Raw genomic sequence first — 136,544 nt, forward strand, 5'->3', positions numbered from 1 at the left:
ATTAATCTAAAAAAAATTAATATACAAACAGTTAATAAAACAATATACTTTTGAATATAATGAAGAAAATTTGGTTTTGGTTCTTCAAATTTCAATCTAGCATAAATTAAACAATATATTTTTAAATAATGAAGAAAGCATACCTTAAATAAAGACAACCACTAATAAAGTTAATCAAAAAGCTCAATCAGGGCAAGTTGGTAAGAAATGGGGGTTTGAAATGGGTGAGAAATTTGAATGGGGATTTGAATTTGGTTTGTTTTTGGTGAGAAACAACTGTTTGTTCCAGTTTTCCCAAATTTTGGACGATTTGTATGAATTTTTCAGTTGAATTGTTGGAAGCAATTTTGATTTTGGTTGCTTGATTTCGGAGAAAATTTAGGAAGAGGAATAGGAGCGAAAACCCTTCATAAGTAAGTTGTTTCTATTTTGAAATTTCGGTTAGATTTCAAAATTTAATGTCTGGATAGATTTCGATGATCTAACGGTTCTGTTTGGGTTGTTCGATGGCTGTTTCGGTTTTGGCTGTTCACCTAGCCAAACCGTATATATATATATATATATATATATATATATATATATATATATATATATATATATATATATATATATATATATATATACACACACACATTACATACCGACTCTAAAAAGGACCTTAAATAAGTACCAAATCTAAAACACTCACAACTTCACCTACAAAATGATTTATAATTAATCTAATCTTTTGTGCATATGATCAACTAACCATAAAGAACATTTCTACAAAAATTCAACTCGTTTAACAATTTTTAACACTGACAAAAGATGATTGTAAAAACTAGACATTTTTGGACCTTTATATATATTTTTAAAAGTGGAAAACAATTTTATCTAAGTTAGAGGATATCAAACGATTTGAATTTTTGTAGAGATGTTCTTTATGGTTAGTAGATCATATGCACAAAAGATTAGGTTTTAAATCATTTTGTAGGTGAAGTTGTGGGTGTTTTAGATTTGGTACTTATTTAAGGTCCTTTTAGGAGTCGGGCTGTATATATACAGTCATTCTCTTAAAAGTAGCTACTTTAGTTAACTTTAAAATAAGTACGTAAGTAAAACTTCACCTACAAAATAAATTTAAACCTATTTTTTTGTAGATATGATATACTCAATATTAAGATTATCTCAACAAAATTTCAGCTCATTTGGAAACCTCTAACATTGCCAAAAAACAATTACAAAAATTCAACATTTCTGGACCGTTAGATTTCTTTTTAAAAATAACAACAATTTTTATCTATGTTAGAGGTTTCCAAATGAGCTAAACTTTTTGGAATATAATTATTATAGTAAGTGTTTCATAACCACAAAAAATTATGTTTGAATTTATTTTGTAGATGAAATTTTACGTATGTACTTATTTTAAATTAACTTAAGTAGCTACTTTTTAGAGAATTACTGTATATATAGGAGCAGGTTCCGTTTACCACACTTTTTATACCATAGTTTATACTATGCCCCACAACTTTACCTATAATGTGAATTATAACCTAGTTTTTTGTAGATATGTTCAACTAACCATGAAGATGAGTTATAACCTACAACGTGAATTATACCTCCCTACAAGATGAGTTAAGTGCTTATAATTTGTGGATATGATCTACTAACCATTGATAATATCTTTACAAAAATTCATCTTATTTAGAAATCTCTAACCTAGTTAAAAATCGTTCTTAATTTTGATTTTTTTAAAACGGCTCAAATTTTTCGATTTTGCAATCATCTTTTGACATAGTTAAACATTATCAAATAAGCTGAAATTTTGTAGAGGTGATCTTCATGGTTAGTTGAACACATCTACAAAAAACTATGTTATAATTCACGTTGTAGGTAAAGTTGTGGGGCATGGTATAAACTATGGTATAAAAAGTATGGTAAACGGAACCATATGTGTGTGTGTGTGTGTGTGTGTGTGTGTGTGTGTGTGTGTAGATATTGCACAGAAGAACCTTGTGAAAACTTATTTGACTTTGGTTGGGCTTGAGGAATTAAGCAGATAAGACTGTTGTGATTGTTGCAGGACTGATGTTATATGTTTTTATGCACCATTGTAGTTGTATGTAAAGGTAATAATTGGGCATACCTTACATGTGTTGATGATTTGGGTAGAATGATATTGTGACTGAGTTCGACGGATCGAACTACCCTACGTATCCAGTTCGCTGATGAAATGGAATCAAGTCGAACGTAGTTCATTGTTTGGATTTGAGTCATAGAGTGATCGATGGTGAACGCAGAAGATGGAGAGTGGAGAAGAAGCCTGCCATTCTCCTCCCCTTGTTTAGAGAATGGATAGGAAATATATAGAATTCCCTCCCCCCTTTGGTGCTCCATGAATTGAATGAGATCCACCTTTGGTGCTCCATTCATTGATGATACTTAATGCATGTATTCATGTATTCATGTTCATTTTGCAACCATTTGGTAACTCATGACTCTTGAGATGACTAATTGTAATGATCCAATAAGTTAGTCTCAAGATATGATCAATGGCAATGACACGTGTCATGAATATATTGATGACGATATATGTCCCCCACAGCCCCCTCTCGTTAGGTCGTGCTTTTTTAAGAACGATATGACGAGAGAAACAATTTGACACGTATCCAAGTTGAACAATGAGCGTGTTGGAGGGTGTGCGCGTTCTGCTCTAGTGAGCGTAGGTCTAGGATCTTTAGTGCTTAAGTAAGCGCTCTGCTCGAGTGAGCACAGGTCAAGGGACCTTTTAGCGCTAATGTAAGTTGTCACACCCCGAATTTCGATAGAATTCGGAAAAACATATATTTGTTCCCTACTCTTCGATCTCCGAGGTGTGACGCACTCTCCACTTCCAAGAACCCCATAAACAGTTTAAATATGTGGATAATTAAAAACCAATAAAATTTTTAACTTAAACAAAAGTCATCTTCATTACAAAAATTAACAAATGAAAATACAAATAACTTTGTCTCAACTGAAAAACTATATCACCTTAAAGGAAAACAAAGCCTATCTTGAAATGCGACGCTTAACGCGCAAACCCACGGCGTGAACCAATCTTCTTCCACACTAAACCTGTCAAGACTTATCAACTATGTTCATTTAATGAACACACCGATAAGCAAACATGCAAATCGGTTGACATTATAAAAATTTCATGTGAGTAGCTCTAAAATACAACATATACTTATACCAATATATACACAAACCATATGGCAGTTAGTTCCTCCACCGAGGCGCCTTAACTTTCAACGACTAATATAACATCCTTAAGTACAATAACTGTCACACCCCAAATTTCGACAGAATTCGGAAAAACATTATTTGTTCCCAACTCTTCTATCTTCGAGGTGTGACGCACTCTCAACTCCCAAAAACCCATAAACAGTTTAAATATGCGGATAATTTAAAAACCAATAAAAATTTTAAACTTAAACCAAAGTCCTCTTCATTACAAAAATTAACAAATGAAAATGCAAATAACCTTATCTCAACTGAAAATCTACATCACCTCAAAGGAAAACAAAGCATATCTTGAAATGCGACGCTTAATGCAAAACCACAAGACAACCAATCTTCTTCAACACTAAACCTGTCAATACTTATCAACTATGTTCATTTAATGAACACACCCGATAAGCAGACATGCAAATCGGGTCAACATTATAAAAATGCTGGTGTGAGTAGCTCTAAAATACAACATATAATTATACATATATATATACAAAATCCATAAGGCCGTTAGTTCCTCCACCGAGACGCCTTAACTTTCAACGACTAATACAACATCCTTAAGTACAATAATTAAGGCAGGTAGTTCCTCCACTGAGGCGCCTTAACTTCCCACTAACCACACAACAAACTATACGCATCATAAATAAGGCATGTAGTTCCTCCATCGAGGCGCCTTAGGTTCTAACTAAACAAATAACCAACCAAACATATTATATCCGTACCGCATTTCATGCTCAATAACAGAGTGGGTCGTCTCTTCCCAAGTAATTAGTTTGACCCACCCTTCTGCAAAACCATATACAAACATCTATCTAAAGATACCTCATTAACCAACATATTACCATAATTAGATTATTTCAGGCTTTCTTTGCGTGTCCCTAAAATCACGTCGTATCTATGTCTTACCTAGTTTCCCTGGCTACCACAATCGCTTCCCAACGCCGAACATGTACATCCACATGCCTCCCCTTACATAATGAACCACTCCATGCGTAACTACCCTGAGCGGGATACCACACACCAGGTAACCCTCACACGGAAGTCATTATGTAAGTACTGCCACTATTCGGCATAAAATATCGCGTGTCTCATTCTATTTTGCGAACGGAATAATCAAGCCACTATTCGGCTACGCCAGAAGGGCCATTCAGATTCACTGAAACGCCAGAAGGGCCAATCACATTACTTACGCCCGAAGGCCATTCAGATTCACTAAAACGCTAGAAGGGCCAAATCACATGAGTTGTGGTAGCTAGGTTCTAGGATTTTCGTTACGTAATTTATTCAAGTGTCATCCATTTATGACTTATAATAATTCCACTATATCACGTGCAGGTCAAATACCTTATTGCACTAAGCCACAATATTTAGAAATATCTTAATTATATCTCATAACCACTTTCATTCTTTCACGTGCCAATATATTATTGCACTACGCCACACTCCCGTGGGAAATATCCACAAATACTCTACTAGTATCTCACAGATAAAATAATGGAGTGTCTATACATTTATTTCTCCAAAACTATTACATTTAATATATATATATATCTCAACATATTATATAATGTCACAATATCAACGACAAATCTTAATTAGATAATGACCACCAAATTTATACAAGCTTCCACAACATTTTAGCATTTGATTTGTCCATACAATTTACAACATAAAATGTAGCACAATTAAGCGATCCACCAACAATCAAAGCCCAATATATATATGTTTTACACACTACTCACGTCAAATCTTAATTAGATAATGACAAACAACGTTATATAATTTTCGATAATATTTTATTACTATATTTGTCCATATTCTTAAATATGAGAAAAACTGGAAAAAGTCAATATTCCACAGTCAACGGTCATTGTCAAAGTCAAACTATCGTTTCTATGTTCAACAGGTTCATGGTCATAGCCATGGTTCGTGGCTAAGGTCAAGGTGCATGGCTCATGGGCTCATGACCAAGGTAATGGTTCGGACCCAACTGGCCAAGCCCAAACCTAAACCTTAGAACCCGGCCCCAAAAGTTTAAATGTTAAAAGACCCAATTTGGATCTCTATTTTTAAGTCCTCTGGACTAGCCCAAACAATATTAGAAACTGGCCTAAAACAGTTAAGTGGTTTGGCCCAAAAATTGAACGAAAACCGGCCCAAAACTTTAAATTGAGCTGGTCCACAAATTAAAACAAAACTGGGCCCAACAACTTAAAACAAAACCGGGCCCAACAACTAATAAGCTAAGGCCCAAAAACCGAAACCCATTGGCTTTGGCCCAAGCCCAAGCCCAAACCGATCAACAGTTCTTCTTCTTCTCCTCCGCGTGACCACCGATTTGGCCACCGCCAGTTCCGATCGTCCGCCCCTTTCAACCCCACGGTTTTGATCCCCGCGAAAACCCCTACCACTTTAATGAAAGCTAAATCCCCAACTCTTACAATTTATATACTTCCTCAAGTAGATCTGAAATTGGTCCGCCATTAATGGCTTCTCTAAGCTTCAAGAACACCACCTCACTACCACGACCCAATCACGCTTTCCCCAACCACGGTTCAAACAATACACTTCACCCATACCCCGACGGCACCCATACCAACCACTCGCCTCCACCAAATCGCGAAGGCGCCATTAACGTCTCCCCAAAGCTTCGACGACCCTTTCCTCCACCACCAAGTCATCCCCAATCATCAATCAATCCCTGCAAATACACAACCAAACCCACCAACCAACAACAAAGTTTGAAATAAAACTGGGCGCCGCCATTAACAGAGCTTCGACAGAGCTTCTGCGAGGCTTCCAACAGCCACCCTATCCCACCGACTAACAGCCCATATCAAACCCTTAACCACCCGACCTCAACCAACACATCAAAACCACAGGTCAAACAAAACAAAAAATACATTGGCTTTATCTTGGCTCGAGACGCCATTGACGCTCTCTTGAGCTTCAACAGTTCTATTAAGTATTCAACAGTTTAACACTCCAACCGAATCTACCAAATACAACAAAACGCTAAATAAAAATAGGAAATTTAGTAGTAATAACAGACATAAACCTTAGATGGAGAAAATGTCCGTATACACCGATACATGGAACACTGTAGATTTAGTGAAATAGTAAAAATAACTACTCACCTTAATCCCAAGCTCCACAAATCCTCCTAGTCCGAATCGTCGCGTTCCAACGCTCTAGAAAATCCAGCTTCTATCTCTGCCTCCATTTTTATTATTTTTTTATTCTCCCAAAACCCTATTCTCTATAACAATGTGATTATATACTTGGGTTTGAAACTCAAGCCCAACACAGACTCGGGCCCAGAAATCAGGCCCGCATATCCCAAATCCAATCCAGCCAATTTTTAAATAAATAATTTAATTAATAAATTAATAACTAAATACGTATTTTAAATACGGGCGTTACAATAACTAAGGCAGGTAGTTCCTCCACTGAGGCGCCTTAACTTCCCACTAACCACACAACAAACTATACTCATAATAAATAAGGCATGTAGTTCCACCATCGAGGCGCCTTAGGTTCGAACTAAACAAATAACCAACCAAACATATTCTATACTTACCTCATTTCATGCTTAATTATAGAGTGGGTCGTCTCTGCCTAAGTAATTAGTTTGACCCACCCTTCAGCAAAGCCATATACAATCATATATTTACAGATATATAATTAACCAACATATTACCATAATTATATTATTTAAGGCTTTCTTTGCGTGTCCCTAAAATCACGTCGTATCTATGTCTTACCTAGTTTCGGCTACCACAATCGCTTCCCCCAACGAACATGTACATCCACATGCCTCCTTACATAATGAACCACTCCGTGCGTAACTACTACACTCCCGGGATGATGCCGCGACACCGTAACCCTCACACGAAAGCCATTATGCAAGTACTGCCACTATTCGGCATAAAATATCGCGCGTCTCGTTCTATTTTGCGAACGGAATAATCAAGTCACTATTCGGCTACGCCAGAAGGGCCATTCAGCTTTACTGAAACGCCAAAAGGGCCAATCTATCACATTACTTACGCCAGAAGGGCCATTCAGATTCACTGAAACGCCAGAAGGGCCAATCAAATTGCACACGCCCACACAGGGCAAATCACATGAGTTGTGGTAGCTAGGTTCTAGGATTTTCGTTACGTAGTTTATTCAAGTGTCATACATTTATGACTCATAAAAATTCCACTACATCACGTGCAGGTCAACTACCTTATTACACTAAGCCACAATATTTAGAAATATCTCAATATATCTCATAACCATTTTCATTCTTTCACGTGCCAATATATTATTGCACTAAGCCACAATCCCGTGGGCAAATATTCACCAATACTATACTACCTCATAGTAACATCTCACATATATAATAATGGAGTGTTTATACATTTATTTCTCCAAAACTATTGCATTTAATATATATGTCCCAACATATTATATAACGTCACAATTGCTTCAAACGTATCGCATACATTTTTATAGAGTTTTAGGAATATTATATCTTCTAAAGTTTCAATCTCGTCATGTATCAAAATATACATAATATCAACGTCAAATCATTATTAGATAACGACAACCAAATTTATACAAGCTTCCACAACATTTTAGCATTTGATTTGTCCATACAATTTACAACATAAAATGTAGCACAATTAAACAGTCCACAGTCCACAATCAAAGCCCAATATATATATATATATGTTTTACACACTACTTCCGTTAAATCTTAATTAGATAATGACAAACAACGTTATATAATTTTCGACAATATTTTATTGCTATATTTGTCCATATTCTTAAACATGTGAAAAGCTGGAAAAAGTCAACATTCCACAGTCAACGGTCAAAGTCAAAGTCAACACGTCATGGTCAAAGTCAACACATCCTGGTCGAAGTCAAACTGTCATTGTCAAAGTCAAACTGTCGTTTCTATGTTCAACAGGTTCATGGTCATAGCCATGGTTCATGGCTAAGGTCAAAGTTCATGTCATGGCTAAGGAAATGGTTTGGACCCAACTGGCCAAGCACAAACCTTAGAACCCGAAAGTCTAAATGTTGAAAGACCCATTTGGATCTCTATATAGTCCTATGGACTGGCCCCAAACAATATTAGAAATTGGCCCAAAACAGTTAAGTGGTTCGGTCCAAAAATTGAACTGAAACCGACCCAAAACAAAACACATAGAAAAAATGGCCCAACCACTTAAAACAAAACCGGGCCCAACAACTTAAAATTATATTTCGGCCCAGCAAGAAATAGGACCGGCCCAACATAAAATAAGGTGTTTGGCCCAACCGATTAGGCCCAAGCCCAAGAGATGGAACAGTGTCATCTTCTCACTCCACCAGCCACCACCGCTCGAATTCCGACCACCACTCGTCTGCCCCGTTCAACCCAGCAGTTTTGATCCCTGACAAAAACCCACTAACTTTAATAAAACCAAAAACCCCAAATCATTCAATTCCTATACTCCCTCCAAACTAGATCTAGAAATTTCGACCTCCATTAATGGCTTGCTTCAAGCTCCACTCGACAGCCCTCACGCACTCAAACCTCAACAACCAAACTCCATTCAAAAACACAATCAAAACCAACTAACCAACAACAAAGTTTTAAATGAAAACTGGGCGGTTACTGGTCGCCGCCATTGATGAACGCCCAAGCTTCAACAGCACCTCCATTGACGCAGTTAAAAGCAATCAACAACCCCGACATCACCCAAACATCAACCCAACAACCTTCCCACACCACAAAAAGTTCAAACAACGAAAATTACAAATTAACAACCAAACCCTCAGTATCGCAGTATTGAAATCTTTACAGGGGAGGAGGTTTGGAGTCGCGCCTCCATTGACGCCCCTTTAAGCTTCTACTGTCCCTCCAATCGACTAACCACCCCCATCCAAGTCACAACCACAATAATTTAACTAACAAGACAGATAATCAATACGATTTCTTTGTTTGGGATTTAGCCGCCAAGAACAGTGTATATTCTTCCACCAAATCGCGACCACCAATAATCCATCGACTTACCCATCTATTAACAGTAGGCCTAAAATCGATTAACTACCCGCTTGTTATCAAGGGTCGGGACAAATTTCCGGAGACAGAGTTTTCTTCAATCCATAAACACGAATATAAACCGTTATCGCTAAAAAGAATATAGTACTAAAACTAAATCAAAACTGAATCAAAACACAGCACAGACCATTTTCCAGCATTGTGAAATCGACAACTAACGAGAATTTTATATATAAGAAATTCACTGAAAATATCTACTCACCTGTATTAACAACTCCACAAATCCTCCTAGTCCAAATCGTCGCGCTCCACCATCCATCAAACGAGTTTCTAGCTCTGCCTCCATTTTTACTATTTTATTTTTCTTAGAACCCTATTCTCCAGAACAATACGAATATATACTTGGGTTTGAAACTCAAGCCCAATACAGACTCGGGCCCAGAAACCAGGCCCACCTATCCCAAATTCAATTCAGCCGATTTTTAAATAAATAATTTAATCAATTAATAAATAGAAAAATACCTATTTTAAATACCGGCGTTACATAAGCGTTCTGCTCCAGTAGGTCAAGAGACCTTTTAGTGCTTATGGAAGTGTTCTGCTCGAGTGAGCATAGGGCGAGGGATATTTTAGTGCTTATGTAAGCATTCTGCTCCAATAGGTCAAGGGACCTTTTATTGCTTATGGAAGCATACTGCTCGAGCGAGCGTAGGTCGAGGGTCCTTTTATCGTTTATGTAAGCGCTCTGCTCCAGTAGGTCAAGGGAACTTTTATAGCATATGTAAGTGATCTGCTCCAGTAGGTCAAGAGACCTTTTAGCACTTATGGAAGCGTTCTGCTCGAGTGAGCGTAGGTCAAGGGACCAGGAGTGCTCATGTGAGCGTTCTGCTCTAGGGAGCGTTGGAGCTCGAGTGAGCATATTGCTTTATTGAGCATTCTGCATTGGGCTGGCCTTTGACGTATAGGTTCCCAACTGGAGAGAAATGTTAGTGCTATGATATGTAGCATTCAAGCTCGAGTGAGCGTTTAGTCATTCAGAACGTTTGAGCTTTGGAAAGCGTTTGAGTTCGTTTGAATATTTTGCTATTAGAGAGCGTTCTGCACCTAGTTTACCCTAGAAGTATAGGTCTCCAACTAGCGAGAAGTGTTAAGTCTAAGTAGCCTGTGAGTTATGTATCCCTGAGCTCGAGTGAGTGTTTAGTTATTCAGAATGTTTAAGCTTTGGAGAGCTTTTGAGTTCGTTTGAATGTTTTGCTCTTAGAGAGCGTTTTGCACTTAGTTGATCCTAGAAGTATAGGTCTCCAACTAGCGAGAAGTGTTAAAGCTAAGTAGCCTTTGAGCTATGTAGCCCTGAGCTCGAGTGAGCGTTTTACTGTGGAGAACGTTTCAGCTCTATAGAGCATTTTAGTTTGAGTGAGCGTTATACCAAGGTGGGCGTTGTGACCCGAGTGAGTCTGCCTGCTCTAGTGAGCGGGTGGCTCTAGTGAGGGTCCTGATTTGGAGATCGCAGTTAATAGCTAGCCTTGAATTGGCGTGACTAAAGCTATCCCCAATTTTGGAGCTTTGATTGACCTATAAAAAATGTGAGCTAATCCCATAGATGCGGTAGTAATTCTGGAGATACATAGAGTATAATCACTTAATTGAACCTATTTAGATGGTAATGACTAGCCCCAGTTCGGAGATGGCTATGACTAGCCCCCAGTTTGAAGCTTGATTGACTTGCACTAGATCAAATTGCGCATATGGTTGTTTGAGCGCCCGTTCAGAGTGCAATCGACATATGATAGATCGAGCTCCCGTTTAGAGTCAATGACCTGTTATAGTTGTATTTTCCTACAATAAATCAATTTGCCAGGGGACGAGAACGAGCCTCCACTTTACAATCCGAGCGACCTGCAATGGATTGAGAGTTTGTTCGACCTCCAGCATATCAATCAGCAGTGATGCACTTTCAAAAATGCAAGTGTGTGGATCTGTATCCATTTGTGGCCCAGCAATAACTTGATTCTTTGATATTCTGGGTGACAATATTCAACTTGAGTTGAACCTTTATCTAGCAACATGACGTACTATTTGTACCGATAAATGCAGCTAGGAACAAATCATTGATTTCTTCGTCTTTGCAATATATATGTATATATAGAAAATTGTACTACAAAAAATTAGTTCGAATAATGAAGGTCTAGTTATAGCCAAATAAATCAAGTTACTTCAATTTTGAGTGGAGAACGTTGCAAGTAGTTCAAAGGTTTCTCCCTTGAAGGTCCTGGAATGCTCCTTTAATTCAAGAAGTGAGCGTATTAAGTCTCCATTTAGTTCACCACCATTAAGCCGCATGCCGACCTAACAAACATAGCAATTCAATGATAGTACCTGCAATAGCTCTAGTTATACCAAGAAGATTGTCAATGGTATAGGCGATCTACTAATGAGGTCGAGCAATATCATTTGTTGTTGTAGCTGGTCATGGTTAATTAGTGACCACTATATCTAGAGCAATCAAGGAGATGAATACCCATTCGCAAGGGTAGTGAATTTAAGTCCCTAGGCTAGTGGCATATTAAATGAGTTGAGTCACATTGATCTTTGTAACTGATCGATATTGTTATAATTAGACAAATCAATTATATGCAATACCAAAAGAGTACGTTGGTGCGTACAAGAGTTGGTAACCAAGCTTCATTGTAAGCCATAATACCTAGGATCCAACAAAAATAATGAAAGCCTCCAACTATGTAGTTAACGTTCGAACATAATTATAAATTGCATCTTAAAGGAGTTGAGCCAATCAAACGGCCTAGTGATTAAGCGAGTAGAAACAGTCATGTTCTTCTCGTGGAAGTAAAGGCTAGCTTTTTGGTGAACTGAAATGAGGTGTAACACATGAGTACATATAAAATGACTATTGTGACGCCACCGACATCATTAATATGCCTATGTACTGTTAAAGATAACACATGCATGTATACTCATTGTTCAAGATGATTTGTTAGATTAACTTCGTAAGGCTAAAGTTATTTGAAATTATATATGTTGATTAGTGTGATGCCATATTATCAATCTATCCAGGAAAAGAAACAGATGATAGTTCATGTCTTCATGTAGTCAACAATAACTTTGACTATTTATCAAGAAAATCAAACTTAGCTCATATTGGCGAGGATTTTTGTCTTGTACATTAGCATTCCAGCAATGTAAAGGTTCGTTTTTGACTCCCTTCTCGAATCAAATGCAATGAAACTCGGCATACTTTGAGTTTGACCATGGTTTTTTCCTGTTTCCATGCTTCGTGGGCTTGAGAAGAACGAATGAAGAATTTGATTTTCTCAAGTAATTCAACCCGCAGACGGTGCCAATGTAAAGATAATAATTGGGCATACCTTACATGTGTTGATGATTTGGGTAGACTGATATTGTGACTGAGTTCGACGGATCAAACTGCCTACGTATCCAGTTCGCTGACGAACTAGAATCAAGTCGAACATAGTTCATTGTTTGGATTTGAGTCATAGAGTGATTGATAGTGAACGGAGAAGATGGAGAGTGGAGAAGAAGCCTGCCATTCTCCTCTCCTTGTTTAGAGAGTAGATAGGAAATATATAGAATTCCCTCCCCCTTTTGGTGCTCCATGAATTGAATGAGATCCACTTTTGGTGATCCATTTATTGATGATACTTAATGTATATATTCATGTTCATTTTGTAACCATTTGGTAACTTATGACTCTTGAGATGACTAATTGTAATGATCCAATAAATTAGTCTCAAGATATTACCAATGGTAATGACACGTATTGCGAATATATTGATGATGATATACGTCCCACATTATCATTAATAAGCTAGAGTAAGTAACAACTTCTAATAATATTTGTGTTGCTTATGTATAGGTGGTTGCATTTTGATAGCAAGAGAAGCTTTAAGTATTTGTGATGAGAGATCCAACATCAAGCAAGTTAGAAATAAGGAAGTATCAATGTGGTTAGTTTGTTTCTCACTGACTCTTAATGGAGTTTTGTTCGGGGCTTCTACACGGTAGTTTGTCTACATCTATACTTCAAGTTGCAACTGATACCAGATCATGTAAGCAACTAAATATTGGAATGTTAATAAGTTACTCTATTATATATGCTATTGTCTTTGACTAAACTTAGAAATTATATTTGGAGATTCCCGAATATATGTGCCACTAAGGAAGTCTTGAGAGCGTTTTGAGAGGGAGAGAGATTGCTCTTTGATACACAATTACATATGTTACATCATTCTGGTGTCTGCCTAGGAAAGGTTTTGCATATCTCAATGATACACAATTACACATGTTGCATCATTCTGGTGTCTGCTTAGTGAAAAATCTAGATGTTATCACATACTGAATTACTGACAATACCTTGCCTGATCTGTTACTGTATGAAATGAAGTGTTCAGTAATTTGTGTTTATTTTGGAGTTTTTCTTAATTTCCTTTTTGTCTCTACAATACTCTTTAATTTGTATATTTTTTTCTCCTCTTCAGCAATTATACCTGCCCAATCAAGTCTTTGCAGAAGCCTATTGTTTTGTGGAAATGTGAAGATGGCAATCACTTCCTACCAACTATGTCATTTTGTCTGTACAGAAGCAACAATTTATTGTGCATCTCTCTGATTGACTTCTTGTCTACTTCGTCTTTAAACTTTGAAATGGAATCACTAATGAACCAAAACCCAATCGTTTGTAAACAATTTTCTAATAGGTGTAATACAATGATTTTCTAAGCTAAGTGTTGTGTTGCTCTGCCTTTTATATCAGAACCTTTTGCGTACTAGACAACTGTTAGTGTAGGTCTGGCATCGGTCTCTGGCTAATTGCAGTACTTCAGTCACCACCCGTTGCCTTCTGTGCCAAGATAACTGAAATAGATGGTAGAACACAAGAGCTCAATTCTTAGTTGCAGAAATTCAATCTTACTACTTATTACAAGTATGCAAACTGAGCTACATATCAGTTGTTCAATCTTCAAACCGGTCTTTCAAGATCGATATAGGTAGTATGGTTTCAATGGATTCTAATTGTGTGGAATAAAAACAGTGGGGGGCTAATTGAAAAAGGGAGGGGGGGAGGGTGGTTTCTAAATTATTAATAAAAGGGGAGCTGGTTATAATTTCAGTGAGGGAGGTACTTCTCAATTAGATAAATAGAGAGATTAAAATTTGCATGTTCGATGGTGAGAGTTAGTTCCGGAAAACCCGGCTATCATATAGTGTAGAGATTCCGCGGAACTCGGGGACTATGCCACTGCTCCCTTATTACAGGAAGAACAAAAAGAACCGTGCATGGTACCGTGGTATTATGCCAAAACATATATAGAAGAACGCGGCTTTCATGTGTAGGCCAGCCTTTGCCCATGGCTAATTGCAACATTTTCCAGTTTGGCTAATTGGAGTGGGAAAATAATAAAATGAATAAGTTATTTTTTTAGCACAGCTCCAATTGTGTGGACCCTCATAAATGGTCCACATGACATTATCTGATCCTCCTATTTTGTGGCCTCGTTGAATCGATTGTGTGTAATGAGACATCCAACTCGATGAAATGCTCAACAACACATCATCCATGTAGACCAATTGGGCATGTTCTTTGGATATAGCACCCAGACCATACCCTTTATATTTGTAGGTTTAGCATGGGTTCATAGCCAGGGCACAGAATGCTCAGCAGCACAGCGTCTCTATGGACCAGCTGGGCATGTTCTCTAGACATGGGACTCGGACTGGATCATTTATATCTACAGGCTTAGCTTGGGTTCGTAGCCAGGGGAACAGAATGCTCAGCAGCCCATCGTCTCTATGGACCAGCTGGGTATGTTCTCGTGGCATGACACCCAGACTGGACCCTTCATATCTGCAGGCTTAGCCCGGGTTCGTAGCCAGGGCACAACATGGCATGTGGGTCAAGCCTCACTGTAAGTCCGTAATCAGCTGAAAACAAAGCCCAACCGGATCCCATAGAATCCAGAGATTATGACTCTATTCAATGTAACTAAAAACTAGGGATAAGGATTCAGAACCAGAGATTCTCTAGGGTTTCGGGTGGTTACGTTTTAAAGAATTTTCCTCAGCAGAACTACATTGGAAGCTCTATACGCGGTAGACTTTCAGAGATTTGATCCCTCTGGGGTATGTAGGCAGCCACCAAACTAAAAAATGGTTCAGTCTCAACATCAAAACAAACCAATTCACTATCACTTTGAATATTTTGTGCGACATTTTGTGGGTTGCGATATTTGGAAGGTCAATTTCTCAAGAGTGTCTTGGTAGATCTGTAGTTTACAGTTTTTGCCCCGACACCAACTCAGGGGATCCCAACTCCAGGGTTCATGCAAGTCTTCTTTCAAACTAAAAGACACGACTAGGTCGCCTATGGTGGTAATGTGGAATAAGCCTCCTCTAGGCTTTTTCAAACTTAATACAGACGGATCTTCTTTGAGATCACCATGGTGGTGGTGGTATTGTGAGAGATCACCATGGAGTTTTTCGTTTTGCGTTCTCTTCTTCCTTTGGACAAGGTTCTAACACCAAGGCGGAGTTATTAGTTGTTTATGAAGGTTTGAAATTTTGTTTGGAGATGAATTTCAAACCTCTCATTGTTGAGATTGATTCGCAAAATCATCTTGGGTTGGTTCCATGGAGGTAAAGGGCCTCCTTGGTTTCTTTGTAAATCATGGCATATAGTCCTAGAGCTAATGGCTTCTCTTAATGCAACGTTTGTTCATGTTTTCAGGGAAGGAAACGGTGTTCTCTTGCTGAACATGCAACTAGCGAAGAGATAAGTGTTACTTTTGCTACTCTCTCGAGTGGCTAGAGGTATCTACACACTTGATCGTGCAGGGTTAGCGAATTTGAGGTTTTAATTCTCGATTTTGGATTTTGATTAGGAATTTTGGTCTTGTATTTGGTTGCATATTTTATAAATGTAGCCAGCCTATTCTCATGCATTTAGCATCTAGGTATGCATTATCCTTGTAACGGGGTAAGGCTAATTGTCCCTCCTTAGTTTTTTTATTTCGATATTTTTTTATAAATTGGTAGGGGTGCCCAACCTCCTTCCCTACCGGGGTTTGCCCAAGATTAGGTCATTAGTTTCATCATTTCCGAGGATTGTGTGATACACCTGGGCGTAGCCCAATGAAGAGTATAATGGAAAGGCGCCTAGCCTGGGTTTGGGTGGCGGTTGCGTCATAGTGTGATCTCACTTCACTTAGGCGGTTGTTCAAAGATCATGGCTATAAGTAATTGATCATCCAAATCCTAACGTCGAGGTTTTTTCCGGTTTGGCTACGGATTTCGTAGAAACTCCATAGTTAAGCGTACTCAGATAAGAGTAGTCCAAAAATGGGTAACCATTTGGGAAACTGATGTCCAAAATTCGAAAACCCTACACTGGAGGTCTGTAGTAACTAAGTGGGGACAATATCAACGTTGTAGGATAGGGCATAGTACAAAATATCCTGATATATCGCGATATTTGTCGATATCTATCCAGATTTCAGAGAAAGATATATAAATATTCCGATATGTTCAGAGATATATACGACTGCAAATATCGATGATATTTTAACGATATTTGCGATATTTGGCAATATTTGGAGATATTTGGCGATATTTTGTATATGTAATAATTTTATTTAATATTTACTATTATATTTCAAATAAATATAAATAATGTATCATGATATATTAGGAAATATCCACAATATCCATGATATTTGTCGATATTTTAGATATATTCACAATATTTGCATGTGAAAGAATGTCAAATATCCCCAAAGAGGGAGATATATCCACGATATATATCCATAAATCAGAGATCGATAAATACCCATATCCTGATATTTTGTACTATGGGATAGGGTGGGTCGGTACATAATACATTGAAATCTATTTCTTCTTAATTAGCAAATAAATTTTTTAAAAAATCAAATGCCATTTTAGAGGTGTAGTTGATTTGTGAGAATAATTCCCCTAGAAAACTTCCATTTTAATTGGTCATTTTTATACTTTTAATCATTTTTTTTTTCTTGTGAACCTAATCCGAGCAAAAATTATATATATTACGAATGTCAAATGAAACTCTAACCATTCAAGTTTAGGACGAACAGAGCCAAGACTTCAGGTCTTGTGATGAGACCGTGAGATGAATTACAGGGTAAATTCACCGTACAGTTCAATTAGAATATTAGGGTCAACAACAATAAGATAACTACTTCGATTCGAAGCCCATCTCAAGTTTGGAAACTATTGCGTGTTAGCAAATCAATGTATGAAGAAATATTTTAGTTGAGAACTAGATTTGAGGTTGGAGGAATATGTACAAACTTCAAACCAGTGAGTGGTGACTAATGACAGTGGCTCGTTTTTCATTTTAAACGTGGCTTGCGGAGCATGAACTTCAGAAATAGATGCATGCACATTTGATGGTGTCATGGTGACGATTGCGACCTAGCGGCCTGGGCGCCTGGCTCAAGTGCTCAACCCACACAACAAATTCGATTCAGTGACTTTAATCGTCAGTACAGCGACACAAACCACCGTGTGTTCCACGTGCTTTTAAACTCGAATGATATACAAAATTTCCATGTGGATCAATCTAAATGGATAGATGATTGTGAATGGATATTGGTCCAAGTCATTGAGTCTTGACTTAATGATATATTAGTGATGGACATTTGACTAAGATGTCGATTGCTTAAAGGAACCATAGAGATAATCAGATATACAGCCTCCATCACATTAGCTTGGAAAAACCGACAAATTATTCTTATCTTACTTTTAGCATAAAAGTCTTCATAGATTCCTGGAATAACAGCCACACAAGATAACATATTTTATTTGTCTTTTATCAATAGAGCTTGGCGTTTTGTAGATAAAAAGCATACCTGTAGACTGTAGGTCTGTAGTTACGATTTTCCTTCACATCCAAGTATCCAACAAACTTAGTCTCAATTTTCAAACATGTGGTTTCTGTAAAGTATGATAGGATTGTCTCATTAATAAATAATGATTGTACGTTCCTATTAAGGGCCTTTTCTCTATTTACTTATAAAATACACAGAAATACTAGGGAATCCAAGGCACAAAGGAGGTGGTTTGTAATTTTCTGTGTAGATGTCCCTATCATATATATGATTGATCTTGAATAGTGCGTGCGCTTCAACTTGTAATCATTGTACGTGTTAATAGACGAAATTTCTTAATAGATCGTCTCTATGCTAAAAACAGCCTTAAAAACAAGCACTTGCGCATCCTCACCTAGGCTTTCTAAGATATTTTGATATAACCATAGATTTATCGCAGTATGACAAGTTCATTAAGTTGTTCCGGTCGCCGTCTTAGCTTCTAGACAAATTAAATACATAGATCGTTATCGGTATACAACTACATAAAACGATCAGTGTATTTCCCTAACATTTGCATGCATCAACAATTTGAGATGATTCAATAGCCCCATTTACCATTTCACTTAAATGCGATAAAAAAAATTGTGAGATGATTCAAGTATTCGCTCCAATAGTGCCATGCCATGTAAGTATTGTACAAACTTGGTTTCGTAGAAACTATTCAAGATTGTGCCTATGATCAGTTAATCATCCCTTTCTCTTTTATAATCAATGTCATCACCAGTTAGTGGGTTTATTAAAGATCCAGCACCCAGTGCACATGTTCCTGTCATACCTACTAGCTGAGGTTCTTAAGTTTGATAGGTCAATCTCTTTAGAGCTTGGGACGATGATTGCTCGTTGATAATATATTGTAATCACATAGTAGTAATTTCTTAATATAGAACTAAAAGAAATAAATCAAGTAAGGTCAATCTATTGGAGATGATATTATAGATTGACTTACAATCATCATTTCTTAAAGCTGTCTCTAGACGAGGATAATTTAAATATTCGATGGATAATAATTCGATATAATTAAATAGCTTTTAAAGTAATTTTAATAGGTATATAATACCCAACTCAGACGGAAACGTGAATAAACTGCCTATATCAGTTGGACTTGTTCACAATGGAAAAGTGTTACTAAATTTTGGCTGTTATCTTGAAAATGAATAACGACGACTGTTTTTCTAGCTATTTTTGTACCTGTATCTTTGCCAGATGGATAGCGTTTTTCAATTTGTTTGCTAATTAAAGAGAGACAGAGACTAAAAAGAGGGGATGGATTGTTTATTTTTGTCCAGTCCAAAAATAAAAGAGAAATGGGAGTATATAGTATATACTGAATGATAAAAAAACAGTACACGGCAACACTTGGACAATATCTCACAATCCAAAGCCTACTTTATCTTTCCCACTTGTCAAAACAAACCTTAACCCACCACGTACACTTCTGACAACAGACTCACACTTAAAACTTAATCTTAATCCCCGCAAACTCAAAACACAGTGCTGGCGGTAGATAACAAGAAGAAGAAAAAAACATGACACGACGGTGTTCACATTGTAGTAACAATGGACATAATTCAAGAACATGTCCGACAATAAAAGGGGTGAAGTTATTTGGGGTGAGATTAACAGATGGTGCTGGATTAATGAAGAAGAGTGCAAGTATGGGGAATTTATCTCTTTATTGTGGTGCTTCTTCTTCACCAAGTCAAAATTCTCCTTTTGATTTGGGTCATAGTAGTATTAATGATGGCTATGTTTCTGATGATCCTGCTCATACTTCTTGTTCTTCTTCCAATTGTCGTGGTGACAGGAAGAAAGGTAATTTTTTTTGTTAAATTTATTTATTTGGTTTTGTGTTGTTTTTATTTTTAAGATCTGTGTTATTTTTTTTTTACTGAGAAATTTGTGTTGTGGGGCTGAATGTTTGGATAGTTTTTGTGTTATTAGAATAGTACATTCGTATTGATGGGATAGGTGGAAAGATCAGCAGATGACACATAATTTCTTCTTTGATACTTCAGTGTTGTAGTTTTGGTTCTTATCGCGATGTTACTATGGTTATTAAGAGATACAAAGGCTGAAGAAGGATTTAGCAAATATTTCACGTGTGCGTAAATTTTGAAACATAGAAATGGAGATTTTGGCAGGACAATTTGGTTTAACTTTTGGAGACTACTGAAAAATGACTTGCCCTCGCTAGTATTTGGGTTCAGAGACCAATTACAAAAGACTTGGGAAAGAAGGGGTTTTGTTGGGGGGTTGTCAATTACCAACTCTTGTCCAAATGTGGAAGGTTGACGTTGATCAAGAGGATCCTTTCTAGTTATCCAGTAATATATGTCTCAGGGTCTCACTATACAAAGGTGGAAAATTAAAATTGATCGAGACTGGCCTCTTTTGAGTATTCCAGTCTATTAAATGTTTCACATTTCTGATTAATGTAGCTAGTACGATCTAAATGCGGGAGAGAAGAGAGTTCCACTTTGTTTTTGTTTTTTTTTGATAAGTATGTTGTGTTCCACTTTGTTGTGTGTCGTGTTCAATATTAAAGATCTCCACTTGATGAATATAGCACTACTAATAATGTGACCCGAAGGTTGGCTGAGAGATGGTAGGAAGTTGGTGGCTTATGCTAAGTATGTCAATCGTGAGATTGGGGGTTGGCTGAGAATGGAGGTGTAGTACTTGTAAGTCTAGCCTACCGGTGGTATTCTAGCAAAGCAAAGTTCAAAAGTTGCATTACCTTCTGCATTTGGAGTGCAGCAAAGGTTTGATTATCGTCTTTTATTACTGGAGCATGTCTTATTGCTCTGTTCATAAGCATCATATTGATAAATAACTAAGTATTCCGTCATATTACATATTTAACTGTTAAACTTAACAAGCGCATGAGGATAAAGTAGCAGTTTCTTCCTTCTTCCCCAATCCAGTTTCATTGCATTCTAGGTTTTGTTTGGGCAGTTATAGGATTGGTCATCATTTTTTTGGTTTGTATGACTCATTGTGATATTAAGTTATAGGGATGGGATAGTATATTTGTGGCGTCTGTGCTTTGCGTTTGTTTTATTTGTTTCTGTAGAATTGAACTTGCTTATATGTATGAAGAGGCAACTAAATCATATTTTATTTGTGGGGATGAATGTTGTTCTGAAAGTAATGCAATTGTGAACATCAGAACTTAACATAGCACAATTGAATGTTGATGGTAAGTGGAAAGATCAGCAAAGTTTATTTTTTAATTTTTTAATTTTTTTTTATAAAATGAAAATGAGTTCAAATATGGACATTTGGTGATAACTCATACAGGGTTCATGTGGGATTGCACGGCCCATTTGCCACAATTAGCCAATTTGGAGATTACGCAAACTTCTAGTTTGATACTTCAGTGTTCCAGTTTTTGCTCTTAATGTGATGTTATCATGGTTTTAAGTGGTTTTAGGATGAGTGGTTGTGTGGTGGTTGCTGGTCTTTGGAGCTGGATTCGGTGGCCTTGATTCCGGTCTGTTTGTGGAATCCTGGCTTCTTTCTTCTTTTCCTTTTGTTTTGTTTTTATGAAGTTGTTTCTTTTCTCTTTCCCTTTGGGTGTGCATGTAGTGTCTGTGCTTTTGTGGGTGTTGTCGCCTATTTGGTAGTCCTGCGTGTTTGAGTCTTGGTCATAGAATTCTTAGGAGCTTATTCTAGGAATTGTTGTAAATCTCAGAACTATATCCAAGAAAAAATGAAATTGTGGTTTCAGCACTGATAAATAATTTAGCAAATACCCATCCTGGATGGAACAATTGGCTGAGTTTATGGGGTGCTCAGTTGGCAACATAGCATTTAACATTCGAACCTCCTTCGGCAAGAAAGGGATATATATATATATATATTGGTTTCTGTTTTGGACACTATTCACAAGGAATTGCTTGGGCATCTTAGTGGAACTGCTTCAAGGAAAGGGATACTTCGTGGAAATTTGCTAGTGATCAAAATTGCCCTTCTTAAACGCTCTCATTGGAAGGTGGAAAATTTCTAATAATCAAGAGGGTTCATTCTAGTATTTTAATCTATTTTATTTCACACCTGTCTCAAGTAGCCTAGTAGGATGAAAAGAAATTATGAGAGATTCCAAGGGGAATCAAAGGCGGGACAGAAGAAAAATCCACTTTGTTGTCTAGGGCATTATGGAGGGGTTAACATTAGAGATTTCACTTGATAAATAAGTAAAGCTTTTTTCTGTGAGTGGAAATGTGCTAGTAATCAGGAGCGCCCTTTATAAACGCAACCTCTCATCGGAAGGTTGTAGATATGGTTAGTCCAAAGACTGGCAATCTTCAGGCTGGAGGTTGGCTGAGGAAGAATACCTGTAAGTGTAGCTTTCCGGGGGCGTCAAAAAGAAAGCTCACATCTGTAGGTGGTCATTTGGTAGTGACCAAGAGCGCCCTTTATAAACGCAATCTCTCATTGGAAGGCGGAAAATTGCTAGTTATCAAGAGTGTCCATTTTAGTCACGTCCTTAGGTGGTCATTTGGTAGTGACCAAGAGCGCCCTTTATAAATGCAATTGTTTCGGCAATAATCTATTTCAACACAATAAGAGCAAACGATAAAGAACGCATTAAGAAACAGAGGATATTTGATGTGAGGAGAGATGAAACTGAACCAAGATAATGGTTGCCTACGTACCCAAGATCTGTTTTTTAGGAATCAAGTTTCAACGTAGTTTCTTGTTATGAGAGAGAATGGTTTTTTCTATGAATTGGTAGAGAAAGTAGAGTCCTTGGAGGACTTGTCTTGTTGAATGATTCAAGATTTGATTTATTGTAGATTTGTGCTTTTTTTATTAAATAATGAACCTGGACATATTAAAGAATAAACCAATTATTAGGCTTAACTGTTGGACTTGGCCCAATATTGGGATGGCTTCGCGGGCATTATGAGCCACGAAGTGGGGGTCTATACATCGCCCCCTCTTTGGTGGATGGGCAAAGCCCATGTGGCAAAGAAGTTAATTTAGAAAAAAGAATGGAAGAACATCGATTTAAAATATATATAGGGAGGGATAGAGGTACATTCATTATGCGCACATTATAGCCACATTTTCAACATACAAATGAATTAAAGCCTAGTTTTGAGGGATAAAGGCACATTCTTATGCGTACATTATAGCCACATTTTTCGACATACAAATGAATTAAGGCCTAATTTTTTATAAAGATGACCTCCCCACCATGGAGATCATCCTCACAAAAAATCATAATATTTGGATATGTCTAACCACATAAAAATTAGTGTTCATTTTTGAACTTTTCATCTAACGGTCTAAAAGTTTTGTGAGCATAGTCTAATGTTAGACTTCTTTGAATGAGTTTAATTTTTGTGAGCATGTTCTTCATGGTGAGGAGATCATATCTACAAAAAATCAGCCCTTAATTCAACTTTTAAGTCCATGATTTTGCTTGGATTCATTTACAATGTGCGCATAATGAATGTGCCTCTATCCCTCCCACAGAGAGAATTATTGGCGGAAATAATTAGCTTAAAGAGATAATTGTTGTGGACTTTGGAAGAGGGTGTAAGAGCGGCATTTAGTATTGCTAAAATTGAATATATGAGTAGAGTATGACCGGCTAAAAGTATTAAAGTGGAAGCTGGTTTGTCATATACTCTTTTATATTAAAAAAGAAAGGAAAGGTTGACTGTGAAATCAGTAGGGCTGGCTTACTAAAGAAGAAGTTTGAAATAATAATTAGTTGGACTGGCTTATATTCCTTAGAGTAGTAAGAAGTTGTGTGAGACTTGGGCTGGTCCTACGGTTAAGGCTTAAGAGAAGTAAGAAGATTCCCTTGAAAAAAGGTAGGACAATATGTAAGAATTGGTAGGACCAGCCAATGAAAAGGTGATTCAAAGTGTAAGACTTTTTTGGAATGAGTAGTAATAGGACCGGCTAGAGGAAAGTTAAAGAGATAATCAAGTGAGCGGAGCGAACGTTTTTAGGCCGGGTTGCGGATATATGGCCCAAAATGTTGTTTGGTTGGTTTCTGTCTGTCTTCAATCTCTTTTCACTTCTTCTTCGCAAACACTCTTTCTCTCCAATATCTCTCTCTCTCTCTGCTGATGACTCTTCTGTCTCATTCTCATTAATAACTCATCTCTCACTCTTGTCTCTCTAACCCACTCCAAATTCATAACACAAAGTTAGAGAATGCAAAGAAGAAGAAGGAAGATTTTGTGTAAGTTTTATTCCTCTTACACACTTTTCAATTCAGTTGGGGTTATTTGAATTTAAGTATCAAGTGATGGGGTTTTATTATTTTAGTGATATTTGATGTTTTTTTATAGTTTTAGAACTCTGGGTTGTTTGATATTTTTTCGTTTTCATGACTTGGGTGCTTTGAATTTTGTGTTTTCATGATTTGGGTATGTTTGGTTTTCATGATTTGTAGTTTAGTCGTATTTTCTGATTTACCATCTAATTTAATAAATTTATAATTATTAAAAAATTAATTAATTATTTCTATCCGATTTACCATCTAATTTAATAAATTTATAATTATTAAAAAATTAATTAATTATTTCTATCCAGGTCCCCAATCTTCAATCGCCGTCGTCAGATCCGACACCCTCAGATCCGTGTCGGACACCGACATGCGTGCCCGTGTCAATGTAACCTAGGTTTTTAGATAATAGATTGATAGTAAAGTACGGTATGATATACGATTGAGCTTACTAAAAGAAAATTAAATTTGATTTTTTAGTGGAAGACGTAGAGGAATGTATTTGATGTTTGCATTGTTAATTCAAAGTTAAGCTAATAACAATGTTGTTAGTACTGTCAGAGAAAATGGTATGGGACTTTCTCATCAATTTGATGAACAAATAGTCCTGATTTGAAGGAATATACAATGATAGTCGACATTATGATCGCAGACCACCTTGTAAATAGCATGAGCATGAGTTCCCGGGTTTTATCCTTTTCTGGTGGGAAAATGCATTGTCATGCCTTAGAGTATCTTTAGGAGTGATACCAACATAGCATCAAACACCAAATTTCCAACAATTTGGTGTTTTTTCAACTTCAAGAGAGTCACATGTTGATGAAAACACCAAACCAAATACCAAATCGGCCAATATTTGGTTCTAGCTTTAGTGTTGTATCAAATCATTCATGCGGTTTTAGAAAAACCACGCGGTTTTGTCAACACCGCGTGGGCTTGGGCTAGATTGTGGGCTTCAATCACGCGGTTTTGCCAAAACCGCGCGAGAGATTGGGAAAGAAAAAAAATAAGAAAGTTGATCGCGTGGTTTTTGAAAAACCGCGTGGGCTTGGGCTTTTAAGATGGGCTTTACTGGCGCGGTGTTGGGAAAACCATGTGGGTTATATTGCGCTGTTTATCCAAAACCGCGTCATTTGATGTCGAAAATTTGATGTTGCTCCTAAAGATGGTTGGTGTTTTTGGTTTGGTTCAAAATTTTGGTGTTTTTTTGGTTGCTCTCCTAAAGATGCTCTTAGTTCAATCAGACAACTTTCTAGGCATGCTATACTTTGAAATTTCCTTGACGTATAATGTAGTTTTCTTAGATGAGATGTTCTTAGAATTCTTTTGAGATTGTTTTGGAGAAAAGAGCCCCACTTTTCTCTGTTGGTAACTGCAATTCTCTCGAAGGGTTTATGGGGACTTGGCACTGTTATTCTCCACCCCTTCTCCGCTCACGCCCCCACTGCTATGCAGTATACTAGTAAGGAATGGTAGGGCCGGCCAAATAAAATCATGGTTTTCAAATTAGAAAAGAATGTTGTAGGACGGATTATGAAAGACAAGTTATAATTACATGTGTTGGCAACTTGTTTAGTTAGAAAAAGTAAAAGACCAAACATGTAAAGGAATGGTCGGGTCAGCTTAGTAAGCAATTTTGATCTATTTAGAGAAAGAAATATGGCCGGGCCTAAAATCTAAGGTAAAGAGAAATAAATATAACATAGCTAGAAAGAATGTTTTGGAATTATATTGGGAGTAATAGTACTAGTATCCAAAAGTTAAGTTAGGTTGTAAGATATTTCTAAAAGTAGAAAAGCTAATTGGAAGCAGAAACTATTGGCGGAAATTATGGGCGACGGGAGACGGAAATTATTGGCAGAAGTTCTTGGTGAAAATTATTGGCGATTGGAGGCAGGAATTATTGGCGACAATTATTGTTGATAGAAGGCGGAAATTATTGGTGGAAATTATTGGCGAAAATTATTGGCGGAAGTTATTGAGTTATTAACGAAAGGAGACGGAAGTTATTGGCATAAGTTATTAACGAAAAGATGCAGAACTTAATAGAAGAATTAAATGAGATGGAAGAATAGGAGCGGAGCGCCGCTGTAAGGGCTGAAGAAATATAAGATTGGAAAGCTCTGGTGAAAACTCAGGAAGAAGCAAACGAAAAGATGACAGCAAAAATGTTGGGGGATTAGAAAGGAATTAATTGCTGTTAAGAAAGAGATTGTGGAAAACAAAAAACTGATAGCACAAGCTACTCTAGAGATAGGAAATAAAGAGAAGGAAAAGATGCAAACAATTATGCAAAAGGCAAATGTTCTGGAAGAAAATGAACAGAGGAAGGAAGACTATGATAAGTTATATATGATGTATATGGATACTGTTAAAATGAAAATGAGTTCATTCTTGGACATTTGGTGATAACTCATACGGGATTCATGGGGGGATTGCACGGCCCATTTACCACGATTAGCCAATTTGGAGATTATGCAAACTTCTAGTTTGATACTTCAGTGTTCCAGTTTTTGCTCTTAATGTGATGTTATCATGGTTTTAAGTGGTTTGAGGATGGGTGGTTGCGTGGTGGTTGCTGGTGGTCTTTGGAGCTGGATTCGGTTGCCTGGATTCCGGTCTGTTTGTGGAATCCTGGCTTCTTTCTTCTTTTCCTTTTGTTTTGTTTTTATGAAGTTGTGTCTTTTCTTTTTCCCTTTGGGTATGCATGTAGTGTCTGGGCTTTTGTGGATGTTATTGCCTATTTGGTAGTCCTGCGTGTTTGAGTCCTGGTCATAGAATTCTTAGGAGCTTATTCTAGGAATTGATGTAAATCTCAGAACCATATCCAAGAAAAAAAGAAATTGTGGTTTCAGCACTGATAAAGAATTTAGCAAATTCCCATCCTGGATGGAATAATTGGCTGAGTTTATGGGGTGCTCAATTGGCAACATAGCATTTAACATTTGAACCTCCTTCGGCAAGAAAGGGATATGTTGGTTTCTGTTTTGGACACTATTCACAAGGAATTGCTTGGGCATCTTATTGGAACTGCTTCAAGGAAAGGGATACTTCGTGGAAATTTGCTAGTGATCAAAATTGCCCTTCTTAAATGCTCTCGTTGGAAGGTGGAAAATTTCTAATAATCAAGAGGGTTCATTCTAGTATTTTAATCTATTTTATTTCACACCTGTCTCAAGTAGCCTAGTAGGATGAAAAGAAATGATGAGAGATTCCAACAGGAATCAAAGGCGGGAGAGAAGAAAATTCCACTTTGTTGTCTATGGCATATGGAGTGGTTAACATTAGAGATTTCACTTGATAAATAAGTAAAGCTCTTTTCTGAGAGTGGAAATGTGCTAGTGATCAAGAGCGCCCTTTATAAACGCAACCTCTCATCGAAAGGTGGAAAGTTTCTAGTGATCTACAGTGTCTGCCAATCTATCATATTTTCTCACCCTCTCAAGTAACCTAACAAGATGAGAAGAAACGATAAGAGATTCCAATGGGGATCAAGGCGGGAAAGAAGAAAGATCCACTATTGTATATGGCAATGTAAAGGGGTTAACATTAGAGATTTTACTTGATTAATAAAACACAGGTAAGAACATTACGTAGGTTGGCTGAGAGGATCGAGATGGTTAGTCCAAAGACTGGCAATCTTCAGACTGGAGATTGGCTGAGGAAGAATACCTGTAAGTGTAGTTTACCTGGGGCGTCAAAAAGAAAGCTCACATCCGTAGGTGGTCATTTGGTAGTGACCAAGAGCGCCCTTTATAAACGCAATCTCTCATTGGAAGGCGGAAAATTGCTAGTTATCAAGAGTGTCCATTTTAGTCACGTCCTTAGGTGGTCATTTGGTAGTGACCAAGAGCGCCCTTTATAAATGCAATCTCTCATCGGAAGGTGGGAATTGCTAGTGATCAAGAGCATCCATTCTAGTATTTCAATCTATTATATTTTTCACCCACTCAATGAACGTAGCTAGTAGCCTAGTAGGATGAATAGAAATGATGGGAGCGCAAATGGGGATTAAAGGCGGGAGAGATTAAAGTTCCACTTTACTGTCTATGGCAGTGTGGAGGGGTTAACATTTGAAATTTCACTTGATAAATAAAGCACAAGTCAGAAACGTGATGTTGTTGGCTGAGAGGATGGATGTAGTTAGTCCTATGAATGGCAATCTTGAGACTGGAGGTTGGCTGAGAAAGGACTTGATTACTTCTAATCGTAGTCTTCAAGGAGTGTTTTTCGTAGGGAGTGCACTGAGGGACTATAAAAGACCTATTCTCTCCATTTCTTTTTGGCCCTCGATAAAGATCTTTGTGTTTAAATGGTGATATACGGTTGCTCCTTGTGTTGGGTTCTCTCCATTGAAGTGTTACAGCTAGGATGTAGATGCTGTGGGTGGAATTCTTGAGTTGGTGTCAAAGGTTTAGTGTTGGAATAAGAAAACAGAGGCTATGAAGAGGTTCTAAGAACATTATATGTAACATCAGATCTTTTCATGCGTCCATGGCTGGTTGCATTGTACAAAGTACTCTATTAGAAGTTTCGGTTTGAAGATGATGGGTAAACCAATGTTTTCTAATTGTCATTTATTACCATATTTTGTTCTTGTCCCTATTCCTTTTATCTCGTAGTGCTACTGGATGGTAGCATTAATTTCACAGATTTTAATCAATTAGACTGCAATCCAGCTAGTTCCTTGTGGAAGATGCGTTATATTTATTCAGTAATTTTACACTTTGTTAAAACGTCGTTATGTGTATTGTCTGGACATTAGCTTGTTCTGATATACTCTGGCTTTTAGGGACACCATGGACTGAAGAGGAGCACAGACTCTTCTTACTGGGTCTCCAGAAGTTGGGTAAAGGAGACTGGCGTGGGATTGCACGTAACTTTGTCATTTCAAGAACTCCTACTCAGGTAGCTAGCCATGCCCAGAAGTACTTCATTCGTCAGACCAACTCAACCAGAAGAAAAAGACGTTCCAGCCTATTCGACATGGTCCCAGATATGGTTTGTCTACTTGCACTTTTACAGTGTCATAACTTTTTATTATTGCAGTGATGATGGCATTGATTTCTTCTAATGTATAGCTATCATGATTCTATCCTTTTCTTTTAACTCCTGCACTGTGTTTTGTTTCAGTCCATTGACCCCCAACCAGTTCCAGAAGAACCATTAGCTAATGGCGTATCTCAGGTAGTTGAGAGCGTAGACACAAACCCATTACCTACTCTCTGCCTCTCTCTTGATGGGGAGTGTGAACCTATGGAATCTACTTCCCATAACATTCCTACAGAAACTGAAGAATTCATGCCATGCAGTGATTCCACACCAATAATTCCTGCATTCCTCCCAACATATCTACCTCTATCATTCCCATTTTGGCCACCAAATATAGTCCCAGCTGTCGAAGAGAAAGGCATGGAAATCTCTCATCACCAGGTCCTAAAGCCTACACCTATTCTCTCTAGAGATCCTGTTAATGTAGATGAACTAGTGGGCATGTCTAAGCTCACCTTAGGAGCAGCTGCCACTGACTGTATTGAACCGTCTCCTCTCTCCTTAAATTTGATTGGATCTTCTGCAAGGCAGTCGGCATTTCATGCAAACCAACCAGTTAATAGATCAAATTTGAGCAAGAGAGATGGTAATGCAATTCCTGCTGCTTGAAGAAAGGAGATTAATTGGTGTTTTCATTTGCATATGTGCGTCTTTGTGTCTGTAAAACTTGTACTACGAAACCTGATCTTGTTTTATTTCTCAATAACCTTATATTACCCCTTTTGTTTTTGTTCTTCTGTTTTCTTAGTTTAATAATATGCAAAATTGTGTTTTAGACATAAAAATATCAAATTAAATTCATTTTATTTCAATACAGAAATGGTATTACAGCTTTTCGAGATGTAGGATACTCTTTAAACTTGTCTCTATACCAAATATGATTAGCACGAGCTCTAGGCACTAAATTAGCACAAGTGTAGATGAAAAAGGCAAACCCAACCCAAGACCAAGTCATCACTGCCCATCCAAGCCACTCAACAATCTCACCAAAATAATTAGCACAACTCACGCTCTCAAACCATCCGCCTCTCGGTATCTTATACCCTCCATCTTCACCCTTGAGTTTAACCAAAATCAAATCCGAGCGTACATTCACAATCATCCCACTTAAAAATATAACCAACCCAATAACAAACCTCACCCCAAACCACCAATCATTTTCCGCCACGTAATAATGAGACACCCATCGAGACTGTAAATAAGCGTTTAAAAGATTGAACCCAAAGCCCATAAGTGCAACCGAGACTGGGAAGCTAGCTTTGGTAGTTTTCTTGGGATTTGTGTTACGTAAACGAAGTGGGTAGATTATAGTACGATGGATATAGTGAAATAGGAATATAGAAATTAGAGATATGGATTTAAAGTTTGACTTATTTTGACCAAATGGAAAGATTAATAGAGTGAGCCATATAGTGGGGCTTTCCATTAAAAACCAAGCCAAGGATGGAGAGATTGTGGGACCCCATCCTTTACGATAGTGTTTACCGTATGGAGCTTCTAGGAATCGGAGAGAGATGAAAGTGGGCGGTGTGATGATGAAAAATGTGAGGAGTGAGTAATGGAAGAGGGACTCATCTGATAATTTCATGCTTTGAGAATGTTTTTTTGGTTAAATGATGATTGGCTTAAATAATGTGAATTTTAAGTGTTGGCTCATGACGTATGTGTATCAGCAACTAATAGAACAATGCCATGTGGATAGTGGATAGGACAAGAGCCAAACCGCTGACCGAACCCAGAACTATCCAAGACTCAAACCTAGTCGGTTTTGCGGTTTCTACTTTCTAGTAAGGGTAATTTCCTGACATTTTCTTCCCAATTTGAACAATGGGTCACTGCAAATAGTTGCTGATATTACTGTAAAGGAGTGATTCAGCTTTCTTTTACATATATGGTTGAATGGGAATTAGAAAGTGTTATTATTGGGACCGAGTTCGGCTTAGGAGCGAACTACCTACGTATCTTGCTCTCGATTCAGAGGGGAGAGAAGAATCAAGTCTGGCGTAGTCCATAGGAGGGGTATTTATAGATGTTGAGAGTGAATCCTCGTCCACCACGTGTAAAGTGTATCACAAACGTGGGGTCTAGATTGAGGAGGCGTGCGGGACCTGTCTTTATAGGTCTGCTGTGATGATGAAGATTATTAGTCTGGGCAAGTAGCTTGTGGCAGTGGTTAGTAGCTGGTGGCAGTGATTTGTACATGTGCATCTCTTGTTCATGATTGCTTCTATAAGATAAGACGAGTCACTTTATAGCCTGGTTCGCGTGCTGGCGCGAACTATTCTGGAACGTTCTCTTATCTTGGGGGCGCGATCTGATTCTACAGGTCGGTGGAGTATTTCCATCATGTTGAGTACGCGCATGATATTCTTGAAGGAGGATATCACTCCTTTACACAGCCCCCTCTCAGTAAGGCGTGCTGGTCATGGAAGCGGCTTGCTGAGAGAAAATGGTAGCGCGTGCGGAGCATGTTTAGAGTTGGAAATACCTGACAAGTTAATGAGAACAACCTGTGTTATCCTATGAGCTGGTGGGCGTGGATGTTTGACACGTGTTCATCACATGAGAGGATCCGAAAGCGATTCAGAGACAACGTGTCGCCTATTTTTAGGGATTTGAAAAGACGGGGCGACTTATTTGGAAGTCGTAATGCGGTTAGGGCTGGGGTGTAATCATGGTGCCTTGGAAACCGGGAGGGCGGTTGTTCAAAGATTAAGCTTGCGATTTTTGAAACATCACTTTGCTGCTTCGCCTTGTAGAAACTAAGTCAGTACCGCAACAACCTTAAGGTTAGTTTTCTGCCATTGTTGAACTCCTGCTTCTTGCTTCGTGCTTAATCTTTGCTCTAGAGTTGTTAGGATGTTTGCTTATTTACTAGTAGCTAGAATCGTTAGGGCGAGAGAGAGATGTCTGACTCAGATGATACGCGATCTCATGAAGTTCGCGAAGTTTCTCTTGGTTGGACTGATGAGGAGGAAGAGAAAGATGAGTCGGTGTGTGGGGTGAGTGAGGCTGGTAATGAAGATGAAGCAGTTGAAGAAGCTGGAAGTGGGGAAAATAAGGCTCAATCTGCATCGTGGGTCTTTGAGTGAGCACTTCAGTCATTGTGAGGGTCGGTGCCGGGTCGCGCCTAGTATCGTGGATAGACACGCTTTGAGGGCGTTCCCCTATTTAAAAAAAAAATATGGGATAACCGTAAGCGGTCTGGAGATCCATGAGCTCAGACAGCACGCTCTGGTTTTTAGCAATAGGTATACCCCACCGAACTATGGGTTATCGTCTGTGAGGGGTAGCTGAGGGCGCATATGACGATACCGTTCTCTAAGCCGGGTTTGTGAGTTCTTGAACCGCGGGCAAAGCGCTGTTCGGTTTGTGGGTAACACGTGGCGGTTGTTCAAGGTGTTTGACTTTGAGCGAACGATGGTGAATACCGGATAGAGGTCACCGATATTATTGAGCATTTCTCCCTAAAGCGATCTCGGTCACTTCACTTTAGCTTGTAAACCCGAGCTAAGCTGTCGAGCGTCCTGGATGGTGTAAGTAACGAGTCTTGGGATAAAAGACCGTTTACGCTAAAGGGGAAACTACCGCGGCGAAGGCGGTTCAGTGTGGAGAATAAAATATGCGACTTTACTGGTGGGTACCGGTACGCTCTTTGAGGATATTGACCTTACATTAACTGAGTTGTACTAATATTGATGTTTTGTTGTCTTTGCAGATATCCCCCTAGAAAAGGAGACAAGCCGAAAGGTGATTGAGAAGTTCGCTAGGTTAACTCGAGCTGAGAAACAAGCGAAGCTTCCAGAAGTCGCACACTTCTTTAAAGAACAGGGCAGACCTGCGATTAGGGAGAAGAGGGAGGTGCAAAAGAGCAGGGCGCGGGGTAAGGTGAGTGGGAGAACGTCGAAAAAGTCTGTGATGGAAAAACGTCGGAGTGATCTGGTGACTAGAGAAGATAAGAACCGCGGTCGTACTGGGGTGAAGCGACCCGCCGGAGGTGCTGGTACGTCTGGGTCGGGAGTTGGGCAGGGTCAAGAGGACTCTCCCTATGATTTGGAGGACTCTCTCTTTGAAATCCCTGAACCTCGCTTGTCGACGAGGAAGGGTAACGACCCCGAGTCTCGACCTTCCAAGGTTGCGAGGGTAGCTGAGGCCACAATGGGGGGTGGTGAAGGGCGAACTGGGGGAAGGGCGGCTCGTAGCTCGAGAGCGAGACCAATGCCCGACTTCAGCGATCTGGGTGAGGACGCCCCAGAGGTCGCTCCGACCAGGGTTGTTGGAGATGCTCCTTGCAAGATGAAGGGGAAGGTTGGTATGAGAAAGACTGGTAAGGGGCACTCCAGTACTAGGAAAGATGAGCTGGAGCACAACCTGATGTATATAAATGAAGTGACTTGGAATAAGCGCTATGTGAGGAGGTCGGACTGCAGCTACAAATCCACACCCGTAGCTGCTTGTTTACTGGAGAGTATGACGCTGGACGGTGATAGGAAAGACTTAGATGCGATGGAGCTGGAGTCGAATCTGAGGGGGATGGATATATAAGGCGATGTGCCTGGTGAGTAACTTTTGCGTTCAAACTTGGCTGTGTTATTGTGTTATATGCTATTGTTTGATGTTAACGTGATATGTTGTGCAAGTTGTCGCAGCTGATCACTGGGTATCAGAAGCTGAAGACGGCCGCTCAGTTCGCTGAGCTGGAGAAGACGGAGGTGGAGTCGCTGAGGGATGAGCTTTCGAATCTTTGAGATGTGCAACAGTCTGAGAAGAAAGAACTGGACGCTTTGAAGCCCCAACTTACTGCCTTGACGCTGGAGAAGACATCTGCGGTGAATGAGTCGATCGGCTGAAGCATGAGGTGGAGGCATTGAAGGGCCAGTTGGTCGCAGCGAAAGCCTATGTTGAACGATGTAAGACTTCCACATTGCAAGCAAAAGAGGCATATCTCACCATCCGTGCTGAGGTGGAGGAATTGGAGAAGAAATATGACGACCTGCAGGAGGAGCGAGAGCGAAGAGCTTCGGGAGAATGCGGGGGCGAGCCATTCAAAGATGCTAGCACTGTTCCTGCAATTGTGCTTCTCCCTATTACTGGTGTGGTGAGTGATCAGCTTCAGGGTTCTGGCGAGCTGAATGTGGCCGTTACCGAGGCAGTTGTGGCACCTACTGGTGATCCAAGCTATGCCCCAATGTTGAATGTCAGTCTTGCAGAAAACTTTGATGATGTTGTTTGAACAAGTTATTGGTGCTTGTGGTTGTAATTGGCCTTTAGCCGTAAACAATAGAGCTGGTTTCCTGGGTTGACATGGGTAGCTCGTTTTTCTTCTTTGCCTGTGATTATAATGACTAGTGGCTAACTGAGTTGGATTTCCTGAGTATTCTCAGCAGCTCGGTTAGTCTGCAAACTGAGGCTTCGCTGAGGTCGTCAGTTCGCTCTTTTTCATGAATGTGAAATATGTTGCTTTGCTCTATATAAGTAGTATTGTGTATAATATGAATGTTTGCATTCTGCAAGTATGGGTATGCTGTTACGACTTGTCGTACGGAGGGTACGGTGTCGACGACCTGTGACTTTGTTGGTCTGTCGTGCTTGCTATCCGATTGAAACGGTGTAGGTCGCACATGTCTTGAGGATGCAAGGGGCGTTCTCTACTTTGGAGCTGCCTGAGTTACAGCGCGTGCGTGGCACGTGTAAGAATATGGGTGGTCGGGAGTCATGACATGATGGCTGCCAGGTGGCCTGCCGTTTTGGCCTCTCGATGCCATCATGACCTATCTTGGGAAGATACGTTACTTTACTGTAAATAGTAGTGCTCTTGGAAGAGCAAAGGCATTTGCTCTTCCTTTGCTCTTCTTCTTGTTGCCGCAGCTCTTCTCTTGCCTGTGCTACATCGTTTTACTTCGTCGGTTCACTCAGGTACGTTTGGCTTCTCTGTTTAACTGTCCCTCTCTTTTGTTTTGTTGAAAAGGAACATGAGGATTGTTTATTTAACCTGTGTTCTGCGTAGGTTTCTTTATGGCCAGGTGCCGCAAATATATCAGGGGAGAGGGGAGTTTAAGAGAGAGCTCCCCTCTGATAATGGAGGAAATGGAGTTCCACCCGCACATTCATGGAGATCGTGGCAAAAGAAAAGTTGTAGCGTCAGGGGCCAAGAGCAACAAGTGACCCAGGAGCTTAGGTCGCTCGACGGGTGGCATTGTCTTCAGGTCGCCTCGGCAAGCTGACGACACTGGTCGGGCTACTGAGGAAGCTAGCGACCTAGGGCAAGGCCACCACGTTCGCTGGTGAGAGTTCGCCTCCTCGCATCGGGGATGTGGGGAGTGAATTCTACTATATGGGGAGAACGGGGAAGAAGCGTGTGGTGAAACGCTCTGACTGCAGCTTCCACTCGGCGCCCATAGCGACCAGTCTGCTGAAGGGTATCATGCTGGACGGCGACAAAGTTGAGGTTGAGGATGAAGATATGGATACGCTACTGGGCACCATAGACATGGCTACTTGTTTGGTGAGTGTTTACTTGCTAGGCTTGTCACTCTGTTTCGTAAGGGATCGTAACCTTGAACTTGTCCTTGTAGTTTCTGGCGGGGTACGACAAACCGAAAGTAAATGTAAAAGACGCGATATCGATGTCAACTCCCGAGTCGAGCTGGGATGTCTGCGAGCTACGTGGGGAGTTGACAAGACGAAGCTGGACGTGATGACAGATAAGTACCGTGCGACTGCGGATGAGAACGCTAAGCTTGTTGCAGCAATGACTGATCTGCAAGGGAAGTTAGCGGAAGTCACCGAGTATGCCAAGCAATGTAAGGGGGTCGCGCGCAAAGCTCAAGATGCGTATACCACGGCCTGTGCTCAGTATGCCGAACCGGATGAGAAATATTTCCATTTGAAGAAGGCACAAGGGGACCAGGGTACGGGTATGCGCGTTATGCTGAGATTGGCAAGTCACCCTTCATCGACCAATGCTGCCCCAGAAGATAAACATGTTGTGGTTGCTCCTTGATGGTGATTTCTCATCTTGTTTTTGAAAAAAGTTTAAGTTGGATAACTGTTTTGTGTGTTCTCCTCTCTATGAGAGTTTTAAACAATAGAGCTATGTTTTCAGGCTTGCCTGAACAGCTCGCCTTAGTTGATATTGAGAATTGGTTTCCACGGAAGTGGCAGTTCGTTAATTTTGCTCCCATTGTTCAAAGAACCGATCTGGATTTTCTGGGTAGACCAAGCAGATCGGTGGATTGGAACTGGTTTCCTAGCCTTGGCCGGGTAGTTCGATTGGTGAATGTATATGTAATAGTGTAATACCATGTTTTGCTTGCGTGCTTGTAGTTATTATTTTGTGTATGGCGCTTGTGGTACGCCTCTGAGATTTATTTTAAGAAAGCATTATACTTGTGAAGTATTGCTTAGGAGAACAAACTCCCTGAGCTGATCTTAGAGGTATAGGTCCCCAACTAATGAGAATTAGGGAGGCCATGAGCCGGTAAGTTCCTGAGAGTGTTCTGCTTGCGAAGAGCGTATTTAGCCTTTGAAGGCGTACTGCTCACTGAAAGCGTATGTAGCCCCTGACGGCGTACTGCTCACTGAGAGCGTTTTCACGAAGTTGATCCTAGGAGTATAGGTCCTCAACTTAGCGAGATTTGGAGAGGCTATGAGCCTGTAAGCTCCTGAGAGCGTTCTGCTCGCGAAGAGCGTATTTGACCTCTGAAGGCGTATTGCTCGCTGAGAGCGTTTGTAGCCCCTGAGGGCGTTCTGCTCACTGAGAGCATTCTCACGAAGTTGATCCTAGGAGTATAGGTCCTCAACTTAGCGAGATTTGGAGAGGCTATGAGCCTATAAGCTCCTAATAGCGTTCTGCCCGCGAAGAGCGTATTTGACCTCTGAAGGCGTATTGCTCGCTGAGAGCGTTTGTAGCCCCTGAGGGTGTTGTACTCACTGAGAGCATTCTCACGAAGTTGATCCTAGGAGTATAGGTCCTCAACTTAGCGAGATTTGGAGAGGCTATGAGCCTGTAAGCTCCTGAGAGCGTCATTGCTTCGCTTGAGCGTATTTGACCTCGAAGGCGGCGCATCGCTAGCGGAGGCGTTTGTAGCCCCGAGGGTATGCTCGCTTCATCGAGAGCATTCTCACGAAGTTGATCCTAGAAGAATTTGAATAGAGTGGTTGACAATACGAATGTGACTAAACTATCTGAATTGACAAAGATTAAGAACATGACTGTGTACAAAACTGAATTTTTATTGATAAAATCTCTTTAACAAGTAAGTGTTCTAGGGTCGTGGAAGTGGTTTCCCTTCTTGTGTCTTGATCCAGTAATCCCCATTGCTAACAACTTGGTCCACTATATACGGTCCTTCCCATGCTACTGCTAGTTTGGAGTCATCCTGTGTCTTTTTCAGGACTAGATCCCCATGCTGGAAGGATCTAGGATGTACTCGTTTGTTGTAGGACCTTTTTAGAATCTATTGATATGATGCCACTCTGATAGCTGCCAGGTCGCGGCGCTCCTCCAACAAATCAACCTCTCGGGCTAGGACCGAGTCATTATGTCCTGACTCGACAAGCTCGGATCTAGTTTTTGTGATTGTCAGTTCGGTGGGAATAATAGCTTCTGTGTCATAACATAAGGAGAATGGTGATTCACCTGTGCTGGAACGAGCTGTGGTGCGATGAGCCCACAGAATGTTCTCTAGCTGGTTTGGCCATTGGCTCTTGTTCTTTTCAATATTTTTCTTTAAGTTTTCTAACATGGCCTTATTGTTGGCATCTGCTTGACCATTGTTTTGAGCGTACTGTGGAGTGGAGAATGCGTGAAATATCTTCCACTTGGCCAAAAATTCTTTGACCCTTTTGCCTTTAAACTGGGAACCATTGTCCATCACCAAGGTGTGTGGCAGACCAAATCTGGTGATAATGTGAGTCCAAATGAAATTTCTAACATGTGACTCCTTGACATGTGCCAAGGGAACTGCTTCGATCCACTTAGTGAAGTAATCGGTTGCAGCTAAAACGAAGCGGAACCCTGTGCTTTTCTGTGGGATGAATGGTCCTATGATATCCATGCCCCACATGTGGAATGGCCAGGGACTTGCAATGTTGATCAACTTGTGAGCCGGTTGGATGATGTTGTGGCCAAAGGTTTGGCATTTGATGCATTTGAGAACATATGTTTTGGCGTCGATTTGCATGCGAGGCCAAAAGTATCCTTGAAAGATTGCTTTGTGGGCCAAGGAACGCCCTCCCGCATGATTGCCGCATTCTCCTTCATGAATCTCAGCCAAAATTAATTGACCTTGAGTTGGACTTATGCACCTCAAGTGAGGTCCTCCAGTAGATTTTCTAAACAACTTGTTATTCATAACACAATAGCGACGTGCTTGATATGGCATCTGCCTGGCTTTGCTCGGTTCTGCTGGGAGTGTGCCCCTCTGAATGTACTCTATGATGGGTTGCATCCATGTTAGGCTTATTTGATCCTCAGAGAGTGGGCATAGGTCGCTGACTTTTAAGACATGCTCTACTTGGTAGGCAGGTCAGTCAACTACTTCAATGAGGAGTTGTCTCGGGGCGCAGTTCAGTGTTTGAGCAGCCAAGTAGGCTAAATTGTTTGCATGGCGGTTCTCATCGCGCAAAAAGTGGTACATGGTGGCCCTTTTGAAAGATAGAAGTAACTGATTAACAACTTTAAGGTATTTAGAAAGGTTACCTTCGTGGGTAGTGTACTATTTAGCAATCTGGCGAACGACTAGTTGCGAGTCACTAAAGACTTGAAGCTCTTGTACACCCAGCTGTAGCGCCATTCTAAACCCCATAATTACAGCCTCGTACTCCGCTTCATTGTTGGAGGTCGCAAAGTCGATGCGAACTGATTTCTCCATTACTTCTCCGGCGGGCGATACTAACACGAAGCCAACGCCACTTCCACCGGGGTTGTTGGAACCATCTACAAAGAGGGACCAAACAGTCTTGTCGTTGTGCTTGAGGGGTAGGATGTATGTCTCTGGCTCCCAATGTAGACCGTCCATAGGGAAGTCGGCAAGGAAATCAGCTACGACTTGTCCCTTCTGCGAGGTGCGTGGGACAAACTCGATGTGATGTTCGCCGAGCTCTTTGGCCCAAATTTGTAACGCTCGTATTAAAAATATGTATTTATTTATTAATTAATTAATTTAATTAGTTATTTAAAATTCGCTCGATTGGATTTAGGATATGTGGGCCTGATTTCTGGGCCCGAGTCTGTGTTGGGCTTAGGTTTCAAAACCGAGTATATATTCATATTTTTCTAGAGAATAGGGTTTTTGAGATAAAAAATAAAATAAAAATGGAGGCGGAGATAAAAAGCTTGATTGCTAGAGCGTTGGAGCGCGACGATTCGGATGATGAGGGATTCGTCGAGTTTTAAGATAGGTGAGTAGTTATTTTTTTCTTTTTCATCGAAACTAGAGTTTTAGAATAAAAATATTTACTGCCGAGTTTTTCTGCTCAGTTTCTTTGTGCTGCCCTTACTCTTCCTTCGATATTTTTCGTATCGCGGCGAAGTGTTAAACTTGCCAAATTGTTAAATTGATTACTGTTATATATGGTTTGTTGCTTTTAATTATTAAAATTATTAAACTGTCGAAGCTTCGAGAAGCTGTTAATGGCGTCTCGAGCCAAGATAAAGAAAACTACTGCGCTGTTGTGTTTGACCTGTGGTTTTGATTTGGTTGTTTGATGTCGGGGGTTATATGTTTGATGGTTGGGTGGGTGCTGTCGGAAGACTCGAAGAAGTCGTTAATGGAGGCGCGAACCTCCTCCTCTCCAGTAAATGTTTGAATTGAAATACTGTGATACTGTGGAGGGTGTCGATACATTTTGTTGAAGCTGTTATTGTGTATTGTGGGTTGGTTGTTGTAAGATTGGGTTGTGTAGTGAGGTGTGGGCTGTTGAAGCTCCGGAGTTAATGGCGGCTCGCCCAAAACATCCTCCTGTAAAATAGTTCGATCTGTTATTCGGTGGATTTTGTTGGTTGATTGATGATTGTTTGAAGTGGGGTAGCGTAGTGTGTATGAGGGCTGTCGAAAGGGGTAAGATTGAAGCTTAAATAAGCTTTAATGGCGGCGCGAATTCGAGATCTAGTTTTGATGAAGTATATAAATTGAATGATTTGAGGTTTTTGGTTTTGTTAAAGTTGTAGGGGTTTTTATGGGGATTAAAATCGGTTGGTTGAAATGGGTGGACGTTTGGAATTTGCGGTGGCCGGAAAATTTGAGCTGGTGGTGGTTGATGGAGAAGATGACACTGTTGGTCGGTTTGGGCTTGGGCTTTGGACCAAAGCCTTTTGGTTTTGTTATTTGGGCCGAAATCTAATTTTCTGTTTTGGGCCGAAATTAATCTTTTGGTTTGGGTCGATTTTAGTTTTTGGGTTTAGATTTTAGTTCTTGGGTCGGACTAAGTTAGTTAGTGGTTTGGGACATTTTCTATTAGCTTTCTTTGGGCCGAAACACTTAATTGTTTGGGGCCAGTTTCTAATATTTATTTGGGGCAGTCCATAGGACTTAATAGAGATCCAAATGGGTCTTTCAACATTTAGACTTTTGGGTTCTAAGGTTTGGGTTTGGGCTTGGCTAGTTGGGTCCGAACCATTATCTTAGTCATGAGCCCAAGAGCCATGCACCTTGACCTTAGCCATGGACCATGGCTATGACCCTGAACCTGTTGAACATGGAAACGACAGTTTGACTTTAACAATGACAGTTTGACTTTGACATTGACCGTTGACTGTGGAATGTTGACTTTTTTCAGATTTTCACATATTTAAGAATATGGACAAATATAGTAATAAAATATTATCGAAAAAGGTATAATTTTGTTTGTCATTATCTAATTAAGATTTGACGTGAGTAGTGTGTAAAGAATATAAATATTGATACATAACAAGAGGGGAATTCTTATAAAACTTAGATATATACATTTTTATGAGAATTAAACTACACATGGACTTAGATTCATGGACTTTAGTATTGGGCTTTGATGGTGACTTGAGTGCACATAAATATATTGAGCGCATACATTACATTATTGATTTCTATTATGAGTTGCTACTTAAATGAATTGTAATATTTATGAAGGCTTGAGATATTCCATATGGTGTAGTGCAATATATGATTGGCACGTGAAATAATAAATTTTGAGATTTGATATAGAGATACTTGGATATCGTGCAATGAATAGTATTGACACATGATAATGTGGATTGTATTATAACGAGAAACGTTGAGCTTCAGTACAATTAAGTATACTAGCATAGGATAGAATAAAATTATTATGAGATATAAATGTATGACACTTGAATAAATTACGTAACGAAAATCCTAGAACCTAGCTACCACAACTCATGTGATTTGGTCATAGTAATGGGCGTATGTGATATGATTGGCCCTTCTGGCGTTTCAGTGAATCTGAATGGCCCTTCGGGAGTAAGTAATGTGATTGGCCCTTCGGGAGTAAGTAATGTGATTGGCCCTTCTGGCGTTTTAGTGAATCTGAATGGCCCTTCTGGCGTTTCCAAATAGTGGCTTGATTATTCCGTTCGCAAAATTATAACGAGATGCGTGATATTTTTATGCCGAATAGTGGCAGTACTTGCATAATGGCTTTCGTGTGAGGGTTACCTGATGTGCGGCATCCCGCTCAGGGTAGCTACGCACGGAGTGGTTCATTATGTGAGGGGAGGCATGTGGATGTATATATTCGGCGTTGAGAAGCGATTGTGGTAGCCAGGAAAACTAGGTAAGATATAGATACGATGTGATTTTAGGGACACGTAAAGAAAGCCTTAATTAATATAATTATGGTAATATGTTGGTTAATGATATATCTTAAGATAGATGATTGTATATGGTTTTGCAGAAAGGTGGGTCAAACTAATTACTTGTGCAGAGACGACCCACTTTGTAATTGAGCATGAAATGCGGTAAGTATAGAATATGTTTGACTGGTTATTAGTTTAGTTAGAACCTAAGGCGCCTCATGGAGGAACTAAATGCCTTTTTATTATGCGTATGGTTTGTTGTGTGGTTAGTGGGAAGTTAAGGCGCCTCAGTGGAGGAGCTAACTGCCTTACATGTGGTATGTACATATCGATATGATTGTTTTTATTATTGGAAGCTAAGGCGCCTCAATGGAGGAACTACCTACCTTAATTATGATACTTAAGGATGTTGTATTAGTCGTTGGAAGTTAAGGCGCCTCGGTGGAGGAACTAACTGCCTTATTTATTGGGTATATATATGTATTAGTATGATTTGTATTGTAGGGCTACTCACACCAGCATTGTTTATAATGCTGACCTGATTTGCATGTTTGCTTATCGGGTGTGTTCATTAAATGAACATAGTTGATAAGTCTTGACAGGTTTAGTGTTGAAGAAGGTTGGTTGCTGTTTGTGGTTTGCGTTACCGTCGCATTTCAAGATAGGTTTTGTTTTCCCTTGAGGTGATATAGATTTTCAACTGAGACAATGTTATTTGTATTTTCATTTGTAATTTTAAATAAAGAGTATTGAAAAGAGATTTGTAACCTAATCTTATTTATGAATTTTTGAAATGAAAAGGACTTTTATTTAATTTGAAATTTTTATTGGTTTTAATTATCTGCGTATTTAAACTGATTATGGGTTTTTGGAAGTTGAGAGTGCATCACACCTCAAAAATCGAAGAGTCGGGAACAAATATTGTTTTTCTGAATTCTGTCGAAATTCAGGGTGTGACAAAACCGCCATGCGAGTTGTCTTGTTTTCCTTGTGAAGTATCTTCTCCAACGGGAGGTCGGTAAGTACTTTGATTGGGTGTGCCTGGAAATATGGCCTAAATTTCCTTGCAGAGTATAACAGTACTAAAACTACTCTTTCGATGTAAAAGTAGTTCTTTTCGGATGGAGTTACTGTCTTACTCGTAAAGTAGATAAGTTTCTCTGAGTTGTTGTCCTCTCCTTGAATAGAACCAAATTATAGCAAAGTCTGATATTGCTAGATAAATCCCCAGTGTTTCGTCGTCTGTTGGTGTGGCTAAGACGGGAGGTGTTGTGAGATACTCTTTGAGGGTGGAGAAGGCTTGGTGACATTGATTGTTCCATGAGAACTGCTCGCCTTTTCTAAGGAGTTGTAGGAACGGTCGGCATTTGTCTGATGCCCTGGATATGAATCAGTTGAGTGCAACAACCATGCCTGATAGTTTCTGTATCTGCTTCTTCGTCTGTGGGTCGGGCATATCCAAGAACGCGCGAATTTGATCTGGGTTAGCTTCGATCCCACACTGTGAGACCTTATAGCCCAGAAATTTGCCGGAGGACGCTCCGAAAAGGCATTTTTCTTGGTTCAGCTTCATGCGAGTTCGGCGTAACCTGGAGAACGCTTGCTCGAGGTGAGTGAGGTGGTCACCTGCTTTTTTGCTCTTGACGACCACGTCATCAATATATACTTCCATGGTGTCTCCTAACATGTTTTGGAATATGTCAATTACCATTCGTTGATACGTCGCTCTAGCATTCTTGAGGCCGATGGGAGAACGTTGTAGCAATAAACCCCATGTTCGGTAATGAAGGATGTTTTCTCTTGATCTTCCTCAGCAAGTGGTATTTGGTTGTACCCACTATAAGCATCCATGAAGGAGAGGAGCTCGTGGCCGCAGGTCTGGTCCACAAGTCGGTCAATCCTTGGTAACGGGAAGCTGTCTTTGGGTGTTTCTTGGTTGACATTGGTGAAGTCAACGCAGAGGCAGACCATGCCATTCTTTTTTGGAACAGCCACTATGTTAGCGATCCAATTTGGGTAGTTGACCTTTCGGATGAACCCGACTTGCTTGAGTTTATCGACCTCATCGTTGATTGCTTTTTGGAACCGTAGTGATAGTCTCCTAGGTCGCTGTCGAACTGGTTTGGCATTAGGGTTGACGTTCAACTTATGGCAAGCAACGCTAGGATCTATACCTGGCACGTCAATATACGACCAAGCGAAAACATCTTTATTCATGGACAAAAAGTTTACAAGCTGGGCTTTGAGTGTGGGGTCGAGGTTAGCCCCTATATAGACGAACTTAGGGTCGTCTTCCATTCCTAGATTCACTCACTGCCTCTCTTCAGCTGGTGCTACAGCTTGTGTTGAGAGAGCGTCCTCTGGGGGGTTGAGCTCTATGGATGCGTTGTTGGTCTGATGAGTGATTGGAGTTGCTGCAGGAGTTGGAGTGTTTTCTGTGGTTATGACCACAGAGTCTGGGATGACTTCTGTGGTTATGATAACAGAAGCTGGATTATGCTGCAGAAGCTGTTTTGGCGGTAGGGGATCTGGTGGGGCGACCTTTGTAGTCTGAACAGGTGGAGCACTGATTACGGGAGCGATCTCTGGTGTCTTGACGAGTGAATGAGTGGCTGCCTTGGTGACTTTCGGAGTTTGTTCAGATGGATAAGCCTTCTTGTTGGAGCCTCCAGTGCTCTGAGTTGGTGCGTTGGCTCTGACTTTGGCGACCAGGTCTTTGGCCATAGTGTAGCTGGTGGGATCATCTCTTATGCTGATTGGGGCCTCAGTGGTCTTGTTTGCTGAGAGGATTTGATTACAGTGATAGGCTTCAAGTTGGTTGCTACGAAGCTCCATCATGCCCATGGGGCCTGGAAAATGGAGGACTTGATGCAGTGTAGACGGTACAGCCTGCATTTAATGAATCTAACGTCGTCCTAGGATGGCGTTGTAGGACGACTTGATGTCCAAGACGCTAAAATGCGTGTTGAAGCTGACTTTATCCTCTATTGATCCCACTGAAACTGGGAGTATAATGTCACCGATTGGGTCGGCTATAGAGCCATTGAACCCATAAAGAGGAGCGATAGGATCTATAAAGACTGACTTGGGTAGGTTCATCTCCTGAATTGTGTGGTAGAACAAAATGTCGCATGAGCTGCTAAGGTCTATCAGGACGTGCTTAACTGTCTAATCGTTGATCCTGACATGGACGACAAACGCATCGTTGTGAGAGAGGCAGACCTTGGTGAGGTCAGCCTCTATGAATGTGATATCCCCTGAATGGCGACCCGAATGTCGCGGGGCGTGTGCTGCTTGTGAAGAAAAATGATAGACTTCTTGAAGAGCACCGCGACACGCCTTCGTTTCTCTCTGGAAGAAGTAACAGAATCATCTAGGAAAGTGATCATATGGATGGTTCTGCCGTTGTCATGATCTGACGAGTGTGGGCGGCGATCATGATGAGAACGGTCGATAGGGCGTCCTCTGTTGCGGGAGCGAGCTTGGATGTTTTGGCGTTCCCTGCGGGGTGGAGATCTGCTACGCACTCGGCGGTCCATAAGCTTGTGGCGCAAGTCGCCGTCAGCAATGTTGGTGTACTATTTTATCTATCCGGCTTCAATGAGATCTTGGAGATAATGTTTGAGCCCCCAGCAAGCGTCGGTCTCGTGACATTTTGCTTTGTGGAATGCGCAATAGGGCATGTCAGGTCGGTCTGCGGGTTGTCGTACGCTAGGCTGGAAGTATGAGGCTCGCTTGATCTTTTCCAGTATGAAGCTGGGAGAGCGTGTCAGGACAGCGAACTCTCTGTTGTTATCCAAGCGGTTGTCTGATTTGGGTACTTGCGACCTGGACCGTTTTTTTGGCAGGTGGAGTGTCGTCAGAGATCGCCGCGACTTCTTGGTCGTCTGATAGACCGTGGTGTCGCAAACCTTCTTGATGCTTAATATATTTGTCGACCCGAGCATACAGCTCTGACAGCGTTTCTGGACGCGATCTCATCAACGACCTGGAGAGGTCTGTGTTACGCACCCAACAAGCGTTGGAGAATGCCAGTGTGGCAAAAGACTCTTTGAGGCCACTCTCCATGCATAATAGTTTAGCTTTGAACCGACCTAGGAACTGGCGAATGGTTTCATTCTCTCCAAATGATAACTAGAATAGTGAATCCATATATGCTTTTTTACGTCTGTTGTGCACGTACTGGCTGGCAAACAGATCAGTGAGCTGCTCGAAAGTCTTGATCGAATCTGACTCGAGTGAAAAGAACCAGTCAAGTCGGCCATCTTTGAGCCTAGCGGGAAAGAGCCGACAGTGAAGATGGTCAAACTCCGGGGAGCTGTAAAGGGCCAGGCTTTGAATGTAGCGGGCTACATGTTGGCTGGGGCATGTGCTGCCATCGTACATTGGGAAACGTGGCTGGACAAAATCTTGAGGAGAGGGTTTACTGAGTACCTCTGTGATGAACGGGGAAGCGCAGTATGTCTTGAGCATTTTCTGAACGATCTGGGATGCATCTTTGCGTACTGCGCTCTGGTCGATCTATTGCAATAACTCATTAATCTGCTGATTAACTTCGTTGATGCCGTTCTCAGCGACGTTACCAGCTAGCTGCTGTTGAGCGTCAACTTGTGCACGAAGGGCAACATTTCCTTGCCTGAGTAAGGAAATGCTCTCATTGGTTAAGCCTAGCTGGTTTGCGAGGCCTTGAACTTGAGCTTCGAGGCTTGCCATGCTTCGTGGGCTTGAGATATTTGGCTTTTGGTGTTTGTTTCCTTTGGTTTGTATGAAGATGGTGTCTCAAGTAATTGAGACCACAGACGACACCAATGTAAAGACGTGATTCAGCTTTCCTTTACATATATGGTTGAATGGGAATTAGAAAGGGTTATTATTGGGACCGAGTTCGACTTAGGAGCGAACTGCCTACGTATCTTGCTCTCGATTCGGAGGGGAGAGAAGAATCAGGTTTGGCGTAGTTCATAGGAGGGGTATTTATAGATGTTGAGAGTGAATCATCGCCCACCACGTGTAAAGTGTTTCACAAACATGGATTGAGGAGGCGTGCGGGACCTATCTTTATAGGTCTGCTGTGATGATGGGGATTATTAGTCTGGGCAAGTTGCTTGCGGCAATGGTCAGTACCTGGTGGCAATGATTTGTACATGTGCATCTCTTGTTCATGATTGCTTCTAGAAGATAAGATGAGTCACGTTATAGCCTGGTTCGCGTGCTGGCGCGAACTGTTCTGGAATGTTCTCTTATCTTGGGGGCGCGATTTGATTCTACAGGTCGGTGGGGTATTTCCATCATGTTGAGTACGCGCCTGATATTCTTGAAGGAGGATATCACTCCTTTACAATTACCTACTAGTTGTTGATACAACGTGTTGTGTTGCTATTTGGGCTCTAACACATTGACATTACTATGGTTTAATTGGGAAATTACCTTTCTAGTAGTTGTGGTTCTCAGTTCTTAAAAATGAGGTGTCGCCTAATTTGATTCGGTCTTCTGTTTTTGAGTTCAATTCATAGTGTAAAGACTATAAACTGAACCAAATATGTAGTATTGAACCAAATATGTAGTATAGTCGTATCGACATGTCTGTATATCAATTTAGAACTGCAAAATCAAAAATGGTTTGTGTTTTGCAAGTTTATTTGGTCAAACTTATAATCATAACCAAATGACAAGTGTGTTTGCTTTATGATTAGCTTTGTTAATTGGATTTAAATATTTTGAGTTTGGCTTTAAATTGTCTTAACTGAAGAGTCCGGTTCTTCTATAACCGGTACAGAGATGAATCTCTGTAACCGTGTTATTACACCGTTGGATCATCTTGAAATACACACATTTGCCTCGAAATACAGACCTCGACTTCGACATCTCTGTGTTGTATATTTCGGCATAGATCTAACGGTGCAATAACACAGTTATAGAGATTCATCTCTGTACCCGGTTATAAAGGAACCAGACTCTTAACTAAATTCTATATGAATATTGACAACATGCCCAATGGCCCCAAACCAAATAACCAAATTGAATCGTCAGATGCTTGCTCACGCAGCAGACTCGTGGTTTCTTCATATGTTTCGAGAAAAGCTCTGACCGTGGTTGAAAATTCTTCAAGTTGAGATTGAAGTTAAACTTTGAATGGTTGAGTTGAGCCTTATGGACAATGTCAAGCTTGTAAATCAAACAAATTGAAATGTCATACAAGCTAGTTGTGATAACAAGGGAAGGTGACTCCTTTGGAAGTCTTCGTTGACCACCTAGAGTGTAAATATAATTTATATTTTAAGGTGGGATTTGGGAGTGTGAAAGTCTAGTGGTTCCTATGTGGAAGGGTAAATCTACACCTTCCATTGGAAATGTTCTTATGATTACTAGTACACTGGCACATGTCTACGCCACATGTGCGGCCGTTTTTTCGGTCAGTGCCATTATCGTAGTTGTTTACAAAACTGATGGCAATGTGCTAAATCACATGTGCGGTTAGCTGGCCGGTTTGGGCCAGGCAACTACAAAAATCCAATTTTCGGTCAGTGGCAATCTTGTAGTTTTTTGAAAAACTGATGGCAATGTGCTAAAATGAGAGACAAACGTTTGAATTTCACTGTAGAAATTAATTGACAGTTTTACCCCTCCCTCATCTATACTATTACATAATACCCTTTTGACCTTAATCGTAATAATTGAACCCATATAGGGGTATAACCGGAAAAATCCACTGTTCACCGAGCTATTATCTTTAAAAAAGTTAGATGATTATGATCTCATAGACCCATATTACTATGTTGGCACACACATACATTCTAATTTAGAGATTTAGAGAAATAGTAGAATATATATATTTTTTCTTTACGATGGAAGTTTTTTCAAACAAATTGGATTTTTTTTTTGTTTGATAATAATTTCAAACAAAGTGGATTTATTAATACACACGACGTGTGTGCATAATTACTAGTATTAGATTATGAGGAAGCACTTGGTGGAAAAAAAAATGAACTACAATTATGTTGGCTAGGTTTATTTCAGAGCTAGAGATTATCAAGTGAGCGGAGCAAACGTTTCAAGGAGGAGTGGGGGGTACGTGGCCCAAATTGTAGTTTGGTAGATTTATGTCTATCTGTCCTCAATCTCTCGATCACCTTCTCTCTCTCTCTCTCCTTCACTCTCCACCACTTTCCCTCTCCCTCCTTCATTCACTCTCCGCTCATACCCCCACTGCAATGCAGTATACTAGTTTAGATTCGTCCAATGGCTCTGCCTTACGTTCTTATGTTTAGAATCATAGACGATAATACAAATGAAAACATTGTGTACATAAGTTCTCAACTTAAGATAAACTCCCTTCATCTTAGCAAGCATGCAAAAAGATTAATCTCTAGCCATTTCCCCCCCTAAATAGCCAGCTCTCTTGAAGTCAATAGCTAGATAAGCCCTTGTCCGAGATCTTTGGAAGTCCTTTAAATTAAAATTTAAGGTTGACTTATTTTGACCAAAACAATAATATATCCAAAAAAAACCAGGATGAACAAATATTTGGTGAAAAATAAAATGGGACACACAACCTTCACCAAGTTTCTCCTTCTCTCCAACACATTTCCACCTCATTCTCTTCGATCCACTCCAATGTACTATTCTTTTTTCCATACTCCCCAAAATAACCTTTTACTTCTCTCATTCAATTCTTTATTGACTATTCTTATTTTCTTTTTCTAGGTTACGTTTAAGTACATACTTAAAAAACCCAGGACAAAATCGTCTACCAAATTCATTTCGATGCAACTGCACTACTCCCGACACTACTACAAGCTCTATCAAGTAACTCCTAAACGTCTCTCACTTTCTTTAATTAATCTAAACATATGTAATTTATATTCATTAAAGAATGTGTTTTGGGTTTTATAAGAAGAGGATTGTGTCTGGTGTACAACCTACAGGTTCTGTTTATTTGGGAAATTACCTTGGTGCCATTAAAAACTGGGTTTCTCTTCAAGTGGAATAAATATGTTAACTTTCCTTTTAATGACTATTTTTCTATATAGTGTGGTTGTTGAACTTCTCTGTTTGGTTATTGTAGAATACATATGAAACACTATTCTTCATTGTGAACCTGCACGCGCGGTATGCATATAGCTATTTTGCCTCTCATCATATACTATCATGTGATTACATTTACATAACCCCTCTTCATTACATCATCTCAGATAACGCTACCATATGATGCTCGACAGCTAGCAAAAGCAACAAGGACTACAACACTACAACAACTATTTATTTGGCATGTGGAGTAGACATCTCCAAGGTCTTATGCCCCTATTTTTGTTATTTTTTAAGGTACAGAGTGTTTGGATAATCTTACACTCTTGATATCTGTTGATAGAAAATGTACTCATTTCATGTGATTCCTTGTACTTGTAGGCGTCTGTGTTTGTGCAGTCTCGTGTAAGAGCGCATGTAAAAGAAATGTTTTAGTATTAACAAGGGAGTCCTCTAAAGACGTTAGTATTGATGGCATGAGAGCTATTGTTGAAGTGTTTTTGTTTGTGGTTCGTATTTATATAATTATTTGATTAAGTGGTTTGGATATTGTCACATGTTATGATTATGATATGTTCAATACTACACAAGATTAATACATCCTTAGTTAAATAGCAAGATATATAGTTTCTTATAATAAATTGAATGAATATAAAACAAAAAAATTTGATTCTATACATGAGAAATATCATGCATTGACCATTGAAAAGTTGATGTGGTGCTATTTGAATGTGATTTTTCAATTTTACTTTTTCTCTAAATTATTATGTTTGTTTTGAATTAACATGAAAATCCACTATTTTAATTTTAATAATTTAATTTATATATTTGATTTCGAAGTATATGAACTATTTTATATTTGAAAAAATCGCAATATCTGGTGAAGAAATTGCAATTTGCATGATTTTTATGAAATCTTACACTTATTTTTTGCGATTTGGATTATTTAAGATTTTTACAAATATTCAACTTGTGCACTATTTGATTTATATAACACTTTTTCCCGATTTCTATAACATTGATAGGCACATTGCACATTTCCTTGATAACATTTAATTGTTTGAACATTTTCTTGGCCAATCGTATCCTTTTTTCAGTGGTGGTTCAACTTGCGGTGTTTTTGCTATGTTGTTTTTTCATCATTGGGAAGTTGTCTCTAATCTAAGAAAGTCTACTGGCATGGAATCTCTCTCACCCTCATTTGTTTGAGTGCATTTTTTTTTTAATATTGTTTTCCTTTTTGGCATGAGAAAGGGATTTGTATATATATAGTTACTATATCTTTATCTTTGCTATATAGAAAAATACGTGGTGGAATGAATAGTGAATTCTACGTCATGCCCAAGGGTATAAATGTAGTTTTGCATCATTTTGCGTCATTTTTATCAAAAAAAAAAGCTCCACTAAGTTCAAAAGGTAATGTCTTGACACATGTCAACTGAGGGTTAAAAGAAAGTGGAAATAGTTTTGGGATTTGATCTCATAGACCCATATTACTATATTGCCATACACACATACATTTTAATTCAGATAAATAGTATAATATATATATATATATATATATATATATATATATATTCTACGTCATGCCCAAGGGTATAAATGTAATTTTGCATCATTTTGCGTCATTTTTATCAAAAAAAAAAAGCTCCACTAAGTTCAAAAGGTAATGTCTTGACACATGTCAACTGAGGGTTAAAAGAAAGTGGAAATAGTTTTGGGATTTGATCTCATAGACCCATATTACTATATTGCCATACACACATACATTTTAATTCAGATAAATAGTATAATATATACACAAAATTCTCTAGTCAGGACCAGTCAGCACAAATTAAAATCAGGGGAAAAAAAAAAAACGTGACTTTCCTATATTCTCTCTCTTCTCCTCTCTCTCCTCTAATTTAATAACAACAAAACTTAGAAGCATATAGTCACACTAGGCTGTAAGCATGGTTGTTCTACAGAGAGGAGACTCACTTGACTTGCTCTGATCGACTTGTTCATACATCTGACTTGATCTGGATTGGATGTCGCGAATGGTTTTAGAGAGTGAATATTCTTTATGGGATGAATGAATTCACACTCAGATAACAAGGAATAATCCACGCACTTTGGAAGCGTAAAATTGTGTCCTGAATTCCACCGAATAGTATACACTATCTCCATCAAGAATGTGTGGAGAATACATTAAAAGAAATTCTTCCTCAGTGAACCAATGGAATAAATAGTGGCCATCCAAAAGACCAATTGGAGAAGTAAGCTTTGAAGGGAAAGCAAAACAAAATTGATTCCAAATTTCATCGAGAGGTCGGTCAAAATCAAAGTAGTGGCTGCTTTCTTCTTCACAGGCCATTTACAGATTTAAAACAATATCTCAATCATGGTTTTGGCTACCTTGCCGACCAAACTCCTGAGGATGGGGTTTCAACTTTCAAGCAATCTGCTTGTTTCAAACAAATTCAACTTAGTATAACTTGGAACCCCTAAGCTCAGCTACCTTAATTGGTCGATTGACCATTAATTTTCACTCTTCATCATCAGTTTCGATTGTGCATGTGTCCGATCAACAAATCATCGAAGCAATGAAGATATTTAATTAATGATGTACAATTGAAGACATCAGCAAAAAGACAGGGTGAATAGCGAGAATGTGCAGTAGGGGAAAATTCTCTATAGTTTATACTATTAAGAAGAGGAAGAGAACATGACACAAGAGAGAGAATGATATAAAATGAAAAAGTTAAGAAAACTGTTTTTAAGGCCCCGAGTTATTTTGTGCGAGAGAAACATAAATAATAAACACACGTGATATTATCTTTTGTTTTTAGTTTGAGTCCGCACAGTCCGTAATTTACCAGTCCGTATAAGAGCAAAACTGTGTATATATATATATATATACTAGCTACTGTGCACGTGCCACGTGGTACTCACGTGGGATCCACATACTTTTTTTTTTCTAAACATTAAATTACTATTTTGCCTCTAAAATGTTAAAAAAAATAATAAAAAAATATGAAATAACCAAAATACCCCTACGTCCACACACATTCCCTGTTCACTTGACCCCTCGTTTTCTATATATATATATATATATATATATATATATATATATATATATATATATATATATATATATATATATATATTTTTTTTTTTCTTTACGTTGGAAGTTTTTTCAAACAAATTGGATTTTTTTTTATTTAAATAATTTGGATTTATAAATACGCACAATGTGTGTGCATAATTATTAGTATTAGACTATGAGGAAGCACTTGCTGAAAAAAAAATGAACTAAAGTTATGTTGGCTAGGTTCATTTGAGGGTTAGAGATTATTTAGATCCGTCCAATGGCTATGCCTTGCATAGTACAAAATATCAGGATATAAGTATTTATCGATACTCAATTTCTGGATATGTATTGTGGATATATCATTCTCTCTGGGGATATTTGACATTGTTTCACATGCAAATATCATGGATATATCTAAAATATCGACAAATATCGTAGATATTGTGGATATTTTTTGATATATCATGATACATTATTTATATTTATTTAAAATACAATGGTAAATATTAAATAAAATTGTTATATACACAAAATATCGTTAAATATCGCAAAATATCACAAATATTACAAATATCGTCAAAATATCACCGATATTTGCAGTCGTATATATCTCTTAACATATTGTGATATTTATATATCTTTTTTTGAAATCTGGATAGATATCCCCAAATATCGCAATATATCGGGATATTTTGTACTATGATGCCTTGTGTTCCTATGTTTAGAATCATATACGATAATACAAATGAAAACCTTGTGTACATAAGTTCTCAACTTAAGTTTGTAGCGGGAAAAAAAAAAGTTATCAACTTAAGATAAACTCCCTTCATCTTAGGGCAAGCATGCTAAAAGATTCTCTAGCCATTTTTTACCTAAATAGTCAGCTCTCTCAAAGTCCGTAGCTAGATGAGTCCTTGTCTGAGATCATTGGAAGTCCTTTAAATTAAAACAAGTATGCAAACTGTGCTACGTACTGAGTGTTTTTTTAAAAAATTCTTAATAAAAGAGGGTTTGTTCTAAATTCAAAAAGAGAAATGAAGAATAATTATATAATTTAAATTATTAATAAAGGGAGGGGTTTCTAATTTTTGTGAGGGAGGTGTTTATAAATTAAGCAAATAGTGGAGAGTGGGTTCCGAAAGATTTAAGGTTGAGTTATTTTGACCGAAAAAAAGAAATATTTGGTGAAAAAGAAAATGGGACGCACAGCCCTCACCCAGTTTCTCCTTCTCTCCAACACTTCTCCACCTCATTCTCTCCGTTCCACTCCAATGTACTATTCTTTTTTCCATACTCCCCAAAATAACTTTTTACTTCTCTCATTCTTTTCTTTTTCCAGGTTACGTTTAAGTCCATACTTAAAAAGCCTAGGACAAAATCGTCTACCAAATTCGTTTCGATGCAACTGCACTACTACAAACTCTGTCAAGTAATTACTAGCCGTCTCTCACTTTCTTTAATTAATTTAAACACGTGTAATTTATATTCATTAAAGAATGTGTTTTAGGTTTTATAGGAAGAGGATTGTGTCTGGTGTACAACCTACAGGTTCTGTTCATTTGGGAAATTACCTTGGTGCCATTAAAAGCTGGGTTTCTCTTCAGGTGAAATAAATATGTTAAATTTATTTTTAATGACTATTTTTCTATATAATGTGGTTGATGAACTTCTCTATTTGGTTTTGTAATTGCAGAATACATATGAAACACTGTTCTTCATTGTGGACCTACACGCGGTATGTTTTGCCTCTCGTCATATACTATCATGTGATTACATTTACATAACCCCTCTTCATTATGTCATCTCAGATAACGCTACCATATGATGCTCAACAGTTAGCAAAAGCAACAAGGACTACAGCAGCTATTTATTTGGCATGTGGAGTAGACATCTCCAAGGTCTTATGCCCCTATTTTTGTTATTTTTTAAGGTATAGAGTGTTTGGATAGGCTTACACTCTTGCTATCTGTTGCTAGAAAATGAACTCATTTCATGTGATTCCTTGTACTTGTAGGCGTCTGTGTTTGTGCAGTCTCATGTAAGAGCGCATGTTGAACTGATGTGGCTGCTGAGTTCTGCCACACCAATTGGCTGGCTGAATAAAATGATTCAATTCAAGGAGAAATCTCGCAAAGCTGTATGTTTTTCAGATTCTTTTTCATTTTTAATTATATTGTTTCCTTTTATTTAGTCTAGATCATTTGTTGATATTATATTAATAGTGATTCTAGGCTCATTGTTCGCAATATGTTAGACTTTCCACGTGCATATTAATATTTGTTTGGTGGCGTTGTAGATTGACAAATTGTCAAGTAACCAACCAATATTTCTCAAAAGCCCGAGCTGTCAAGGAGCGAAAAGCTAATTACTTAACTAGGATCCTAACATTTCACCACACTTCCAAAAGTTGACATCCTTGCCGGCCTAATTTGTCGACACTAACCCTTTCCTCTTTGGCATCTCCACCCATCTCTCAGTGTTCAATGATCTGATCTAGCATTTTTTTTAACAAATGCTTTTTAATCCAGCCTCTAGGTTGCCCCTCCGAAGGTTTGAACCCTGAATGTGGTGTTGGCTCTAATGCCTAATCTCAAGTAACCAACCAATGTTCCTCAAAAGCCCGAGCTGTCAATGGGTGGAAAGCTAATTATTTAACCAGGATCCTAACACAAATTAAGCTTACGTCTAAAACATCATATTTAAAATCATGTCACTTTTTACTTATCATGCCTGTATAGTTGTTCATCTATGTAAATTAATAGGTGTGCAATGTGGGAGTTGGGACTTATCAATTAGCATGACTAAGTCTTTCTAGGCAATCTTCTTTTCTTCTGTTTTCTTCTTTTCCAGGTGACTAACCAATTGGCTTTGATACTCTATTATGAATATTTGTCATCTGCTATGTACAAAGCTGTTTGTTTACCTATCCAAATATCTAAAAGAATGAGGTAGACCAACCTTTAACTTGAACGTGACATTTGTTACGCTCAAAAGCATGAAGCCTAGTATTGATATGGACTCCTACACAAATATGGGAAAGTGCAAACCAGGGTTAAGAGTAGACATTTTTTTAATTGTAGGACTTGGATTCAGATACATTTATCCTAATAGGCTACCAGTTCTATTTTTAACTGATACATTGCGATGCAACCTCAGCCCTTCTTGCATACATCCTATTACACTAGAAATTGGATTATCTGACGTGGTACGACACCCATTATGAAGTATCCTGGTGCACTAGGCTATTATCCAAGGTAGTCAATGCATATAAAAGGCTCCAAAGGGCCCACTTTATGTAAAGTGAGGCGCGAGCGCACAAGGGAACTTAATCATAACTTACGTATTGTAGTGACAAATAGATTGGATATAGTTAGCAATATGAAGGATTTGTATGTACTCAAGTTGCTTAAAGTCAACCATCTGTAAAGAAAAGTTAACAGTTCAACATTAATAGCACTGTCGAAGAAAGAGAAAGACATCCATCATCATCTCCAACGAAAAGATTGAAAGGAACAAAGATATATCTGGTAGCTTGATATACCCCTCTTGGTTTTTCATAAGATATATGAGGATATTCAAAGCTGACATGTTAGACATGATCATGTGCACTTTACTTTTAGGGTCAAGTACAGTTTCTCTTGTTTGTGGTTTTGTTTTTCTTATCTTCAATTATGAGGAAAGGCTTTGCCATCTTGGTAATTTCCACTTATTGCTTCAAAATATCTCGTTTCAGCTTAGAACTTATTTGTAGAAACTACTTCTATATGGACCTAGATGTGTTTCAATTGTAAAGCTGTTCTTGTGATGTGAATTTGCTCCATGTTGCGATTATAGTGATTCACAGTTCTGTTACTTGTTTATTGTTTATAGGGAGATGAAAACGTTGGAGCTGCACTGTTAACTTATCCTGTTCTGATGGCTTCTGACATTCTCTTATATCAGGTTGTTTCTCACTCATGAATTCTCAAAATAGGTATGCCAATCGTAGACAAACATTGAAAACTAAAACAAATTAATGCAAGTTTAAAATTTTCTATTTATACTAATTGGACAATTTGTGTTCACTTTGTTTCATCTTTTTTATTAAGCTGATAGTCCTGATACTTCAAGTCACCCTATATATCCTTTTCACTTAATGAAGTTAAAAAGTAAAGAAGTTTGATAGCTTAAGCTCGCTAATTAGCTTCTTGGTAGCCAAATATCGACTATGCATGTATAAATTCCTTTTCGCTTCTTGCTTCGTAAAACCGATTACTCTAAGAAAAAATGTGGACTCATGCGCGACTACTTTGTCATATTCTCCTAGTGTTCTTAGAAACTTGTTTGGTGTGAAAGTCTCTTTCGACATTCTCTCCAACTCAAACACAATCAAAGGGATAACTCTCTCACCATTTCTGTTCCCGCCATTCAGTGGTGGTATCAAAAGAACTCTTTGCGCTAAGGTCGAATGAGTAGATGTACATACCCTGTACTCTATTCTTATAGAGATTCAAAAAATTTGTTGTTCTCATTCTTCTCTGTTATCCTCTCCGTTTCCTTTAAAACCTAGTCTCCTATTTTTCTTGTGCATCATTGATGGTAAAATTGCAACCATCACTACCCATTGATTTGAAACAGTGCAAGAGAATCTTATGAAATTGGTGTTTATGGGTACAATTTGCTCCATTTAGTTAGTGACACAGATCTGGTACACCATTTAAACAAAATTTTCTTGTGATCCACAATTCTTTGAATATTTTGGTTAACATTGTGATGGCTATGTTAAACTTTCAAAGGGATGTTTTTTTATTTATTTATAAAGAGATTGGTCGTTTTCATGACTTTTGGGTAACCTAGGGTCCAGTGATTTTAATTAAAAATGTCAGGTAAGGTCAGGGAAGTGGCTTTGTCGACACACAATTTCTCAACGTAATGGTAAATTAATTAGAAAGGTAATATGAGAAAAAGAAGAGAAGGAAAAAAGAAAAAGAGGGAAGAAGAGTTACGTTTGTGAGCTTGAGGGTGGCTTTTGTTTTCTTAGATGGCATGTTGTCAAACTAACTTCTGATGAAGAAATAGATAGTATCTATCTTACATGTCGGATACATGTCCATGTATCCGTGTCAGACGGCACACACGCATATCGTAAGTGATATACTTCAATTTTTGGTATGTTGCGGTGTCAGACAGTTCGTATCCGTGTCGGATACAGATAGACACACATATCCATGTCAATGTAACTTAGGGGTTAGGATGCGTTTGACATCCATTTCCCTTAGGGATGGTATTCTTGGTTTCTCACATTCGTTTGGTTGCCCCAAATTGCGGGATTATTTTGTATTGCGATATAATGGCTTTTTTTAGAACTGTTTGTTGTAACGTTTTTATGATTCAATATCATATATGTCAACCATATTTTATTGCCTACTCAATACTACGAGAAAATGTTCTCCTTGCGTTTCTTGAGTCCAATAAAAAAAATGAGCTTTTTTTTATAAGAAAAAACTAAATGCAGTGGAAATCAAATTCAACAAATCAAATACAGCCTGTCTGTTTTATGCGAAACGTGTTTATTAGATAACCATTGGTTATTTGTTATTTTGGTAATTTATGCATAACTTGGAAACATTCAAAATATCATGACAAACAAATAAAGAGGATTATTGAGTCGGACAGCAGTATGTGGGAATTGATTAATTGAACAACGAGAACTGACCAGGATCTTTTCTAGGTTGCCAAAGAGGCGGATTTCTGAGAGACCTATTTCTCGAGAACTCCTTTTCTCATTGAAGTCCTTGAGAATTGGTTCCCAAATGCACCGTTAGTAACTTTTCCAATAAGTAGAAGTCAATCGACTTCTGCTTGCTGAAAGCCTACTTTACACGGCAAGATATAGAGAGTTAAATTTAATTCATCACAATCTTTTGTTCTACGGGTTTTTTTTTTTTTTAGAATATTATAAACATTTCATTTAGTAATTCTCGTAATATGAACATCAATTTATTTAACTTTTTGAACCCGTAATTGGATGCCATATTGCCATCTTTGCTATTTCTTGATTCTAACCAGTTACATTATGGATTTTCAGTCTGACTTGGTCCCAGTTGGTGAGGATCAGAAACAACATCTAGAGCTGACTCGTGAGCTGGCTGAGAGGGTAAATTATTTATATGGAGGAAGAAAGTGGAAGAAACTAGGAGGGTAAGAATGAAGGTTCTTCAGTTGGATTACTGTAAGGTTGAGTCTATCTTTTTTTTTTTTTTTATATATATATATTAGGGGTTTGACTGCATATGTTATTGTTGAGCAGGCGTGGTGGTGCAATTTTTAAGGTGGATTCTGGTACTTAACAACTGGTTTATATCTTCAACTTGAGAGCTGAATGTATCACGATTACCGTGGAGTTGCTCTTACTTAAATTACTTTCTATGTAGGTTCCTGAACCTCTAATCCCGCCTACAGGAGCCAGAGTGATGTCTCTTACTGATGGCTTGTCCAAGGTATCAAGAATTTCAGTTTCCATGTGTCTATCTATATGTATTACAATTCACTTTAAAATACAAATTATCTATTTTTCAAATTTGTATCTAAAAGTGAACTCTTGAATACATCTAGACACTGTTTCTAATCAATTAATCTACAGATGTCCAAGTCTGCGCCTTCTGAACTCTCCCGTATCAATCTTCTTGACCCTAAAGATGTAAGTGTCCTCCCTTGCCTTATCCTGCGTATGTAATAGAATTTCTGTGTTATCTAAACATTATGGAATGCACATGTAATTGGTTACTTGGTGTAGATCAATGACTTGAGCTGTGTGGAGTGAGATTTGGATGGACGATAGTAGTCTAATGCTCACCTGATGGTGTTATGCAGTGTTAGTGCACGCATTGTGTGCTTACCTCGGGTTGTTGTTAGGCATTTGTCTGCCTAGTTATACAACTTTTTTATAACTTTTGTTAGACTAGAAATTCCATTTATATAAATTTTGCACGTTTGTTGGAGTAAACTACCACCACCTGTACATGGTACCAAAGTGGTGAATCCTAGGAGTTTGTGGGTTCAAGCCTTTGGTCCAGCGCCTCCACTAAAATATGGGTGACCACGGCGATTTTTGTTCCTACCCCTTGTTAGAACTGTGTTCCTTTGATAACACTTTTGCACTGAGTGAACTGCTCATTAAGTGAAATCCCTAGCTTTTTCTGTGGTTATTGTTCCATGGTTAGTGATTTAGGTTCCTGTACTGTTTGTTCTTTCTTGTAGTTCCTTGTATTTTTCTGTATCTTTGACATGTTTTCTGCTTGCATACTGGTTCTCTAGGTGATAGTGAACAAGATAAAACGCTGCAAAACTGATTCATTCTCTGGGTTAGTAGTTCTCCCCCCCTCCCCGCTTTTTCTTTTGTATGTGGTTGTGTGCAAAGGGTCATTCTGTATTTAATTCGGAAGTGAGATGAGGATTACAAAACATTCTTACGTCAAATCTTCAAGAAGAATACAATGTTGACATGTAGCATTTTAAAATTAAATCCATGTGGGACCAAATGTCAATGAAATTAAAACCGTGGCATAATTTTTTTAAACCTGCCGATCAAAATATGGCAAACCAACTCATTTGTCTTAATGCTTTGTCGTCTATCTTTTTGTGTAAGTTTCCAGGTTTCTGCGTTTAATTGTATAGATTGCTTGATAAATAATAATAATAATAAATTTGTGTAGATTGCTTGAGGGCTGAGGCTCATATACCTAATCTAGGACTTAAGGTCTTATTTCTTGTCCATTACTATTTGAACGGCGAAGTGAAAAATAAGTGAAAAGGGTTAGAACCTTAGGTTGCACCTCACTTTTATTTATCTTCACTTGTGCACACCCACTACTTACTATCGCACATAGTTATGTACACCCACATTCATAAGTACACCCAGACTGACTCACAAAATACATAAATGCTAGCATCCCCTCCTCAAGCTGGAGCATATGGATCAAATATGTCCAGCTTGAAGCACAAATGAAAAAAAGGTTGGCATGAAAGTGCTTGGTAAGGATGTCGCTTATCAGAACGAATATATGGAGTGACAATTTGCTTCTTTGTCAATAAAGTGCCAAGGGTATTGCTGAAAACCCCTCCTTTTTGGATTTTCTTACTTAAGAAAGAGGGAAAAGTGTATGATGAAGAATAATCATTGATGAAGAATATTAGGAGAGTTCACATACTATGAGTGCTAGGTAAGGGTGGAATTTGAGCCGAGGAAAGTGTATGATGAAGAATAATCATTGATGAAGAATATTAGGAGAGTTCACACACTACGAGTGCTAGGTAAGGGTGGAATTTGAGCCGAGCGGCTCGACTCATTTAGCTTGGCTCAGGCTCGTTCATTTAATAAATGAGCCAAGCTTGAGCCTATATTATAGCTCGTCTAACAAACGAGCTTGATGAAGCTCGGCTCGATAAGCTCAAATAGCATCACCGTAGTGTAAAATAACCGAGCTACTTGGGCTCGGCTCGCTAAAAGCTCGGCTCAGGCTTAGGCTCATTCATATATTATATGAGCCAAGCTTGAGCTTTTTTCAAAACTCGCTTAATAAATGAACCGAGCTTGAGCATAGTGAAGCTAAGCTTGGTTAGCTCGAATTCCACCCTTAGTGCTAGGAAAGAAAGACAATGGTTTAAGAATAGGAGGGGGACGAAGAGTGAGAAGCTTGAAGTAAAATGATCTTGTACAAAATCTCCCATTTTTATTAATAGGCCAAAGACGTTTATCTGTGTCCGGTCTCATAGAAGGAATAGTCCAGTTTGCATGTGAGTGCCACCACGCTCACTATGTATGTCTTGGTCTGAGAGTTTTGTATCAATACCTAGATCCAACACAATACAAGCATTATCTTCTGGCATGAACAAGCAAACTTGGTGATTCTTGCAGTATGATAAAGCGTATAATCTAGGGAAAGAAAAAATAGAGAGGTCTCTCATCTAACCAAACATCCTCTCTCACCATCCCCCAAACAGAATCTAATGTTCTTTTGGAAAGCCTCTGACACTTTGGAAATTCCTTTCCACAAGTGGTGATCACTGGGCCGCTAACCCAGCCTAAACATTCCTTGCCAAACCTGGATGAAATAATCTACCTCCACAAACTTTCTCTTTCCTCCCCAAAACGCCATAGGCACTTACTTAGCAAAGCTAGGTTGAGCTCATGAAGCATACAAAGGCCCAAACCCCCTTGTCTTGCTTAGATAGGCATAGTCTTTCGAAACTCTCTCTTCTCACTATTCCTTTGAGTGTAATGAACACTATGGAAAGAATCACGAGGGAGTTCTTATGGGAAAAACTAGTGATGTTCAACGCTAGCACCTTATTTCATGGGATGGTGTTTGCATGCCGATTGAAATGGGAGGTCTTGGTTATGATGCTTGAAAGAGCTAAATATCTCTTTGATGTGTAAATGGAGATTTGGGGATCAATTATGTGATAGTTTATGAAAGAAGGTCATTAATGACAGGTATGGATTGGGTGAGCATGGCTTGTTCTGAAATAAGGTTAATGGCATGTATTGGTGTAGGGTATGGCGTGGGATAATGAATTGCAAAGACTAAGACTTGTTTGAGGCTGAAATAAATTTCAATGTTGGCAATGGCTCGAGGGTTTGTTTTGGGAAGACAAGTGGGTTACTGAGAGACCACTAAAAACAGGTTTTTATTGACATGTTTGGGATTTCAGAGAACAAAAGGGGTACGGTTCAGCAGCATGTGGTTTGGATGGATTGAAGGCAGTCAAGGAATCTGTTTTTCAGGCGGAGTTTATTTGGCAAAGAACTCCCTAGGGTCAGTGAATTTCTTGGTCTGATCTCACGACATTGGGTGAGTGATGAAGATGATTACAGGATGTGAAATGGCAAGCGGCAAGAGTTCACTCCACATGCAATGTATGATTTACTAGAAGCCAAGAGAATAAGCGAGCATTTGTTGGGTCTTGCAAAGTTCCCTCATAAGGTTGTATGGAACAAATTGGTTCGTGTGGGCTTTTTTCTGGGGAAGAACTTTAACAGCAGATAGCGTAAGAAAGAGGGCTTAATATCCCTAGTGGTTAATATCTATTTATAAGTTGAGTTTCTTGCTAGCCAAGAGACCAACTCAAACAAGGAAACCGACTGATCCTAACAATAGAAAATTAATAAAACAAAATAAAGTGAACTGGCCCATGATGGGCACAATAGCAGCATCTAAGCACCATCTGCTATCTCACATCCTGGAGCAGCATCCAAGCAGATTTTATATAAGGACATGGCTAGCATCATGCGCACTATGCTTTGCATCACTCTCCCCAAGTTGAAGAAGCTTGTCCTCAAGCTTAGTAGCTTGCATTCCTGCCAAGATTCAGCAAAGCGTTTATACATCAGCATCCAAGGAGTGTGGAATACCCAACCTCGAACTTTATCAAAATATCGACTCACCAAAACATTAGACCATAATGTCAATGTTGCACTACACTGAAAATTCCTTCGACAAATATCAAAAGGCAACAACCCACTAGCTATGAACCCATGTTACATGGACACTACATATTTGAAAAAAAATCTGTGTCGGATACGTATCCACGTGTAGGGCTGTCAATGGATTGGTTTGGGTAAGGTTTTGGAAAATCTGAACCTGAACCGATAAGAAAATTGGGAATCTGAAACCAAACCGAACCGATAATATTATGTTTAATCCGAAACCGAACCGAACTGATATATTGCAAACCAAACCCGAACCGAAAACTATAAAATCAATTAAATTTTAAATCAAATTAATTAATTTTAACCACACAATTGATAGACATATACAAAATTAATTATAAATATTACTAAAATGCTATCTTATCGGTTCGGGTTCATATCGGTTCAGTGGAGGGCAAACCCAAACCAAACCAATATCTTATCGGTTCGGTTTCGGGTCGGTAGAGAGCAAACTAAATTATCAAAACCCAAACCGTTTTTTATTGGTTTGGTTCGGATCGGTTATCGGGTTATCGAAACCCATTGACAGCCCTATCCACGTGTCGTCTGTGATGTACCTCATTTTTTGATATTTTGCTGTGTCAGACATATCATATCCGTGTTGGATACGGACACACTTATCTGTGTCAATGTAACTTAGTAGTATGAACTGAAAGTTCTTGCTCCTATGCCCCTTAAAATCCGAAATTTAAGGATCCTAAATCCTAATAGTTAGGCCATGGTTGCGGCAACATAACAAACAGTTGGTGTGCAGTATGTTGTTGCCCTTGCTGAACACGTACTATTTGTAGCCCTGTTTGCTGACCGACTAAGATGTCAATGATAGGAGTCATCGGACTGTGGAAATGATCCTTAGGGTTTTGTGGTGACTGCACATGTAGTGGAGGGATGCCTATGGCAGCTAGCGCATCCCTTTGGTTTTTCTGGTTTTCACCATGTTCAAACAATCACCTGTTGTGTTCTCACATTGAGGGGAGGCACTGTACCCTGTAAATCACCACCATCACTAATGGTTGCTTTCTCACGTTCAGGAGTATGTGGTGCAAAAGGTGTGATACCCTCCTTTGAGTCACTTACCAACAATGCAATGCCTATAACTTGAGAAAAGGCATCGGTTTTAGAGACCGAGCTGCGAGTGGCCATTAGTGGTGCCACCACTCTCTGGGCAGTATCAACGCAACAGTCAAGTTCTTGAGCATCTGGATCATATTTGCCATCATACTCTCCATACGGGTCATTAAATTTTTATCCATGGTGGGAGGACGAACTCGATTATCTCTTCGATTTGTCATCTCTGAAAAAATTTAATTTTTCTTTTAACCTTCCAAGGAACGGTTTGCTCCGATATACCAAATAATAATGTAGATTTAAACTGGCGGAAGCAAATAGTTTAATAAAAATCTATACTTTAAATAAATAATTGAAAAAACCTTAAAAGTCTGTCTTTTATTTCTTCTAAAAAATTCAATCACGCCCACTAAAACTCCAAAAAAAAAATGCATAACCCTAGTGGTCAATTTCGATTTATAAGTTAGGTTTCTTGCTAGCCAAGAGATTAACTGAAACAAGGAAACCGACTAATCCTAATAATAGAAAATTCGTAAAACAAAATAAAGTGGACCTGCCCATGATGGCCACAGTAGCAACATCTACTATTACACATCCAGGAGCAGCACCCAAGCAGCATCTAGATGAGGACGTGGCTAGAACCATGCACACTATGTTCTGCATTATGTGTGCTTTGGGGTTGGATATCTCATCTACTGTTAGAAATGTAAGTTTTGATTCAATTGTAATTGATGGGAAACTATAGTACAGCTTTGATGTAACTACATATGGGCAGTGTGAACCTCTCACACTGATATTGTAATACAATCTTGTTTTATCGATGGAAACAAAGTCAAGTATTTTGTTAATAAAGAAGTGAGAAAGAAAGGATAAAAAACAACCTCCTCGAAGCCTACATCCTACAAATCCACCACTCAAGAATCTCTATACATAATATCCCCCTATCTCGCCCCACAAAGTGTCAAACGCTTCTCAAATCTATAAAGACTATACTCCGGTATCAAAGGAGGCCTTTATAGCTATGATGATTTTTTTTTGCAAGTTTAATGCTCTACCCTCAAAAGTTTGTTTGTTACGATCCAAATCCCTCACATGACTGCACAAATGGTGTCATATTCCAGATATGTTGGCCTCTAGAAGAGAATGGCACTGTATACCACTGAGTAAGGAGATACACCACCCGACCAAGACTAACCCAAACTAATCTAGAAATCTTATAAAAATAAGATCAAATCTGCCACAAGAAAGGACAACTCAAGAGGACATGATTTACTGACTCTTCAACTCTATCACACAAGGGAGAGTAATCCAAGATTTAATTGTATAAAAAAAAAAAAAATTAGCAATCCAAGGTTTGACCTCTGAAATTCTTTTTCCGAAGATTTTCAACTGAAAGAATCCGCTCCAAAGAAGCACTCCACACGAGGAAATGAACTCTAGGCGGCACCTTGGAGCCCCGAGTTCTAGATCCTGGAAAACAAGGAGAGGGTGCATTGTCAACAGAAGAGAGACACCAAGAGCGACGGGAGAGATATACCGAGCTGATTGAGAAACTGCATATCTTACCAAGTACTGCATTATCGAATCAGGGGATCTGGGTCTCGTCGGTTCAAGTTTACAGTCTCAAGCCTAGCCATAAGGGAGGGTAGAAAAAGTTATATCAAGGAATAAGGAAAGAATCAGCTTACATCATGTGATTGATTCATTCTAGTTTATATCATGCGGTAAGAAAAGAGAACAATAACAAGCTTTGGATGAGGCTGTGGATTGTCAGCCACGTTGAGAACAGTGTCACAATCAATAAGAATGTGATCAACATGTGGTAGTGCATAACCACTAAAAAGTCAAACGGACTCGCAAAATCCAAATGACTGTATGTCAGTTCCTGACTGTGCTGCTGCAAAGATGCAGTGCATTCAGTGTTTAAAAAAATGCACTTAGGCTTACACCTTGAGGCGGGCCTTAAGCTTTTTGAGAAATTAGTGCACTGAGGCTTAAGCCTCATTGACAGTAATCCAAGATCCAAAAACTTTAGTTTTTTTCGTTTCGTTTCATTTTATTTTATTTTTTACTTTTTCTTCTCACAGCCACCCTCAATCTTTGTTCAAAGGATAACAAAACCTTATTCATATGGATAATTGTTCGATTTTAAAAATGAAAACTGAAATTGCGTTTTTTTTTTGGAGGCGTGATTGAGGCTTATGCCTCAGACACCTCTTAGTCTATCCTCAAGCCTCACAGAAGCAGAGCTCCTCGAGGCTAAGATGTTTTTTTAAACCTTGAGTGCACTCAAGACATAATGCTGAAGGTATGCAAGGTGGACCTAGGTCCAGCAAAAACAACTCTCCAATAGAAAAAATAGAAACTGGAAACTCAAGTGTGTATTCTTATGTGTATCAACCTCGTCAAGGTCAAAGGTGAGAATCTCACACTTGTTGCAGGGAGTTGTTGCTGTGGATCACCAAAGACCTAGTAGAAATTTAGGATGAACTTTAGGTGTGAGAGGACCATTAGGAATGATGGCCCAATTAGAAGGCTTGAACTGGATGAAGGCTTAGATACCCCAACATGGATATAAGATGAGTTTAAGGAATTGCATTTAAGACCTATAAGTATGTGCCAATCATTGTTTCAATGAAATCTGTGGAGCGTTAATGGTACAGGAGTACATACAGAAGCTTGATGGGCCACCTCTGTTAAAATTCTAAAAATAAAGAAACAATACTATTGAATAATTGACCGTTGTGTGCGTTTGTTCTGAGTACACTGGTAGTTATACTTGTATTAGATAAGAGCAATATTTCCCAGTTATGTTGTCTAGAACTTATCGATCCTTGTAATTGGCAAGAGTGATCAATTGCTGTAGTGATTTGTCAATAACAGTTAATTGCTGTTTGTGGAATTCAGAAAGTCGATGGATTGCAGTGCAACTGATATTCGAGTTCGGCTTTGTAAAAGGTTATCTGGAGAGCCTTTGATTATTTCAATGTTCACCGCACTGAATTTGAATCTCTGGCTTAAGTGTTTTGGCTGCCTGAATTATGGTCATAAATATATCCATGGCGATATACAAAATAAGTTTATGCCCTGAGAATAAATAGAAGAAATTGGGGCTCCTTTGAGATTCAATTTTCTTTCTTGAAAAGCTATTGTCTTCTTGCGCCATAGATTAAAGAATCAAGCCTTAGTTTTTTTTTTTTTGCTTTGAGAAACACTCTTGAGGCTATTGACACCCAAAATCAGGGGATTGTAAATTGGTGATTTTTGATTCGCAAAGCCTGCAAAGGTGTGTAGGAGGTGGCAATTATTTGAGAAACCAAGTCCGTCCTTCATCTCACTAGGGTTGTTGCACATCACCACTTCCTGCCCAAACTCCTCACTGTGGCCTTAAAGTCTTTCATAAGTTTCCTATTCAGTTTATTTCTGTCCAGAGTTCTATCCAAAGTTGCTTTGTTTAGTTCTTGGGTGAATTCTTGAGAATTGTGAACTTATATCCTTTTTGTTTGAAGTATGCCAAATTTGTCAATTATATTCTTACCGGTTGTCCTTTTTCTTGACGGGTATGGAGTTATTTTATTCTAGAGCAATGCTGTTTTGAGTTTGTCTAGTGAAAAAAGCTATTAGCCTCATGGAACTTGAGAGTTCATTCTCATAAAGGTTGTCACATTTGGAGCATGCTACCTTTTGGCTTTTGCCATTCTGTGTGGTATGTGGTTGGAGAAGATCAAAAGAATGAAAGGCACTTTGAAGGTGTAATGACGCCAGTGAAGAAAGTTGTTTTGCCCATCAAAGCCCTTTTATTTTCTGGTCAAAAGTGCACAAGAAGACTCAAAACACATGTCTAGAGGTTTTTGTGCATATATGGGAGTCTATAATGAGTTTATTGGGGTTGTCTTTCCTTATTTTAAGCATTTACTTGTTTCCCTTTGTTCCTTGTGTTATAAGATATCCCCATCGTATTTTCTCTTTGAATGGATATATGTATATAAAGATATACTTTATTGATACAAATATAGAATAGTGATAAGAATAAAACTTTACGATTCTTTTAGTTTCATGCTTGACTTTTACACTTTTCTATTCTAGCTTGGAGTTTGATAATCCCGAGAGACCTGAATGCAACAACCTTCTTTCAGTTTATCAGATCATCACAGGAAGGACAAAAGAGGTAAATGGTGTAAATGGTTATCTTTATATTCGGCTTTCGTGCTTTAGCACTCAATTCAAGCTGATTATTCCTGATCCAAAAAAAAAACACACACACACTCAATACTGCTATAACTATCAGCACATAATCTTGCCAGTAGTTGGGTTTGCAACCCAAATCACGTTTTGCGTTTTGCTCTTGAAATTCTTTTATTTGATCGTGGAACTTGTATTCATGGTTTTCATTTAGAACTCATGCTGTATGTTGTATGTGTATCTTTTATTGATAATCATTATGTTCTTATTCCATCACAGAGCAAAAGGTTGACACAGCCTAGAACTCATCAGAGTGTTATGGTGAACGAAAAACTGTTGTATATTCTCCCTTCCTAAATTAGGTAGTGGGAGGAGAATGGAGTCCAAAAAGGGAAAGGTATATGAAGGGGAGAAGAGAGATTGAGAAGAAAATAATAAGTTGTAGAGAAATTTAACAAATCAAAATCTACTAAATGGGAGAGTGTTAATCAACAGAGAGCAATGCGACCTTTGCGGAAGGGTTATTGTGGGGTTTGCCTTTTGCCTTCATTGGGTTAGGGGCTATGATTTCAATAATAAAGAGGTGGTGGAGGTGGATGAGATCTTAGAAGGGACTTTCTCCTTAAAGGTTCGTTGTAGATTTGTAATGAGCCAACCTTGGTGTATGCTTTCCAGTAGCTATGGGGCGGTTGACTATGGATTAACAGATGACATTGAAATGGAGGTGGAGGATGTGAGAACTTGGAATGGGGATAGTTTGTATCTTGGGTGTGACTTCGATGCAACTAGATTTGTTTGGGAATGGATTCTAGTGAAGAAGATAGGTTTATGAGGGAGTTTTCTTCTTTTGTCAGTAGAAATTCCCTTGTAGACATTCCTATGAGTGGGCTCATTCAATTTTTCGAGGGGTTAGGATTATCCACTTTAAGTCGTATCAATAGATTTCGTGTGAGTCCGGAGTGGGATGAGTTGTTTTCTAACGAGTTCTTGCATGCATTGACCAGACCTATTCCCGATCTTTGTCCTTTATTATTGGATTGTCAAGTGAAGGAAGGGGGCCAAAGCCTTTCAAATTTGAATTGATTTGTTTCAAAGATGATTGTCTCATTCCTTTGATGGAAAGTTGGTATGTGAGTTTCCAATTCAATGGAAATGAGGGTATTGTGTTTTGGAAGATGGATAGTTTGAAGGAACAACTTAAGACATGGAATAAGGAGATTTTTGGAAGGGTGGATACAAAGATAGGTTTGAAATTGGTGGAGATTGCCGAGTTGGACAAAGAGGAGCTATGAAGCATGGACACTGACACTTGGACACCACATTTTTCAAAAAAGGAGGACACGGATGCGTGGTACCTTCCACCCATTTTCCTTTAGGACATATGTGGAATAACCATTATTCATCTACCCTTTTGCCAAAAGGGTGCCAAACCCATATTTGGGGGTGCCAATACTGCCGCCCTTTAATTATTGAAGCTCTTAGTATATCCATGCTTTATGATACATGACTTGTATCCTGTATTAATTAATAGTTTTTGTCCTTTACGTGTTCATGGGTATTTCTTGTTACTTAACTTTCTTTCGCACAGGAAGTTACACAAGAATGTCAAGATATGAACTGGGGCTCATTTAAACCCCTCCTTGCAGATGCCTTAGTCCAGCATTTACATCCCATTCAGGTCCATGCTAAATCTCTCTCTTTATAAATGGAAATGTGTTGCAGCTTTGATTTATGTTTGTTATGTTAATGCTCCTGCTTTTAAATTAAGGGTTATCCTTGCTCACCCCCATTTATTCAATAGTTGAGATCCTCAAATATTTGGAAATTTAATTTAAACCCCCATTGAAGTTCTTAAAGTGGACCTAAAATGTGGCCCAAAATGTTGTTTCGTTGGTTTCTGTCTGACTGTTCTCAGTTTCTCTTCTCTTCTTCTTCGCCCCAAACTCACCTTCCCTCTCCCTCCTTCATTCTCTGCTCACTCCCCACTGCTAGCAGTTATACTAGTAACAATCAGCTCATTGGACATCGATGGTCCACATTTTACAACTCTCTTGATAAGGTTGGACATTTTCAAGATAATTATTTTTGAGGATGATCTCCATGCTGGGGAGATGACATTATACTGCATCATGTAAATGTAGGTTCGCTTTTGGAATATTACTATATTAGTTAAGAAGGCCTTGGGGAACATATTTGCAAAATAATGGATATAATGCTCCTTGAAATACACTTTTAGTTTTTGACAAATATGATCATCTTATCATTGGCTTCAACCTCACAAAATCTTCACATTCAGCAATGCTAACTTGTCACCCTCAACAGTCATACCTTAGGGTTACAGTAGATTTGAAAATCGAAGTATTAGTCTGTCTTTTAACTATAGTTGAGCATAAAACAGATGGGACAACTCGCCTACAATGTTCACATGGATACCAAGACTTTAAGCTTGACAGTTGTCCAACTAGCGATACATGTATAGTCGCTATTATCTGCATGCACATTATTGTGTCTATTTAAAGAGTTTGAAAGCAAATAGATAAACTGATTCAGAAGTACATAGATAGCATTGAGGATATTCAGGTTTCCAGGTGCTATTATTAACTTGTTGATACATGGGCTCATCAATGTATCTAAGAACCAATTTATGTTTTGTTGTACTCAAGTCCTAAAGTATCCATATCGTGTTTTATGTTGAACTCTCTAATTTTGGAAGGTGTTCAGTGGCCTACTGGTCAATCCTTGGGAGGTTGGGGCTGAGGTCTTGGGTTCGATCCCCACCTTCAGCAGTAACTAAGGGATTTTGGAATGTAGTTCTAAGTACCCAAAAGAAAAAAAAAACAGAAAAAAAAAATTGGATATGCCAGATTGCCAGTATATTCAGGTCAACGCAAAAATTGGAAAAAAATGTGGTAAACATTAGGCATTTATATGTATATTTATGGAATAGCGATATCGGTTCCTGAATTTCGAAAAATGTCACTTATATTTCGAGATATGTCGCGATTTTTTTGGCCATAGGTGTATGTCGCTGTATGATGGTTCATGCATTTATGTGTATGTGCCGCATCAGAATAACTGGGTTTTATCAAAGTTTCTAACTATTTCTCTCTGTGCACCTCCTAATTTGTATGAGGTGAATCAAAAGAAAAAGGAAATAAAAGAAATCACACCACTAACTAGGTTGGGTAGAAAAAGCTGCTTTTTATGTTTTAAACCAAAAGCTTTGCCTAAGATCTTTCCCTTTTAATGATGCTAGATGAACAGAATCGTCATTACGTATAAATGCAAGATTGAGTTTTTCTTTTCCTGTCTTTATTCAAAATTTTTTCTGACATCTTACCTTTCTTGCTAATGCTCTGTCATATTTGGTTTTGGTGTCCCCTTCATAATTTGTTCTTTTCGCCTTTGAAGGTTCGCTATGAGGAAATCATTTCTGATTCAGCTTATTTGGATAGAGTTTTGGTTGAGGGAGCTACAAAAGCTTCCAATATAGCAGATGCTACTCTCAATAATGTCTATCAAGCTATGGGATTTTTGCCAAGATGAGAAGAATTGATGCTGCAAGAAAGAATTGTTTTGAAAAGGTTAGTAGGAAAGCTACCTTAAAGTTAACTTTTGGGTGTTCCTATCAGTGTCCACAAGTTTTTAGATATTCATGAGAGCAAAACAAGTTACTCATTGAGGCGCTGCAAGAAGCTCATTGTTCAGTATAGCCACCTCAACATCTCGCTTTCTGGAAAGTTGCGCCACGTCTTTATATTCTATTGTGTTCATGGGGCCTATTGACTTTAACTTTTCCCCATCACTATGTAACAAGCTTAGGTACCTAGTTTCAACAATTATGACATTTTTCTCGGTGAATTAAGTTCACAACATATTCATGTCTTCACCAACCAGTTAACAAAGTATTTAGTGAGTTTCGACCTTCATGAATGGCTATATCATGAGAGTTGTGGGCTATTTAACCTATTTTGCCTATAAACCAAATCATGCCCCTTAAATTTCTGAATTCTGAAAATTGTTATGTACCTGAACTATAATATAGTGAAAAACAATGCCCTTGTATACTATTTTTGCAGTATTATTGTTAAACAAGAGCACACCACTAAAGAGTTTATCAAGGTCATGTGATGGTTCACCTTCATACTGTGAAATGATTTATCGTAATGCCCCAATTCATAAACTATGCAAGTGTTGGAACACACATTGGCTTCAGCATGTGGTACCATTCTGTGATGAGTAATTATTGGCTATCAGTTACTGGAGACGTGTTAATCTCGAATTTGGATTAATGATTGTGTGGCCTTTAGGAGCGTAAATCTTTTTCTCTGTAATCAGAAAAATGTGTTAAATTTCAAGACGTTCGTATCTTTAAATAGAGTAACATTGACAATTGAAAATATAATAGTAATATATTTGTAGTATACTGAAAAAAATATGATGATTTTTTTTTAATCTATGTTCGCTATTGTTAGTTCACACAGTTGTGGTTTTCTGATGCATCTGTGGCTAGGGATGGTGAAGAAAACCTCAGTGTATGCTATATCATGTCAAAGCTTGTCGTGTTTTGAAGCTATAAGTGCTTTATTCACTTCATTATTTTGGCTGGATATTATACAAGTTTGTTTGTTAGTGAGTGTTCTCATAGCTGTGTCACCATTTCATTGTGTTCTTGTTCATTAATTTATGAGGTCCAGGGTGTGATTCTTATCATATAGATGATAGTGATAGGATGAAAGAATCATTCATCTGTCCAAGAGAAACTTGTAAGTCATATTCTGATACTGCTCCACCCAACTACAGCTTTCTTTTGTTGCTTCTTTGGCAAAACAGTGGATGTGACCGCATATATGCAGGAAACCAGGGCGTGAGAGAGAAGAGCAACTCAATCACCAGTGAAGCCCCCTTCCCCAGTTCCCTCTCCCTTTGGTGGCAAAGGAATAAAGGGAGCATCACTCAACAATTCCCTCCTCTTTTAACGTTTTGTTCAGAATTTGTAGAGGAAAAGACCTGACAAGGACCATTGTTGGTCCCTTTTTAGCTAAAAGCTCCAATTCAATCATTATTGTGATTTTTCTGCCTTTTGTTTTCCTTTAGCTGCTTGATTCTCCTCTCCTTGTTGTGGTATTTTGTTCTCCACTCACAAAACCAACGTATTACCATTGCAACATTGGAGTAAACCTAACATTGGAGTAAACTTAAATTTTGATGTCAAATGACTGCCAACACAAGTAAGGGTGGAATTTGAGCTAATCAAGTCGAGCTTTACTATGTTCAAACCCGACTCATTTATTTAGCTAGCTTTGAAATAAACTCAAGTTTAGCTCATATATTATATGAACAAGTCCGAGCCGAGCCCGAATAGTTGGTTATTTTACACTACAAAGATGCTATTTGAGCTTATGAAACTGAGTTTTATAAAGCTCGTCTATTACACGAACTATAATATAGGCTAATAAAACTTAGCTCATTTAACATATAGGCTAATAAAACTTAGCTCATTTAACTAAATGACCAAGCTTGAGCTGAGCCAGAGTCAAATTCCACCCCTTAAACACAAACACACTAGACTTGTTTTTGCTGTTTGTATATTATTTAACATTTCTGTCTCTACGCATTTTCTTTCAATCAAACACTGAGGGGAGGACAGAGGGAGTAAGTCATTATTACTAGTATGACTATTGTCATGGTGTTGCACTGTAGCTTAGCATGAGTGTGTTTTTTGGTAACTAGCTTAGCATGAGTTGGACCCTAGTACCGTCATCCTCAATGGGCCATCGCCCGTATTCTGCTTGTGCCCACTAAACTTGTCTATCATAGAGTTGATGAGCATCTCTGTGATGGCTTTGGTATCAAATGGAGATTGGTTTAATCTGTCTTACAAATCATCCTCTGGAGTTCGTTTATGATGTGTAGGTTTGTGTGTTACACGAGGAAGAGCCTCTCTGGAGTGTGTTCCATTAAAAGGATGGAATGCGATTCACCTGAATTAGAAACTTATTTTGTTTAACATTTTTTTTTTTTCTCGAAAAAATATATTTTTGTAACAGCACCAAAGGTTAGATTGTTTGTACAATCCAATATGAGCCAGTCAGCCATGTGATTTCTTTCTTGTGAGTACAATCATAAAATGATGAAAAGGTTTGACTATTTTTGGGTGACATCTATTATACATTTCTCGGGTATAAATTTATCAACTGATCCTAAAAAAAAAAAAATTAATACGATTCCGTTCTATAAATTGAAATGAGTATTTACGGTTGTTAACAAATTGAAGTTTATTAATGAATTTCGCCAAAATAATTCTTCGGTTGTGAAGTAGAACATATTAAATCTGTTTGTCGGGAATATAAAGATGAATCACTTTTTTGAAAGTGTGAAAAGATAACCAGTCGAAGCATCACTTGCCAAAAATGAAGTACGAATTGCTTATTGCCACCCAAGACTCCAACCGTATTCCTAATGGTTCTGCAGTTGGATTTAAACATGCATGAAATAGTTATTGCTAATAATTAATTAAGTGAGCAGAAGGAACGTTCTGGACCGAGAGAGGGTTATATGGACAAAAATTCATTTGATTGTTTTTCCTATTTTATTAGTAAGAAGAATTAGGTAGCAAGAACATTTGAAGATGTAAACCCCCCCCCCCAAAAATCAAATGGTTGATCGAGTCTGAGGCAAGCTAGCGTCTTTCCACTCGTGATGCTCTTAAGAGTGGTCTGCATAGGTACTTTTAGTCACATAAAGCAGAGCAAGCTTGTAACTTTTGTTTCGGAAGGCAATGAGGCAGTTGTCTAACGAAATTATGGGAATATTAGATTGCTAGCCAAGTACTCGTGCAAAATTAGAAATTAGTATATAGCGTGGACGCCCTAATTATATATATTTTTCTCGTGTGAAAGATTTTCTTAGGACGTCCATATATATATATATATATATATATATGAGTAATATGAGGGACCCTACTACCCTCACCTAGCTTTTGTAATGGTACCCTGAATTCTAACCAGGCGAAACATTTACTTGCTTGTATTGTTCCTTTCATTTGGCATTATATATCTAGAGTAGAAGTGTAGAACCATCCCACCCAACACTAATCCTTCCGTGAAGGGCTGCCTTCAAAAATATCCAGCTCGCCCACAAACGCCATGCTTCTGTTCAATGTTCAATTTAACTCGAGAGGTCTCCTTGGAAAACTAAAGATATTTAGTATGGTTGTTCAACTTTCATATATCATAAAATTATGCGTTTATTGTTGCATTGAGTTTGTTAGTGACTACTTTCACCTAATAAATTTTTTTTTAAAAATATTTGAGGAGAATAAAGAATGATTCAATTAAAGAGGGATGGGTTTGCTTAATTGGCTTAATATTTCAAAAGTAAAAGAATTGAAGTCCTTCACACACTAATGCAAGTGTGAACAAACTTGTTCATTCCCGCCCACTGGCTCGAGTGAGTTGACCAATTGGTAGGTGCATTCTAGATTCCACATTTTATGATATTTTTGTTTGGGGTAAAAGTTTAGGATATTTACGTGTCCGGCTGTATATATATAGAGAAAAGGAAAAAAAACCTGATAATAACACAACAGTACATTTTGTTTAAATTTTTGTTTTTATTAGATAATAACACAATGCCTACCCATACAACTAGTACAATCAAAGTCTGTTGGCATTGAGTGCAACTAAAGATGAAAAGGAAATCTAATAATGAACCCCCTTCATCATACCAAGAAATTATAATAGAATCTGCATGCATTTAATTTGTTTGTGTGCTGAATAAGAGATGTAAGATCCGTGTGCTAAAAATAATGATATAAGATTTGAATATCTTATATAGAATCTGCAGCATGAAAATCCATTTGCCTAATTACTAGCTGTCTAGCTTGATCTTCTGCTTTTCAGTTCATTGCAGCTAGCCGCGTGCACACTCATGTGTGTTTCTTTCCACCTTCCCTTTCTTTGCCTATATATACATCTCTTTGGTACTTCTCATTCATTATCTATTAACTTTGTGTTTTTTTCCTTCATTCCTTCAAAACCCTTTTTCATCTCTCTCTAACCTCTGCTCGATCAAAGATGGGAAGCAAACAGTTGCAGTACCAAGTTGCAAGCATGAGGGACACCCTCTTTAAGCAGGTTTGCTTTATATCCTTCTACCTACTTCTATACGTCAATGCCTTTGAACATCTTCAACTTCATGAAATAATTCTAACCATTATTTATGTGATTATAATTGAAGTTTCAGTTTACTTAGTGTGATTTCTGTCTTCTGTCCATATGAGTGCTTATACTTGCTATATGTTTTATTTTTGGGCCGGTTGAATTAGCACACGTATATATATGCTAATGCCAGTAGTGATATTTGCGTTGGTACTGCTTGTTTGAATGTTTTGGACTTTGGTAGGTAGGAGTACAGTGGGCTAGACATAAGTGGTGGAGGGTCCGTTATACCTTATGATGCATTAGCAGTCAATAATCAGATGGTGGACATACTGTACAATTTAGTAGTCGTATGCACAACTGGATAATTATGAGAGAAATCCTAACTGTGTATCTCATATCTGTTTTAGAGATTTATGGGTACCGGAGTTCCATCTAAGTTTAGTGTTACAACTATTGAAACTTCAGCTAGCTGGTTGACTGGTTCTTTATCTAAAGCTTTTAGAATGTCGTGTTAAAATTCTATGTATGATTACATGCATGTATATACATATTTCAATCCTCACAAAAACCACACTATGAGTTGATTATTTAACTTCACATTGAAACGAGGCGGCAAATTTGTTGCACAAGGTCTCACTTACTATAAATTAGTTAATGAATGGAGAGTATAGGTCTCTTTGTGTGGGATAGCATGCCTTTGGTTGCAATTAAAGAGAATAAGAATGTGCTTACAAATTAAATGTACGCATTTTTTTATTTAGTTTAATTTTCCTATTGAATATTTGCAGGGATACCTTGATGAACAATTCGTTCAGCTTGAAGAATTGCAAGATGATGATAATCCAAATTTTGTTGAAGACATTGTCAAGTCATTCTTTCAGGATTCTGTTAGATCATTTAATAACATTGAGAAGGCTATGTAAGTAAACGAAGTTCATATTAAAAGTCTCCTGAACGTATAATATTGAATTCTATTATTCACATATTAATATCAACGTTACTCTTCAGGGAGAGCCACCCCTTCGACTTTGAGAAGCTGGACAAATACATGCATCAGTTCAAGGGTAGTAGTTCAAGGTAATCATTCTAGACAAATTCGTACACTAGATAGTGAGGTGCGAAGGATCATGTGAATGCTACTGAACAGCCATTGTTTTGAATATTCTTGAGATTCTCAATGGGTCCATTTCACTAAAGAAGGATTCCACCAGAAAAATAACCAAAGTACCACTGTTGAATAGTAGTTCCATTTTACAATTATTACATTTTTCTACACTAGATCGCATATTACATTTTTTTTGGGTAAAGAGATCACATTTAAAAAAAATAAATAAAAAATCACATATTACATGCACATCGGATGTGTTTAATATGAATGTATTGTATTCATATTATGTGTCATGTCAAATATAATGCAGCATTGGTGCTGCAAAGATTAAGGAGGAGAGTACTATGTTCAGGGAATATTGCAGGCAAGGAAGTGCCGAAGGGTATGTTCTTAACACTAATTTATCCTTAGAAATCTAGTCACAGGTTTAATCAAGTGTAACACAAATGAATACAAATGTATTGTATGTTTGGTAATTTTGCAAATGCCTTACTACTAGAGACCAAATAACAGAAACATATTATTTTTGCAAATTAATTTTTCTCATGAATTTTGCAGATGCCTGAGGACCTTCCAGCAACTAAAGAAAGAACACGCAATTTTGAGGAAAAAACTGGAAACATATTTTCAGGTTTCTTCTACAACTTCTACACATAATACTTTGCACTGGGCCCAATCCAAGGTTTTAAGCACTGGGCCATAGCAGGGACAAATACCAACCAACCTCAGCTCTGTAGTCTTTTATTCCTTACCCAAACGAGTTGTCATGGCCCAGCCCCACCCAAAAACTATACATGTTTATGAAGGACTTGTTTAACATTTGGGCCAGCTAGATATACTGATATTTTCACTATAACAAATGTGAATAGCAAAACAAGCTTGCTTCTCATGCAATATATAAGCTGAATTGTTGGAATGAAAAATTAATTCTGATTCATTTTCTTTTTGGCATTTCATATTATAGTTGGCAAGACAAGCTGGTCCTACTGAAACAGCTTGTCGTTCCAAGTAAGACACAACAACGCTGACTGACCAGTGGCAAAGACGAAATAAAAGCGCGCGAGGCGTAAAAGGGTTCAATGAACAAGTGGAAACTATGGCCAATCACAGTGAAATGGTGTAGGAGGTCTCCTGTGAGACATAGATAAGAATTATGCTTGTAATTTGCATAAAGTGCAATATATGGAAGTTTTGGTTTCTTGTTGCTTTTTCCAACAGCTAATACAAGTACTTTGTTGGAGTAAATAAATTTTCGATGTTCCTGCTGATCTTTTATACTGGCTCCATGGACTATTAAGTTGTAACCATATATGCTTGTAATCTTGTTTTTGGACTACATTCAAATTTCAGACTACCTCTACCTAAAAAACAAGTAAAAACCAAAAACCAAATAATGTTGCGTGAGATGATTAAGTCATCCTCGAAGAAGCGAGCATGATATCAGATAACCCTTTTCTAGAAAATTTGATGTTGTGAACCTGTGATACAAATTCTGCACTCAGCAAACATAATTGTGGATGTCATCACACAGAATGCAACGAAATTTAGCTCTATACGTTGTTTATCAGACAAATTTCAATTTCTGGAATATTAACCATCGAAAATTCATTGGCATTATTTTTTCCAACACAATTGTCAACGTAGGCCCAAATTTCAGAGTTGACGTTTGGTCGTCATTGACCTTTCAACTTTTGCCACTCCAGGTAATAAAGAAGAAGATGAGTTTATCATTTACAAAAAGGGTGATTAAATCCGAATGAGAGCTTTTTCCAAAATATTGAAAACTCCTCTTACCAGGGTGTGTGTGCTCTTATGTTGAGATTTATAAAATAATGCCAAATCAGAAATCTAAAGCCTTGCATTGCATTTTGAGATAGTTTTATAAAACTTTTAATGCCAAATCAAGAAATCAAAGGTGATAAAAAAAGCCGGGATGTTGCATTAAAATTGAAAAAAAACTCTCGGACGGAATGAAACATCCCGTCCGGGAAATTTAAAAAAATCCTCAAGAATCTAACATCCCGAAAAAAAAAACCCATTTTTATCCAACATACGAAGTTAAAATGGTTTTGAGTTGTTTTGATGTCCCCACCCTTAATTTAATTGATAGTTTATAGCATTCAAATGCTCTTATGATAATTATTAAATCCTCAAGCCGCTTATTACAAAATGGTTTTGAGTTGGATGTCCCCACTTAATTTAATTATATTATAGCATCAAACCAAATTATTTCTCTGCCCTAAGAGCATTTTTAGGCTTCTTCAATATCAAACACCAAATTTTTAAAAATTTGATAAAAACCATTTTTAGTGGTGAGACCAAATAAAAAAAAATACCAAACCAAACATCAAATAGGCTCCCATTTGGTGTTTGGTTTGATGTTGTATCAACGTACGACACAGTGTGTTCAAAAAGTCACCGCGGTTTTCAAACACTATATGGGTTTCTTTGGCATAGTTTTCAAAAAGCATCGTGGGCTTTGAAACACCGCGTTGTGTGGGCTTTGGACTAAACTGTGGGATTTCTGGTGTGGTGTTTCGAAAGCTGCGTTAGCTATTCTGGCACGGTTTATCCAAAGTAGTGTAATTTGGTGTCGAATTTTTGATGTATGGGCTGAAGTTGTTTTGTGTTTATTTGGTTTGGTGTTTGTTTGGTAAAAAATTTTGGTATTTTTCAGGTCTCACCATTAAAGATGCTCTACGGACTCATGTACTATATATAATATATATGTAATTGTCCACATGTTTGACTCAAGATCAAGATCGATATGCCACATATAAAATGACCACCGCATGTGGAGATTTATAATCCAACATCAGCTATCTAAGTAAAGGCTTACATATATTATATAAAAAGCGGAGGGTTAAAACCACATTCTTTATATTGGGAATTAGAGATCACGTTAATCCCGACTAACAACAATTCACCTCAAGATCTTGGAATCAATGACAAAAAATACAACCACTAAAGCAATAATGAAATAACAAAGAAAATGAACACAAAAAATTTATGTGGTTCGACAATTGCCTATGTTCACAAGCGCACTAAAATCCACTATAGTAAAAAATATGTATACAATGTCACGAGCCTCACACTCCACAAACACCAATCTCTCTCACTTACAATATACACACAATTTTGGCACTCACAAATTTATGTTACTACACTATCACAATGCACTCACAAATTTGGCTACTGCCTTTATTCCAACAATGTACTCTTAATGGGCCCCATACTATGAGCTCTCATAATTATGTGCTATAATAATTGACTAGTCTCATGGGGTATTTATAGACCCAAGAGAACCAAGACGTGAGGAACCAAAATAGTAAATGATTTCCAAAACCAATTTACCTGTCCATCACCGTTTAGGAGAAGTACGTTGTGTAGTGGTTCTATGTTTCCAATTCTAAATTGGAAACCAAACACGTATGTGGATCTAATGTTCACATGCTTATTCACGCTCCATACATTTTACGCCTACATTGCGCCCACATCGATCTATGAGTTCTAAATGAATTAAGAGCATTTTTTTGTGGATATATGATCTCCCCAACATAGAGATCATCCTCATAAAAAATCATTTCATTTAAATGGTCTAACCATGCATGCAAAATATCGTGCCCAATTTTGAACTTTTAATTATCTAACAACCCACAATTATATGCTTTCATAACAAGTCTTGACAAGACCAAATTTTTTAGAATGAGTTGATTTTTAGGGAGCATATTCTCCATGGGGAGGATATAATTGTCCACAAAAAATAAGTTTTTAATTCATCCTTTATTTCCACATTTTCCATGAATGTGTACACAATGTGGGTGTAAGATAATGTGGCTCTATCCCTCCTCTTATAAAAATAATTAGATATTAGGCTGCTCCACTCATTGCCAATTGGTTTTGAGTTGAGTAGGTGAGTTTAAGATAAGTGACCTATACATCGTTCACAATTTTAATTCATAAGGTGAGTTTAAGAGAAGTGACCACATCACAACCAAAGTACATACTTCCATCGCCGGCATATACATCGTTTACATTAGTTGTGTTACGAATGACTCACATAGATGTATTTGGTTCACCTAAAAAACAATTGTACCATGTCACTATCTACATGGCATGAGGCTAACATCATGAACTATGATGGGTAATTAATTATGGATCCATAACCCGTTTTTGAGAGTTTGCTACAACTTTATGTATGGTTGGATTTTGATACAATTCAGCTGCTTTCGAGAGGAGCATCATGGAGTAAGTTGCAAATAACTTAACCACAATGCCATGCGCGCCTACGCCTTGTTTTGAAAGTGAAAATGGAATCCGCTCAAGTAGATTTTATCTTCTGTATATATTAGGTGTTAGATTTACTGTGGGCGTTGTTGTTTCTTTGAAACCCTTCTTACCGTCCTACAAAGAAGTTTTGGAATCTAATTAATTTAGCACTATAAATGGAGAAATATTTGATATTTTTATGAAAAGAATCACATGAAATTCCATTTGTTAATTTTGGTAATCTTCTTTAACCATTTTGAAAGACCCACGTGTTACGCGTTCTTTTCCACCTTACATGTGGTAGCTGTTTTTCCCTTATAAGTACACTCTTTGGGTTAGTGATTCTCATCACTTTTCAAGTCATCGGTCAAATACAATCTTCTATCTTTATCTCACTCTCTGTAAACGATGGAGAACCAGCAGATTATTGCAAGCATGAGGCTCGCTCTCTTGAATGAGGTTTAATTTTAATATGTTAAATATGTTGTTTCTAGTTCGTATAACTTTTCATAAGAATAATATGCATGAAATTACATTTTGCATGCATCTAATGGTTTCCATTGTCAAGTCGTTATCACTTGGCATTAGGCAATGCAAGTCGAATTCCCGTTTACTTAGTGTTGCTTGTCTAAGGGGTTAATTTTAGAACATGTTTGAAAAAATAATTTTGTATTTTTTTTTTGGGTGTATAAGCATATATTTTATGCAGAGTGAATATAATGAAGTTTTACCTGCATTTTGGAGTGATTTTTATTCAAATAAAGCACCTTACATGTTTGATGAGCGCTTAAGAGAACATATTTTGGTTAAGGGGCGAATAGTTGCTCTACCACGCATGCATGTTTTAGATCCATTGTAAGGGCATTGGATCTACAACATAAAAGCATTTTAGAATGGAAAGATCCATTAGATATATAATTAACCAATTATAGAACATTTCAAGTGGTTAATCAATCAATACGACGATCTTCCGTATATAAATTATAATCCCGGTTGAATAGCAAGAAAGAAAATTTGAAAATGAAATTAAAAAAATCATTTTTCAATTGAAAAAAATAATTAATTTTTAATAAATGCATTAATTATCAGTTTGTTTGATTTTGTGCTAGAAAAGTTCAAATTTTCATTTTTTGTTTGATAGTTGAAAAATATGTGAAGGTAATTCCAAAATGTTAAGTTAAAGTAATTGAAATGAAAACAAATTCTTCATATATGATTTGGATTCAGGATGAGCATTTGGATTCAAATTAAAACTGGCTTAATTAAAATTGTGGTCGACAAACATTTTGGTTTTTTTGAGCAAAAAAAAAACATTTTGGTTTATTTGTTATTTTGGTAATTTACATTCAGGTTAATTTATTTGAACTATGGAAAATCAAAATAAGTAATAATTTTGTACTTAATGAATAAACTAAAAGCATAAAATGTTGAATCTACTTTTAGTTTAATAAACAAATATAGTGATACCCTCTAGTTGCAAGATCTAACAACTACGAGATGGTTTTTTTTTTCCCATGAAAAAGCATAACCGTTGGATCTTACAAATTGGGGTGGTTTAAAACTAACCCAAAAAAAGAAGTTTAGTCAGTTCTTTAAACATGTGACCAAGTCCGACCAATTGACTTTTGCAAGCTTAAGAGATGGTATTGATGTGTATGCTTATTGTGTGTTTATTTGTTGCAGGGGTACCTTGATGCACAATTTGTGCAACTTGAGGAATTGCAAGACAATGCTAATCCAAATTTTGTTGAAGAAATTGTGACACTATTCTTTAGGGGTTCAACCATGAGCGATATTGAAAAAGAATTGTTAGTTTTGGATTAGATATTAATTAAACTTCTAAATTTTGTATATATAATTTTGAAGTAACATAACTAATCAATATAAATGTATGGTTATATATGCAGAAAGAAAAGCCCCATTAACTTTGACACGCTGGACAAAGTTGTTCATCGGCTCAAGGGTAGCAGTTCCGGGTAACTATTATTTTTAGGGGTTAGTTAGGGATACCCCTCTATTATTAGTTGCAATTAGTGTTATCCCCCTCCCTCTTTATTTTCAAAAATATTAGTGATACCCCCCAGTTGCAAGTGCAAGATCCAATTGTTACGAGATGATTTTTTTTTTCACATGAAGAAACATGACCGTTGGATCTTACAAATGGGGGGGTTAACACTAATTGCTTTTAGTTATTCTTCTTATTATTATGTAAAAACTTTCGTAATAAAAAAATTTGTTTTAAATGAGTTGGTAATTTGGTATCATTAAATTCATTTGTAAGTTGTAATTTGTAAATCTAATACTTGACATGGTAGCTCAACTTATTATCCAAAAAAAAAAAAAAAAACTTTGTAGGTCAATTGCTAATTGCTACTAATACATGTACTGGGGGTATCCCTAACTAACCCTATTTTTAGTTATTCTTCTTATTATTATGTAAAAACTTTCGTAATAAAAAAATTTGTTTTAAATGAGTTGGTAATTTGGTATCATTAAATTCATTTGCAAGTTGTAATTTGTAAATCTAATACTTGACATGCTAGCTCAACTTATTATCCAAAAAAAAAAGACTTTGTAGGTCAATTGGTCATTGTGTACCAAGTCACCAACTACGTTCATCTATTCAAGACTTTAAGTATTTACTTCTTAAAAAAAGGGGCGCAGTATTGACACCCCCACTTTATGGGATTGACACCCCTTTGGCAAAAAGTAGAACAATAATGGTTATTCTTTATATGTCATTTTACACCCCATATGTCCGATAGTTCTACGACATCAGGTTGTCACGAGATTCATATCTAACGATAGGCAGTTGCCACGAGATCGCATAATCCACGGCATCAGGTTGCCGTAAAATCCCATATCCCACGGCAAGGAGTTGTTGCGGAGGATTTTTTTTTGTGTTTTTTTTTTTTTCACTTCAAATTTTGCGTATTTAACACACACGACATATAGATACCTCATTTTCTTATTTAGAGCTTCTTTATACACTCTAAGAACAATACCAAAACCATGAAAAAAAAATATACAACCGAGACATAATTTTGCTATCTTGTAGCATATATTTTCATATGTTATAAGAAAAACTTGTGATCAAATTAATGAAGAAGAGTTTTGATAATTAACACAAGTAAATACTCCATTTTAGTAAACACAACCATCTCGCGGCAACTAATTTTTTTTACTTTGGCTATTAAAAAAAAATTTAAACAAAAAAGGACCCACGACAACAACCTTCCGTGGGATATGGAATCTCGCGGCAATCCGATATCGTGGATTGTGCAATCTCTCGGCAATTTTTTGTTGTAAGTGTTTTTTTATGTGATTAATAGAAGGGTGCCAATACCTTGGAATTGGTAAAAAGGTGTCAATCCCATAAAGTGGGGTGTCAATACCGCGACCCTACTAAAAATGCTCGTAAGTTCCAACTTCATTCTCAAAACTGGCCCTGTATCCAAAGTTCCAAACAACAATGATGACATTACAATTATCAAATCCAACCAATTCATTGTTAGTGTAACATTATACAAATTTGTTGATTATTTTTCAATAATAATTAACATAGTTATTATTTATAGCGTTGGAGCTGCAAAGGTTGTGGCAGAGAGCATAAAGTTGAGGGACTTTTGCAGGGAGCGCAATGTGGAAGGGTAAAATACTTGAATTCTTTTACCAAATTCATTTACGTAATGCTGATTGACAATTTTGGGAGGGACTGGCCGTTTATTTGTTGGATGATCTTGATAAATACTTACAATCTAAATTAGTGGTTATGTTATTTCAAATGCAAATTTTAGTTGTTTCTAATTTAATTAGAAAACCTGATGATTTTGTTTGATAAATTTTCAGATGCAAAGAGGCATTTGAAGAGGTGAAAAAAGAATACTCTACTCTGAAGAGCAAACTTGAGACCTATTTCCAGGTGCCTTTTTCTCATTTTTTAGCCACATAATGGTAGTATATAGGTTAAGACCATAATCACAACCCATGGGACTTTAGTTAAGTACTTAAGTTGAGCAGAATAGCAGTTACATCACTTAGATCAACTCCAATACAAACCTTACTAGGATAATTGGAGCGAAAAATCTCAGTTTAAACTTTAAACCCAAACCTCAAAACTTAACGCAAATGGACCATAGGTTACATGCCCAAATTAGATTAGTCTCGTAAGTCTGGGCTTAGCTAGATTTCGTGCTCCAGAAAAAGGTTCTAAATAGAATATTGTTGTGAGGATGGGTTCTTTGTCATATTTACTTCAAGAAAATAGTCAGCGGACTAATTTCGGGCCAACATCCCTCACAATGATAATTTTTCGGGTGAAAATAACTCGAAAAACCAATTTTCAGGTAAAAATAATCTGTAAGGACAAATAATCTAGAATTGAAATAAATGTTTTCCGATTTTATTCTTTTTGGCGTTTTGGTATTGTTCATACTTTATGTTGATATTTGAACAGTAATTATTCATACCCAAATAAATGAGCATACCTCATACACTATACTGATGTATGAACAATGATTATTCATAGTTCATGTTGAGATATGAACAATAGCCCAAATATGTATGAACATGTATGAATTATCACTCCAATAGGTGTTCTTATTGATCATACATTATGTTGAGATATGAACAATGATTGTTCATACCCCAAATAAGTATGTTTGTTCATACTATATACACCGGGTCATTTCAGTTGAACCGGGCCATTTATTATTTCGGGTCAAAAGTATACTTAACTGTTCTAAAAATCGGTCTAGGCGGCCGCCTAGGCGGTCTCTAGGCGCTAGGCGGTGCCTAACTGACTCACCCAAGTCGTTTAAAAATCGGTGGACCAACTAGGCGGGCTAGGCGACCTCTAGGCGGTCTAATCAAGGTTTTTTTTTTTTTTTTTTTTTTTTTTTTTTAATTTTGATTTTAAATGATTCGAAAATTAAAGGCTAGTGTTGGCTTAAGATTTGAATGAGTTTAAAAGACTAAAGTCTAATGTAAATTATATCCCACTATAACAAAGAGTATGTTTTTATATGAAGTCGATATTCTTCAACTATTACGTATTTTTGTAATAAGTATTTTGTTTGTGTTTATTTTTTGAGTTATGGTAAATGATTTTCTTCATTTCTTATAATATAGGTGTGTATTACTATATAATTAGGGGAAAAAAATCGCCTAGCACCTAGCCCGTCTAGGTGTAGAACTAGATGATTCAATTCAATTCAGTTCTATATTTACTTGATTGAATTCTAAAGAGGTTACAATTATTTATATAGAGGTTACAAACAAAGAAACAAAACAGTTAGTGACTTGAGAAACACGAGGCGTGGGTCGCGCTGTGTTTGTACTGGAGATGAGCGCGGGTCACGCTCTAGCTACTGGACATCGGTAATGCTTGAGGCGTAGGTCGCGCTCCATCAGGCTTTATCTTGAGCGCAGGTCGCGCTCTATACATGAAAAGCTATATACAGCTTTCTACACTCCCCCTCAAGTTGGTGCATAGATGTCAATCATGCCCAACTTGTCAATTGAGTTGTCAAACACCTTGTGAGATACACCTTTGGTAAGAACATCAGCTAATTGCTCCTCTGAGGTTACGAACGGAAAACGAATAACCTTCCTGTCAAGATTTTCTTTAATAAAATGACGATCAACCTCTACATGCTTTGTTCGATCATGTTGAACTGGATTATATGCAATTTGAATGACGGCTTGATTATCACAATGTAAATCCATAGGCTTTTGAAGCTTGAAGCCCAATTCCATCAAGACAGTATGGATCCATAACAATTCACATACTCCCTATGCCATACCTCAAAATTCAGCTTCTGCACTCGATCTGGCAACAACTTTCTGTTTTTTACTATGCCAAGTTACAAGATTTCCACCTACAAAAGTGAAATATCCTGATGTAGAACGTCTATTAGTTTTATCACCAGCCTAATCTACATCTGTGTATCCGACAATATCCAATACATCATACTTTCCAAACAGTAAACTTTTGCCAGGTGCCTTCTTCAAATACTTCAAGATACGAGAGACTGCATCCATATGTTCTTCACTAGGACAATGCATAAACTGACTAACCACACTCACATCATAAGCAATATCAGGTTTAGTATGATAGAGATAAATTAACCTTATTACAAGATGCTGATACCTTCTTTTATCAGTAGGGACTTGATCAAGATGAATGACGAGTCCATGATTCATCTCAATGGGTGTCTCCATTGGTTTGCAATCCAACATTCCTGTTTCAGCAAGCAAATCTAGGACATACTTCCTCTGTGAGAGTGAAATCCCCTTTTTAGACCTTGCAACTTCAATACCCAGAAAATACTTCCAGTTGTCTTAGATCCTTCATTTCAAATTCTTCCGACAAATACTTCTGCAATTCATTTATTTCCTTCAGATCATCCCCTATAACGATCATGTCATCAACATACACAATTAGAGCTATAATCTTACCATCCTTGTGTTTGATAAACAAGGTATGATCAGAATTGCTCTGTTTGTACTCAAAAACTCTCATTGACTGTGTAAGTCTTCCAAACCAAGCTCTTGGAGACTGTTTCAGGCCATACAAAGCCTTCTTTAGTTTACACACCTTCCCAACATCTTTGAGATGGTTCTTCACACCTAGAGGCATATCCATGTCTTCCTCCAAATTCCCATTTAGGAATGCATTCTTCACATCAAGCTGATGCAAGGGCCAATCTATATTTGCTGCAAGCGAAATTAAAATTCGGATCGTATTGATTTTTGCCACAGGTGCGAAAGTCTCCTCATAATCAATTCCATAACGCTGTGTGTATCCCTTGTCAACCAATCTCGCCTTATATCTATTAATAGTTCCATCTGCATTAAGCTTCACAGTAAACACCTAACGACATCCAATAGTCTTCATTCTAATAGGCATATCAACTACCTCCCATGTTACATTCATTGCTTTCTTCCATTTTGGATCTTTCAAAGCATCCTACACGTTACTAGGAATAGATACAGTAGATAATTGATTTATGACAAGTGCATGTGACTCAGAAAGGCTATGGTTAGACATAGAGTTAGCTATAGGATATTTGACATTGGCTTTGATGTATGGTTCATATTGTTTCTTAGGAACTCCTTTACTAGCTCTCTGTGATTGTCTAGGTTCAAGACTTTCTAACCCAACAGATTCATCAACGGTTATAGGAGGTACCTGAGGCGGATCATTCTGATCGAGATCTTCAGTTATTGATGTAGAAGGGGAAATGTCGTGTACTACAGTTTCAGATACATCCAGATCATGTGCTTCCGTCTCTACTGCTACAGGATCAATTTCTGCTTCAGGAACTTCAAATCGTTCCTCCAAGTGTTCCAATTCCCCAAAGACATAAGGATTCCCTTCACTGTCACTCTCCCCTTGAAGGGAAGACTGGGAAACTCCCCCTGAGTAATACGGGTCGGATTCATGGAATGAGACATCAAGAGATATATGCATCTTGTCAGTAATTGGATAATAACACCTATACCCTTTCTGAAACTCGGCATAACCCACAAAAATACACTTTTTTGTAGGAGGATCAAGTTTACTTCGTTCTAGTTATGGGATATGGACATAAGCTCTACATCCAAACACCCGAGGCTCCAAGTTAGGCATGGATAGGATGGACAAAAGTGTATGGAGTTTCTGATAAGGATTCTGGAACTCAATTACCCGTGAGGGAGTACGGTTTATAACATAGGCTGCTGATTTCACTGCTTCACTCCAATAGGATCGAGGTACATTCATGCCAAACAAGGAAGCACGGACAACTTCCAATAACTGCCTGTTCTTCCGTTATACTAAACCATTTTGTCGGGGGGTACCAGAATTGGAGGTTTGATGATGAATTCCAATTGACCAACAAAATTCAGATATGAGGCCATTCACAAATTCGCCACCATTATCAGACTGAAAGACCCTGATAGATTGTTGATATTGTGTCGCCACCATTTTGTAAAAAACAGTTAACATCCCATATACATCACTTTTGTGTTTCAGTAATGACACCCAAGTCATGCGAGTGCAATCATCAATAAAGGTCATATAATAGCGAACTCCAGAAAAAGAAGAAACCTTGGCAGGACCCCAAACATCAGAGTGAATTTTCATAAAAGGAACAGGACCTCTATTAATACTTGGTGAATATGAAATACGATGGCTCTTGGCCAGTTCACAAATGTCACAATGAAACTCAGAATCACTAACAATTGAAAATAACTGAGGTTGCAACCTCTTAAGATAACTAAACGAAAGATGACCTAACCGACGATGCCATAACCACACAATTTCTTTTGCATTCTCAACCCTATTTACCTGATTAGCTTGCCCCAGAGAATTTTTCTGTTTCTCTCCAGTTTCTGTCAAGTCCAGATAGTACAGTTTCTCCCTTCTAACACCATAACCAAGGACTTGTCGAGTCAGAATGTCCTGAAAAACACAGAAGGATGGATAGAATGTCACAGTACATGCAAGTACTAGAATAATTTGACAAACAGACAATAGGTTATAAGCAAGGGATGGAACAACTAAGACAGATTCAAGAGTGAGGGTTTTATATAACACAATAGAACCTTCTCCGCTAACCGGAGTTGGAGTACCATCTGCAGTAGAAACAACAGTTTGAGGTGAATCTTTAAGACTTTCCACAAGGCTAGGGTCATTTGTCATATGGTCAGATGCACCTGAATTAATTATCTATGTACTATTCGAAATAACCTTACCATTCATACCTGATTGAGTTACATTAGCCGAAACATGGTCTGGATGGCCATGCACAACATTAGCAATGATAGCCTTGCTTATATTCTTTCGTGGCCTCTTTGTGAAGACCCACCAATCAAGATAACCAATCACTTCATAACATCTCTCCTTGCTATGACCCAATTCTTCACAAACACTGCACTTTTTATCTGCATAAGGATTGGATTTACCTTTAGGGTGGCGTGAAGGACTAGAGAAATCGGGTGGAGTAATGGTCTTGCTATGAACAGCCAAGACAGAGGATTCAGTTGATAAAGAGTGCCCCATAGCCTGTTTCTCCGATTGCACCTTGCGAATGTAAGCATATCTTTGCTCCAAGGAAAATTTAGGTTCCTTGCGAAGAATATCTCCACACACCTTATCATACTCTGAATCTAGTCCACGCAAAAACATATGAACCCGCAATCTGGTCATTGTTGACGTCTCATGAACTACAACTGCAACATTGTTATTCTGAGATGTCACCCTTTGATTAATCTCCTGGAATAGAGCCACCAATTCATTGTAATAGGAAGAAATAGGTCTCCCATTCTGCTTCGCTTCAAAGCACTTCGTATTCAATTCAAAAATTCGAGTCATCATAGAAGGTCTTCTCCACAACCTCCCAAATGTCTTTCGCAGTAGGAAGACGAATATATCGATTCATAGGAGAAATCTCCATAGAATCAATAAGCTAACTTTTCACCTTTTCATTATTTGTTGCCCAAGCTTCATATTCAGTCGAAGTCATATCCGGTTCAACATTTGCGCCAGTAAAAAAACCAATCGTTCCCCTTGCTCCAATACGCATCCGCATGAGAGGAGCCCATATGATATAGTTGGACTCATCTAATGAAATAGTTTTTGGGAATGCGGAGTTGTCTTGTGGGGTGTAGTGGTGATGTATGACGTTTGAGAAATTGTTGTCAGATTCAGCCATTGCAGAAAAAAAAACGAAAAAAATTTGGGTTTTAGGTTTAGGTTTTGGAAAAAAAAATTGGGTTTGAGATTCAAGGGTTCAAGGATGGTTTGATTAATGGTTGTAATACGTAGTGGATTTCAATGGTTTGGCTCTGATACCATGTCGAACCAGATGATTTAATTCAATTCAGTTCTATATTTACTTGATTGAATTCTAAAGAGGTTACAATTGTTTATATAGAGGTTACAAACAAAGAAACAAAACAATCGGTGACTTGAGAAACACAATGCGCGGGTCGCGCTGTGTTTTTACTAGAGACTAGCGTTGTTCACACTCTAGCTACTGGACATCGGTAATGCCTGAGGCGCAGGTCGCGCTCTATACATGAAAAGCTATATATAGCTTTCTACACTAGGCACTGCCTAGAAGGCCTAGGCGCTCTCCCACCGCCTGACTACCGCCTAACGTTTTTTACTGCCTAGAAGGCCTAGGCGCTAGGCACTCTCCCACCGCCCGACTACCGCCTAGCATTTTTTAGAACACTGTCTTAATCTTTCATCTACCCGGTATATTTGACGTGAGTGATTAAAAAAAAGGTGGTTAAAAAAAAGGTGGTTTTGAGAGTGATTTTTTCGTCCATTTCGTCCTTGAGAGTAAACTCCGTATTTACTTATATATAATTGTGTAATGTTCGTATGATCGTATCATCATTTCTATTTAAGATTTTAAGTACACCATCCATATGCTGCTTTTTTTATTCAATATAAATAAAATAACGAATGTCGCTTCTTTAAAATCGCAGTTGGTTAGGCAAGCTGGACCAGCTGAAACAGCTTCTCGTCCCAAGTAAGCAAAAGAGGCTCCAGGTGACTATGATGGCAATGAGGAGGAGAACTGAAAGTTGAGAAGCTTTTTAAGATATGCACTGAATAAAAGCGAAATTTCAGAAATTTCGTTTGTGGACTACATAGTTTTATGTGTTATGTCTTATGTTTTGCAATTCCAGTACTAGTAAATTAGTAATGCAAGTTTGGTTCAAGTGTTTTAGTAGCTACAGGTCTAATGATTTTGTCTGCATGAATAAACCGGAATGTTTGGACACAGAATTGAATTGGTGTTGGTGAACAAAACCAGCTTCATAGTTCATACTATACAAATTGGCAAGTAGGCACTAGCCAGAATTATATAATTACAATACTGGTTTGGCTCATTTGTAAAGGCCAATCAATATCCTGAACAAATCAATACAGATTTGAAGAAGGATTTTTTTTTTTTTGGTGCAATTCATACTATTATATATATATGCCATCAAACGACTAAAGGTACACAGTTTGACTGAATCATACAACTTGGCAGCTCGGACTTCCTTAGCTGGTGGTAAGCCCAAGCTACCAGAGAATCTGCATCCCCGTTCAAAAGCCTACTAATCCATCTAAAAACAGAAGAGTTAAAACTAGATATCAAGGAGTTAATATTAGCTATTAAAGTTGTCCATCCCCAACGGTATGAGTTGCCTTGTAAGGCTTTGATCACTTCAGCATTGTCTCCTTCAAAAACAAAATGTTTCACTTTGAGATGTTATGCCAGCAAAACCGCAACTTCAGCTGCTTCAAGCTCGCCTTACGCACATCCAAGGCTCGAACCTTCCGGACAGTTTGCTCCCACTATACTTCCCTCACTATCTACTGCTATAGCTCCAGCTCCAGCCCACCCTATCTGCCTGTGATATGACACATCAAATCTAATGATTATACTATCATTTGGTATATTTGGAAAAACTTCCTCAAAACATTTGTCTAATAAACTTAAAGATGGGTTAGAATTGAGATGTTCTTCTCTGTGAGCCTGAAGGCAAGTGTACGCCAGTTTTCTGCTGTCTCTGAGCATCCTTTCTCTGTTAGGTTTCCTATTCTCAAACTTGCACTCATTCCTAGCTTTCCAAATCTGATTTAGCAAGAATGCAGAGTGTATGCCTACCATACTCTGGTCTGTGTTGGAGCTGCAACTCTAGGCTACAAAGGTATCCATTCTTTCTCTCAGAGTTTGGCCTTGTAGCTTCTGCATCCTCATACCTATATGTGAGCTGAACCACAGAGTTCTAATCCAGTCACAACTGAAAAACAGGTGTTCTGCAGACTCAATTTCCCTGTAGCAGAAAGGGCAGGAGAACTCTCCCTGCAACTTCCTCTCTGCCAGCACATCCCCCATTGGAAGCATCTGCATATACATCTTCCAGAGAAACATTTGGATGTATGCAGGAATGGGAGTCTTCCAAATGTGCTTCAGAGTGAGGGGGTTGCAACTTGAGCTTTGTCCCAGCTCCTCTTCAGACTTAAGAAAACTATAAGTAGATTTGACAGTTAGGACTCCGTGCTTGTCCTTATACCATCTCATCTTATCAGCTGGAGCATTCTCAGGTCTCACCTTGATCTCCAAGATGGATTTACATATGAGAGGGTTAAAAAAGGCTTTGATCTTAGCCTCATCCCACCCACTCTTATCTGGCAAGAACAGATCTGACACCATCAGATTTTGCAGGAGTGGATCAATCACCCCCAGCTCTGTCAAGGTCATTGGGTGCTCATTGCATTTGAGCCAAGGATCTTGAAGAACAGAGGTGGTATCCCCAGTCCCAATGCCCCAGATCAGGCCCTTACTAATGGCATTAAAGGTTTTATGAATACCTTTCCAGAAGAAAGAGGCCTTGTCTGGTGGTTTCTTCACATCACCAATCCAGTGTTTCCCATATATGTCTGATGAGTTCTAGTCCAAAGTGACTGGACATCAGTTGCAGCTTTCCATGGTAGCTTAGCTAACATGGCCAAATTCATATCTCTAGTCTTTCTCAACCCCAACCCTCCAACTTGTTTGGGTTAACAGATGTGATCCCACCCTTTGGTATGGATCCCTTTCTTTTTTTCTGATCCAGACCACCAGAAATCTCTACAAGCCATGTCAATCTTATTGCATGTAGAGACAGGAAGCAAATAGGTTGACATAGCATATAGAGGGCTGGCCTGGATCACAGCTTGGATCATAGTGGTTCTCCCAGCCTGGGATAGCACCTTAGCTTTCCAACCCTTAATCTTTTGATGTATCTTATCCACTAAGTAGTCAAAGTCCTCAGACTTCTTCCTACATAGCATGATAGGGACACCAAGATACTTTTCCTTAGGAGCAAAGTTCCTAATCCTCCAGAACCTCTTTAGCTTAAGCTTTTGTCTGTAATTGACATTCCTACTAAAGAAGACATTGGATTTTTCATAATTTATCTTTTGCCAGAGGCCTCACAGTAATCATCCAGTATCTTTTTCAGTTGCCCACTTTCCCCCACATTAACTTTGGTAAAAAGAATGAGGTCATCAGCATAAAGCAAGTGGGTTAGAGTAGGGGAATTCCTTTTGATCTTATTGCCATTGACCAAGCTCTTTTTGTGTGTTTAGATGGTGTATGGATGATGTAGATAGATGATGATCGTTGAACAAAAGAGAAGCGTATCAAAACCTAATTATCCCTCACTAAGTAAAGGATGAGAGTAGGTATCGCGTTCCACTTTTAAGTGTATGTTATGTGAAGAACAGGACTGGAAAGGGGTTTGAGGGATTAAAAACTAATGTTGTAGAGATTGTAGATTCTAATGCTAAACTAAGCTAAACTAACTAAACTATTGAGAATTTATAAGAGAGAGAATTCAAGAGATTAGAATCCACCAATACTTTTAATCTATGACCTTACGCTTCATGGTTGTTCTTACAAGTAGACTACAATTAGGCAATCGAGCGAGTGCCGATGCCCTTTTGGATGAAACATCGTTAACAATTAACTCTACTTAAGGTTGTTCTTATGTTTATGCTATTAATATCTTCTTTCCTTTTATGTAAGCTCGGGCAGCCATTCAATGTATTACCAAGAGCAACATCAAGGAGTACTTCCTAATAGGGCAGCCATTCAATGAATCACCACTTAAGGCTTAACACAAAGAATACTTCCCCTAGGCAGCCACTCCCTCGAGCTACCCTTCTAAGGCAACACAAAGAATACTTCCCTAACTCTAAAGAATTACACTACTAGAAGAAAAGTAAAGAACACTAGCATGATATTAATATTGCAAAACATAAACCCTATTCTATACTTCCATCCTCGGTGTGGGCAATGGAACTAATAACTACAAACATAAAGAACTAACCCGATTGAAGAACACCATGAACCGTAAGAATCATTAAACCTTAAGATGGCTTCATCTCCTCCCTTGAAGGAGAAGATTAGCCTTCCATATAGAAGGAAGAACACCTAACGAGAAGAAGAAGAGTTGAAGAACATAAGACTAGAAAGACTAATTTATTAAAATTCTAGTTAAAACCGATCTTTTATTATTAATCTCTCTTTTGCCTCAAGTTCGAGACAAGAATATAAGTGAATTGGCAAATTACATGAGACACTTAGGTCCTCTATTTATAGGGGTTACAATGAGTTCTAGAAGCATTCCAAACCGCCATTTGTTTCCTAATACAAATAGGTTTCTTTCGAGTCCGACTTCGCCTTCAAAACCGGAGAAGGAATTGGCTACAAGATTCGATTCATAATGCGCTCGGACGATTATCCATGCGCCCCAGACTTAATCAATGTTGCCTCGACGCCGATCTATGTGTCCCGGATGCAATCAATGCGTCTGGGATTTCGATCCATCGTCCTGGACGATAAGCCTATTTTCTCTTTTACGCTCTATCCTTCTATCCTCTTTTTAATGGCTTTGGTCCAAGCAACGAATCTTTTGGCCTTGGGCTTCCAAATAGACTTTAAAATAGGTCCAAGTCGATATTTAATAGCTCCAATTCCTTGGCCTTCTCCATGATTGTCCACGGACCTCCCATGTGATCATTGATGTTCGAATTGCTTTTATTTTACCCCATTTTCTCTAATATTCTACAAAACTCTCTTTTTCAATTGTAGAATCTTAAAACACAACTTATAAACACTATTAGTCCACTAAGATGGCTAAACAAGAGGCATAATCGAGGGTTAAATAGCACTTTTTGAGCACTTATCACAACTCCCAACTAGCCTTTTGCTAGTCTCTTAGCAAATAAGATAAAAAATAGATAAGTGATCAAAATCATATCCTAATAACAAAAATAAAATCCTAACTCACTTTCGCAGGCATCGCGATTGCATTTACCATATGCAACAAGGCTTTAAACCTTTAAGTTCCCCAAAAAGGACGAGTTATAGTCTCATGAGGGTTTTCAGGTGATATACCCACAAAATCAATTAATAGCATGTTCAAGAATGATAGTATGTTTCAGAGAGAGAAATTCCTTACCTACTTAGTGCTTACCCCAATAGACAGTCTCCATTGCTAACTACATTTCTGCAAAGACTCATAGATTATGATGGGAGATAGTAAAAATTGACAAAATTCTCAATCAAGGCTTATGTGTGTACTTAGTCAATCTCCTATACTCTCCTATCCAAGAAACGGAATCCCTAGTTTACCATAGGTAGATAATCTCGACTTTCAATCCTCACCGGTCATACTTTCAGAAAAGAATCTCTCAGAAGATGGTCTACTATTTTACCTCATGTATGTGGGGAAAAGAATAATGCATACGAACATCCCACATACTACCTTGAAAAACAGACTTCTGAATAAAATTAGTCTCATGGAAAGAATGTCAATCACATATGAAGTGTCGGGTCCTTCACTTTAGCATCCTCTCACCTATTCTAGACTTCGTACCATCTCAGAATGATAAGTCATGGGTTGTAACTTGGCTTGGGTATTGGTTTATGAAGGAAAGGTAAAAAGGATTCTAAGGTTGTTTCCGAAAAACACTAAGGGTTTTGCTTCTTTCTTTGGAAGATTTCTTCAAATTTTGTATTGCGAGAAAATTCTTCCTTTATCTTAGCTTTTCCATCCATTCTTTCAACTCTTTTTTTTTTTTTTTTTTTTTTTTTAACTCAGTGGTATATCCTTGATTAGTAATCTTGGATATGCTTGTTTTCCACTAGCTTATTTCACTTTGAAACAGTAATGATGGGATTCATTGTATCTCTCGGTATTTCCTTGTAATCTTCCTTTTTGGTCTTTCTTCCTCCTTGTGCCCCTCGATTCTCGTAAAACATATGGGTATGGCTGATAAAGATTTTGGCTATACTTCTTGTCTAGAGTCGGGTGAAGGGTGAATGGTAGAGGGTTTTATGAAAGAAAATGGCTTATTGTAAGGCTCAAAAGGGTTTAACATGATGGTCCTACTAGGTGGGATAAAGGCTGAATGGGTTCACTACTTGACTTATCAAGATGATACTGCGTTTTGAATAGACTACAAGACCTAATGGCTATCTCCCCAGTTGATGTCACTTCGTGATTAACCAAATTAAAGAATAATGAGACTATATTACAATGACATAAAGAACTGAAAGATGATGAGTCACTAAGACTCGGATTTTTCGTAAGAACTCTCCAAAAAATGAGTATAAGGTCAAGTCTCACACGCTAAGTCTAAAAATTCTACTTTCAGGTTTACTAGGGTTTAAATCTCTTCTAGCAAAAAAGTACACAAAACCCACCAAGTATTATGGTGGTGCCTTGATAAAGAATTCTATCAATAAGAACTATGTCCGAGCATAATACATAGTCTAAGCGGTAATGAAATCAATAATATCAACTATCTATCAAACTCAAAGACTAAGCAAGATAGAATCTATATCCCGGACTCATCATTAAAATTCATTTTTCTCATGCATCGATATAGAAACAAAAATATTTTTGTTTTGAAAACTAATTTTCAAATTCATTTCTCAAGTACACCCTCCCCTACTTATGCATGCATTGACCTCAATGTATAAAGAAGTAAATGAAATGGATGAAAAAGGTAGGATATTACCATTGATGCGAATATCGTAATTAGTTCAAGAAACAAATTTTTAGGTCTTTTAATTCGGATCCCCAAGACATAATGTGAGTCTTTTTAAAGTCGATCCTCAAGACTTTTGAGTCCTTTATAGTCAGATCCTCAAGACTAGTACTCCCACCCATTCGGTTCCACTTTGTAGGAATTCTTTTCGATCTCTCTCAAAGATGTGATTGACAAAAGTATACCTTGTACCAACAATTTTCTCTTAATGGTCAGTAACCCGGGACAAGTTTCGAATGACAATTCTTATAGCAACCTAGCTTACGACTCTCCTCTTATGTGCAAATGGACTTTTACCGAACCCTACACGAGCCATACAAATAATCTTCCTTTGAAGGTCAACAGGGGAGTAAATCCCATAAACTAACAGTGGGGAATACTTAGGTTTCCATCTCAAAACCGATCTTTTCGACAACATGCTTACTTCCTGTCGTAGACATTTTCGCCGATCTACTAGAATTCCTTCCTTTGAAACTTGGTGACCTAGCACTATCCCTTCCTTTACCATGAAGTGACACTTTTCCCAGTTCGAGAACTAAGTTGGTATCGCGAACAACGTTTTAAGGACTAAGGAGAGATGGTGTAGGCAATCCTCAAAAGATGATCCAAAACTGAAAAATCGTCCAAAAAACTTCCATGTATTTCTCCACCATGTCGTCAAAAATACTCATCATAAATTCAAGCTGAAAAGTGGTCCGGTCCATTGCATAGACCAAAAGGCATACGACGGTAGGCTTAATATTCCAAATGGACATGTGAATGTGGTCTTCTCTTGGTCCTCGTGGTGAATATGGATTTGAAAATATCCCGAGTAACCATCAAGAAAGCAGTAGTAAGCTTGTCCAAATTAATCTTTTCTAACATCGATCGATAAATGGCAATGGAAATTGGTCTTTCCTCGACGCGCTATTCACTTCCTCGTAATCGATGCAAACTCTCCATCCGGTCTGAATTCGGTTTGGAATCAACTCATTGTTCTCATTCTCGACATCGTGGTTCCGGACTTCTTGGCACATCTTGAACTGGACTAACCCATTGACTATCGAAATAGGGTAGATAATCTTTGGCATCAAGGAGTTTGACGACCTCTTCTCTAACTACTTCCTTCATTTTCGGATTAAGCCTCCTCGTGGTTGCTTAGAAGTCTTGGAATCCTCTTCGGATGAATCCTATGTTGAACTATCATAGGGCTAATCCCCTTGATATCATCAATTGTCCAACCTATAGCTGACTTGTGTTCCTTTAAAAGTGCTACTAACCTGGATTCTTGCTCCGCAATCAAATCTAATGCAATGACTACTGGGTAGGTTCCCAAATCTCCCAAGAAAACATACTTGAGTGTAGGCGGTAAAAGGCTTCAATTCTAGCTTAGGTGGCTCCTTCTTAAGCTCTTTAGGTGGTCCATCAAGCATAGGCGATTCAAGTTTTTCTTTGAACTTGATGTCATCCATGACGGTGATGAATCCAAAATCGCATTGATTGACTCAACACTAAGTTCCTCACAACTGAAGTCCGGCCGAGCTTTCAATAACTTCGTCGCCAGGATATGAATGAGTCGATAATCCCGTGGCTAACGCTTCAATCATGCATATACCTCGCTCACAAAGACATACTTCCGTGGGTTCTTTGTAACATATGGAAAACATTGGTCTCAACTTTCATATTACCAAAGGATAACGCCATATTACCGCTTCGACAGGTTGATGAGTGCATTTGCATTGGCCAAGAATGGTCCGCCTAGAATGATTGGTATCCGCCTACCGGATGTAGGTTATGTGTCTAGTACTATGAAATCAACCGGATAATAGAAATCTTCGATCTTGACTATGACTTCTTCAATTAGTCCTCTAGGTATCTTCATCGATCTATCGCCAACCAGAAGTAACATCACCGGTTTTAGATCCTTCAAGCCCAACTTCGTAGATGAAATATGGTAGAAGATTCACATCGGCACCCAAATCTAGTAAAGCTTGTTCCTCCAAAGAATCTCCAATTATGCATGTAATAGTTGGACTTCCGGATCTTTCGGGCCACAACCGATAGATTCTCAGAGTACGATGAACATCTTTGGCGATAAAAGCTTTTTCTCGAATGTTGGTCTTCTTCTTTACTAGATCTTTTCGTGAACTTGGTATACGAGGGAACTTGTTTGATGGCGGTCGAAATGGGATATTAATCAGAATTTGAAATACATCGCAAATCTCCTCAGATCGGGTCATCTTTTTCGGTATTCACTAGTTTTGAAGGAAAACGGTCTTTGGCGGATTCTTCAAAATCGGTTCTCTTCTTTTCGTCGGTTGGCTTGGTAACAATTAGTGGAGTGACGGGGTGGAGTCACTCGTGATGGCTTCTTCTTACTTACTTCACGAGTTCCTTCAACTTCTTTGCAATGTTTTCTTCAAGAGGGTGGTACAACACTAGATATATCCGGAATCTTAGAATCTGGGTGGGATGGTGGGGACATAAGTTACCTTAGGCTCCACGTAATCTTTTCCCCGGTTCATAGACAATCTTATTATCAACTTTCTTGCCGACCTCGAGTGGTGACAGAATTGACTTGGGCATTCGATCGAGTAATCTCCGTGTTATCCACCGCAAGATACCTCTTCCTTTCGGATTTGGCTGGCCGGGTTTGGTAATGCTCCTTTTGATCTCTCCTCTGTCAAGCGGCAGGATTTGCCCTATCTGGCCTTGAATGACACTAAAGTTATTCTCCAACTTCTGGGTTCTTTGATTTGTATGTTTCAACTCATTGACAATGGTGGTGATAGCTTCTTCCAGATGTGGGATAACTGCTTTGCTTGACCGAGGCGTAGGGAAATATATCCACTCATAAGATCCGTACTAACTCTCTCGTTTGTGTTGGCTTGGTATTGCTGGTTACCGTATGACTGTTGATTTCTCGTGATGGTTGCCGGGCGGTTTTGGAACCGATAATCGGGTTATTCGAACTGATTTGATCGATTTTGAAATCTCGGAGGAAAATTCCTCCGATTTGTATTTTGTGGCTTCCAATAATTCGTCCCCTCGATTGAACTGGTTATTTCTTCCTAAAGAATTGATACTACATGCATGCCGCATTAGTATCCGATAGTACTTAACACTCTTCTGGTGTGGCCTTCATCGTAACATAGCTCACAAATGGTATAACAAGGCTTGGATGGTTGAGGTTTAGCTTGGAAATTGTTTGGTTTGGAGGATTCATGGAGAACCGATCAAACTTCTTGTTTAGATTTTCAAGTCCCGTTGATAGGCTTGCCATAATTGATAGCATTGCTTGATTTGGGTCTTCTTGAATTTGGTTGCCAAATTTCTTCTAAGACCCTCCACTCTAGCTACGCCCTCGTTGCTAGTACTCCATTGTTGAGTGTCTTCACTAAATTCTCGAGAAAGTTGTAGGCTTCCTCTCCATCCAATGATGTAAACTTACCTTGATGCATTGATCAGATCATCCGCTTGTTCATCGTAGAAAGTCCTCGAAAGAAAAAATGAGCGCGGCTCTTATCATAACCATGATGTGGACATGAGACTAGCAGATTATTGAATTTCTCCCAGCTTTGATGATATTCTTCACCACCTTCCCTTTGAAATTGCTGATGGCTTGCTGCATTGCAGATCTATCTTACGGGGTGGGTAGAACTTGTTCATAAACTTTGTTCTTAACTTCTCCCAGTTGTTGATTGAATTGATCTACCGTGCGCTTAACCATTCGGATGTTTTTACCTTCGAGTGAGAGTGGAAAAAGAATTAACTTGATACTCTCATCCCCGATATTCTGGGTTCTTGAAAGTTCGGGATCGATAGAAATTTGTTCATGTGAACATAAGGTCAACATTATGCAACCATTGAACTTTGGAAGCATAGAGATTACCGATGCTCTAAGTTCAAATTGATTAGCTTCGTCTCGGAAAAACAATACTACGGGTAGGTCTCCAATAATTGGCTGAATAGAAGTCGCCGCCTTCTTCCTCTCATTGCGGCTTTGCATGGGTGGGATAGCTTCGTGGATTATTGGTGTCCAAAACACCTCCATCATTGCTTGCGGCCATTGTATTAATCTCGCCTCTAAGTATTCTTGTGAGTGGTTGTTAAACCTTTTGTTGTTGTGTTCTTCTTGGGACGATGATATGGACGACGGGCATACACTAGAAAATTTTGGAAAAAAAAAAAAAAAAAAAAAAAAAAAAAAAAAAAAAAAAAAAAACTATCCTACTATGCTTGAAGGTAATTAAACTAATATGCAACTATTCTAAATTATACTAGAATGTAAAACTACTTTCCTTCAACTGGGTTGGGCTTTGCGACTAGTATCTCGCCCATTGTCTAAAGTCGCCTCTTCTAGGGTTATGGTGAATCACTTGGATTGCTTAAAGTTTTGCCACGACGATAGTCCGCTTTGTCAAGATTCGACACAAGAAAACACTAGAGTCCGATATTTTTTTGTGTTGGCTTACAACTTCAATTGTTGAAAAGATCCTAAATGCAATTATACTAGAAAGCAATAAAACTAAACTATGATGCAACTATACTAAGAAAGCAATAAAAAGAATGAAGATTCGACTAACCTGGATGGTAGATCTTGTCTTCGAGATGTCCTTCAAGCTTCTTTCTTTCTTAAAAGGATGGATGATGCGGCTAAAATTACCTCAATATCCAAAATTCTAATCTTAAAAGAAAACGTTAAACATAAACAACTTAAAGCGGCAGCGGCGCCATTTGACCACCTCTTGGGGCTACAATTAATTATATCCCCGGCAGCGGCGCCATTTGACCCTACCTCTATTTATGTGTTTAGATGGTGTATGGATGATGTAGATAGATGATGATCGGTATCAAAACCTAATTATCCCTCACTAAGTAAAGGATTTAGTAGGTATCGCTCCACTTTTTAAGTGTATGTTATGTGAAGAACGGATTTGGAAAGGGGTTTGAGGGATTAAAACTAATGTTGTAGAGATTGTAGATTCTAATGCTAAACTAAGCTAAACTAACTAAACTATCGAGAATTTATAAGAGAGAGAATTCAAGAGATTAGAATCCACTAATACTTTTAATCTATGACCTTTCGCTTCATGGTTGTTTTACAAGTAGACTACAATTAGGTAATCGAGCGAAAGTGCCGATGCCTTTTGGATGAAACATCGTTAACAATTAACTCTACTTTAAGGTTGTTCTTATGTTTATGCTATTAATATCTTCTTTCCTTTTATATAAGCTCGGCAGCCATTCAATGTATTACCAAGAGCAACATCAGGAGAGTACTTCCTAATAGGGCCATTCAATGAATCACCACTTAAGGCAAACACAAAGAAAACTTCCCTAGTGACCACTCCTCGAGCTACCCTTCTAAGGCAACACAAAGAATACTTCCCTAACTCTAAAGAATTACACTACTAGAAGAAAAGTAAAGAACACTAGCATGATATTAATATTGCAAAACATAAACCCTATTCTATACTTCCATCCCCCTGGTGTGGGCAATGGAACTAATAACTACAAACATAAAGAACTAACCCCGACAAGAACACCATGAACCGTAAGAATCATTAAACCTTAAGATCGGGCTTCATCTCCTCCTTTGAAGGAGAAGATTAGCCTTCCATATAGAAGGAAGAACACGAAGAATGAGAAGAAGAAAAGTTGAAGAACATAAGACTAGAAAGACTAATTTATTAAGACACCTAGTTAAAACCGATCTTTTATTATTAATCTCTCTCGCCTCAAGTTCTCGAGACAAGAATATAAGTGAATTGGCAAATTACATGAGGCACTTAGGTCCTCTATTTATAGGGTTACAATGAGTTCTAGAAGCATTCCAAACCGCCATTTGTTTCCTAATACAAATAGGTTTCTTTTCGTGAGTCCGACTTCGCTCTTTCAAACCGGAAGCGAATTGGCTACAATTAGTCGATTCATGCGCCCGACGCATTATCCATGCGCCCTAGACTTAATCAACGCGTCGACGCCGATCTATCGCGCCCCCAGACGCAATCAATGCTCGACGCTCGATCGATCTATGCGCCCCAGATGCAATCAATGCGCTCGACGCCGATCCATACGCGCCCCGTGACGCATAAGCTGATTTTTCTCTTCCGCTCTATCCTTCTATCCTCTTTTTGCGGGCTTTGGTCCAAGCAACGAATCCTTTGGCCTTGGGCTTCCAAATAGACTTTAAAATAGGTCCAAGTCGCGATATTTAATAGCTCAATTCCTTGGCCTTCTCCATGATTGTCCACGGACCCTCATGTGATCATCGATGCTCAATTGTGCTTTTTTACCCCATTTTCTCTAATATTCTACAAAACTCTCCTTTTCACCTGTAGAATCTTAAAACACAACTTATAAACACTATTAGTCCACTAAGATGGCTAAACAAGAGGCATAATCGAGGGTTAAATAGCACTTTTTGAGCACTTATCAGCCATGCACTTGACCTTCTTGCTCAGCTCTAGCCACCATCCTTGACAAGGCCTCTGAGACCAAGATGAACAGGTAGGGGGATATGGGGTCCCCTTGTCTGATCCCTCTTTCAGGGACAAGCTTGTCCAGAGGAGATCCATTCAACATAACTTGAAAGGAGACAGTAGAGACACATTGGTGGATCATCTGTCTCCACTTGGCATTGAAACCAAGTTTCTCAAAGATATTATCCAGAAAAGACCATTCCACCCTGTCATAAGCTTTTGCCATGTCTAGCTTAAGGGCTATCCATCCCTCATTCTTACTTTTCATGTTCTTCATATTATGGAAAACTTCACAGGCCAAGCCCACATTGTCTCCTATGCTCTTGCCCTTAATAAAGGCCCCTTGGAAAGGGGAAATAATCTTATTTATGAGGCCTTTAAGTCTATTGGCCAAGAGCTTGGATATAATCTTATACCCAAAGTTGCATAAGCTGATGGGCCTGAACTTAGAAGCATGATCAGGGTTATCCACTTTGGGGATCAAAGCTAAATGAGTCTCATTAAGCTCAGGGTGTAGGATCCCTAGGTGAAAAAAATCTTGAACAAAAGCTATCACCGCTGGCCCAATGATACCCCAGTATTTCTGGTAAAAAATGCCCTGGAAACCATCTGGCCCAGGAGCCTTTAAACTCCTCATCTTCCTCACCACTTTCCAGATATCCTCTTTTGTGGGAATAGCATTGAGGATCTCATTTTCTCTTTGGGAGACACAAGGTTGGAACAGCTCAAGGATGTGTTCATTTCTCTCTGGGCTGTCTGAGGTGAAGATCTCCTTGAAATACTGATTTAAGGAGACCCCCACCTCATGTCTGCCTTCCTTCCAGTCCCCCTCATTGTCCCTGATCTTATCAATATTGTTCCTTCTTCTTTGGTAGATGGTGGAAAGATGGAAGAATTTGGTGTTCCTCCCCCCATCCTTCAGCCAATCATTAGAAGACTTTTGTTTCCAAAAATCCCCTTCTTTGCTATACCAATCTTGTAGGTCATTTTTTAAGGCTTTCGCCTTGTTATAATTAGCAACACTAAAAGGCCTGGCCAGCACCTCATTTAGCTTGGTTTGAGTGGCCTTGATATTGGTAAAAATATTGCCAAAAACAAATTTGTTCCAAATCATAAGGTCTTTCCTAGTTTTTTTTTATTTTATGCACAAAGTTAATGTCAGGGAGGTCATGGGTAATCGAATTCCAAGCCCTATCTATAACATCCAAGCAAGACTCATTCTTAAGCCACATATCAAAGAATTTAAAAGGTCTAGGTAATTTTTCCTCATGTTTGTCCAGATTGATTATCAGAGATATATGGTCAGAGGTAGCATTTGCCCATGTCCTGATCTGGGCATTGGGGAAAGTCGCCAACCAATCAGGTGTGGCCAAGGCTCTATCAAGCCTTTCCAGAATGTGATCACTAGTTCTCCTGTTGTTGCTCCAAGTGTATTTAGGGCCTTTAAACCCCAAATCCACCAAGCCCAGATCAGTGATCATGTTGTTGAACTCATTCATACTTTTTGTGATGATGCTTCTGCCCCATATCTTTTCATCTAAGCTAGATATCGCGTTAAAATCACCAAACAAGCACCAAGGTCTAGGAACTAGAGGGGCTACTCCCCTTAGCTCATTCCACACTTTATTTCTATTATAAACAGCTGGCTCCCCATATATGAACGAAAAATACCAAGGATCCTTACAAAAATAATTTGAAATTTTACCTGTCACTTGGTTACGCGATGCTCCAAGAATCTCCAGATCCACTCCTTCCTTCCACAGGACAGCCAACCCCCCACTCATACATATTGCTGGAACTGCAAACTTGCCACTTAGCTTCAAGCTCTTCCAAGCTTCTCTATGCCTTCCTTGCTTGCCTTGGTTTCAGAGAGACACACTATACCTACATCAAACTTCCCCATCAGGTCCTTTAGTTGCTGAATCGCCGTGGTGGTACCTATCCCCCGGCAATTCCAGGCTTGTATCGTCATGGGGACAAAGGCAACTGTGATGGGACAGCTGCCGCGAACCCTGGAGGAGACAGATACAGACCCCCACTGCTTGCTTCTTCAGTTCTAGCTACTCCTTTCATTCCTTGTGCTGGAGAATCCTCCCCTTGGTTGCCCCTTCTTTCGTTCCCTTTGCTAACACTCTCTCCATTAGAACTGGCATCCCCACTGTATCCACTAGACAAACTTCCTTTATTCTTATACCTTCCCCCCTTACCTTGTTGCTTTCCTTTCCCAACTGGTGTTCGTACTACTGTTGAGTCATCGATGGCCAAAGGCTGTGGCTGAGCATGATATAGCAGAGCACCACTTTTTTCAGACTCATAACCATCTTCCTCCTGGCTTCCTTGTTTCAGGTCCAAAGGTGCATTACCCACTGAGACCTCCTCTTGGGACTCCATGTTAAACACTGCCATATCCAGATCTTTCTCTTCAGACTGATCTTCCTCTTCCTCATCAGTGAACGCATCCAAAGGAATCTCCTCCTCTGGTATTTTGGTCCCCACCTCCCCTCTGAATGAACACTGGAGTCCATAGATTGGGTTGAGAAAGTTGGTTCTTCTTATTCCAACGCATCACTGGATATCGATATGAGCGGTGCGTCTTCTGGAATTAGCAAGTGTCCCAAGCCCTTTGCCCTTAGGTCATCAGCCTCTCTCTTCACTTTTTTTGACTGTCTTGCCGCCTGTCTCCAACTCTGTCTACTCTCTCTATCATCGTCCATGTTTGTGCCTTTGCCGACCACCAAATTTGAAATCTTTCTTTTGTTGCCCACCTGAAGCCCTTGTTTATCTTGCTGGCTTCTCCTTGCTTTCATTTTCCTTGATCCTCTGAACATAATTATTTTGTAGCCTCTGCCACGCGTCGATATCCCCTTAAATCAAAATTCAGAAGATGCAATCTCTCCTGCTGGATGCGCATGCTCTCTCCCATCACTCTCGGTATTTTCAAGGATAGTAATGATAAGCGTTGGTCGTTGGGAGTCCAAGAAACGGTGAGGCGTGATCCACCACAAGATCTCCCCTAGTCCCCAAGCAACCACCCGCCACAGCTATCATCTCTAGCTCTCGGTATGACAAAGATCCTACCCTTTCATTTATCTTATCTTGATATATTCCCGAAACAATATTTTGTGACGGGCCTTGCCTTTCGTCCAAGGCCCTTGGTCTATCATCCAACACCATGCCCACAGGATCTATTTCTAAGGTCCAAACCACCATTGCCCCCACATGGGCCTCAGGCCCAGCACCGTCATCTGATCGGTTCCTATGGGCTGTATCCTGCTGGGCTTTATTCCTCCCTTCCTGCGACCCTTCTAGATAACCTAGCCCCTCTAGCGTCAATTTTGAATTTCCAACGGTCACTGAGCCACTGTCCCCATCCTCTGCATTAGCCGTTCTGAACCCTGACACATAGCCCTCTCTTTCCTCCGTATCCCTAGGCCTGTCGCCGGCTCCACTCTCCCCAGCCTCACTTAGCGGTGTAGCCACCAACCCTGCCCCTTTCCATACCTTTTTTATTGGTGATCCCCTGTTTCTGGCTGGAATTTGGTCAGGCCGGGGTTTTTTTGGGGTGCCCGAAATAGTTACTGTGTCTGGTCCGGAACTGGCAACTCCATTGAAGAACACACCGTGGCTCTTAAAGTGAAGGAAAAGTTGTTTTTGATGGTATTGGGGGATCCTCCACACTTGCGCATCTCTAAGCTGTAAGCTTCTCTCTGGTTGCAGTAGTGGATATCGTGGCCTATGCACCCACAAAAGTAATAGAAAATGTCCAATTTTTCGTATTTGAAAGTAACTGGGATCATTTCCCCTACCTCAGTTCGGAGCTCGATTCCTTTCAATAACCTTTCTTTTATATCCATTCTAACTCTTACCCTGGCTACTGGAACTCTAAACTCCGCTCTGCAACAGAGATCGACCATAGTGACTTTGCCTAGGCTAGTCTCCACTCTTTGAATGTTTTCCTCATTTATGTGTTCTCGTGGGATTCCATATATTTGAATCCAGAAGTCTACCAAGTTGAACTTCTGCGTTGTGTTCACTTTTGTTGGCTTAATCCCTTTCTTCACAGAGAAAATAAACCCCTGTATTACCCATGGGCCATTTTTTTTAACATGCTCGTATTCCTCCATTAATTCAAATTCCAGTCTGTAGTATCCCCTTGAGATCAGCTCTACCTTTGTGTTGCCCCTCATTTGCCAGCATCGGTGTAGTTTGTTTGCAAGATCTTGCAGTGCTATGACTTTGCTCCCATACAACTTACCCATCAGAGTAGTTTTATCATGGGTATTTACTTCCATATTTTTACCTTCAATGGTCACCACCCTTTTCTCTTTGGTGCATAACAGATTCTACATTTCAGCTTGTAATTTTTCTACTCTTGCTCTAATAGACCCACCTTGTTCAGAGGGGCTCTCCCTTTCTACCTGTGGAGACCCCATATGTCCTCCCCGGCTAGGACAAGATACACAACTAAATTAAATAGGAATTAACAGGGATTCAAGAACCCCCCTCTACTCGGAAGCAGACAGAAGGCAAATGAGCCCTATATGAGAAACTTCAAGAAGAAGGAACCAGAAAAAGAAGGGTGGAAAGGGTTGGGAGACAGGAGAGAGAAAAGAGCTGCTTTTAGCCGTAGTAGAGCTTGAATTGGAACATTTTTTCAATGATTTGAAGAAGGAATGTAGTTGCCAATTCAGAAACCAAACATAATTGGCAAGTTTGCTTGGTGATAAGAGATTAGCCAACCAAAAAATTTAGGCAAGACTCGGATTTTGGCTTGGCTATTACAAGTGATATGGATTATTTAGCTCACATGCAGTACAGATTGAATATTTTTTTCGTCTTGATCTTCCATTGCCTAGTCTATTTTGTCGTTTTCATGTGAAATCTTGTTATTTGGAGATGTGTGAATGATTCAACCATAGACTATAGTGAGTTAGAACATTTATTTGACTCCACGTCGACACATTCCAGCATACAAGTCACGGTCTAGCCTATGTTCCACATAATTCCAAGTTGAATTTCCTACAAAACCTATGCAAATTCAGGAAGGCAGGAATTTCAGTTTAAATTTGGAATTAATATAAAATTAAAAGAGTCATCATTTGATCATGTACATTGTATGAACACCCTTTACAACCTCTAATCTTCTATGCCCTAATACTTTCCCCCTTCTTTCCTCTCCTTTTTTTTTTTTTTTTTTTTTTTTTTTTTTTTTTTTTCACCGTTCCTCTTTATACTCCTCCCCTTCCTTTCTAGCCGTTGATCCCTCTTTATCCTTTGGCCCATCTTGGCACACCTGTATTTTAAGGTTTTCCGCGGCCCCGCTCTCATGCCCCCCGTTCCTATCTTGTTAAGCTTCCTCCCCTTTGACTCTGACCACATTGTTCTGTCACATGCTATCGTACGGCTCCTCCACTTTTGCAGAACCGCGGCCCCGATATGGTGTTTCGCTTCCTCTGGTTCTTATGTTACCTCGGGCCGGCAAACATGTCATCTTCATGGCCCAAAATGGGGTTGACACAAATGCCCCCTCTCGGTCCGCGGATCCAATAGGATTCGTGGGCCGAGACTTCCATTGTTAGATCATCCATTTGTCTTGTCACCCATCAACCACTCGAATCTTTCTGACCTCCACGCTGCCTGCTGCCCTAACCACCAGATCCTGGCCACGTGTCCTGCGGTGCATGCCTATCTAGCCCTGCCCCCTCGTTTCTTGCGATGCCACGCGTCTGTTCCTCAATGGCCCTCCTTTTCACATCGCCCCTTCCTTTTACCATTTTGCCCCCGACTACTTTCGAATCCGCCCGGCACCTTTATTTTGCACTCCTTCCTCTTCTTGACTCCTCACTTCTCACTCTTCAAACCGTCCTTCAACTCTTTGTCTTCTCCGGCTTTCTCGCATTTTCTTGCGTCTCCAAACTTTTCCTCACACTGCCATTTCATCTCGGTGAGGCTTCCTCCAGATATCTCATTTTTACGCTACGCTGAAACGTCTCCCTCGATTCAGGGTTTGCGCTCCTCCTTCTCCGTTTCTTTTTCTTGGTAGTGTAAGTAGGTGGGTAGTCATCTTCTTTCTCTCTTTATTTTTCTTTGTTCTGGTTCGTGCCCACTTCGCGACCATCCCTTTCTTTCCGCTGCTCCACCATCTCTCTTGCCCGCCGCACAGTCTATCTGGTTCGCCCTACGCTGGTGTCATGTCTGGCTCCGACCCTGGCAGATCCTCCACTGCTGGATCTACTAGATCTGTGTCCCCGACCTCCCGATCATCCGACTCTGCGTCGGAATCGGGATCTTCCGGTCCCTCCGCGGACCACCCCGAATCTATTTCCTCATATTCAACCCTTGGGGCTGCTGTTCCATCCACCTCAGGTAGACCTTCTGCACTGCCTCCTCCTCCATCCCACTGCCGCAGACCTAATCTGGCCGTGGTAAGGGCGGCCTACAACATCCCGAGGATGTAGTCCTGGAACACGTGCCTAGGGTTACCCATTTCCCTCATCTAGTGCCGCCGCGGCCAGGGTTCCTGGTAGCAACTGTGGGGCAAATAGCGGCTGGTCTCCGCTTCCCCTTATCCTTGCTAGATGTTGCAATCTGCAACCATTTCAACATTCCGCCGTGTCAAGGCATCGAAAACTTCTGGCGAATCATGTACGCTGCCAACTACTACAATACCACGAACACCCCTCGTATTTCCCTTCAAGACATCATTTCCCACTATTTTATCAAGAAGAGCACCAAGCTCGGGAGTGTGGGGTACCAATCCTTCTGCGTGAGTCTGCAGAAGAAGTCTTTTGTTATCCGCATCACCTCCTCTGACAAAGTCTGGCATCATTATCCCCTCTACGTATCTGGGAACTACCTCTCCGCCGCTCTTCCCCCTAAACTGTCTTTGAGGCACTCCCATTTCATCCGCCACGGTGAGTCGAGTCGAATGCTTTGTTGGTTTCCTTTACTATCATCCCCTTGACATATCTCTATCTTCTCTTTTCAGGTTGGAACCCGGATTCCCATTCCTAGATCTACATTGGTGTCACCTTGGAGATTTTCACCAGACTCCGCAGCCTAGGGGACGGCCAGTGCGACGTCCTCGGCATCGACCCAGACAAAGGGAGTCCACTCCTTCGAGATCCATCCCTGAGAGATATTGGTAAATACCGCGGCCCTTTGTACCTTTTGCCCCCGCCCAAATAGAGGAAACCCAAACCGTCTCTCCCCAAGAAACGGAAGGCGAAACCCACCGCTCATCGGTCTTTTGGGTACACCACCAAGATCTCTCACAGTCAAGCACTAGCCCGCAAGGCCGCAACCTCTCAGACTCGTAAGCCCCCCAGTGGTTCTTCCACGGTTCCCTCTGCTACTGCCCCCCAATCCTACTCTTCCATAGCTGACTGGGATGACAATTTTGCTCCCCCTGCAGGCACTTCTGACAACATGGACGTCACCAAACTCAAGCTGTGGGACAGCGATTCCGATGGCGATGCTCCCGCCAATGCAGCCGTCGAGGGCCCTCCTACTAAGAAGGCCAAGACCACAACTCCTGCTGCCCCCGCACCGTCCTCTAGGCCTTCATCGCCGCGGCTATTGACATTGCCTCTTTTTTGTGTGTGTAGATGTGTATGGATGATGTAGATGTATGATGGTCGTTGAACAAATAGAAGCGTATCAAAACCTAATTATCCCTCAATAAGTAAAGGATGAGTAGGGTATCGTTCCACTTTTAAGTGTATATTATGTGAAGGACAGGACTGGAAAGGGGGTTTGAGAGATTAAAAACTATGATTGTAGAGATTTTAAATACTAAACTAAGATAAACTAACTAAACTATTGAGAATTTATAAGAGATGGAATTCAAGAGATTAGAATCCACCAATACTTTTGATCTATAACCTTCTGCTTCATGGTTGTTCTTACAAGTAGACTACAATTAGGCAATCAAGCGAGTGCCAATGCCCTCTTGGACGAAACATCGTTAACAATTAACTCTACTTAAGGTTGTTCCTATGTTTATGCTATTAATATCTTTTTTCCTTTTATGTAAGCTCGGGCAGCCATTCAATGTATTACCAAGAGCAACATCAAGGAGTACTTCCTAATAGGTGGCCATTCAATGAATCACCACTTAAGGCAAACCACAAAGAATACTTCTCCTAGGCAGCCACTCCCCTGAGCTACCCGCTTCTAAGGCAACACAAAGAATACTTCCCTAACTCTAAAAACTATACTATTAGAAGAAAAGTAAAGAACACTAGCATGATATTAATATTGCAAAACATAAACCCTATTCTATACTTCCATCCCCTGGTGTGGGCAATGGAACTAATAACTACAAACATAAAGAACTAACCTGATTGAAGAACACCATGAATCAGAAGAATCATTAAACCTTAAGCACTGGCTTCATCTTCTCCCTTGAAGGAGAATATTAGCCTTCCATAAAGAAGGAAGAACATGAAGAACGAGAAGAAGAAGAGTCGAAGAACATAAGACTAGAAAGACTAATTTATTAAGACTTAGCTAGTTAAAACCGATCTTTTATTATTAATCTCTCTCTGCCTCAAGTTCTGGAGACAAGAATATAAGTGAATTGGCCAATTACATGAGGCACTTAGGTCCTCTATTTATATAGGGTTACAATGAGCTCTAGAAGCATTCCAAACCATCATTTGTTTCCTAATACAAATAGACTTCTTCGAGTCCGACCGTTTTCAAAACCGAGAAGGAATTGGCTCTGATGTCGATTCATGCATCCGGACTTAATCAATGCATCGGACGGGCTTTCGATCTATCGCCCCGGATGCAATCAATGCGTCTGGATGCTTTCGATACATCGTCCCCGCACGCATAAGCCGATTTTCTCTCTTACGCTCTATCCTTCTATCCTCTTTTTTGCGGGCTTTGGTCCAAGCAGCGAATCCTTTGGCCTTGGACTTCCAAATAGACTTTAAAATAGGTCCAAGTCGCATCTTTAACAGCTCCAATTCCTTGGCCTTCTCCATGATTGTCCACGGGCCTCCCATGTGATCCTTAATGCTCTGAATTGCTTCGTTTTACCCCATTTTCTCTAATATTCTACAAAACTCTATTTTTCACCTGTGGAATCTTAAAACACAACTTATAAACACTATTAGTCCACTAAGATGGCTAAACAAGAGGCATAATCGAGGGTTAAATAGCACTTTTTGAGCACTTATCAGCTATCCTCCCGCCGCTCTGGTAAAGAAGAGATCCAAATTGGTCCTTTACCCGACGGGCCCGCGGAGCTCTGGCATCCTCACTTCAAAGCCAGGGACCGCGATGTCACTACACGTGACTCTGCTCTGGATAACCCAGCAGTGGCTGCGTCCCTCTTTTTCGGCTCCCATCTCCTTAGGGACCAGGCGTATGGGGATTCTGGCTCCTTCGCTTCTCACCGAGCAACGATCTATACAGGCTGGGAATGGGTACGCATCTCATCTATCTCTTTCCTTTCTTTCCTATTCCTTGTTCTCTAACTTGACTTGTGTCTTCAGCTGAGCCTGGACGTGGGCTATGTGATTCGTGGCCTGACCAATACCCTGGAGGCATTTGACTCTGTGAAAGCCGAGATTCACGGGCCTAATGGGTGGAAAGCAAAATATGCTCAACTTGAGAAGGAGTGGGATGAGGCTCGTCTCGCTGCCCTTAGACACCACAAGGAGATCCAACGCCCAGGAGGCCTAGGAGAAGGATGGCGGCCGGGCCTCAGGAGGCCTATAAGGATTACGTGGCGGCGTCCGCGTCACAATTTGGAAAATCGAGGAGGAAGGCCGACAGGGCGCTGCCAGTGACTTGGGAGAGTCGGCTGAAAGGAGCCGCTGAACACTTCAAGGTCCTTGCTGCCAAAAAGATAGCCCGGGAACTAAAGCAGCAGCTGGAAGCTCTTGCTGCCGCCGGGCGTCTTCTCCCTGACCTACCTCCTACTTTGATTTCAACTGATCCCACTCCCGTATCCCCTGCTCCTGAGATGGAGGCCGCCGCCCCTCCTGGGGTGTCTTCTTCCCCTATTGATGTGGATGGATCCACTTACGGGACGGAGAAGGGCGGTCTGCCATCTGAGGCCTCGGGCGAGCCGCAATGAAGTGCGCCTAAGTTTATTTTTGTTGGTTGGCCAAGCCATTTGCATTATCTGTATTTGATATTTTGATACTTCAACTTTTTGGTTTCATCCCCTGGGTTTGGATTTCTGGGTACTCCCAGCAGACCGCAGTGGGTCCCTTTTCGGTGTTGCTTATGCTTTGTGCAAACTCTCAGTAATTTAAGTGTTCAACTTTTTTGTTTCTTTTCTTTTCGTTACTGCCTTGTTTTGCCGCGGCGTTTATCTCCGCCCCCTTTGCTTGGGTGCCGTGGGAGGCCATTGAGTATGCAGGCCGTGGAGATGTTGGGGGTAGTTGAGCATGCCCGGGCCACTCAGCTTGCCCCCAAGTTGATTAAGGAGAGGTTGAGGGCCGCCGAGTAAGCCCGGGCCACTCAGCGGGCCCTCAAGTTGGTCGTGGAGATGTTGGGGGTAGCTGAGCACGCCCGGGCCACTCAGCCTGCCCCCAAGTTGACTCAGGAGATGTTGAGGGCCGTCGAGTAAGCCCGGGCCACTCAGCGGGCCCTCAAGTTGACCGTGGAGATGTTGGGGGTAGCTGAGTATGCCCGGGCCACTTAGCTTGCCCCCAAGTTGATCAAGGAGAGGTTGAGGGCTGCTGAGTAAGCCCGGGCCACTCAGCGGGCCCTCAAGTTAGCCGTGGAGATGTTGGGGGTAGCTGAGCATGCCCGGGCCACTTAGCTTGCCCCCAAGTTGATTAAGGAGAGGTTGAGTGCCGCCGAGTAAGCCTGGGCCACTCAGCGGTCCCTCAAATTGGCCGTGGAGATGTTGGGGGTAGATAAGCATGCCCGGGCCACTCAGCTTGCCCCCAAGTTGATTAAGGAGATGTTTGAGAGCCGCCGAGTAAGCTCGAGCCACTCAGCGTTCCCCCAAGTCCACTACACATTCCATCATTGATGTAAACCCCTTATCCGCTGCTCCTGGCCTAACACACGTGAACGAATGCACATTCATTAGATGGGAAAAATTGGTTATCGCTTTCATTACCACAATAGCAAATTCAAAACATCATTACAAAGCTTGAATGAAGCAAATACAATTTTCTTTAATTGAAAGTACTCATAGTACAAGTCACTTATGGAATTTTTTCAGCATCCGGATGTTCCACGGCCGCTTGATGCTCTCCCCCAGGGTGTCTGCGCGGCAGTAGGTTTTCGGGCGTCCCCTGCCTCCACCACGGTGTAAGGTCCCTCCCAGTTGGGTCCCAACTTTCCGTCTGTCTCCTTCTTAGTGGCTAGGGTCACTCTCCGAAGCACCTGATCCCCCACATGGAATTTCCGCAGCTTCACCCGCTTGTTATACTGTCTCTGCAACCTGCGGTGATACTCTTCCAAATGGATGCGTGCAGTGTCTCTCCTCTCCTCTGTGAGATTCAGTTCCTCGGCCAGAAGTCTTTTGTTAACTCCTGCCTCTACCGCCTTGGTTCTGGTTGTCGGGGCCACCATCTCTATTGGGATCACCGCCTCCACTCCGTAGGCCATTGAGAAGGGAGATTCCCCTGTAGAAGTCCAGTTGGCGCATGCGATCACGCCCACGATTACATGATTCAACTCCTCGCCTAACACCTTTGCGCTCTTCAAGCTTTTTCTTTAAATTGTCCATGATCACCTTGTTGGAAGACTCCGCCTGACCATTCCCTTCAGGATTGTATGGGGCTGAAAAACCTTGTTTCACTCTATAGGCCTGGAGGAAGGCCTTCACTTTTCCCCCTGCGAATTGAGTCCCATTGTCCGTGATAATAGTGTGCGGCAGCCCAAACCAGCATATTATATTTTACCACAAAAGCTTTCTCACCTGTTCCTCCTTTACCTGCTGCAAAGCCACGCCTTCAACCCATTTTGTAAAATAGTCAGTCGTGGCTAGCACAAACCTCTGCTTGCCACTGGCCATGGGCAGGGTTTCGACAATATCCAACGCCCACATAGCGAATGGCCAAGGGCTGAAGACCTTGTGCAACGGCTCTGCAAGTGAGTGTATCAGCGACGCAAAGATTTGGCACTTCCGGCATCTCTTGGCATACTCAGTCGCATCTCTCTTCATGTGGGGCCAGAAGTACCCCTGAGATAGCAACCGATTAGCCGTTGTCCTCCCTGCCGAGTGGCTTTCACAGCCTCTTTCGTGAACTTCTCCCAACACCTCTTGCGCCTGTTGCGGTCCCAGGCATTTCAAGAGTGGTCCGCTGACGTTCTTTCGATACAACTCCCCTTCTGTCAGAATGTACCTTCTTGACCTCTGTTCCATTCTCTTTTTCTCATCCTTGTCCCCGGTATCTATCCCCGACAAGTAACGCTTGATAGGTTCCATCCACCCCTGCTCTTGCTCGGTGGTTAGGCTGCGTCTTTCGTCCTCCGCAGTGCTTGGTATGCTTAGCACCGGATTGGATAGACCTCCCTCTCGTGTCCCGTCGAAGATCACTGGCGGCCACATAAGCCAAAGCGTCGGCGCATGTCCGTTTCTCTCCCTACCTAGATGGGCAAAGCTAATTTTCTCAAACTTTTTTGCCCTTCTCTCGCACCACCTCTAGATATTTGGCCATCCGAGGGCACCATGCCATAAATCCCCGTTGACTTGACATACTACCAAATTTGAATCTGAATATACCGTGAGCTCCTCGACACCCAAATCCCGGCGGATCCATCCCGTTATTATTCGCCGCCATTCTCGGACTTCGTTGTTCGACGCGCGAATCCCAGTTTCATTGACAATTCCAGGCGAGTGTTCTCGGGCGTGACCAGCACCACCCCAATTCCATTCCCAGTATCCATGGCCGATCCATCTGCAAATACCCTCCAACCATTTCGCATGTCCCACGGATCCAAGGCCGTGATTTTGGTCTATCTCTTGTTCCATCACCATCTCTTCCCCCCAGGTAGGGTCCTCGGCCGGGAATTCAGCCATTGCCTGAGCCTTTTATGCGGTTCTGGCTTGGTACTCGATCTCATAAGAGCTGAGCAGCACAGCCCATTTCAACATTCTTTCTGATTTCTCGGCCTTCAACGCCTGCTTGAGTGGCAAATTAGTCACCACCACCACTGAATGAGCGTCGAAGTATGGTTTCAACTTTAGTGCTGAGAAAACCAATGCCAGGGATTACTTTTCGATCCTACTGTACCTAGTTTCGGCATCCATCATGGTTTTGCTTTGGAAGTACACCGGCCTCTCTGCCTTCCCCACTATCCTTATCAGCACTTAACTAATCGCACACTCCGAAACCCCCAAATACAAGTACAACTTTTCTTCCTGTCCTGGCTGCGACAAGATAGGAGCTTGGCCCAAATATCCTTTTAATTCCTAGAACGCCCTTTCACATGTCTCGGTCCACTGGAAGTCGCTCGTCCTCCTTAACAATAGATACAAGGGCCGACGCTTGTCTGAAGACTTGGATATGAACCTATTGAGAGCCGCGACTCTACCATCTAGCCTCTGAACTTCCTTCACATTCTGCGGTGATGGCATCTCTATCAACGCCCTAATTTGGTCCGGGTTCGCTTTTATGGCGCGGTATGTGACTATATACCCCAGGAACTTCCCGGACGTCACCCCAAACGTGCATTTCTCTGGGTTCAACATCAGCTTGTGTCTTTGCAATGGCTTAACGTCTCTTTCAAGCCCCTCAAATGTTTCTCTTCGGGTCATACTTTTCTCTCTACCATGTCATCTATATAAATTTCCATCTTCTTCCGGATTTTATCCTCGAACATCTTCTCTCCCACTCTCGAAATGTGGCCCCGCGATTCTTGGACCAAAAGGCATCCGGGTGTAGTAAAGACGTCCCCCTTCCACTATGAAGCATTTGTCTTTTCTTGCTCGGGGCCATACATCACCACCGATTCTAGCCCATTGACGCGTCCATAAATGAAAAGAACTTATACTCCGTGGTTCGGTCCACTGGTTCGATCTATCCGCGGCATAGGATAACAATCCTTTAGGCATTCCTTGTTGACATCCGTAAAATCCACGCACATCCTTACTTTTCCGTTCTTTTTAGGCCGCGGCTACCACATTGGACAACCATTCGGTAAACTTGCATTCGCGGATGATACCGCATTTTTCAACTACGTACCTCCTCTCGATTCCATTGTGCATACCGCGTTTGACACTTTCTCGGTTCTGGATGGATCGGGCGCCATCCCGCATGTGCAACCTGTGGCATGCAAACTCTTGATCTAACCCTACCAACTCCTCGATTGACTATGCAAACACATCACTGTTCGCAGCCAGCAAGGCAATCCGTTTCTCTCTCCACTCCTCCGCCAAACTGGCTCCAATGTTCACGAACTTCTCCTCCTCCGCTATTCCAATGTTTACAACCTCAACCTCGTCCATCGTCTTGCCCCCGATGGGCGGTCTCTTCCCTTCGGCCGCGATCTGTAATTGCTATGCCGGACCGTCCCCTACCTCCGGCGCTCCCCTTCCAGGTGCGAGCACCAGACCCTTCGCCGCCACCTGGTTTAGGTTCTGCACCGCGACCTGATCGCCCCTTATCTCGTACATTTCTCCATTCGTTGGGAACCGGATCACCTGGTAATACGTAGAGGGAATTGCCCTCATCTCATGAATCCACTTTTTCTTCAGGATCGCGTTGTATTGTGAGTTAGTATCCACCACCATAAACTTGGTGAAAATGGTCACCGGCAGTACTAGCTCCCCCACTGGCATAGTCATGCTGCCGTTGAACCCGAACAAATTAGTCCGCGGAGGCTTCATCTGCTCCTTTTCTATTCCCATCTTTTCTAGTGCACCCTGAAACAACAAATCCACTGAACTTCCGCAGTCTATCAACACCCTCTTCACCATATAATTTCCCATTGCTACGGTAACCACAGGGCATCTTCGTGTGGCGAGCTCACCGACTCTAGATCCTTCTGTGTAAACTCTACCCGGTCATTCCCTCTGCTACTTTCGAACTGGCGCGGACTTCATAACCGTTTATCTCTTTGGAGGTGGCGGGCGGTCCTTCTCACCTTATCTCGGTGAGCATTCCTCCCCAGCGTTTCTTCGCTGAATATTACATTTATCGTGCCCAGGATTCTTGCTGCGGCCGCGACCCTCTCGATCGGCTGAGCTTCTTTGACATGTTCTTTCAACTGTCCTATCCCAATCATTCTTTCTACCAACCACTATAAAGCAAAGCATTCGTTGGTAGCATGATCCCTGACCTGATGGTATGCACAAAATGGCTTTCTTCGATCTCTTTTGGCGAGCTCCGTGGCTCTTCGTAGTGCCGTTGTCCCTTGATCAGAGGCAAGATCTCCTCCAACGACTTGTTCAGTGGCGTCAGATCTATCTCGCGATACGGTTTTCTTTCCCTGTACTCCCATCGAGCCTGGTCTCTGCCCCTCTCTGCTCTCGGTATCTCCCTCCCGTAATTTCCTCTGTCCCTGGCCGCAGCTCTATCCTTGTTTCTTCTGTCCTCCGCGGCCACGGCATGTATTGACTTGTCAGGCTTTTTGTGTTCCTTACTGTTCCTCCGCAGAATGTCCTCATACTTGATGTAACGTTCCACTTTCAAGTATAAAGCATGCAGGGTGGTAACTTCAATCTTGGACACTGATTCATGTACTCGTGTCCCCTGCTTTAACCCGTGCTGGAACGCTATGACCGCGGTGCGTTCATCCAAATTCTCCACCCTCAGCGTTTCTTCCTTGAACCTGCACAGGAAGTCCCTGAGTGTCTCGGTGAACTTATGTTTGACGTTAAAAAGGTCCACTATGTCGACCACTCTCTTCTTCTGATGGATGAAGTGATTCACAAAGGTTTGTTCCAACTCCTCGAACCTCTTAATACTCCGCGATGCTAACCGATAATACGGTCGGATGCTCCTCCTTCGGTGGCGAGGGGAACATCATGCACCGGAGGCCATCGCATTTGCCAGCCTCTTGCCCTGGCGGCATCTACTGCGAAAATGATGCAAATGGTCGGCCGGGTCTCCTTTCCGTCGTACCTTTCAAACCCAGCGGCTCGCGTGAATCTCTTGGGTACCTCCATTCCAGGCCCGAGTCCGCCCGGAGGAAATGGAGCAGGCTATCCACCACCTTTTTGGCTGCGCCGTGTTTTTCCTGCTCCACCGCACAGTTGGTTTCTCGATCTCTTTCAATCATTTCTTTCACCATTTCCATGGTAATGCCTCCACCCCGGTTAGCCTCAACCGCCGTATGAACCCCTTCACTTTGCACCTCCATTTCGCTTCCTGTCGGAGCGGCTGTTTCCACTCCCCCCTGGGTGTCTTCCCTTTCTCTCCTCAGCTCATCATTTTCTTCCCTAAGCCTGCCTATCTCCTCTTGAAGTAACATGGTTGCCTCAGCCACTGAATCTTCAACTTCCTCTCTTAGCTGGAGTCATGCTTTGTAACTTCCCTAATCGTGGACCTACCTCTTCCCCACAGACGGCGCCAAATGTATGAACACCCTTTACAACCTCTAATCTTCTATGTCCTAATACTCTCCCCCCTCTTTCCTCTCCTCTTCTCTTTTTTTCTTTTTTTTTTTTTTTTTCTTCTTCTTTTTTCTTCACCATTCCTCTTTATACTCCTCCCATTCTGATAACCCGTAAAAACTCAATTAGATTACTCTAACCTTATTCTTATGGTATCAATAATTTATTTCCTACTCTCACATGTATATTCATGCAATATATAGAGTACGAAATCGTTCCACTCTTAACTCTTAAGACTTAAACAAATTCAATTGAACAAACACAAAGAACAATGGTGAGAGTAATGTGTTATGTGAAATTTCTATTCTACGATTATACTACAGATTCAATTTATACTAACAAGATGCGATAATTCAAATAACAAGGTATGAACTAAAATGATTCAATGATAAGGAATTAGGGGGGATTTGAATCCACCTTAACTCGACTTAATTTACTAACAATAATAAAATCGTAATCCAATTGAATCGCTACGCTTGAGAACAATTGGTTCTTCCTAATCCCTAGTGTTCATGGTAATCTCTACCAACTAACATCTAGCATGTGAAGTATTCAACCCCATTCTCATGGTGGACTAATTACTTCTAGAGTTGAATGGGAAATTACGACTATTTTATGCTAATCGAAATCAAGCTTCATCAAAGTTTTTCAACCCCCTCTAATGGAGGTTTAGCCGAGAATCATAAGACTATAATTTCTCATGGAATCTAAATAAGACATAATATAAAGATTTGAACTTTATTTGTTTAAACTCAATTCGAAACTACTCATGCAATAATTGAATTAAACTAATAATGACAAATAAGTAAATCTAAAGATTTAAGCTAATAAATAAATGAAAATGAAACTAGATTATGGAGAACTAATTAACTTTATTTATCTAATGAATAGCAATAACAATAATTTAATACTGAATTTAAGGAAAGAATAAAAACTAATTAATTAATCTAAAACTAGATCTAGAACTAAGGTTTAATGGCTACTTTTCTTATCCTAACCTAATTTATTTTCTAACCTAACTATCTACCATTAACAAAGAGTCAAGTTTTTGTTTTTATACTTTTAGATCCAAAAATCGTGCATGGGCTTGGAGCCATGTTTTGGGCCGGAAAATCGGGCCCAAAACCCAATTTCTTTAGTCCAAAATGGGCTCTTCAGCTGCAATTGGCTTCAACAAATGTTTCGTCCACTTCTACTCCTTTGATTGGGTTAAGGCTTCAACCTTTGAAAAGCTCTTTCCGAGCCGGTCGTTTTGATGTAAGGTAGGACCATTTCCAGGTCTGAGTCCAAAGATATGGTCTTCGGAAGTTCTGCTAACTTTTGCACCTTTGTTTACGCGCGTGGACTTTGACTTTTTATCTTTTTATTTGGGCTTTCTGGAGGCTTTGTCTTCTTGAAAATTGGCCTTTAATCACAGAACTCCTTAGCAACCGACCTTTGCTCCTTTATCTCGCTAAAGTGACACATTTCTACACATAATGGACTTTGAAGCCTGAAATGCATAAAAACACGTAATCAGTATTAACTCTTACTTATTATTCACATAATTGGTCCAAAAGTACAATTGTTAAGGGGTTAAAACTACAGTTTTGGGCTCTTATCACCTTCCTTTCTAGCTGTTGATCCCTCTTTATCCTTTGGCCCATCTTGGCACACCTGTATTTTTAGGTTTTTCGCGGCCCCGCTCTCATGCCCCCCGTTCCTATCTTGTTAAGCTGCCTCCCCTTTGACTCTGACCGCATTTGTCACACCCCGAATTTCGATAGAATTCGGAAAAACATTATTTGTTCCCGACTCTTCGATCTCCGAGGTGTGACGCACTCTCAACTCCCAAAAACCCATAAATAGTTTAAATAATGCGGATAATTAAAAACCAATAAAAATTTCAACTTAAACAAAAGTCATCTCCATTACAAAAATTTACAAATGAAAATGCAAATAACCTTATCTCAACTGAAAATCTATATCACCTCAAAGAAAAACAAGGCCTATCTTGAAATGCGACGCTAACGCAAACCACAAGCAGCAACCAATCTTCTTCATCACTAAACCTGTTAAGACTTATCAACTGTGTTCATTTAATGAACACACCCGATAAGCAAACATGCAAATCGGGTCAACATTATAAAAATGCTGGTGTGAGTAGCTCTAAAATACAACATATACTTATACATATACATACACAATCCATAAAAGGGTTAGTTCCTTCCCCGAAGCCTTAACTTTCAACGACTAATCAACATCCTTAAGTATAATAATTAAAGGCGGTAGTTCCTCCATCGGCGCCTTAACTTCCCACTAACCACACAACAAACTATACACATAATAAATAAGGCATGTAGTTCCTCCATCGAGGCTTTAGGTTCTAACTAAACAAAAACCAACATATTACCATAATTATATTAATTAAGGCTTTCTTTGTGTGTCCCTAAAAATCGCATCGTATCTATGTCTTACCTAGTTTCCCTCGCTACCACAATCGCTACTCAGCGCCCGAACATGTACATCCACATGCCTCCCGCATATAATGTACCACTCCGTGCGTAACTACCACGAGTGGGATGCACACCGGGTAACCCTCACACGGAAGCCATTATGTAAATCGCCACTATTCGGCATAAAATATCGCGCGTCTCTTTCCAATATTTGCGAACGGAATAATCAAGCCACTATTCGGCTACGATTGCCCAACACATGGGTCAATCAACATCTCATATATATACACCCTACACAAGGGCCAATCATATCACATACGCCCACACAGGGCAAATCACATGAGTTGTGGTAGTCAGGTTCTAGGATTTTTGTTACGTAATTTATTCAGGTGTCATACCTTTATGACTCATAATCATTCCACTATATCACGTGCAGGTCAATTACCTTATTGCACTACGCCACAATATTTAGAAATATCTCAATTATATCTCATAACCACTTTCATTCTTTCACGTGCCAATATATTATTGCACTACGCCATAATCCCGTGGGAAAATATCCACACATACTATACTACCTCATAGTAGCATCTCACATATAAAATAATGGAGTGTTTATACATTTATTTCTCCAAAACTATTACATTTAATATATATATCCCAACATATTATATAATGTCACAATATCAACGTCAAATCTTAATTAGATAATGACAACCAAAGTTATACAAGCTTCCACAGCATTTTAGCATTTGATTTGTCCATACAATTTACAACATACAACGTAACACAATTAAACAGTCAAAAGCCCACCATCAAAACCCAATACTCAAGTCCATAAATCTAAGTCCGTATATAATTTAATACTCGTAACAACATATATATTAAATTCTTATTATCAGAATTCTCCTCTAGTTACGTGCCAATATTATATTGCACTACACACTACTCACATCAAATCTTAGTTAAATAGTGACCAACCAAGTTATACAATTTTCAATAATATTTTATTACTATATTTGTCCATATAATCAAAAGTGTGAAAAACTGGAAAAAGTCAATATTTCATAGTCAACGGTCAAAGGTCAAAGTCAACAGTCAACGGTCAAAGTCAACACATCATTGTCAAAGTCAAACTGTCGTTTCTATGGTCGACAGGTTCAGGGTCATAGCCATGGTTCATGGCTAAGGGCAATGTGCATGGCTCACGGGCTTATGACCAAGGTAATGGTTCGGACCCAACTGGCCAAGCCCAAACCTTAGAACTCGAAAGTCTAAAACCAACTTATTTATTCTACCTGACCCAATTGGGATCTATATTAAGTCCTATGGACTGGCCCCAAGCAATATAGAAACTGGCCCAAAACAATTAAGTGGTTCGGCCCAAAAATTTAACTGAAACAGGCCCAAAAACACCAATAGAATTCGGCCCAAGACAAAATAGAAACTGGCCCATCCACTAATAAAATAGAACCGGCCCAACTTAAAAGATTTGGATCGGCCCAAACTCAAAAGATTTAAAATCGGCCCAAAACAGAAAATAGAAATGAATATGGCCCAACAATCACCTAATGCCCAAGCCCAAATCGGCTACTGTTCATCTTCTCCAGGCTTCTCTTCCTCCACCACCAGCCCAAAATCGACCACCACAAACCTCCACACGACCACCCAATTCAACCAAGCGGTTTTAATCCCTGCAAAAACCCTTACCTCTTTAATTAAGGCAAAAACCTCAAATCCTAAAATCCACCCTTCACCAAAACTAGATCTAAAAGTCATTCCCGCCACCATTAACGGCTGGCTCAAGCGCTCCCCCACTTCATAACACTCAGTCCCATCCCCTACCATTAATTCTCAACCAACCAAGGCAACCACAAAATAAATTGTATCTAACCCTTCCTCCACCGTGAATCGGCAGCCATTACCGACTTCTCCAAGCTCCCCACAGCCCCAACAACACTCAAACCGATAGCCCGACCACCGTATTTCGTCCAACCACAACACACAACCCAAACGGCAGCCACCTTCCACCCACCATCCATAGCCACCACCGATTCTACCCCGACAACCAACCAAAACAGTTCACAACAAAATATCCATACCTCACAGTACCACAGTAACGCCTACCGGACAGAGGAGGATTCATTACTTTGGGGCTTTAGCCGCCCTTAACGGCCTCCCGAGTTCCAACAGTTCGTACAGTATAAAGGCACAGTATCACAGTTTTAAGCAATAACGAGAATAACGAGACAAACAATTACTGAAGAGGTATGAGCATATAAACTGAATGTAAACATTGTACTAAAATAAAGTTAAAGCTATCTCTTTGTACCGACGTGAAAAATGAAAACTAAACTACTCACAATAATGAACAGCTCGACGAAATTCCTTCGAGTCCGAGTCGTCGCGCTCCACGCTCTAGCAAACGAGTTTCTAGCTCTGCCTCCATTTTTATCATTTTTTTATTCTCCAAGAACCCTATTCTCTAGAACAATGTGTTTATATACTTGGGTCTGAAACCCAAGCCCAACACAGACTCGGGCCCAGAAACCAGGCCCGCGTATCCCAAATCCAATCCAACCGATTTTTTTTAAAATAAATAAATAATTAATTAATTAATAATTACGTATTTTAAATAAGGGCGTTACAGCATTGTTCTGTCACATGCTGTCGTACGACTCCTCCACTTTTGCAGAACCGCGGCCCCGATATGGTGCTTCGCTTCCTCCGGTTCTTATGTTACCTCGGGCCGGCAAATATGTCATCTTCATGGCCCAAAATGGGGTTGACACATACATATATATGAGTCATCTACTATCTACTTCTACTATAGGATAGATTTTTCTCTCTCCTAGGTGGCACTCTAATAGAAGAGAGTTTAAGCCTCCACGTCCACGTGGATTTCTTATAATTGAGGAATTATAGTGATGCGTTGGCAATCCTTGCTATTCTAGGAAACTTACTTTGGTTATGCCTTCTATTTTGTATTGAACTCTATTTTTTTGGAGCGTGACTTTGTAGATTTTTCCTTCCGTTCTTACTTCTCAGTAATGGACAAGTTATTAGCGGAGACCTCCTTAGAATTCTCTAAATTTGACCCCTTTTTTTTATAGAACAAGATAATCCCAAGTGAAAGCATATTATCAGAGAACGTATTTTTGTCAGATGAATGGACCTATTTGCCTAAAACAAAACTTTATACTTCAGCGGGAGCAGTGAAGCTTTTGATTGGAGAACATTTAGTTGGAGATATCTAGACAATGCACATGCCCAAGTTTAGTTCCTTATGTTTTAAAGGATGTGCTCTTACAATATTTCTTATCTGAGTTTTACTACACTACTTAGAAATTAGAATTGCATATAGCTCAGGATTGAATTTTTCATCCTAGCATGAATGATGAATCATTCAATAGCTCAGGATTGGCCTGGATGTTTTGTCCTAGTTGTACGAATAATACAATCTGTGAAACAAAGTTACATACAATTTGCAATGTTTTTTTTATAATATCATAAGTATACTAACATATTTTGCCTTAACCCGAGAAGGGGTTTTTTCTAGATCACACAGTCATTGCACTCTCACTTGTATAATGGGTACACGCGTGATATGGTATACAGTCTACCTTAAACAAAACATCAACAATTGAACGGTACTTTATTAAAGGAATTGAACTTCATTCAAATGTGTACTATATTGCAACGACCTCTTTGGCATCACTCTAAGAAGTAAGACCGCACAAAATGAGGATATATAGTTTGCTTATTATGTGATGCAGCTCTCGGTAGCATGTAGACTCTCGGTAGCATGTAGGCACAAAGATGAGGCACGTTATTGTCAAAATATGATTGTGTGTGTATTAGCAAGAAATATGATTATATGTATGGCCTGAGGAAGTAATTACTACTCACTATGGAATTTAGTGTGATATGGGTAGGGGATGAGTTTGGTTTGAGGACGACGTCTAGGCAGGAAAAAGCTCAATTCAAAATTGTCTTAATCTGAAGGTGTTGTACATCCAAGCTCGATCAATGCCTAAAGTAGAGCTCAATGCTTTCAATGTCCTATTCAAATTTAGAAATAGAAGATATCCACTAAAAACCATATGCATAATAGTGTGGCAACATATGCAGCGGAGTCACTCAAATGTAGGTGAAAATACTAGCCTGGACAAAGATGCTTATGAAATTACTAACACGCACTTTGAAAACTAAGACCACTAATGTTATTTTAAAGCTCTTAAAACTTAGATACTCAACAATTAGCTCATTATCTTGCATTGTTTCTTGTAAATATTCCCTATTATTTTTTCTAATTTTGCGGACATCTAAACGTTAAATTTTATAGGTTAAATTATGGAATTAATCCCATAGTCCATGGCACGAAGGTTTTTCACATTATAGAACTTTGGTACGAAAAATACCTAAAAGATCCCGGGCGGGTCCAAAATCTAGTGACTCTAAAACACGCACCTCCGCCGTACGATAAGGATGTTTATCAATCAGAGTAAAATATATATATATATATATATATATATATATTAGGTAGATTTCTAAGTGTTTTACCTATGAAAACAATGACAACAATGGATTCTGTTGGAATTTAATTTCTTGAAAAAAAAAGAAGAAGTTAACTACTGGAATTTAGTAGTTCTTGAATAATATCATCTAGGGCAGGCAAATATATAGAAGGTTTAAGATACTCCATGAACCTGTCCACACGCTTTCCCTGTTGTGTTTCTTTTACACTATAAGAGTACAAATCAGATCTGCATAGAGGACAAACAGTTTGTCGCTTTACCCATTCTTTAACACAATGAGTGTGGAATTGAAAGTGTGATGACACCCTGTCATGCATGCTTCAGCCTTTTCAAGATCCGCTAAACATATCGGACAAACTTCCCCTCTATCCAGTATGTGCACCTTTCAATTACAACTTCTTCTCTCAAAAATTTCTTCATATCGTGTATTTTACTCTGCACAATGTGTATGATTTGCTCGAGCGACTCATGCTGCTCACTGGCACTACCTTGTAGACTAGGATTATGTAGCGTTTGGTTACTCATGGATGAACATGCCGGTTTCTTAGCTTGTTGAAGGTTATGCAAACTCACGTAGTAATTCTTTTTCTTGTGGTTGGGTTGTGAATAGCAAAAGAAAAAACGTGATCGCTCACTCCAAAATTCATTATATATATATATAGTAGTCTACTATCACCTCTCTTTATATTAAAGCAGAGTACATATGAGTTGGACAGTTTCTTTCCTAATACGTGGCACTTTCCAGTACTTAGTTCTGCCACATGGATCACTTAAATTGTGAGAAGTTTCCTAATACAACTTAAACTAATAGGAAACCAGTTTGTAGTGAGATTAACTTCCTTAAGCAATTGTCCATTAATAAGAAATCTTATTTGAGCAAAATCTTACACTCTTATATATCCAGTTTACAATCGAAAATCTTCCTATTAAGAAATCCACGACATATTTACAAAAATCTTTCCGTAGGACTTGGGAGAAGGAAAGAAAAATTGAAGAACTAATTAACTAACACATAAAGATAAACCAGTTGTATTAAGGTGCCAATCATCAATCATCATGCTAGGTAATAGCTATGCAGTCTAGGAATATAGAATGTAACCCTGAACCATATAATTCATTCATCAATCCCAACTACAGGTGTACTGTGTACCTTTATATAAAGTCATGTGAATACCTAATTATATTTAGTGATATTTTCTTGAATTTTGTTGATGCATGGTAGGAATAATCTCAGCCTAGGAAATAGATGTAGTGATATCAATTTCTCTACTTTCACCGTGTTGTGAATGAGTTTTTTTTAGCTGTGTAAAATATTCAATTCACAAGTTAAAAAGAGATTAGGGTCGAAGTGATAGAGCTGTAGATGGTACGGTTGCCTGAAATATTACATTAAAAAATAGTGTTGGATCCTAATTACAAACAAAAAGAGTTGGAACATGTGTATAAATGGATCTGTAAACAAAAACAAATCTTCACACTAAGTTGGCGAAAAGCTAGGCGAATAAACTCAATTCAAATTGAGTTTTTCATATGATAAGAGAGTTTTACTCTCATCAATAATTCTTTCTAAAGGAACTAAAACATGTAGTTTTCATATAGTCTGATGTACGTAGTTATGGTTGGCATAGGCAAAGAAGTTTTGTTGAAAAGATATCTATTAATTGCTATGAGTTCATTGGTATTATTTTCAAATTGCTACGAGTTCTTTGCATGTACGTGATTCACTTTGATATATATATGTACTTTCATGCTGCTTTTAGTACAAATGAAAGTGAATTGAAAAATCAATATATATGTGATGTTGTTGAGCGAATCGTTTGAAAGTTTGAGGTAAAAAACCTTTGGAAGACTTAGTGTACTTTATATGTAAATATATATTGGTACAAAACCTCTTAAAACTAATCATATTGCTAATTTTATTGTAGTTTGGTCATGACAAATAAACACTAGCTCTAGCTAACAAACCATTTTTAAGTACTCAAAAAAGTTATTGAGGCCATAAAACATTGAAACAAATAAGCATTGTAGATAGAGGGCCGGGACTATAGTTGCTTTTGCATTGTAAAATTACTTCATTTAATTACTTGATGGTTGTTCGATCCGATTGCCTTTGAACCAAGGATAAAGGTTATAGAAAAGATTGCATCAGTGAAATATATTTTCCTATGTCACTACCTTATTAAGTAATGCTTCTCATGAAAATATTTAGAGTCTACTTAGATTGTTTGTTTATTTTACTAGGTTAGCAAGGCTAGGATAAGGAAACATATTGGCCAAATAATGGCAAAAAGCTACTGATCTTTACATTGAGGGGTTGGAAGGGACTTGGCAATTTTTATTTGCATATCACTTCAAGTATCAACTTCATTCCTCAATGAGAATGACACTTGAACCATGTACTAGGCCGGTTATAGTGGATTTGAAGCAACAACGTAGTTCCGAAAATGATATATGTCAGTGTATAATCTTAGCATCTTGCTTGGTTAATATACACTCTTGAAAACATCATATGTGCTTCTTCTCTAACATCAGAATTTCAATACGAAGGAAAGTTTTACTTTAAAATATCTAATATATATATATTGCATACATAATTTTAGTTGCGAGCATATAAGTCTTAACGAGTTTTAGTTTAAACTTGGAGAGAGTTGAGAAATTGCATAGCTTACCTAGCAATTATCTTTTGAGTGTCTCCATTCAACATTCCTTTGATCTTTTGATCCCTAACAATCAAATGGAACATATATGAACACTAGATTGATTTATGGTGGCCACTAGCAATGGATATGTAGGGGAGCCACTCAAATGTAGGCGAAGATACCGTTGTATATGGCATGGCCTTGGACAAAGATGCTTATGAAATTATTAGCACTTTGAAAACTAATACCACTGATGTAGTTTTTAAGTTGCAAAGCTCTTAAGATTTGGGTACTTAACATTTAGCTCATTATAATGCGTTATTGCTTCCAAATATTCCATAGTCCTTTCCTAATTTTGCAGAATTATTTCTTATTGCTATAGTTCATGGTAAAAGGTTCACATTATAGTACTTTCGAAGGATTTTTTTTGTGATATCTAAAAGAGTCCGGCCATATGGCCAGGTCAAAAACCTTGTCTATATACTAAAGCAGAGACCTATAATGGAGGATTTTCTCTCCCCTATGTGGCACTCTAATATGAGAGTTAGTTTTTTTCTCTCCTATGTGACACTCTAATATGAAAGATAGTTTTTCTAATAGCCTACAAGCCCACGTATATGGAACCTCTTTGGAAAGTTTGAGTGTATTTTTAATTCTTATATTTGGAGAGTTTGAGCGTATTTCCAATTCTTATATATTTGATCAAATAAAAAAAATTGCTAAAAAATAGGTGATTTGTAAAAGGTAATTTCCTATTACTAATCAAACACTTTTAGTGTTCCAATTCTTATATATTTTATTAAATAAAAAAAGGGCTAAAAAATAGGTGATTTGTATAAAGTATAAACTAATTCCCTATTACAAATCATACAATTTTAGTGTCTATGATAAAGCACTGACTTATTTCGAATATATCTTTAACACGACCTCAAAACATAGTTAAAAACAATTATACAAAAAATAACATCACAAATAATTGTCGGAACTAACACATCAAACTAACATAAAAAAAAAAAAAAAAATTGTCGAAAAATCGGAAACTGGATACAAATGCATTGAGTTAACCCTCAAAGATTAAATTAACGGGAAATCGGAAACTGGATGCAACTGCATTGAATTAACCTCAAAGAAAAATTAATTATAAATTGGAAACATGTTGCAAATGCGTGGAACTAATCTTAAAAAATAATTAATGGAAAATCGGAAACCGGATGCAACTACACTGAACTAATCTCAAAAAATAAACTAGATGTAAATGCATTGAACTAACCTCAAGAAATAATTAACGGAAAATCAGAAACTGGATGCAAATTCATTGAACTAACCACAAACAATAATTAACGGGAAATTGGAAACTAGATGCAAATGCAACTTTAACAAATAATAAATGAGAAATCGAAAACTGGATGCAAATGCATTAAACTAATATCACAAAATAATTAACAAGAAATCAGAAACTGGATGCAAATACATTGAACTGACCTCAAAGAACAATTAACAGGAAATTATTGAACTAATTGAAAAGAATAATTAATAAGAAATCAGAAACTGGATGCAACTGGATTGAACTGATCTCAAAAAATAAATAACGGGAATTAGAAATTAGATGCAACTGCATTGAACTAACCTCAAAATATAAATAACAGAAAATCAGAAACTGGATGCAAATGCATTGAACTGACCTAAAAATATAGTTGGATTATATGTTGTGGGAATGTCTCGATAAGTATAGTTTTGTATTTAAAATGATGTTTATCTTATCTCTTTTTGTATGATTGGGAACTCCTTGCTATTCAAGTAGCTTCAATATATATGAACTTCACCTTATTAGGTAATCTCACAAAACTTCAATCAAACTTCTATTATTAAACAACAAAATGAAGTTGAAGGGTTTTATCAAAGGTGAGTTTTTTTTATTATTAATGGAGAGTGATATTTTCATATTATAAGAAATTTGGTTAAGTGATCAATATAATATTAATATATAATAGTTCTGCATATTTGTAAATATTTTTTAGAATATTTAATATAACAACACCCATTCGTAGATAATCTTTGAAGATTCTACATAGTGAGTCATGCATAATTTAAAGAATAATTAATGGGAAATCAGGAACTGGATAATTTTCAATGATCCCACATAGTAAATCAAGCATAATTTACTTTTTATGTCATGTTTGCAAAGACACTACAGATGGATCAATAGAAGTTGGTATTATACACCACATTGAATAATTAAAAGGAAATCGGAAACTGAATTCAAATACATAACTGAGCTCAAAGAGTAATTAACAAGAAATCGGAAACTTTGTGCAAATGCAATAAACTAAACTCAAAAAGTAATTAACTAGAAATCGAAAACTGGGTGCAATTGCATTAAACTAACGTCAGATAATAACTAACGGAAAATTAGAAATTGGATGCAAATCCTTTAAAAATATTTAATGGGAAATCGGAAACGGTATGCAAATACATCAAACAAACCTCATATAATAATTAATGGGAAACCAAAAACTTGATGCAAATGCATTGAACTAAACTCAAAAAATAATTAACAGAAAATCAAAAACCGAATGCAACTGCATTGAACTAATCTCATAAAATTATTGGTGGGAAATCAGAAACTAAATGCAAATGCATTGAAATAATCTCAAAGAATAATTAATGAAAAATCAGAAACCGGATATAATTGTATTGAACTAACCTCAAAGCATAAATAATTAGAAACTAGATGTAGATGTATTGAACTAACCTTAAAGAGTTATTAATGGAAAATCGGAAACTGGATCAAAATGTAATGAACTAATCTCAAAGCTAATTAACGAAACATTGAAAAATGGATGAAAGCTGCACTGATCTACCCTAAATGAATAATTAACGAGAAATTATAAATTTGATGTAACTGCATTGAACTAATCTAAAAAAATAATTAACGGAAAATCAAAAACTTGATACAAATACATTGAACTAACCTCAAAGAACAATTAACATAAAATTGGAAATTGGTTACAATTGTATTGAACTAACTTCAAAGAATAATTAACGGAAAACCAAAAACTGGATGCAACTGCATTAAACTAAAATCAGAGATTAGCTAATGGGAAATCTGAAATTGGATGCAAATGCATTGAAATAACCTCAAAAAATAGTTAACTAGAAATCGGAAGTCGGATATAACTGCATCGCATTGACCTCAAAGCATAAATGTTTGCTTTTTTAGCCTTCTCATATGAGTAATTACGAGTAATTAGGAATCCAAAACGAAAATGAGTTTATAAAAACAGACTCTTACATCTATGAAAACTGTATAGGAATTATAAACTATCGAACTAACCTAGAAAAACAATTAACGGAAAATCAGAAACTGGATGCAGATATATTGAACTAACCTCAAAGAGTAATTAATGGGATATTGGAACCTGGATACAAATACAATGAATTAATCTCAAATACTAATTGATGAAACATCGAAAACTGGATGCAACTGTACTGAATTAACCTTAATAAATAATTAACGGAAAATCATAAAGTGGATGCAATTCCACTAAACTAACCTCAAATAATAATTAACTGAAAATCGAAAACTTAATGCAACTGCATTGAACTAACCCCAAAGAATAATTAATAAAAATTTGGAAACTGGATACAACGTACTACATTAAACTAACCTCAAAGAATAATTAATGGAAAATCAGAAACTTAATGCAAATGTATTGAACTAATAACCCTAAAACATATTTGTATTATATGTAGGGGGAATAATTGTCTCGACAAATATAGTTTTGCATTTTAAGTATTGTTTATCATAACTCTTTTATTGTGATTGGGAATGCCTTCCTATTCAAATAACTTCAATATTATCTTCGTCACATTGGACATTCTCACAAAACTTCAATCAAACTTCTATTGTTAAACCTAACAATAAAAAGAAGTCAATGAGTTTTATCAAGGTTTGATGTTTCCTTTTTATAGAGAGTGGTGCAAGAAATTTAAATGAGTAATTAATATAATTTTCATATCTCATAGCTATGCATAGTTGCTAATATTTTTTAGAATAATTTAATATAACAACACCCGTTCGTAGGACACGTTCATGTGATAAATCTTTTGAAGTGAGAGTAATGTATTCTTTAAGGATATAGAAATAATCAATCTGTTTTAGTTATTTGTATACATTAGTACGTAAGCTGAGTGATGATGATTTACCTCTAAATCACCATAAATCTAATAAAACTATTATACAAGCTAGATTGAGTTTAAGATAATTCCATTTGAAAATTATAGATTAATATCCTAAATCACAAAGTGAAAAACAATTATACAAAAAATAACATTACAAAATATATAATAGAAAATAAAAAAAATAAAAAATAACGGCAAAACAATAATAACAAATATTTTAAAAAAATATATAATACTGAATGAAACTAATGTTAAAAAACAATTAATGGGAAACCAAAAACTGGATGAAAATACATCGAATTAACCTCAAATAATATTTAACGGGAAATCGGAAACTTGATGCAAATGCAAGTATTAAACTAATCTTAAAAAATAATTAGTATACATTTGAAATATGAGTACAACTGCATTAAACTAACCTCAAAGAATAATTAACATAAAATCAAAACTTGGATGCAAATACAT

The 136,544-nt window shown here is 38.9% G+C and overlaps 7 protein-coding genes across 14 annotated transcripts; 4 read left to right on the forward strand and 3 right to left on the reverse strand.

Annotated features, from left to right (window-relative positions):
* The first annotated feature begins 19,276 nt into the window (after positions 1-19,276).
* LOC147511662 (transcription factor MYBS3-like) lies at positions 19,277-31,135 on the forward strand. Its single transcript, XM_086603323.1, has 3 exons — positions 19,277-20,046; positions 29,277-29,485; positions 29,618-31,135. Exons 1-3 carry the CDS (start codon positions 19,761-19,763, stop codon positions 30,143-30,145), a joined length of 1,023 nt encoding a protein of 340 aa, XP_086459449.1. The 5' UTR covers positions 19,277-19,760; the 3' UTR covers positions 30,146-31,135.
* Positions 30,322-31,124, reverse strand: DET2 (3-oxo-5-alpha-steroid 4-dehydrogenase family protein). Its single transcript, XM_086603324.1, has one exon. It carries the CDS (start codon positions 31,122-31,124, stop codon positions 30,345-30,347), a length of 780 nt encoding a protein of 259 aa, XP_086459450.1. The 3' UTR covers positions 30,322-30,344.
* A 23,433-nt stretch (positions 31,136-54,568) lies between the features above and the next one.
* On the forward strand, positions 54,569-74,218 carry OVA4 (Nucleotidylyl transferase superfamily protein). 7 transcript variants are annotated; one of them, XM_086603329.1, is made up of 15 exons: positions 54,569-54,697; positions 54,764-54,853; positions 54,932-55,028; positions 55,118-55,159; positions 55,233-55,322; positions 55,439-55,561; positions 57,295-57,366; positions 59,492-59,604; positions 59,714-59,735; positions 59,838-59,903; positions 60,047-60,103; positions 60,721-60,767; positions 69,050-69,131; positions 70,734-70,823; positions 72,557-73,074. In XM_086603329.1, exons 1-15 carry the CDS (start codon positions 54,621-54,623, stop codon positions 72,689-72,691), a joined length of 1,203 nt encoding a protein of 400 aa, XP_086459455.1. In that variant the 5' UTR covers positions 54,569-54,620; the 3' UTR covers positions 72,692-73,074. The 7 variants fall into 7 exon arrangements, 6 of the variants coding, with proteins under 6 accessions (XP_086459455.1, XP_086459456.1, XP_086459452.1 ...); XM_086603330.1 differs by having other exon boundaries at positions 54,941-55,028; XM_086603326.1 differs by adding an exon at positions 73,949-74,218 and having other exon boundaries at positions 54,596-54,853; positions 72,557-72,729.
* Positions 74,219-76,897: 2,679 nt separating this feature from the next.
* Positions 76,898-79,688, forward strand: LOC147511665 (histidine-containing phosphotransfer protein 4-like). 2 transcript variants are annotated; one of them, XM_086603331.1, is made up of 6 exons: positions 76,898-77,283; positions 78,099-78,229; positions 78,319-78,387; positions 78,729-78,800; positions 78,977-79,049; positions 79,383-79,688. In XM_086603331.1, the coding sequence occupies exons 1-6, from the start codon at positions 77,224-77,226 to the stop codon at positions 79,428-79,430; spliced, it is 453 nt and encodes a 150-aa protein (XP_086459457.1). In that variant the 5' UTR covers positions 76,898-77,223; the 3' UTR covers positions 79,431-79,688. The 2 variants fall into 2 exon arrangements, with proteins under 2 accessions (XP_086459457.1, XP_086459458.1); XM_086603332.1 differs by lacking the exon at positions 78,729-78,800 and having other exon boundaries at positions 76,979-77,283.
* Positions 79,689-83,038: 3,350 nt separating this feature from the next.
* On the forward strand, positions 83,039-93,473 carry LOC147511666 (pseudo histidine-containing phosphotransfer protein 5-like). The gene is made up of 6 exons (XM_086599403.1): positions 83,039-83,146; positions 84,371-84,495; positions 84,595-84,663; positions 86,266-86,337; positions 86,537-86,609; positions 93,170-93,473. Exons 1-6 carry the CDS (start codon positions 83,096-83,098, stop codon positions 93,215-93,217), a joined length of 438 nt encoding a protein of 145 aa, XP_086455529.1. The 5' UTR covers positions 83,039-83,095; the 3' UTR covers positions 93,218-93,473.
* A 901-nt stretch (positions 93,474-94,374) lies between these two features.
* On the reverse strand, positions 94,375-107,529 carry LOC147511667 (uncharacterized). Its single transcript, XM_086598533.1, has 3 exons — positions 106,894-107,529; positions 105,711-106,811; positions 94,375-95,130 (listed from the first exon to the last, which is right to left on the reverse strand). Exons 1-3 carry the CDS (start codon positions 107,527-107,529, stop codon positions 94,375-94,377), a joined length of 2,493 nt encoding a protein of 830 aa, XP_086454659.1.
* A 12,698-nt stretch (positions 107,530-120,227) lies between these two features.
* LOC147511668 (uncharacterized) lies at positions 120,228-120,659 on the reverse strand. Its single transcript, XM_086598534.1, has one exon. The coding sequence runs from the start codon at positions 120,657-120,659 to the stop codon at positions 120,228-120,230; it is 432 nt and encodes a 143-aa protein (XP_086454660.1).
* Between the last annotated feature and the right edge of the window lie 15,885 nt (positions 120,660-136,544).

The sequence above is a fragment of the Coptis chinensis genome, chromosome 3 (genome assembly GCF_015680905.1).
Source record: "Coptis chinensis isolate HL-2020 chromosome 3, ASM1568090v1, whole genome shotgun sequence".
NCBI classification, from domain to species: Eukaryota; Viridiplantae; Streptophyta; class Magnoliopsida; order Ranunculales; family Ranunculaceae; genus Coptis; species Coptis chinensis.

Excerpts from the sequence above, each read along its gene's own strand:
- LOC147511662 (XM_086603323.1), top strand. The coding sequence starts at position 19,761 with ATGACACGACGGTGTTCACATTGTAGTAACAATGGACATAATTCAAGA. Across the intron at positions 20,047-29,276 it reads TCGTGGTGACAGGAAGAAAG|GGACACCATGGACTGAAGAG; the intron begins GTAATTTTTTTT and ends TCTGGCTTTTAG. Across the intron at positions 29,486-29,617 it reads TCGACATGGTCCCAGATATG|TCCATTGACCCCCAACCAGT; the intron begins GTTTGTCTACTT and ends GTTTTGTTTCAG.
- DET2 (XM_086603324.1), bottom strand. The coding sequence starts at position 31,124 with ATGAAATTATCAGATGAGTCCCTCTTCCATTACTCACTCCTCACATTT.
- OVA4 (XM_086603326.1), top strand. The coding sequence starts at position 54,621 with ATGGGACGCACAGCCCTCACCCAGTTTCTCCTTCTCTCCAACACTTCT. Across the intron at positions 59,605-59,713 it reads AAGTGGAAGAAACTAGGAGG|GCGTGGTGGTGCAATTTTTA; the intron begins GTAAGAATGAAG and ends ATTGTTGAGCAG. Across the intron at positions 59,904-60,046 it reads TTACTGATGGCTTGTCCAAG|ATGTCCAAGTCTGCGCCTTC; the intron begins GTATCAAGAATT and ends ATTAATCTACAG.
- LOC147511665 (XM_086603331.1), top strand. The coding sequence starts at position 77,224 with ATGGGAAGCAAACAGTTGCAGTACCAAGTTGCAAGCATGAGGGACACC. Across the intron at positions 78,230-78,318 it reads AATAACATTGAGAAGGCTAT|GGAGAGCCACCCCTTCGACT; the intron begins GTAAGTAAACGA and ends GTTACTCTTCAG. Across the intron at positions 78,801-78,976 it reads AGGCAAGGAAGTGCCGAAGG|ATGCCTGAGGACCTTCCAGC; the intron begins GTATGTTCTTAA and ends TGAATTTTGCAG.
- LOC147511666 (XM_086599403.1), top strand. The coding sequence starts at position 83,096 with ATGGAGAACCAGCAGATTATTGCAAGCATGAGGCTCGCTCTCTTGAAT. Across the intron at positions 84,496-84,594 it reads AGCGATATTGAAAAAGAATT|AAAGAAAAGCCCCATTAACT; the intron begins GTTAGTTTTGGA and ends TTATATATGCAG. Across the intron at positions 84,664-86,265 it reads CTCAAGGGTAGCAGTTCCGG|CGTTGGAGCTGCAAAGGTTG; the intron begins GTAACTATTATT and ends TATTATTTATAG.
- LOC147511667 (XM_086598533.1), bottom strand. The coding sequence starts at position 107,529 with ATGAGTGGGGGGTTGGCTGTCCTGTGGAAGGAAGGAGTGGATCTGGAG. Across the intron at positions 106,812-106,893 it reads ACCTCCCTGACATTAACTTT|GCCACTCAAACCAAGCTAAA; the intron begins GTGCATAAAATA and ends ACCAATATCAAG. Across the intron at positions 95,131-105,710 it reads GAGCTGAGCAAGAAGGTCAA|AACTCATCAGACATATATGG; the intron begins GTGCATGGCTGA and ends ACTTTGGACTAG.
- LOC147511668 (XM_086598534.1), bottom strand. The coding sequence starts at position 120,659 with ATGGGAAATTATATGGTGAAGAGGGTGTTGATAGACTGCGGAAGTTCA.